At 45.6% G+C, this 112,134-nt stretch overlaps 1 protein-coding gene and 1 long non-coding RNA gene across 3 annotated transcripts; both read right to left on the bottom strand.

Moving 5' to 3' along the window:
- Positions 1 to 31,753: 31,753 nt before the first annotated feature.
- LOC308440096 lies at positions 31,754 to 48,071 on the bottom strand. The gene is made up of 3 exons (XR_013975639.1): positions 47,947 to 48,071; positions 47,726 to 47,857; positions 31,754 to 32,643 (listed from the first exon to the last, which is right to left on the bottom strand). It is a non-coding gene; the product is annotated as an uncharacterized lncRNA (long non-coding RNA).
- Positions 48,072 to 69,382: 21,311 nt separating this feature from the next.
- UTP25 (UTP25 small subunit processome component) lies at positions 69,383 to 91,152 on the bottom strand. 2 transcript variants are annotated; one of them, XM_080913147.1, is made up of 12 exons: positions 90,988 to 91,152; positions 90,461 to 90,500; positions 89,375 to 89,630; positions 85,078 to 85,245; positions 83,443 to 83,531; positions 81,834 to 82,244; positions 79,500 to 79,719; positions 78,734 to 78,936; positions 76,621 to 76,803; positions 76,401 to 76,513; positions 75,712 to 75,957; positions 69,383 to 70,279 (listed from the first exon to the last, which is right to left on the bottom strand). In XM_080913147.1, exons 1-12 carry the CDS (start codon positions 91,092 to 91,094, stop codon positions 70,036 to 70,038), a joined length of 2,280 nt encoding a protein of 759 aa, XP_080769273.1. In that variant the 5' UTR covers positions 91,095 to 91,152; the 3' UTR covers positions 69,383 to 70,035. The 2 variants fall into 2 exon arrangements, 1 of the variants encoding a protein (XP_080769273.1); XR_013974946.1 differs by having other exon boundaries at positions 70,266 to 70,279; positions 75,712 to 75,935.
- Positions 91,153 to 112,134: the final 20,982 nt, after the last annotated feature.

Raw genomic sequence — 112,134 nt, 5'->3', positions numbered from 1 at the left:
ATTGCTAGATAGTGTTAAAAAAAATCAAACATTGCACTTAATAATGAAGTTAATGAAGAAGTTAAAATGAGCCGGGTGGAAGTGGCACACACCAATTCCAGAACTTGAGAGGCAGAGGCAGGTGGATCTCTGTAAGTTTGAGTCTGGCATGGCCTACAGAGCTAGTTCCAAAACGGCCAGGTTACACAAAAAATCCCTCTCAAAACAAAACAAAAAACAAAAGTTAAAAATATTTTTTCACATATACATAGAAAACTATGATTGCTTTTGAGTGCTTTGGGGTAGTTTAAATAAAGTCAACTTCATAAGAACTTATCTGGAGGTAATATGAGCACTGGTCTTGAAATAACCGTTATAGCAACGTGGAATAGAGACACAGAAGATGACACTTCAGTTATCAGTATCAGTCACCGCAAGTCACCTTGTTCCATGTAAGAACAAGACAAAGATGGCACCGTCCTCTGCAGCGGCAAAAGTAAGCAAGGTAAGAAAATAGGAGTGTGGGCACACATGTGCTGTGACTGCATACCTTCATGTGTTTTTTATGCATGGACACACGGTTATGAATTGTGCCTAATATATAACTAGGATGTTTTGAGACAGGGAAGGAAATCATAACATTACCTTCCTACATGTTTACAGAAGGAAAATGCACCATCAAAGTGCGCACAGGTGACAAAGAGAGAATTAAACCAATGATTTAGTTCTTGTAAGAGTTCTTTGTAAAATTCGTTTTGCTGGGTTCTGACCACTGGCATAAATCACCTGCACATTTATAAGCTTCACTGATTTCTTCAAACACTGAAAAACTAAAGCCTTACATTTATTTCATCTCATCTAGAGATTCCTTTCCCACATTTATCCACGAAAGTTGTCTCAATCTTTAAGTTCTTCTGCAGACTCTGCTACTTACTATATACAAGGAAAAACTTTAAATATTTCCTGTTTGTGCTGCCACCTGCCCAAAATCACCTTCAGCTATTTACTCTAACCTCTAGATGCACTTTTAGATTGATCCACAGTTTAAGCCATTAGCTCATACTAGTTTGGGTCAGGCTTCGATTCTAAAGTTAGCACCATCTAATGTGGTCTTTACAAATGTAGTTATTACACGATGGCAGTATTAATAACTCCAGGGCAGAAAATAGTTTTCATGTTACATGGTCACTTTGCTAAACGGGACCTGCTGGAGGTAGACCAACGGCGATTGTGAAAAATTCCAAAACCAAGCCCACAACTGATAGAGAGGATACCATAGCACGGCAGGTGTGTCTGTGATGGTCGTAGGAGAGAGATGTGGGTGTCTAGGACTGAAATTCAACATTATGATGAGCTGTCCATACTGAATATCAAAAAGCATAAAAATCAAAGAGAAAGTCAGAGTTTAGGCCTAGGAAACAGAGAAGACGCCTGAATGGTTGGTTTCATTGACTTTCAAAAGCCTGCTTGTGTAAACATTCCAAAATAAATGTTAGCTTCCTCAAGAACACCTACTGTCCTTTACATTTTTTTTTCTTAAAAAACAAAAGAAAAAAAGAGAAAACCTGTTAGGCCTCCAAACTTCTAAACTGGCATTGCTACTATATAATTACATAAGTATAGTAAAATTAAAACAATCTGAACAGTCAAGTCCTTTCTACATTTAGCTACTGCCTGAACTTGGAACCCATGCTCACCATTGCCACAGTGTCACACAGAACAGCTATGTCTCTTTTTACAGCACTAGCTTGTCAGGCAAACAAATGGCTCAGTGGACAAAGCACTTGCAGTACAAGCCTGGCAAGCTGAGTCCAGTCCCTGATCCGACAGTAGAAGAAAAGAACCCATACCCTCATGTCCTGTAGCCCCACTCTCCCTCTCCCTCCTTTCCTCTCTTCCACACACCCACATGCTAAATAAAAAAATATAGAAACAAAAGCTTGCTCAACACAGTATCTCATTTGACCCACATAAATGCCTGTGCATGTAATTAATTTTTCTACGTATAAATTTTACCTTATAAAATTAAATTTACTGACAAGTTAATTCACTTTCCAGCCACTGAACTACTTTTTAAATTTTAGGTTTGGTTAATGTTTTTTACTATTGGAAAGTTATAACACAACACAATGTCCTCACAAAAAGCACCACTTAATTGAATTTCTAGTTAACTGAAAATAAAAATCCTTCTGTTTGGACTATGCCAGATCAATTTTTTTAAAACTGTAAATATGTACTACTGTATAAGATCACAATAAAAATAATTTATTATTTTATTAATATTTATCTTATGATGAACTCAAAATACTATTTTGAATATGAAATCTAGGTGTTCTGAGTATATATATATATATATATATATATATATATATATATATATATCTTAGAAGTTTGTCTTTGAAGTTTGTTAACAAATAAACTTGCTATATTATTACTTCTTCCTTCTAAAAATAATAAATCAAAGGTTCCAATTTATTAGGTTTAACTTAAATATTATTCTGGGGGGATGCATAATCTCAAAACTGAACTGGGGAGATAAGACTAGTTAAAAAACTAAAAAAAAAAAAAAAAATCCTTTCTCAGGTGTTTAAGTGGAAGTATAAACAACTAAACAAAATATTTGAGATGGAAATGAAAGAATTTAGTGAACTATAAAATAAGGTTAATATCCAGATTTCTAACTTGAATATCAGCTAATATTAAATGCCACTCAACCAGTGAATTTTCACAAAATAGAGTAGAATGGAAAGTATGAAGGGTAGATTTGTGGGCTAGGAGACAACTTAAGATCATTCTGAATGTTGTAAGGTGTACATCTGGATTGCTATGGTACATCCAAGTGAAGATGTCTACCTACTACTGACAAAGGTAAGTGAGGCTAGGTGGTGGCAGCGCACGCTTTTGATCCCAACACTCAGGAAGCAGAAACAAGTGGGTTTCTGTGACTTTGAGGACAGCCTGATCTACAAAATGAGTTCCAGGACAGCCAGGGCTATTACACAAAGAAATTCTGTCTTGAAAAACAGAAAGAAAGAAGAAAGAAAGAAAGAAAGAAAGAAAGAAAGAAAGAAAGAAAGAAAGAAAGAAAGAAAGGGAAAGGGAAAGGAAGGGAAGAAAGAAAGAAAGAAAGAAAGAAAGAAAGAAAGAAAGAAAGAAAGAAAGAAAGAAAAGTGGGAGGGAGGAGGGAAGGAAGGAAGAAAGAAAGAAAAGAGGGAGGGAGGGAGGGAAGAAAGGAAGGAAGGAAGGAAGGAAGGAAGGAAGGAAGGAACAAAGGAAGGAATGGGAGAGGGAGAAAGGTGGGAGGGATGGAGGGAAGGAAGGAGAGAGGGAGGGAGGGAGGGAGGGAGGAAGATTTGGGATTATAAAAGTTTTATAGAGAGGAGGAAATCAGCATAACTGTTGGCACTAAACTCAAGGCTAAACCACTGAACAGAACTACTAAAAGCATGCCTAACTGTGGCAAAGACCGATTCTCAATCCACAACAATTAGTAATGCAAAGGACAGCAGACAAGCTACAGAGTAAATAATCCAAGTAAAACAGTTTATAGTTTTTTTGGTTGAATGTAATCTTATTTGAACACAAAGGAAGTTACAGGAAAAGGTTATTCTAATATTAAGCTACATTTACAGAATTGCGCACAAGTAAAATAAAGTTATAGCAGCTTCAACACACAAGTGGAATAAAATTGTCCATCACTATATTTCAAATTTTAAAGCAAAGGAGCATACAGTTGTAGTCTTCAAATAAAAGAGATGTTATACACACATGTGTGCGTGTGCGCGCACACACAAACATACACGCACAAAAGAGTGTGTTTTAATTATTGCTTCAGAAAAAAAAATGAGAATGGGGTTAGATCTAAGTTGCTGAATAAGCAGACTTCATAATACAGACTTCAGGCCACAACATTTATCATCTCAAAATTAATTTTGAAGTCATCACCATTGAATGTTTTTATACAAAGAAAGCATGCATGGTCTGTGTCTTGGTATATACACTATACTGCAGCTATGCTCTAAACTATCTGTCCCACCAGAACATAAAGTCTAACAGAAAGGATGCCAGAAAGTCTATTTCAGAACATTGCCTATACCTGGTATTCAGGAAATGTCTATTGAGTTAACAAGTGAATGAAGTGGACATTTTAAGAACCACTTCATAAGGAAGAATGCTGAATGAGACACACGCAGTATGCCTGAACTTCTAATCCGACTTTAATACAAAGTCTTTACCTCTATCTGTGTCTGCAGTCCTTTGTATGGGTAAGTCTTGTTGTAAATTAAAGAACGGATGTTTGTAGCAGTTAGGCATACTATTAGAAGATGGGTTCAGGGCTGGAGAGATGGTTCAGTGGTTAAGAGCACTGACTGCTCTCCCAGAGGCCCTAAATTCAATTGCCAGTAACCACATGGTGGTTCACAACCATCTGTAATGGGATCTAATGCCCTCTTCTGGTGTGTGCCTGAAGACAGCTACAGTGTACTCATATAAATAAAAATAAATAAATCTTTAAAAAGAAGAAGAAGAAGATGGGTTCGGCGGCTTTACCACCTTTGAGTCTAATACTTTGATTTCCTCCTCTGTATAAAACATTTACCTTACAATAAACTATTTCTACTAAGTAACTATGTCACCCTTTATCAGTTAGAGGTGTGACTACCAAGCAGGTCCTCAAAGAAAACACTGGCTTATGGTATTGCCACACTGAGTAATTAAGATTCTTCTACTCAAAGGTGAGAAAATTAGGGATGGTATGTATAAACCGAATCTGTTTTAGGAAGTGCTAAGAAGCAAAGTTAGACTGACTTAACTTGATACCTGTATTTGTGATGTATTGACTACAGTTTCCTTGGTAAACCAGGGAAGGCCTAAATATTGATATTTGTATCTTTAAAACCTTAAATAAATCCATAGGTAAAAGAATGAGCTGGGGAGAATAGCTCAAGTGATACTTCCTGGCATGTACCATGCTATCAATCCCCAGCACCAAAAATAAAACACAACAAAACAAAAAGCACGCAGAGGATCTATAGAAAAATCCTATTATTTAAAGATACAAAGCAAAATCTTCTAACACAGAGAGCATAGAGATTTAAAAATTGGACAAGAAATTACAAGTTATAAAATCATATTTTAAGAAATGATATTCAAAAAAGACCATATTTGAATCCTATCTGGATTAATACTTCATGTTCTGCATAAAATTTTCTTTGTATGGCTCTACAAGAAATCCTTCCACAAAGCTGTTGACAAAACACAGCATTATATGTCAACCAGTGCATTTGGCTCCCTAATTCCAGCTCTAATTAACAGTACTGGGAATAATAGGGGTTGAACATACTGTTCTGAACATTAAAGATTACAGGTGGATTTTATTATCCATCATCTTAGCAAATGCAGGTACTTGAGATCATGTCAATGTGTCCTGTACTTAATCTCTAAAATGTAGTAAACATGAAACACACAGCTAAGTTAATTCTGGAGTTTGCTGGCTGGATCCTAAAGAAACCCCCAGGCATGTATACTACGAGAGACCAGTCACCTAAGGGAATTACTGTGCCAGGCCACAGAGAGAAGTTTCGAAAATCTTTTTTTGTTGTTATTGGTGGGGTTTTTTTGTTTGTTTATTTGTTCTTTTTTTTTTTTTTTTGCACTAACTCAGCTCATCATCCAAGATGCTGTGAGCATCACACCTGTGTGATACTAACTCCACAATATCCTCCATAAAAGCAAGGCAGATTATACTCCACTCCAACCCAAGGTCTCAGAATAAGAGGAAAATGCACACTGACACCACTTACCTTAACCAATTCGATTTAAGCTACTTGTCAAACATTTCTGTTGCCAATCTTCTGAGTGCGTTTGTCATAAATAGGCATTTATCTCTCCCCGGAGAAAAGCCATTTTGAGGGTCAGATGAGAGAATTAACCTCAAGAAGATGTCCTGGTTCCCTATACCCGTCTACGGAAGGGAATAATAGCGTGGATGCCATCGGCCCAGAGAGCCCGGCAGGAGCAGCAGGCTGAGCGGGTCCGTCGGTCCCATGCCGACCACAAGGGCAGCCTCCCGCCGCCAAACAACACAGCGCTTCTCAATCCCTCAGAGCCTCCTTCACCTCAGCGCCTTAGTACCTGAGCATCTCACTTAGTACCTTAGCGCCTTAGTACCTGAGTCTCCTCTGTGCCTCAGAACCTCAGCACCTTGGCGTTTAAGTACCTGAGTCTCCTCAGTGCCTCAGAACCTCAGCGCCTCAGTCACCTCAGAGAGTCAACGACTTGGTGTCTAAGTACCTCAGCGCCTTAGTACCTGAGCATCTCAGTACCTCAGCATCTCACTCAGTGCCTCGGCGCCTTAGTAACTGAGCATCTAACTCAGAACCTCAGCGCCCACAGCGCGTAGGCCAGTGCTCGCGAGGGCCGCACGCCGCGCCTAGGCCGGTGTCCCGCATCAGCTTCCCTCACAGTGCGGACCCGCAACCCGCAAACTCGACCTCCTGGGCCCTGAGCTCGCCCGTGGGGCGTCTTCTCCGCGCATCGCTTGGCTTCCACTTACCTTCGATCGCCATGATGCGCTCGCCATGGACCGCACCAACCACACAGGGAGCGCGGGGGGTGGGGGGAGCAGGAGCTGGTGCCTAGGCCTCTGGCGAGAGGGGCGGGAACGCCCCGGGGCCAGACAGCTGGACCTCCCGGGGCCGGGGCGGGGCGGCGGGGTGGGGTCGGAGCCCCAGAGCTACCGGCGCAGGAAGCGGAACCTTCCACGGGCGCGCACCGTCAGCACGTGACACCGCCCCGCCCCTGTCCCCTCTAGGCCCCGCCCCTCGCAACAACTACAGCTTAGCCCACAACCTCGACTTAACCCATTCCCACCTGCCTACCCAGGCCCCGCCCCCGAAATACCCACGATCCCGCCTACCACCCTGACCCAACCCCTCCCACCTTGCGCAGGCCACTCCCCTACTCTGTCCCGCCCCCAGCTCGTGCCCGGGTCTCAGGCGGGCAATCCAAACAGGTGCTCGGGAGAGCAGCACAGCCAACTTCCTCCCATCAAGAGCTTCAAGAGCGGATGGACAGGCGGTCAGGACCACGGACAGGTCTCTGCACCCGGTAGGTGCCAAATTCCCCCTCAGCAAAGTCCCAAACAGTTCGGTTTGGTTTGCCTGAGCACTCACCTCAGATGGCCCAGCAAACCACAAAGAGGGATCCTGAGAACGGTCTCTGTCTCTCCCTTCCTCCCTCCCCCTCTCTCTTCAACCACATTTCGGATGAGACTCCACAGGAGCTTGGTGCCTCCTTGGAAGTACAAGTTCCCGTTTGTCTACTATACATTGCAATGACACATTTGAAGCCACACAATTGTAGGTGTTGCATAGACGTCTTGATAAAGGGCCTGAAAAACATGTCACATGCCCATTTTTTTAAGTTTCCAAGCCCTTGAGTATGTTACACCCAAAAGCCAACCCTGAGCAAACAACAACCTCATTGTTGTTCCAACTCCATTGTTGTTTCTGCTTCATTGGGTACTTTACAGGGCCGATGATGAACCTAAAGGGACAGGGCTTTAGTGATTCTGTCCTGTGGAGAAAATGGTCACTCGTAGAACAGGTGGCTGTATTAAGGACAGATACAAAGAAGAAAATAATTTCCACTTATTATGTAAGTGAGGTTGGACTGTAGTCTAGAGCAGAAACTGTCTTTCATTGCTTTTATATAACCTCTCCCTCAGTCAGTTTATGCTCCATAGGCATTAACTCTTTAACATTTTTTCTACATTCGCTTATTTGTTGGGGCAGGACCTTCGTGTGAAGGTCAAGGGACAGTTTGCAGAAGTTTGTTCTCACCGCCATATGTACTCCAGGGATCAAACTCAGGTTGTCAGTCAGGCTCGGTAGCAAACAACTTTACCTTCTGAGACATTTCCCTGATCCTGTTCTTTAATGTTTTGACTAGTCCAGTGAATATCTATTGATCTAGCCATCATGCTGAGAGCAGGCTGCACGGTAGGGGAGTTGACAAAGTGTTTGTTACACAAGCTTGAGAGCTTGAGCTCAAAACACACCTATTTAAAAAATAATAATAAAGTAGTATGTTTGTTATTCTAGCTCTGGAGAACAGAGATAGGCAGATCCTTGAAGTTCATTGGTAAGCCGGTGTAGACAAACTGGTGAACTCCAAGTTCAATGAGAAAGCCTGTCTCCAAAAAAGAAGAAAAGAAAAGAAAAGATGCCTGAGACTGGAGGAATGTCTCAGCAGTAAAGAGTACTTGCTGTTTTTGCAGAGGACCTGGGTTCAGCTCCCAGCATCCACATGGGAGTTTACAGCTGTTGTTACATCCTCTTCCAGCCTCCATGGGCACCAGGCACACACATACATAAGATAAACAGGTAAAGAAGAGACTGACTGAGGAAAACACTCAGCATGCATATCTTACAGACACATAGACATGCACCTATTTATACATGAGCACACATGCACAGAAACACACGCATGCACTAAAAACAAGTCCACAAACAGGAATTGTAATTGAAGTATCAAACTAAATAATTGCTCTGATAAATACCTAGAGATTAGTCTAAAAGTGGTCTCTCATGTTCTCTCTCTCCCTCTCTCTCTCTCTCTCTCTCTCTCTCTCTCTCTTTCTCTCTCTCTCTCTCTTTCTCTTCCTCTCTCTCTCTCCTGGGGGGGTACTATCAATTATTTCTCTCTCTCTCTCTTTTCTGGGGGTGTACCATCAATATGCTTAGAATCCAGATACAATAGCTTTATTTAATAACATTTACTCCAGGATACTGTACTTAAAACAGACTTGAACTTCAGGACATTAAATTTGAAACCATTGCTCTTGGTTTGTGGTTTCTAGCTGCCTCTAATTGTTGGGACTTTCAATAGTTTCACATTAAAAGCCAAACATCTCAGGAATCATCAGTTACACAGGTATCTGCATACATGACAATGTTGTATGATTCCGTATAAACCAGGTTAGCTCATGATAATTTTCTCAAACAGTGTGCGTGTGTGTATGTGTGTGTGTGTGTGTGTGTGTGTGTGTGTGTGTGTGTGTGTGTTAAAGTTGAGCTTCAAACTTAGAACTTTGGTCAAAGCATACTAATAATGTTTCTCCCTGGGTTAAAATCCATAATCCCCTCTACCAACATTATCTTTTTCTAAAATAAAATCTGAGATGGATATTAGAAAATACCATATATATTACCTCAACTTCTACCTAACAATTCATACAACTTCTGAGTTTGCTTAAGAGCCGCAATTGCTTGGATATGCTTTGCCCCCACCAAAATCAGTTGAAAATTCAATTGCTAGCACAATGGTATTGTGTGATTGGGACCTTTAAAAGGTGTTGGACCAGAAGGTATAGCCTTCATAGGGAATATGAGGTATGTTCTTGTGAGTGCAGGTGACCTCAGAGGCCAAAGGCACCATGATCCCCTGGAGCTAGAGTTAGACACATTATGAGTTGCTTAATATAGGTGTTGAGATATAAGCTCTGATTCTCTGCAAGAGCAGCAAATGCTCTTAACCACCAAGCCAGTGGTTCTCAACCTTCATAATTCTGTGGCTTTTTAATACCTCAACCATAGAATTATTTTTGTTGCTACTCCATAAGTATAATTTTGCTACTATTATAATTTGTAATATAAATACCTGTGTTTTCCGATGGTCCTAGGAGACCCCTGTGAAAGGGTCTTTCAGTCCTGCAAAAGGATTGAGACCCTCAGGTTGAGAATTACTGCACTAAGCCATCTCTCCAGACCTGAGGGAAACATTTCTAAACTAATCTTTTTAGCAGTCTCAGCTTTCTAAGAAGAGTGTGTAAGAGCTTAGATAAAAATCCAGTAAAAACTACTAACTCCTTTATTTCTTGAATTATGATATCATGGAAATAGTTATAATCTAAATTATTTATTCTAATCACATTGTCTTTTTTTCTATTTCATAAAGTTAGAAGGTAAGAAATTCACCTTTACAAAATAATATTACCACTCTATATTAATTTTTAAAAATGAATGTAATGTAGATATAAATGAGAGTAATTGTCAGAGCCTTATCAACACATCTGAGTTATTTTGATTATATTTATGTTACACACTTGAATTTTATTTGCCAGTCTGAGGCCATACACCTTAACAGAATGCTGTCTTGAATTAATTCTGCATTGTTTGCTATTGTTTGGTTGTGAATGAGAATAACTCTAACTTTTTTTAAAAGGTGTGGGGGATCCATTCCATATACAGTCACCAAACCCAGACAATACTATGGATGCCAAGAAGTGCGTGCTGACAGGAGCCTGAAATAGCTGTCTCCTGAGAGGCTCTGCCAGAGCCTGACAAATACGAAGTGGGATGCTTTCAACCAACCGTTGAACTAAGAACTGGGTCCCCAATGGAGGAGTTAGAAAAAGAAATGAAGGAGCTGGAGGGGTTTGCAACCCCATAGGAAGAACAACAATATCAACCAACCAGAAATCCCAGAGCTCCCAGGGACTAAACCACCAACCACAGAGTACACATGGATGGACCCATGGCTCCAGCCACATGTATAGCAGAGGATGGCCTTATTGGGAATCAACAGGAGGAGAGACCCTTGGTCCTGTGAAGGCCCAATGCCCCAGTGTAGGAGGATGCCAGGGCGAGGAGGTTGGAGGGAGTAGGTGGGTGGGAAGGGGAGCAATCTCATAAAGATAAGGGAAGAGGGAAATGAAATAGGGGGATTCCAGTGGGGAAACTGGAAAGGAGGATAACATTTGAAATGTACATAAATAAAATATCCAATAAAAGGAAAGTTAACTTAAAATACATAAGTACAGAAATAAAGCTGAGCTCTCAGGTCAGACAGACTTAGAAGCCTAGATGCTCTAACCGAGCTTCCTGCCTCAAGTCCTGACTTCTGTCTACCTGTTGCTTGATCACCACTCACTCATGGCCTCTCTATGGCTGAGGGGAAAAAAGCCTTGAGAAATTGAAAGCTTTACTGTGTGTATGTTTAGACAACTTTCTGGGTCCCAAGACCATAAATCCCTCCAAAGTGAGGAGTCTTTATTCCAGGTTAAGTGGGCTGCCCTGTTCCAGACTAGTCAGGAGACCAAATATAAAAATTTGTTCGGTATTTCAGAGCAGTGCCCCCCATGATCATGGAAGGATGAGGGTAGATGTTACTCCTGTGTCAGGCAATTATTTTTAATCACCATGAACAAAATGTCTGATAGAAATGAGAGAATAGAGTTTTATTTGTGGCCAAGAATCAGAGGTCTCAGCCCATAGTTGCTTGGTCCCATAACTTTATGGTGAGGAACTTCTCCACTTGTGACACACGAGAAGAGACACAGACAGAAAGGGGCCAAGGACAAAGTGCCAATCAGGACCCGTTTCCAGTTACCTACATCTTCCAACTTGATCTCTCACCATCCGAAGTTCCCAGAACCTCCCAAGATAGTCCCACCAAGCTAGACATGAAGTGCACAGCACAAGAGCCAGTAGAAGATGCTTCCTATTCACTCTGTAGCAGCCTCATGTGGCCCATATAGTCCAACTCTGTAAGAGAGACGAGAGATGCCAGGAAGAAGTTGCAAGAAATGGCTTAAATGGTAACTAGCAAGGTACTCTTCTGGATATCCATCCCAGCACGATTCTTCCAAGAACTTTTCTCTCAGCACACTTCCTAGAGGTTCCCTTAGAGCAGAGACACCCAAAAGAATTACCTGCAATGATGAAACTATTCTGTTCTTGGAGCCACACAGTAGCTAGAAGCCATGTGTGAAAGAATACTTGAAATGCAGCTAACACAAATTTAAAATTTTTTAATTTAGTTTTACTTAATTAAAATGAAAAAGCCACGTATAAACAGTATATTAGTGAATATTCTCTGGAAGAACAAAACAATGTATTTGTATAAATATATCTATAGATGGATGGATAAATAGATAATTAGATAGATAGTTAAAGAGGATTTATTAAGTTGGTTTATATGATAGGGGCTGGGCAGTCCAACAATTGCAGTCTGTGCACTGTAGAAGCTGAGAAGCCAGTAGCTGCTCAGTTCACAAAACTGGCTGCCTCAGCAGTCCTAGCTGGGTGCCAAAAGCCTGAAAAGTTCCTGGAGAGTTGGTATTTAGTGCACATTGGGAGGCCAGAGACTCTGAAGTCTGATGCTGAGGAAGCAGCAGCAGGGACAGATGCACTCACTCCTCACTCCGGGCAATGGGCAAGCAGGCAAGCATCTTCCAAGGGAAGCTCTTCCCCACTGAGATATTCCTTTTGGAAATGCCCACACCAAGAAGTGCGGCTCGTAGTTGGTTCCTGATCCAGTCAAGATCCCAATCAAGACTCGTCATCATGGTTAATGTACGCTTTATTCTACGGTATAGCCACAAAGTGACATGAATGGCAAGGCAGTATTCAGACAGGCTGCCGTGGGTTATTTAGGAATATTTGGTAGGAAGAAAGCAGTGGTAATTTGCCATGCGTGAAAGTGCTACCTGATGATGTAATACCCAAGAAATGAATGCTGTGTTGCAGTAAATATTAAATTGGATGGCTTAACCCTTTAACGTTCCACCACCACCCCCACAGTCTCACTCCACGGATGCCGCTCTAGTGTGGAGCCCAGTGCACAGACTCTGTCACAAAGTCCACGAGCTACACTCTCCACGAGATTCCCTTCCCAGGCAGTTTATTCTGCCCACCCTGGTGCTTCTGTCCCCGGTGGATATGACCGCCCTGGTGTGTTTCTTTACCCCACCGCCTGGCACAAACATTACTCCAAATCCCAGTAACTTTTCATGGTTGTTTTATATATTAAATTCTCAATCCACAAACCCTCTACACAATATGATTATATCTAATGGACAAAGATACAAACTGCCCTTCTATATGAGATTAAAGACCTATAGAATCCCTTAAAAATATTCATATCTACCTAACCCCAATTAAGTCCACCTGGATCTAGCTTATCTTTCTTGAGCTTCATCTTGATTTCTTCGGGATCTTTTCCCCCTTCTCGGTTTTCCTACCTATTCTCTGCCTACCTTTCCACTGTCCAATCATATATCACCTTATCATCAATCTACAACGCTGTGTGGAGGTAAAGATGGGGGGATGGAAAGAAAATAAAAAATAAGTTAGGATAATTATTTCTTCCCTTCTGTTGCCTCTACCAAGTGTTTTTTGCTGAGTTAGTACCATTCTGTCAGTAGCGGAATAATAACCAAGACCCAGCATTTTATTAACTTAGAGAAAATGTCAGGGTGTTTTTATTTTTCTGATTAGTTTTTGGGGGTTTTGCTTGTTTTTGTTTTGTTTTGTTTTGGGTCAGGGTCTTGCTGTGTAGCCAAACCCAGCCTGGATTTCACTAGGTTGGTCTTAAGTGCTCAGCTTTCCTGCCTCAGCCTCCTGAATGATGGGATTAAAGATTTGGAAACCAGGCTCAGCTTCAAACAATAGTCTTTCCTCCAGGCTAGTGCAGTGATCAGGGCAGCACACAGGTCCTACCAAGGAAAGAAGATGAACTAGCTCCGAGAGACTCCCTACCCTTCCCTCCCTGCTTTTGTATCCTCCAAGCCTTTTATGTAGACAGAAGGAACACCCACACTGCTCTTCCTTCCCCTTTGTAAACACAAAGTTATTCCTGTGTGATCTGGGTTACAATGTTCTCATTGCTCAAGACAGCTACTGCTATCGGACAACTGTGCAGAGCAGCACACTGCAGGTTGGCTTGTCCTTCTGTCTATCTGGTTTGGCTGTCTAATGATAGAACCCCCCCCCCCCAGAGCTTTGCACATGCCAAGCTAGTGCTCTGCACTAAGCCACAACCCAGCCTCTACCCTGCAGTTTTTTTGTTTTTTTTTTTTTTTTTTGAGAGAGAGAACAATAGCCCAGCATGGTCTATCCTGTCAGCGTGAAAACGTGAACAAAACTTCTAGACCAATTTAACACAAAGTGATCAAGAAACACATGCTTGGTAGGATATAGGATCCAGCAGCTAAATGTTCTTATTCATAACGAAGTACATTATCTTGTTCTAGGCAGGATATTTAAAGCTTTTCCCCACAGCTGAATGTTTCTATGATAATGACAAGTGACATTTATATAATGATTTTCACCAAAAGGCCAAGAAAATGTACCATAAGCCTTTTAAAATAATATAAATTTTGCCTACAGTAAATGTAACCACCTATCACACAGGATAAAAGAAGCAATGTTTTAGAAGCCCCCCAAGAGTATACATACAGAAAGGAAATCATATTCTATGCCTAAAATAGATTGATAATCTGGGTTAAATGAGAAAAAATTATTATGTGGTTATGAAACAGTCATTCATTTCTCTTTGGTTTATGTAACTACCACGTGTGGGCCTCACTCCATGAAGGTCATAGGAAACAATAAGAGTTTATTGCTTATATCTAACACAAAAATGTGTCCCATTATTCTTTATATAAAAGTAGATACTTGGGGGCTAGAGAGATGGATCAGCAGTTAAGAGCATTTACTGCTCTTGCAGAAGGACTAAAGATTGGTTCCTAGAACCTACATCAGGCAATTGACAAGCTCCTATAATTCTACCTTGAGGGGATTTATAATGTCTTCTTCTGGACTCTACAGGCATCTATCCTCACATATATATGAACCCAATGCACAAGTATGCATGTGCACACCGGTGCGCGCACACACACACACACACACACACGTTTTAATATTTGTTTTGTGTCTATGTTTGTGTGGTGGAATACACACATGCCTATGTGTGGAGCTCGGAGAACAGCCTGGAGTGTTGGTCTTCAACTCCTCTCCTGTTTGAGGTAGCATCTCTCTTGCTGTTTTCTGGGATTGTAAAGACATGCCACACATCTGCCCTTTACATGGCTCCTGGGGAGTCAAACTCAGGTTGTCAGGCTCAAGTGGCAAGTGCCAATTCTCTCCAGTGCTCAATGTACTTTTTAAATGAATGAATAAATTATAAAAGCCTAGATGCTGTGATCCTTCATATTACTATTTAGTAAGATTTGATGTAGATATCTCACAACAATCAAATAAAACAGAGGTTGAAATTGTAGTAAGAAAAAATAAATTAAAAAACATAAAAGATGGGAAATGTAACTTTAATTTTCTCAAATGCCTATTTTTAATGATGGCTCTTAAACACTTTAATCTCCGTTGTAGCCTGCCATCCACCAGAGGTAGTGGAAAACAAAGGATACAGGGAAAATGAAAAAGGGTTCTTTAGTGTAACATATATATATGTATGTGTGTGTGTAACATATATATATGATGTTTGCATATATATAACATATATATGATATATGACATATGACATAATATAATGTATAATGTGTAATGTGTAATATGTAATGTATAATATATTATATATTATATTTATATGTTAATATCTATTTTTATATATTAATATTTATGCACACACATACACACACACACACACACACACACACATATATAAAGGTTTTTTGGAGCAACTCCCATCTGTGTTGTCTGGACAATTCATAGATACACCAGCAGTCCAGTTCAGTAGAGCTGGGATAGAAAACACAAATCAGCAACGGTGGCACTACCTAGGACAGCCAGGCCTCAGCCTTAGTATGAGTCAGCAGGAGGGACCAGGAGGAATGCCAGGAGAAGTTCCCAGTTGTGCCTCTCTCAAAGGGAAAATCAGCAAAGAAGGGAGACCAGCAAGGGTTGCTTAGCTAGCTCTATAAATATGCCTAACTCCACCTCTGTCTCTGTCCTATCTAGACTCTCCAAATCCCACATGTCCTCTTCCTGTCTTGCCCCAGCACATGGTTCAGCTGACATCACTCTGCCAATCAGCCCAAGTCCAAGGACGCAGAAAGAAGCTGCTGCACACCACCAGAAGTTTTATGGTGCATTTCTTTCTATAGAGTCCCAACAAATGCAGCTCAACTACACAATGTAAGGCAGAACCAATACATGTGCGTTGTTACCAAAGAATCCTTCATCACATGTCCTTTTACACGCTTGCTTTAGCAGATCATTCTTTGACCTGTGTCTGCTTCAGCTAAACGTTCCTTCACATGTTTACCCTAACAAAACACCATCCAACTGACTCTCCAAAGAAACCTTAAGTTTCCACCTCAGGAAAAGTAACTTTCAATAGAGTAATACTTCTCAGTCTTTTTCCAGTAATTTGTCCTAGTATATAATTTCTCCTTGCTTACTTATTTAGTTTTTGCTGTAAGTTAAAGCATGATATAACACTCTGTACCTTTTAATTTAAGTACTTTTTATACAATAGTGAGTATTCTGACCATGTTCATTTCCTTCTCTAGCTCTTCTCATATCCTCTCTGCTTCCCTACTTACTAAACTCATGTCCTTGCTCTATCTCTCCCAAAAAAAGAAAGGAAGGAAGGAAGGAGAAAGGAAGTGAGGAAGGGAAGGAAAGAAAAAGAAAAAGACACAAAAATCAAAGCAAAAGGAATAAATAAGACCAAAAAAAATGCAAAAAGGTGAACACAAACAAAAATGTGGAGCTCATTTTGTGTTGGCTGGTACTCCCTCATGGACATGGGTCCTACCCTGGAGTACAGTTGCTTTACCACACTCTGCTCTCCTAAAACGTAAGTCAGTGCCTTTTATTTCTTGGGAAGACAACTTATTACAGGCTTGTGGGGTGTCTCTTAAGAACACAGAGACCCGAGCTACAACAATCACCGAGGAGCAGTTTACACTGCTTTTGTGGTCTGCATGTGTGTAATCTCCCCGATAAGATCAGGATTTGAATATTGGGTACCCAGACAGGGGTGCTTTGATGGAGGTAGGGGATGTCCTGGAAAGGGGAGAGAGGAAACAAGCTGGAGAAAGTAAGAAAATGACCCTAGAAGGTGTACACCCCGCCCACTTCTCTCTCTCTCTTTCTCCCCCTTCCCTCTCTTTCCTCTTTTCCCTCTTTTCCCTCTTTTCCTCCCCCTTTCCTAATTGGCCATATAGCTCTCCTCTACCCCACATCCCAACAGACACAGTGTTCAAGTGCATGGGGCCAGTTATCCACGTACTGACCACTCAGAAACAAAACAAACCTCCCTTCTTTCAAGCTGCAAGGACAGGCATTTTTTATCACAGTAATATGGAAATGAAAACATAAACCTGTGATTTCAGACTCTTAAATATACTAAGTGGAGTTGAATTGTGAGACACTTGAGCAACATTTATTTTCAATAGCTGTGGTTGGTTTTCATGAAAATGTCTCATGAAAATGCTCATTAAATTTAGGGGAAAAAACTGCAAAATCTTATTTTTAAAATGGCACTTGGGTACTAGGGACACTTCAGGAGTGGAATGAGTGTCCAGTGAGGATCTGAGTTCAAATCTCCAAAGCCTACAAAACAGCTACAGTAGCATCTGTCTACAGTCTCAGTGCCACAGGAATGCAGACAGAGGAATCCCTGGGCATTTGATGTGGGATAGCCTGACACATGCAGAGGCAAACAATAAGACACTCTGCCTCAGACAAAGTGAAAGTCAAGGTTGATACCAGGGGTTGCTCTGTAACCTACACACGCACTCTGGAATAGGTACAGCTGTACTCATACACAGAAACACAGGCACACGTGCACACACATGCAAACACACACATGCACACATAGACATGCACACATGTACACACAAACACGCTATTTTTAAAAATCATAAAAAGCCATTTGCTAGTCATTACTCAAGTAATTTATTTTCTCCAAAAATTACATGTGTACATATTTGGTTTAGCTTTTAATAGGAAAGTGATAAACAAAATAACAAATACAACCATTACATTGTCTGCTACTTTTACCATGGTCTGCTTACTAAATCTTCTAAAAATGCACACACACAAACACACACATGGGGGGATGTATAATGTATGTGTTTGCATGTAAGTGTGTGTGCATGTGTGTGTGCATGCCTGTGTGTATGTTCATGTGTGTGTGTGTGTGTGTATATGTGAGTGTGTGTGTGTGTGTGTGTTTGTGTGTGTGTAGGGTGAGTACAGTGCTCATGGATAGCCTGTGGCATGATGGGGCCCTTTGAAGGATAAGAGAAATCTAAGAATAAGGAAGATGTATTGAAATTTAAAATATGATGTTGAAACAGATCGGTCCTCAGAAGGGATAGAAGTGGTGCCAACATTCTGAGAAATAGTTTGGCAGTTTTAGAAAAAATTAGACACTCCACCTACCATAGAATCTTGTCATTCTTTGTCTAGACATTTAGCCAAGAAAAAGACAAAAAAAAAAAAAAAGAAAAAGAAAAGAAAAGAAAAGAAAAAGAAAACCCAAAACCAGATGCCTATGCAGAGACTAGAATGTGAGTATTCAGAGCTGTCTTAGAGAGTGTCCTGAATGGCAAACAATCCACATGCCCACCAAGTGACTGGATAAGCAACCAGAGATTGCAGTGGAAGCATTTGACAGAAGAGACTTCTGGTCCAGCCAGCATGATGCACCTCAGAAAAACACAGCTAAAAGAAATGAAACAGGCAGAAAAATCAATTCTATAATTCCACTTAAGAAGAGCTAAAACACAAGACTACATAATCCATGGTGAAAGTGAGTCATTTGTGGTCACCTTAGGGGAAGAAGTAAGCAGGGCTAGAGCACAAGATGAAAGTTACTAAAGGACAAACATGTTTAGGAAAAGAAAGGTGTGTGGGATGGTTTGAATGAGAACAGTCTCCACAGGCTCACATAGTTGAATGCTGGGTCTTCAGTGGGTGGAACTGTTTGGGAACGATTAGGAGGCATGGCCTTGTTGAATTAGGTGCAGCATTGTTGAGAGGAAGTGGAAGTATGTCACTAGGCAGTGGGCTTTAAGATTTCAAAACCCCATACCAGGTTCAGTCTCTGTCTCTCTCCTCTCTCTGCTTCTGTCTCTCTGTTTCTCTGTGTGTGTCTCTCTCTCTGCTTCTGTCTCTTCTCTCTCTGTTTCTCCTCTCTGTATCTCTGTCTCTGTCTCTCTTTGTCTCTGTCTCTCTTTCTCTCTCTCTGCCTGTGGATCAGAAGCTAAACCTCTCAGCCCTCTATTTGCCTGCCCATCCCCATGCTTCCCGTTGCAGTGATTGTGAACTAACACAAAACTTAAGTAAGCCTCCAAATAAATGCTTTCCCTTGAATGAGTTGCCTTGGTAATGGCTTCCCTTCCCAACAATGAGTAACTAAAACAGAAATTGGTATCAGGAGTGGGGTCTTGCTGTGACAGAAAAGACCTTGTTGTTTTGGAGAAGACTGTGAAAGGACTTTGGAACATTAAGCTGGTAAAGACTTTGACTGTTGGGAGCTCAATGGGATGTCCTGTGGGCGCTTGGAGAATAAGAATGTTATATGGAGACCAGAACCATTAAAGTAAAAAACAAAAAACAAAAGCCCTTTGCTCTTGGAGTCAATGGATGCTGGTCAACTGGCACTTAACAATCAACTGTGATTAAGAAGAGACCAGCATTGTTGCGGTGAAGTCTTCTGGGAAGTGTTCGAGTCAACACATAGAAGCGGTGTTTCAGAAGTGGCCAATGTTGTACCTCCTCTTAGCAACCAAACATGGTAGTGTAAGAATCACCCCAGTGGTAGTGATTTTGAAGGCATCGAGGAGTCATGAAGAGCAGCTGAGCCTAGGCCCTGTGGAGCAAGGATGGAATCCCCGAAGAGAACCCAGGAGACACTACTGGTGAAAGTGCAGCCCATTTGCAGCAAGACACGCCAGCATTTTAGAGATGCCAGTATCATGGTATGACTACAGGAATGGTGGAGTGGAGCAAACCAGAGCCTGGAAGACAAGCTGCGTGTGCTGCTGAGGTCAGAGCTTAGAAGTGGCCTGAGCCCTTTACCTCTAAGTACAGAGACTGTGAGTTGACCTTGGACATTGGACATTGGGTTATTTGCAAAGCTGGAGTTTGGCTCTGTTCTGCTTTGATTGGGACTGTGCTCTGGTTCTTTTCTCTTGAAATGAGAAAATATTTAATTTACTTTTGGTTTTGTAGGAGTCTACGGCTGAGAGTCTTGGGATTTTAAAAGAGACAGAATGTTAAAGTGTTTAAATTTGTGAGACTTGTGTGACATTTTAAGTTTTAAAATATTTTATATTGCAAAGTAAATATTAATGTGTGATCTTGGGGATGAGCAAGAAAGAAAAATTGTAGATTAAAAGTGATGTGTTGTTTGTCAAATTGACAAGGGGGTCAGGTGTGGTTTTATGTCAACATGGCATAACCCATAGTCATCTGAGAAGAAGGAACCTCAATTTTGAAAATGTCTCCATAAGATATTTTTGTAGGCAAGCCTGGAGGGCATTTTCTTTTTCTTTATCATTTTTATTGAATATTCTCTGTATTTACATTTCAAATGTTATCTCCTTTTCCCCCTCCCATCCCCCCTCCCCTTGCTTCTCTGAAGATGCTCCTACTCCCAACTACCCACTTCCACCTCAATGCCTTGGCGTTTCCCTACACTAGGAAAATGAGCCATCACTGGACCAAAGGTCTCTCCTCCCACTGATGGCAGACACTGCTATCCTCTGCTACATATGCAGCTGGAGCCATGAGTCTCTGCATGTACACTCATTGATTGGTAATGAAGGGCATTTTCTTAATTGGTAATTGATGGGGTAGGATCATTTGATGTGGGGCTACCTCTTTACTGAAAGACCTGGGTTCTATATGAAAGCAGGCTAAGCAAGCCATAAGGAACAAGCCAGTAATTGGTGTATACCTCTTTCAAACATAGCAAATCACACAGTTAAATATATACAAGTTATTTCCAGTTTTACTTCAATAAATTAGCTGCTTTTAAAAAATGAAAGAGGAGGCCAGATGTACTGGTGCACACCTTTAATCCCAGCACAACAGAGGCAGAGGCAGGAGGACCTCTGTGAGTTCAAGACTAGCCTGGTCTATAATAGTGAGTTCCAGGACAACCAGAGCTATATAGTAAGACCCTATCTCAAAACAAACAAACAAAAAAGCCCCAAACTAGAAAATATATGAAAAGATTATGTTTATAGAAGATCAGTCATAGGAATCTAGTATTTAGTTGCAAAGAGTTTAAGATAAAAGAGACAGAAAATATGAAGTGAGGATACTTAAAGGAAATAATGCAAAGATGGTTCACAGATCTAAAGCAGGGAAACTACCTATCCTACATAAGGCCAAAGGCCAAGGGAGAGGAACAAATGAACACCCAATCGCCACATGCCCCAAGGAGCATCAGAACCATAGAGAAAATCTAAGATTAAACCCTCCAGAGATGCAAAACACAGACACCTGCTCGAAAAAATAAGGTTCAAACTGTCAGCAACAAAATCAGTATAGGACAAGTGGGGTGGCAACGTTGGAGCCTTGAGGAGAATGACTGAATACCCACGTCTACGTGAAACAAGAGTCAATCAGGAATGGGAAATAAATCATTTCAAGAGGGTCTGAATTTTAAAATTTCATTTTCCTTTTAATTTTCAGAAAAAAAAATTAACTTGAACAAGATTAGCCCAACTTTCAAAAAGGAAACTAATATGACAGAAATTCAGGGTCATGAGGCAGTGAAGTTAGCCCAGGAAAATGATGAAGAGAAGAGAGATGACAGGCAACGGTGCCTAAATTTAAATCAGATTGTGAAGTCTGAGAAAAGGTTCAGGAAGAAAACAGTCACTCAAAAACCAATAGAGAACACTGCTGGAGGATCCTGTCTCCTCCACAAAGAAGCAGGACACACCTGACAAACAAGATGGGCACACAAGGAAATGGCAGTCATACACATAATTGTACATGCTACATTTCTATAGGACTGCCTGCACAGGTTTGCAGGTACCAACCTCAGGACTAACGCAGAAACATCATTACAATGGCAGACCTAGGTGGTAGGAAATTTTCAACTTTATATTACATCTGCAGTCAGTCACTGGTGGAAAAATTTCACCACACACACACACACACACACACACACACACACACACACACCAGCAGCAGCAGCAGCAGCAGTTGTTTCTTTTAGGAACCTGAACCAAGGAATACATTCCCATACCTATGCCATGTCTTTCAATTTTTATAACAAATTTCAGTGACATTGAGAAGTAAACGTTATCATTCTAGTCTGCAATGGTTGCACCTTTCCTTCGTGGTGATTTGTAAACCCACCTCTTCAAAGGTAAGAACTCTCCAGACACTCAACATTGCCAAGTTTTACAGACTTCCAAGTGTCTCTTCACAATAGCACGGGCCCTCGTTTGAGCCCTGAATTAGTACCCATTCCAACACCCCCCTTCCCTCCACTGAGGGAATATTCATCCATTTCCCTCTCATGGAGGAGGCTCACATGAAGACTCCTCCAGTAGGGTTGTATTGAGCTGTGTGGGCCCACCCAGCCTGGGGGACAAGTTGCATGGACATGCTCCATTCCTTTTATGGTCCTGCCTTAGAAGCTACTCCTTTGTTACTTGGCCTCTCTTCCTCTCTGAAGCTTGGTTGCATGAGCTCTGCTGAAGCTGTTTCTTTTCTCCAAATCTTCTATACAGTGTTTTTCTGATGACGTTTGCCAATAGTAAGTCATTTAGTATTCTCGGTGATAACTCTGCATATGGCAAAGTCTGAATCCTGGTGGCAGCTTTAAAGAAAAATGTGAATAGTGACACCAGTGGTCTCCAGAGAGAAGGGCACCTGACACCAGAGCAGATGTTCTGCTGTTTGTTTTGTTCCAGCACTGCCAAAAAAAAATGTTGAGAAAACCCAAGTCTTGCCATGCACTGTGGCATGTGCCTTTAATCCAAGCAGGAGGCAGGCAGAGCTCTGTGAGTTCAAGGCCAGCCAGGTCTACATAGCAAGTTCAATGCCAGCCAAGACTACGCAGAAAAACCCTGTCTCAAAAAGAGAAAAGGAAAGAAGGAAGAAGACAAGGAGGGAGGACGGAAAGAAGGAGGAAAGGAGGGAGGAAGGAAAGAAGGGAAGGAGGAAGGAGGAAAGGAGGAAGGAAAGAAGGAAGGGAGGGAAGGAGGAAAGGAGGGAAAAAGGAAAATGGAAGGAAGAGAGGAAGGAGGAAAGGAGGGAGGAAGTAAAGAAGGAAGGAAGGGAAGAAGGAGGAAAGGAGGGAGGAAGGAGGAATGAAAGAAGAAAGGGAGGGAGGAAAGAGACCAGTCTTTCTAATTATCTCAGTTCCCTCAGCTTGACAATATTATGTATAATGATTTTTCCAATATATAATATACATTGCGTATGTGTTTGTGTATTTGCATAGCTAAGATGACCAGCACTTACACTAAACTAGTTGATTATTCTCGGCTTATGTAAGAAATCAATCTGAGGACCTAGTACGAACTCTGTCACACTTGCACAGGCCAGGGACAGAGCCTTCATGAGTCATGTGCCCCGTGTGCTTCCCTTGTTCCACTTTAGTTCTAATACTGATCTGTGCCGTGCCTGGCTTCCCCACTATGCAAGGGTTCCCAGTATCAGCCCCAGGCACACGATGACCTCTCATTAGTGACCAAAGCCCTCCGCTCAGAGATAGAAACAGAGTAAGGAGCTCGGACAGAAGCAGAACAGGCGAGATGGTCCTGGGGCTGTCACTGAGCCAGGCCTTGTGTGTGTGGTGTGCCTACTCCAGTTTGGTACTGAGTTGTAGGCTGCAATTTCACAGACCCATTATCTGTCACAAAGCAAGCAGAGATCCATGCTGCCCTGGAAGGAAACACCTAGAGTGAACTCAGCGGCGGGATGTTTCTAATTATACTCTTGGAGAAAAAGGTTAAAACGCTGATGTTTAGTCTGAAAGAGAAATGACTCAGGAATTCTGTGAGAATTGTTTTTCAAATATCTGAATGGCTGCCAGACAAAAAGGGGTCAAGGTCTGTGTGGTCACGGGGAGAAACCAAGCCAGTGGGTGGCTCGTGTGTGCGGCAGATCCAGACTCTGTGTAAGCCCTGGAGCCCAGAGGTACTGTTAGAAGTCATATTATTCAGGAGGAGTGTGTGTGATAATTGGAGGTTTCATCACAATGAACCAGATTACAATAATATCCTCTACTCAGACTCTATTGGAACACACTTGCAACAGACATAGTCGAGGAAGCATTAGGCAGATGGCAGATTCACGGAGCAGACAGCCTTTCTTCTTCCTTTCCTTAGGTGGGGCTGGAGGCTTCGAGTGTGTGTTTTCAGCTCCCCCACTCATTCCTCATCTCTCCTTTGGCTGTATTCCCCCAAATGAAACACTTCTTATCTCCTAAGGGTCACAAGCTAAAGTCAAGAGCAGCCGGTGTCTGTGTGGAGGCTTTCTACCTCTGGTTCTAAGACAAGCTAGAATTGGCCTCCATCTTGACGAGGCTTGCAGGAGGAAAGGAAGGAGAACAGTACTGGTGGGAAGGAGAGTGTGTTTCTAGGTTTCGAAGGCGGGATTGAGGATGGGAAATTGTCTCCAAACCTTGCGAGGAGGCATTTAGAAATGACATGTTCAAGGTAATGTTTCAGACAGAAGGTTGTAGGGTAGAGTATGGTCCTGGGAGAACCAAAAGGCAGAAGATGCTGTGGTGACCCAACAAGAAGGGAGTAAACATGGGTGGAGATGAGAGGAATTTTGAAAATATCGCCAGATGTTACTGTTTAAGCTTTTTAGGGGAGCTGTATTCTCAGTACAGCCACGTGGCTCTGAAAGGGATTATTGCCCCACGTACCTGCCCCTCACAGCCCTTGTACCAAGGAAAACAAAACTGATCTTTGAAAGATAAGAAGCCTCTCTCCAAGAAAACTAGTCAGGCCAGCAGGTGAGGTGGTGGCTGTGATGGTGGCAGGTGCCATGTTCCTCTTGATCTGATCTCTCGTGTTGTATTTGCTCTTAAGAATTTCTTGACCTTTGCTGGGGAAAGCTGGCTCTGGTGGCTGCCCAAAGACGACATGAAGCAAAGTATCTCCTTCATGGTGTTAAGCATACAGGTCCTCCCCGCAAATACCTGTCTTAGTATGGCCATGCGTTCTCTTTGCTCCTGAAATAAAAAGCAAGCTCAAATTCTAAGTAATGATCAAATAACACAATTGTGATATAGTGGTGTCCAAACTGTCAGCCTGTGTTATCGAAATGTTCTTTTACGCACAGGTATTTCTCAGTGTGGTCCTTAGAACTGCCTCTGTACAGTATTTTCCAAATTCCACCCCAGCGGAAGTGAATTAGAACCTCTGGAGCTGAGACTTGAAGATCCGTGTTCTTAAGGACAACCCAGGTGTTGACAATGCGAAGACAGCATTTAACACTGAGTAGTGATGGCCATACATATAAGAAAAGTTTTTCAAGTTATATTTTAGATTTATGATTTTTCTGTGTGTGAGTGTTTTGTCTCCATGTGCACCACATTCTTGCCCACAGAGGTCAGAAAGGGGAAGCTAACTTCTTGGAACTAGAGTTCTGAATGTTAGAGAGCCACCATGTGTGTCCTGGGAATTGAACCCTGGTCCTCTGCAAAAGCAACAAGTGCTCTTAACCACGTAGCCGGTCTCTCCAACCTATTTAAGAGTATTTTTTAAAAGAAGTTAGAAGTACAAGACAATGGTTGACTTCTGTTTGAAGGAAAGAAAATGCTGTCACGGTTTGCAACATTGTGCTCATTCTGTCACCTCAGTGTGAGTATTGAATACTGACCTAACCGAAGCACAGTTCCGTGTATCAGGTTGTATACTGTGTGTACATGTGTGTACACACGTGTGTATGCATGTGTATGTGTGCATGTTTGTACCCATGTGCGTGCATGTGTGTATGTGTGCTCATGTGTGTGTGCGCGCTTGGCGTGTGTATGTGTGTATGTGTGTGTGTGTGTGTGTGTGTGTGTGTGTGTGTGTGTGTGTGTGTGCCTGCTGTGTGTTTGACAGGTGGGGATTGGGAAGGACAAAGACAATCCCCATCACAAGTAAAACAGATTATGACCAGATCTGAAAAATCAAGCAGCAATACAAGTGTTATTCCGAGTTACAGAGTAAATACCAACATGACCAGCTAAGCAAGTGGCGTGGCTGCCCTTGGGAGAGAGAAAACAGGGCAGGAAGGAGAGGATGAGGCTAAGTGTTTGTTTGAATAGGAAATTGGTTTCTTTTTTAAACTCTGTGCATATGTAACTATGATTCTTCTTAAAAGAGGATCCGATAGTCTGAGTGGCAGAAATGCATGAGATGAGGTGACCTCACACTTGGTGCGTCAAGATTTGCATTCTTAGGAAGCAAAGCCAAGACAATACTAGAAAGGCAAGAGGGATTTGCGTGGTGAGTAGATCCCCCATGGTAAGGAAAAGGAGAGCAGAGGCTTCATGGAAGCCCTCCATTTCAGTGCAGGGCTGGCCTCTTGGAAAGAACAGTGCCTCAGCTGGTAGCAGGACAAAGATGGAGAAATGCCCAGCCCCTCCTGCCGTTTCACAGCCACCTTCCTCTGTCTTTGTCCTGATCTCTCCCTAGAGACAGAATTTTCTGTCTTGAACATGTCTGTTTGTCCTCCAAAAGCACCATGATACACACTGTCTCTCTTCTTGAAAGGAAAAAGAAAGATTTAGATGGTGTGAAATGCAGCACCCAAGTCTATCATGAATCAGAAGCTACAACTGCAGCCCTGCCCTTCCTCTGGACTGTCCCCAAATTTAACCCACATTGAGCTCTTACTGGACTTAATGGTGGTTTGGTCAAACCTACATTCCTCAGGAGCCTGAAACCCTGATTCAGACTAAAGTGGCTTCTCTTTTCCACAGTCACAGGAAAAACAGGATGGTCCCAAGATTCACAGCTCCCTTTTGGATTAAGACTCCCTTGACAGTCTCTACAAGTTAACAATACTGTGACTGTTTTCCTTGGGTTCTGGCACTCAGGGATGACAGCAGGCCTCTGCACTTCAGAATCAAGTTAACTCATTGCTCCGATGAATTGTGACTACATCTCCTAACCGACAGAGGAGAGCCCACATGATGTCTCTGTGTTGGGGTTTCTAAGTCACACATTCCTTAAAGTCTGGTAAATGATGTGGCGTACAGACCCTCCTTTCTGCGGAGCCTATCCCTACAGCCCATCTTTCTGAGCTTTGAGCCCCTTTGCTGATCTGCCTTAACCCTTCAGGTGTTTCCACCATGCCTGATGTGAAGAGTCCCTCCCTATGGGTTTCTGAAAAACACCCCAGAGAGTCCCTGAACCAAAGTAGCCCGGCTTGTTTGGCCTTATTGTCTAGTTTCTTTGGTCAAGCGCCTTGGCCCCTGCCAGCACATTCTAGACAATCCCTGCAGCTGCTTTGGGCATGATCTCTTTCTTTATTTTGTGAAGATGTATTGATGTTTGTTTAGGTGGTTATCTGTCAGTTTTTTGAGACATGGGCTTACCCTGTATTCTAGGCTGGCCTGGAATGTGTGTCAATCCTCCTGTCTCAGCATCCTGAATAGGATAACAGATGGTAATCACAATACTTGAATATTTTTTCCAGTATAATATGTCTCTAGCTGGGCCTGTAGGATTTCAGCCAAGAGAGCAGCTTTCTTAGGGGGCAGCACCTCTTTCCTTGTTGGAGAAAAGACTCTAAAAGATCTTCCTATACTAAGGGCCTGATGTTAGCTCCTAAAATTTGAGGAGCTCCTGCAGCAGGCTTGATTCTCTCAGTTCTCTTCATGAGGTTCTTCTGACGGCAATAACTCTCTTAAAGTTCTGCCCGTGAACCTATTTAGTCACATACCTGTAATAAAAAGAAAATTCTTTTAAACATAAAAAAATGTATGTGTGGGCTTAGCAATGGTTGATGTAAAGGATAAAGACCTATTCTGCGTTGATCTAAATTTTTCTAGTTTCCTAAATGCTGTGTGCTTCCTGCTGTTATCACATGGCACAGCTGGTACAATCCTGAAAAGAATATCTTCATCTCCCTTCCCTGGCAATTTATACCGTGACTCTGAGAAACGCAAGTACCTCTGTGCCAAGCATCCCTTCCCTTCTCTGCTGATTTTCACAACTCTCTAGCAGATATGCATATAAATAGAAGGCCTACAAATACGATGTTTGCCATAGAAATAATGAACCAAAAGAACCCCACTGTGCAGTCACAGGGGATCCTGACAATCTGTCTTCCAAATGTGGGCACAGTGTTCTAAGTCAAGAATAAAATATTAGAAAAGCTCTACCTTGCATTATTGGCTCTGCATCCCAGGGCTTAAACTGTACTGTGCTTTCTGGTGACAGGGACCTGAAGATGACAGTATGCCACAAGCTTCTCACTGTCTAGAGTCTCTCTATTGTAATGAGACTATGCCTTGTGCTTTGAAGTTTCATTTTAAGTTGGATATATTAACTGTGATCATTGTAGGAAGTCAGAGTAGGAACTCAAGCAGGAGCAAAGGCAGGAACCATGGAGGAGTGCTGCCCATTGGCTGACTCCCCGTGGATTGCTCAGCTTGCTTTCTTATACAATCCAGGATCCCCTGCCCAGGGCAGATACTGCCCATGGTGGGAAGGAGCCTTCCATATCAAAAATACCCCCAGCAGGATTGTCTACATGCCAATCTGATGGCGGCAGCTCCTCAAATGAGGTTCCCTTTCCCCTAGGCAACTCTAGTTTGTATTAAGTTGGCAATTTTGACGAGCACAATCTCTATGAAGAGAATGAATTATTATTTTAAAAAACTACTTGCAGCTGAGCAGTGGTGGTGCACACCTTGAATCCCAGCACTGGGGAGGCAGAAGAAGGCAGATATCTGAGTTTAAGGCCAGCCTGGTCTACAGAGAGAATTCCAGGTCAGCCCGGGCTACACAGAAAAACTCTGTCTCAAAAAAATTAAAAGAAAGAAAAAAAAACCCTATAAAGCCTATGTAAAGCAGAACTAAGATCCAGGCTTCATAAACATTTCCAAAAAGTAGATGGAATAATTTCCAGTTCACTCTTTGGTGCCAATAATATTATCTTGATATTAAAATCACCCAAGAATACTATTAGAGAAATACAGACCAGCGTGAATGTCAATGAATAGCTCAGCGGCATACAGAAATGACGGCAGTCCTGCAAAAGTAATAAGCCAAGTCTCAAGTGCTTTTATATTTTGAAAACCCACCAAGCAGCAGGAATAAAAGGGAATTCCCACAACCTGGAAATAAAGAAACAAAATGTCATTACAGAGAATTTGGCAACGTCTTAAGGAAATACACACACACACACACACACACACACACACAAAACAGAAAACAAATACTGTAAATAATATAAGGACACTGAGTATAAGATCAACACACAGCAGTTGGAGAGATGGCTCTGTGGTTAAGAGTTTGTACTGCTATTGCAGAGAATCTTCAACACCCATGTTGGGTGGTTCACAACCACCTGTAATTCCAGCCTCTACCCCTAGAGGATCTGACTCCTCTGGGGCACCTATATCGACAAGCACATAAGTACACACAGGCCAAGAGACACACAATTAAAAATAATAAAAATGAATTTATAAAAAAAAAAGATCAACACACACACAAGTTATATTTCTACACACCTCTAATAAATCACTTAGATTAAAAAAAATAGTTACATTTGGGGCTGGAGAAATGGTTCCTTTGATAAAGTTTTTGCTGAACTCGTACATTCCGTCCCCACAGTCTGTGTATAAACCGAGTGCTGGGGGAGGCAGAGATCAAAAGATTCCCGAGGCCCTCCAGTGAGGGCTAGGAGACAGTCCAGCCAATCAGTGAGCTGCATGAGATATCACAACCAATCAGTGAGTTCTAGGAGACAGCCCACTGAGGGCTAAGAGACAGCCCACCCAATCAGTGAGCTGCATGAGATATCACAGCCAATTGGTGAGCTGTAGGAGACATCCCACTGAGAGCTTAGAGACAGCCCAGCCAATGAATGAGCTCCAGCACAAAACAAAGGTGAAAGGTGATTGAGAACCCAATGTAGACATCTGGACTCTAGATGTTCATACATGTATACACGTGTACACAAGTGCAAACACATGAATATACAGGGCATTCTATATACAGAGGCATACTGAAGATTCCAATATTTAGGAATTCTACCAAATAACTGGGAAAACGTATTGTTTTAAACCTATAACACCATAGAAAGAAATTAGAAATGTGTTCACGAATGCATCCCATGTTCATGAACTTGACAACTCACTACTGTGACGAAGGACTCGTCCCTGTGTTTACTGCCAGTGACATCACTAGCAGTCTCAACTGTTTGCTTTGTAGACATTAACATCCTAAAGGAACTGAAAAGAAGCCAGACTACCTAGAACACATTTAAAGGGGAAAAGGACAAAACAGGGACGTTTCAATTCCGAAAGTCAAACCAATACAATATGCTGGCACAAAGGACAAATCAATGCAGTGGCTTTGAATCCAGGAAAAATCTGGTCTGTAGTGGACTGATTTGTTTTAAGGAGAGGAAAGGCAGGGCCTGCATCTTACCACCCACTGGCACCTGGGATTGCTCCTGCTTGCCATTTTACTGAGCTTTCAACTGACTGCTTGACAGGACAGTAAAACCATTCAGTGAGAAGGAAAATCCTTTCAACAATGATGCTGTAGGAATGAGTAGTTACATTAAAAAAAAATACTTACAGAAATTAATTCAAGGGCTGAAGAGATGGCTCAGTGGTTAAGAGCACTGACAGCTCTTCCAGAGGTCCTGAGTTCAAATCCCAGCAACCACATAGTGGCTCCCAACCATATGTAATGAGATCTGATGCCCTCTTCTTGTGTGTCTGAGGACAGTTATAGTGTACTTATATATAATAAATAAATAAATAATAAATTAAAAAAAGAAAGTAATTCAAAACGTTCAGGTCTGGGCTGGAGCGAGCACTGACTGCTCTTCCAGAGGTCCTGAGTTCAATTCCCAGCAACCACAAAGTGACTCAAAACCATCTGTAATGGGATCTGATGCCCTCTCTTTTGGTATGTCTTATGACAGCTACAGTGCGCTCACATACATAAAATAAATAAATCTTTTTTTTTTAAAACAAAGTCCAGGCATGCCCAGCTAAGCCCATTGTTACCTTAAAGATAAGAATGCAGAAGCTGGCCTAGGATGTCTTTTACAACTTAGTCCTCAGTCAAATGTAAATTAGATGTTAACCACCTGTATCCTGACTTAGATAAGCATCCGCCCCACCAGTCTCCTGACTTGTTTTACAATGTTCTCAGTCCTAGAATTTAATTTCCTTTCACTGGACAGCTATGTCTGAGGGCTCAGCTCTCCCCTCATGCTGTTTTATCTTTCTCCCAAATGCACACATGTGCTTTGGTCCCCTCCAGCCTACTGCCATGGAATGATACAAGAGAGTCCTTACCAGAAACAGGCCTCGAGACTGTGGACTTCCCAGCCTCCAGAATTGTATGAGTGAAACTTGCATTTTTTATCATAAATTACGCAGTGCCTGTCCCTCTGTAACTGTACCTCAGAGTGGATGCTATAGGCTGGACTTATATTTTAGTAAAGCTATTTGGTAATAAGACCATTTCTACAGCACAGTTTTTTTTTTTTTTGTTTTTTTTTTTGTTTTTTTTTTTTTTTTTTTTTTAAGTGTCAATGACATCAGAAAGGGAAGTATTTTTTGAAAACCCTTAAGACTTGTTAATTTTCTGCCCTCAGAGATAAGAGAAATATTTTATTCATGGTGAAGATTTCCTGTCAAAAGTTTACTAAGAGGACTCTGGGGGAAAAAAAAGTGATCCACACGGCCACAGCCACCGAGGCCTCTGCTGCTCCCAGGGGGAGCCTGGGATTCAGGTTGAGGTGAGGAATATGCTCATTTTGCTATCACTGTGAAAGAAAACTCACACAAGTAACCTAAGGAAGGAAGGTCTATTTCGTTCAGGGTTTCAAAGATTTCATTGTCTGGCCTCTGGGGATTCTGGAAGTGTTGATAAAATCACGGGGCACAAATGTTAGGAAAAGGATGAAGAGGGTGGGAGGAATATGACCCATGGAGGTATGTCAAGGCCTGGAAGTAAGGGGGATGTCTCTGGGGGACCCATGTTGGAAATCCCTTCCCCCTGAGGGACTAGCCACTTGACGGTATAGTACAGAATAGAGTTTATTCAAGTCATGGGAGAGTTAAGAGGGTAGTAGAGGCAGAGAGAGAGAAGAGAGGAATAGAGGAGTAGAGAAGTAGAGGAGTAGAGGCCAGCCATGGGCACATGAAGGGAGGGGGGAAAGGAAGGGGAAGAGGAGGGGGAAGGGGGGAGAGCAAGATAACAAGAGAGCCAAGAGAGAGAAGGGGTCTAGCAGCCCCTTTTATAGTGTCAGATTACTAGGGCGGAGCGTACCTGGCTATTGCCAGGTAACTGAGGGGTAGGGTATACCTGGCTGTTGCTAGGTAACTGAGGGGTAGGATTTACAGAATTCCAGCATTCCCCTGTTTTGGTTTAATTAAAAAAGAAAAATTAAGAGGTGATGGTGGACCAGGAATAGGATCATTATGATCTCTGACTGCTTCATGCTTGTTTTGGGGCGACGTTTCTAGAGAGTCTAAAAACATGGGGGTAGAGATGTTTGTCCAGTCTTCCAGTTGGCTGTTCCCTTGTTGTCCAGGGTCTGTGGAATCATCTGAGAATAGGTCAGAAAAAACAGGTCCAGTAGAAGTGTCTGTGTCTGCGAGAGAAGGCTGAAGCATCTGTAGGTTGCTTCACTAGAGCTGTTCTAGATGTAATGAGCGCCTGGACTTGACAGGATGCTGGAAAACACATATGTATACATCATAGGTAGAGATTAAGTACATTGGGAAGAAAGAATTTTGCAGGAGCGGTCCTAGTGCTGCCATTCCTGACACCACAACTCTCAACCCAGTCAATGAGTCACCCCCTCTGCGCTGCAAAATCCAGACCTCCGCCTCAGCTTCTACTCATGCTACTCCCTCCACAGCCAGACTCACGTGTGGGCGCGGACACGCCACTCACCCCGAGCACCGCCGATGCCCTTTCCCGCCCTCTCTTATCCTCTCCTGTGCCACAGTCTTATAGTTTGGCATTCCATGCTTTACATATGATCCTTACGAATAATTTACTTCCTGAGGAAAGCCGTGAGTTTGGGAGCAGAAAAAAAAATGCATGCAGATGAGATCCATCAGATGGAACATACCCAACTGGACCTAAGACAGAACCTGACCAAGATCCCCGATGGGATTATAATTCCACAGGTGGTATTTTGGCCAGAGACAGATTTGTAACCTGCTTCCTGGCCGGTCTCCACAGAGCAGCCTTAAAACCGGTAAATTTTGAAAAACTGCAAGAGGTTTTTCAGGACAGACAGGAACACCCATCCCATTTTCTGCATGCTGCAGTCAGAAAATACCCACCCAAGGAAGCAGCTCGTTCCAGCCAGACAGAAGCCCCAGAGCACGTGTGGCCAGTGATGCAGAAGGCCTGAAAGCCTTCCACAGAATCACGGGTGTGGATCACATAATCAGGACAATGGCGGCGGCAGCTGCTGTGCTGTGTTCAGGAACCTCAGAGTCTGGGCATGAAGACTGGCATCCTCCTCTTCAGCTTTTGATTTGTAGCAACCCACAGCCACTGGATGGTGCTGCCCACAATTGGAGCCGGTCCTTCTTCCTCCCTTACTGTCTCCACCTGCCAACCTTCTTTGGAAGTGTGCTCATAGAACCTACCCAGAGGCTCTGCAAATCTCTTATGTGTAACTTTAATTTTTCCAAAGGCTACTTTTAATGTTGGTTCTTAAACACTTTAACCTCCCTTTACCCTGCCACTCACCAGAGTGGAAAAGAAAGGATATGGGGGAAGTAGACCTACGTAGAAACGGTACTTTGGAGAAACTCCCATTTTCCGGAAACCTGCAGTTCAGTTCACAGATCAGCAATGGTAAGTCAATCCACTCGAAAACACAATAGATACACCAGCAGCCTAGTTCGACAGTCAGGTTAGCACCAGCAGTGACACGACCTAACAGTGACAGCCAGGCCTCAGTCTCAGCACAAGTCAGCAGGAGGGACCAGCAGGAACACCAGGAGAAGTTCTTGGCTGTGCCTCTCTTAGCAAAGCGAAGATTAGTGAAGACATAAGGCCTACAAGTATTGCACAGATAGCTCTCTAAGCAAGCCAAGCTCAGCCTCCATCACTGTCCATCACGTTCTATTTATACTCTCTAAACATCACGTCCTCCATGTGTCCTGCCTCAGCATGTGCTTCTGTCTCAGCTGATATCATTCTACCAATGAGTCCAAGTTCACAGAAGTGGCAAGAAACTGTTTTGGTGTGTTTCTCCCTGTGGAGTTTTTGGTGTGTATTTGGTGTGTTTCTCCTTGTGGAGTCCCAACAAATGCAGCTGCCTTAGTCAGGGTTTCTATTCCTGCACAAACATCATGACTAAGAAGCAAGTTGGGGAGGAAAGGGTTTATTCAGCTTACACTTCCACACTGCTGTTCATCAACAAAGGAAGTCAGGACTGGAACCCAAGCAGGTCAGGAAGCAGGAGCTGATGCAGAGGCCATGGAGGAATGTTACTTACTGGCTTGCTTCCCCTGCCTTGCTCAGCCTGCTTTCTTATAGAACCCAGGTCTACCAGCCCATGGATGGCACCACCCACAATGGGCTGGGCCCTTAATCACTAGTTGAGAAAATGCCTTACAGCTGGATCTCATGGAGGCATTTTCCCCAACTGAGGCCCCTTTCTCTGTGATAACTTCAGCTTGTGTCAAGTTGACATAAAACCAGTCAGTACAGCAGCTCAACTACACAATGTAAGGTGGACCAATACATGTGTGTTGTTAGCAAAGAGCCCTTCATCATGTGTCCTTTCATGTGTTCTCATTAGCAGAACACCCTGTCTCCTGTGTCTACCTCAGCTAAATGTTCCTTCACGAGTCTTCCTTAGTCTTTCACCTGTGTCTGCTTCAGGAGAACACTCCTTCCCATGTTTGCCCCAGCAAAACACCATCCAACACAACCGACTTTCCAAAGAACCCTTAAGTTTCCACTTCATGTAGGCCTCTCTCAACTTAAAGCATCAGTGATGGATGACCCTTACATATACAGGCATGGGTACCAAAAGGAAATGATTGGGACCATCTTGGAAGAGAAGAGCCGTACTGAGAAGCAAAGCTCAGACATGAGGGGCTTGGAGGAGGAGCTAGGTAGATTTGGAACCCAGAGCTTTAAAAGGGGTCATCAGCTGGCTGAATGGGAGATGGGAAGGGGGCAAAGCACCTCCAAGTAGGGCATGAACCACAAGTGCCTATGGGGTGGGGCTCAACGGGAACTTCAGACTGGAGTCTCTTTTTCTTCTTCAGGACTTCTAACATCCCTAGTAACAGTGCCCCCAGAGAGCCAGCTGACAGCACAGAATCAGGCTTGTGCAGACTCAGCTCTCAAATCACAGAGTACAGAGGGCATGTTTGGCACCAAAACACAATGGCTTAATGGCAAGAATGACCATGCCTAGAAGAGGTATGTAGACTAAACAGAGATGCAATGCAGGAAAAACATGGGTTTTGAAATCAGACTAGGGATAAGATTTTTTTCCATTTTTACTGGTCATATAGATTCAATGATTATCTTAATTTTCTGTTTCATTTCCCTCATTCATAAAATGAAACTGATGTCTAACTCATAATGTTGTTTCAAAGAATAATTTCTATGCAACTCCTAGCAGTCTAACCAGTTTCTAGCAATTGCTTAGTAAGCGAGTTAAGATAATTTCTGGGTGGAAGATGGGCAGCTCGGGGACCAGCAGGAGACCATGGCAGAGGGGCGGGTCTAAGCCTTATGCTATGAGCTATGGTGGGGGTAGTAAAACTCATTGGTTAGGCAGAGTAAGGTGCTTTTAGAACAGGTGCAGAAGAATCTATAACTATATTCTAGATGGACTTCTAATAACTGCCAACATTACTGGTCATCTCTGTCTGGACCAGGAGTTTTCAGAGTCTTGGCATCTTGTTCAAAGAACTGATGTGCACTCAAACAGTAGAGTCGCAAAAGAGATTTTACTCAGGATCAAAGAGGAATACAAAGAAGACGAGCTGCCAGAGAACAGCAGGTCCTCAGCAAGCATGCATTTGATTGTTGAACAGAGCTCACTAATTTGGCCAGTTTGCCCCTGGGATTCTGTCTCTGGCTCATTGGCATTACAGGAAAGTCCCCCCCCTCCCTGCAGTCCTCCCACCCCCTGCCACAATCTGGCTTTTATTGGGCTTTGAAGACTCTTAGTCCTCACATTTGCACAGCAAGCCATCTCCCTGGTCCCAATGGGTATTTACAGTGGACTAAGTCATTCCAAATCGAAATGCACAGGGACAAGTCAGTGAGGCAGTTCTTCCGTGACCTCAGATGATGGTCTCAGAAGCAGCTGCCAATCCCACGGAGCATCCTTTACACTTCAGGCATTCTGGTTTGACCCAGTCTGATTGTCAGTCCGAGTCCTACAGGTCACCAACAAGCAATGTGCTAGATGGAGAGCAAGGTGCTCAGCCAGCCGCAGCTCTCAGGCTGTGGGTAAATGGAAGGTAGGTATGCATCCAGCCCCAGCTCCCTGGCTGTGTGGTTAATCACTGCCTTAAAACATTTAAGCCAAGGATCTTCTCTCTGCTTCCAGAAACATCCAAACTTCCTGAAGGGTTCTCCAGCTCGAGGTCTGCCTGAGTTGCCTCCTCCTCTTTTGCCCTGCACACTTTCTGAACTTCTCTCCCTGTCTCAGCATCACGGCCTTTTACTGCTTCTGCACAGTGTAGGAACCTCTCACTTAAAAACTCCTCATGGGGGGCTGGAGAGATGGCTCAGTAGTTAAGAGCAATGGCTGCTCTACCAAAGGTCCTCAGTTCAAATCCCAGCAACCACATGGTGGCGCACAACCATCTGTAACAGGATCTGATGCCCTCTTCTGGTGTGTCTGAAGACAGCTACAGTGTACTCAAGTAAAATAAACACATCTTTAAAACAACTCCTGCTTGCAAAGCAAAGCTCTGTTGACATATGGAAATAAGTAGGGCAAAGGGTAGAAGAAACACATGTGGGATGGTTGAGAATGGGCTAAGTAGTGGAGACATGTTAAGATTTTGCCAGCAGTGAGAAGGGGGTTTTCTGGGCAAAGTGAGGATCTGAGTGTGAGTCTCCAGCAGTCACATGAAAGTAGATGTGGTGGTGAACATCTACTACCATAGCACTGGGGGCAGACAAGCAGACACTAGGGGCTTGTTAGCCAGCCACTCAAGCCAAAACGGCCAGTCCCTAGTTAGGTGAGAGACCGAGCCTACATGTAGCAGATGAATGCACCTCTTAGACTTCATAAGAGAAGTCTCTGTTTCTCTGTCCACAGAAGAGGACATCAGATCTCATTACAGATGGTTGTGAGTCACTGTGTAGTTGCTGAGAATTGAACTCAGGACCTCTGGAAGAGCAGACAGTGCTTTTAACCACTGAGCATCTGTCCATTCCTTAATGATGGTTCTTAAACACTTTAACCTCCCCTTCTAGCCCATTACCCACCAGAGGTAGTAGAAAAGGAAGGATGCATGGGATGTGAACCTGTTTAGAAATAGGTCTTCGGAAGCAACTCCCAACTGTGTTGTCAGGAAAGCAGCAGTTCACGGGTCAGCAGTGACAGCTCCATCCACTCCAAAACACTTCATAGACACAGTCAGCAGGGGGGGACTCGAACCAGCAGGGATGCCAGAAGTTCTCTGCAGTGCCCCCTGTCTCTCTGTCTCTGACTCTCTCTTAGCAGAGCAAAGATCAGCAAAGACACAAGACCAACAAGCTTTGCAGAGCTAGCTCTACCGCCCAGCCCCTCTCCCAGTCTGTTGAGTCCTATTTATATTCCCTCCAAACATTGCGTGTCCTCCACGGGTCTTGCTTCAGCATGTGTCTTGCCTTAGCACATGTGTCTGACTTAGCAAAACTCCACACGAGTCTGTCTCAGCTGACATCACTCTGCCCATCCAAGGAAGCGGCACGAAGCCTCAACACACCACCAGAAGGTTTTTTGGTGCACCTCTCTCTATGGAGATCTGGAAAAATGGAGCTCAGCTACTCAGTGTAAGGAGGACCAATGCAGGTGTGGCATTAGCAAAGACTCCTTCATCACCTGTCCTTTCTCGTGCTTGCTTTAGCAGAGCATCCTTTCACCTGTGCCTGCTTCAGGACAGCACTCCCTCACATGCCTGCCCCAGCAAAACGCCATCAGACACAACTGACTTTCCACTTCATTACACTATTTTAACACTGAAAAATTTAAAAATAAGTAACTAAAAATCAAAATTTTTGATGATAAGGTTAAGATCTGAAAGCTCTACTTCTGTTTCATGTTTTCTGTGTTTTGCGCTTGTCTACAGGGCCTCCTCTGTCCTTGCCAGACTATCAGGGAAGCACCATCTCTGTCCCCTCAGCTTTTCCAGTTCTCATAAAGTTGTAATGTACAGTGATCCCTTGAAGTCACAACATGTGCATGGTTTTCTTTTTTTTAATTTTTATTACAGTTTGTTTGAGGCAGGAACTTACTCTGAGGACTGTGTCCTGGAGGTCACTATGTAGCCCAGGATAGCCTAGATCTTGTGGTGAGCAAGCCTTCCCTCCTGAGTGCTGGGATTAGAGGCATGAGCCCTCCGCCCAGCTGTGTACACAGCTTGGCTGGTTCTGTACCAAGAACATCTCGAGACAGCAGATTGTCAATTCTGACAAGTATTTGCTAGAGGAATTTATCTTGCCTTGCAAATTTTACCAGTCATCTTAGGACAGCATGAGATGATTGACAATGCTGAGTTCCAAGCCTCCTAGCAAAGGCTTTGTGCTGCACACCCACATGGGAACAGGTAGGCAGCCAGGGAGTGTTCATGGAAACATCGGCTGGTCCAGACTTTGGGGGGGTTGACCAGTAAGGATGACCAAGAAGCTAAGTGGTAGGATTTGTTCTGCCAGAAGGTCTTACCCTGGATAGCCCAAGACCATGTGACCTGTACTGTCCTAGTTGCAAACAACACCCTGCATTAAGACTGCATCTGTTGACCCCAGTTTAACGCAGCATTCGTGGAAGCAAAACTGAAGACATGGGACAGGTGAAGGTGTCAGTGTGAGTGCCTTAGCACAAATGTGACTTTATCCACCTTCACTGGCATTATAAGTTCTGGATTAGAGGCAGGAGAAGAGATAAAGGAGAAAGTCTCTGAACAAAGGAGAATACCAGAAACAGAGGGGAGACAATCACCGAAGCAACCCCATGGTCTGCCTGTTCAGGTTTCAGGCAGGATGATCTTAAGGCTTCCTCTTAGGGCAAGCTTGGCTTGAAGCCGGCTCTGGTGGCAGCTGAAGTCCAGCGTATACTTGATTTTATTTTCAGTACTGGATGTTGAACTTGGGGCCCCATGCATACTAGGCAAGCTCCACTCCTGAGCTCCAGCCCCACTTGCCTTTATTTTGAGGGAGGGTCTTTCTCTATTGTCCAAGCCAGCCTAGACTTGAAATCTTCCTGCCCCAACTCCCGAATAGTGAGATTACAGACCCATATACTACGAATCTGGCTTTCTGATTGTAACGGAGAAATTTACTTGTTTGACTTCTTAAGAAATGTGGTCTCTCTATGTTACCTGGATTGGCCCTGAACTCCTGAGCTCAAACGATCCTCCTGCCTCAGTCTTTCAAGTTACTGGCATCACAAAATCTTGCCAGGCTGGCTACTATCTATGATAATTACCCAACAGGATCCGTTACATAAAACTGGGTATGATGGCACATGTCTATAATCTCAGCACCTAAGAGGCAGGAAACAGTGTGGTGGTACTATGAAAAGTGGCTCTATCAGGAGGTATGGCTTTGTTGGAGAAAGTGTGTCACTGTGTGGGTGGGCTTTGAGGGCTTCTAGTGCTCAAGCCCCACCCAGTGTGGAAGAGAGCCTCTTCCTCCCCTCCCTCTCTCCCTCCCCACCTCCTTCTCCTAGCTGCCTGGAAGCTAGTCTCCTCCTGGTTGCCTTTGGATCAAGATGTTGAGCTTTGTACTCCTCCTCCTGCCTGGATGCTGCCATGCTCCCACCTTGATGACACCTCTGCAATTGTGAGCCAGCCCCAATTCAATGTTTTCATTTATAAGGGTTACCTTGGTTATGGTGTCTCTTCACAGCAATAAAACCCTAACTAAGACAGCAAGCGTCAGTCTAGTTTGAGCTGCAAAGCAAAGCTGCCCTCAAAGTTAAAAAGCCACAACCTCCTCAAGTGCCTGTAATTCTCCACAAGCAATCCGCAGGCATTCGCCTTGTTGCTGGGGACATCGGTGTCTACCTCATTTGTCCTTGCGTTGCCCACAAAACCTCTCTGAGAAGGCTAGCCACCTTAAATTCAGGGGAAAGGGCACTTTTTAGAACAAATCCCTGCTATTCATTGTTTTCCTTTTTACACATCCCAACCTTCCTGAAGTCATTTTAACTTCTTTAAAGCTGGTATATTGCCCAGGGTTTTCAAAGGAGACAGAGCCAATAGGGTATAGGATAGATGTAATAGTGTGGTGGAAGGAAGAAGAGGAAGAAGAGGAGGAAGAGAAGGAAGAAGAGGAAGGATGTAGCAGTACTTATTAAAAAAACCTTAAAAACACACCATGCCATGCTACCACCAGCTCTCTGGTGCCAGCGGTGATCTCGCTACCATCTAGTTACCATGGTGGGTTGCTGCCACGCCAGCCCCATGCAACGACCACCTATCTCAAGGCTCTCCTGATGCGGACTCTGCTCAGTCACAATTCCCAGTAACCAAGTAAAATGAAAACTCTAGAAGTTGTTGTCCTATAATTATCCATCCCTTATAAGATATTTATAGATACCTGTGGCTATTTAAAGCCACATGGGTCTGGGTCATCCTTCTCCTTCTCCATCTTCTCCTCCCTTCTCTCCTATCTCTCTTGCCTCTCAAAAACTCTGCACCCACATTTCTTTTTTACTGTTCAATCACCGGCCTTGCCTTATCTTGTGCCTGCCCTCACCTGCATATAGACATCAACCCACAGAAGAAGAGGAAACGGAAGAGGAGGAGGAAGAAGAGGAGGAAGAAGAGAAGGAAAAGGAAGAGGAGAAAGAGGCAAAAAGAAGAGGAGAAAGAGGCTGAGGAGGAAGAGGAGGGAGAAGAGAAAGAAGAGGAGGAAAAAGAAGAGAAGGAAGAAGAGGAGAAAGAGGAGGAGGAAGAGGAAGAAGGAGAATGAGCCTGGAGACTGAGGCACACTTGTTGGAATCCTGACTGTAAGGCCTCTGAATTGTTCTCCTCCTTCCCCCAGAGGCTTCAAAGCTTTTCTTTTAGTCCCTAGTTCCCTGATTGAACAAGGCCCACCCAACTGCAGATTTGCCTCATTCAAGTCCCACTTGTTGAAATCCCTCCCTCTAACATCTAGGTTAGTATTTATTCAAACAGCTGGATACCATAATCTAGCTGGGTTGACATATAGAATGGGCCATGGCAGGGAATATGGAGTTTAAGGGCTCTACATACTCCTCACTGTATGCTGTGTGAAACAGCTAAAAAAGAGTTGGCTAGACAGGCACAGCAGTGAACACCTGCAATTCCAGCCCTCCGAGCACAAGGCAGGAGGACTGTGAGTCTGGGTTACACAGTTGATGAATGGGTTGTAATGGGTGCTGCATGGCCAGTCATTTATTGAAGGTGTCGTACCTGGTGAGATCTGCCTTGTCCCAGGTGCTGTTCTAGGGCTGGGAATCATCAGAAACAGAGTTGGCGCTAAGTCTCATTACCTTATTTCTTCAGCTGGGAAAAAAATTTCTGTTTCTTTTCCTGTCCCCCTGGGCAGTGCTGAAAGTCACTGTAGCCATAAACCTTAAATAGTTCTCTACTATCACAGCTGACAGGAAATGAGAGCAATCAGATGATGGCTTGGTTGTGTTGTGGAACAGAGACCACCAAATCATTAAAAAGAAATATGTACATATATATCGTCCTTCAAGCTTCTCTTCTCCTCATTCAGCTGGACACTAATCTAGGTAATTTTTTTTTAAAAAAAGGAGATTTTCTTTCAAATGTTATTAAAGTTCCATATCAGTTGCTCTTGTGACACAGAGATAGCCAGATGATTTTCCTGACCCAGTCTGAGTGTCAAGGAGTCGAAGTGATCCTGTTTGAAACCGATGGGAGTTCAGGGTCAGTCCCATCACATAACAAGTATCAGACTATCTAGAACCATTTAGTAAATCTGCCTCCAGAGTGAGAAAGGAGGTGGGGTAGGTGCTATTGGGGCAGAGAGTAGACCCTTGTAGCTCAGTTTTCCATGGTCACCAGCAGGAGACATGAACCTTGAGTGGGATTCAGAGTCCATGGCTTCTGAGAGCAAAGGAGGGCCAGGGCTGCAGGGATGGCTCAGCAGTTAAGAGCAGTGGTTGCTCTTCCTGAGGACCCAGACTTGGTTCCCAGCACCAACATGGTAGCTCACAACCACCTGGGGATCTATCGCCCTCTTCTGGCCTCTGAGGGCACTGTACTCACATGACGCACAGATACATGTGCAAGAAAAACACCCATACACAAAATATAATTTCTAAAATTTTGAAGAAGGAGGAAGGGGCCACATGCTAAAGATATGAGTGACCATCAGAAGCTAAGAGAATGCCTGTACCACAGTGGGCAGCAAGGAAACCGTGGGAAGCAGATTTCCCCAAATCCTTCCAAGAAAAGCCAGATGAGCTGGCTGTTTTAAAATTAGATCTGTTAAGTGGCTGGGAGTGCAAACCCATCCATCCTCACTCTAGGAGTTTTGCATAGAAGGAAAAAATTTTAACATGGTCAAGTAGAATTTATTTATAAAATACTGCAATCAGAAACATACAAGTCCTGACTAAGGAAAGAGTCATCTGCTAAAATGTTTTTTTAAACAGTATTAAGTATATCATGCAAAGCAAAATAGAGGAATGAGGGTCCCCGAGGCATCCCCACAGTCACTTGTAGGAAGTATTAGGCTCTTCTTTATCACACTTAGGAAGATGAGTCACAGCCATTCCTGGTGCTAATGCCCGGAGGGCTGACTTCTGAAGAGAAGGGTGGCTTGTCAGTACTTAGGGAAGAGGGAGCCTCAGACAGAACTAACACTTCCTGTTCCCAATGTGGGGGGGATGGGGGGTGGGAGGGTGCCTGGAGATAGTTCAGTATGCCTGGATTAGCTTCCACTTTGCATCTAGTGAGTTTCTTCATTTGTAATCATTAGATGTTTCCCCTGCATTCATTAATTAACTCATCGTCCCTCAGAATCCCTAGAACCCAAAGTACAGTCTGAAGCCAACAAAGACCAAACTATACAGCCCAAGTGTGAGCAGAATGTGCGGACAATAAGAGTTCTGGGGCTCACCTGGAACACCTAGGGCACGCGGCCCAGCAAGCTGTGCAGCTAGAGCTTCGCCGGTAAGATGGTCCGTCTGCCGAGACAGGGTTCTGTCAGTAACATGCTTAAGATGGTTTTTATAAAGCTGGAGTAAGCAAGAACCATCGGAGGCATCCCCCTTATCTCCCCTTGACCCCCTGCTACTCCGAGACAGGATCTCATGTAGCCCAGCCTAGCCTCGAATTGAACATCTGATTCTTCTGACCCTACTTTCCTAGTGCTGGAATTCCTGATTATGCCAGTACCGAGCCCTGATTATACAGTGCTGGAGATTGAACCAGGGTCTCATGCACGATAGGTGAGTGCTCTACAAACTCCCATCCTCCTACTGTCGCTACTACAAACGGTGGAATTCAAGGGTTTTGGCAGCTTCTGTATGCGCAACAACATTGTGAGCAACCCAGCTCATCTCTGCAAACAACGGTTGATTTCATACCTGACCAAGAAGCAGGACACATCTTTTTTGGCAGTTAACCCAGGGATTCCTTCCTCTTATCCTGCTATTCCCTCCATGTTATCTCCGTGAACTTGACACACAGTCTGGAGTCACCTGGGAAGGAAGCCTCAACCGAGGAACTGCCTGTACATGAATAACCATGGTGGCCTGCGTCATTCCAGGGCAGGTGGCCCTGGACTGCATTTGATGCCCATTTGTCAGCCCTCCAAAGATGCTGAATAACCTAACAGCCCGGCTGCCTCTGGCCTCAGGGGCTTACAGTCAGCACAGTACATGGCTCTTCTGGCTAGAATTCTGCCCTAGAAAGGTGGTCTGTGTTTCTGAATGTCCAAATGCTGAGCGCCAGTCTCCCGCTACACACACACAAACACTTTGTGGTTGGTGGGCACTGCTTCCTCAGCCATGGCCTTTTCATGCCCCTCCTGGGAAAGACCCAACTGCTCTTGGCAGCCCAGGGATTCCTGTGTCACCCTAGCCTTCCTCAGTGTCCCTCATGGGGGAAGCAGAGGCTGGTGCTTCGAGTGCAGCAAACTCCTATGCAAATGGACTAGGGGGACCTTTCTCTGATCCTACCGATTCCCTGTACACTTTCATTTCAGGAACATGAAAGAAAGACAGAACAAGACAGGAAAATCAACTCCATGCAAGAGGCCCCGGGCATCTGTCTGCCTACCTCCCTCTGACCTACTCTCAGCAACCTATTTTCTCTCCCCCACTTGAAGCAAGAACATCAGACTCCGGTAACATTGTCTTCTGACGCAACAGTGGTCTGAAGATGGAAGGCAAGCAGGTCTTGGATCTAGCTATCCCTATGCCCTCTGACTTCAGTCTCTGTTGGCTACTGTGATGACCTCGGCAAGACCCATAGCCCATTGCGTTGTTGGGTTAGCAATCTGAGACTCAGCTGGGATCCAGAAGTCCAGCCTGACCTTCCAAGCCACGTCCTAGACTAGAACAGTATTACACCGGTCCCTTCCCCAGAGTTCCCTGGACAGGCAGGCACACCATTCCTCCTATTCCTGCTCCCAGGGAGGCTTCTCACCCACTTAATCATTCACATCATTAAAAAAGCCCTCTCTGCCCCAGAGGAAAGGGACTAGATTTCTTTTGTTAAAATCTCATTAAAGTCCGCTTCAGCCTGTAATAATTTCCTAATAGATGGCAGTGCTATTCGGCAGAGATTGGGTTTTCTTTCATTTATTCTTGGGTCTCATAATTGTCTTATCTCCAAGGCATTTTGGTTGTCAGTGAAGTGTGACAGATGCTTCAGCCTGCGAGCCGCTAGCTGAGCTGAGCGGTTTTATAATATCCGAGAAGATAGCTCGCTCTCTGGCCCGCTTCCCTCCTCGCCTTTTGAAACTGCTTCCGATTCAGGTGTGTGGGGGTGGGGTGGGGGTAATTCCCTGGTACTTTTCTGGCTGGTGGTTTTCGTTAAGCCTTCCTGCCAAAGATCTCTCCTCTGGTGGTACCTGCATGAACCCCAAAAGCAAACAATTTAAATCAAAACAAAAGTGTTTTCTGAATGTGTGCTCAAATGGCAGCAATTATAGCCTTTTCAGAGACGCAACAGACCGTCTAGACTAGAGCATCAGGTTATGGTAGGAATCCATAACATCGCAGAGGTGGCCCGGGACTGTGAACCGCGGCCCACAGAAATGGGACCCGGACGTGATTTGTGGACTCCTGAGTTCCAGCTGGATGCAGAAGGCACCTTTGGCTTTAAGCTTAAGAGCAAGGGAGTACTTTGTCCCACTCTAAAACGGAAAGCTTAGTAAGGCGGGAAGAGATGGTTGGTTGTGTGTCCTCATTTGCCAGCTGCCTGGTCTATCTGTTTCATCCACCAATCAGAACACACGGCTACAGAATGACCCAGGTCACCTCTGCAACAGCCATGGGATAAAAACCTCCCTCATCTGACAGAGAAAAGGCAGTTCTGTAAATACTGAACTGTTAATAACAATCTATAGCCAGGCCGACCAACCACTCACGAACTGTGGGTAATGTTTAACACCTAAACTTATCTCGGGTGCGATAGTGGGGCAGAAGAATAGAAGCTTGGGCTTCAAAGCAAGAACAAGTCTCAGAAAATAAAACCCAACAGGAGAGCCTTAAGGTCTCGAATTAATTCGTTTTCTTCTCATAATAATGTAGGAGACGTGCGTGCCTATGGTGTGGTGTGGTATGGTGTGTGTGTGTGCGCGCATGCGCGTTTATGCCAGATGCTGATGTCAAGCGTTCTCCTTCATCATTCTCTATTTTAGTTTTTGAGGCAAGGTCTCTCTCACTGACACCTGGGGTTAGCTGAATATGGCAGCTTGATTGGCTGATGAGCGCCAAGTATATCCTATCCCTCCTCCCTGTCTCTCCTCCCTGTCCCTCCTCCTCAGTACTGGATTATAGGAGCAAGACACCATGCCTGGTTTTTATGTGGTACTGGGGATTTTAACTCCGGCACTAGTCAAACACGGCAAGCACTCTGCTGATAAGCTCTGTGTACTTTACTGGGGAGCCATCTCCTCAGCCAGCTCCCATATTCTGGCATTTAAAATGAGTGCCTTTGGGGGCTGGGAGAGATGGTTCAGCGGTTTAGAACACTTAATGTGCTTGCAAAAGACCCATTTTTGGTTCCCAGTATCCACATCAAGTGACTCACAGACACCTGGAACTTCAGTTTCGGGGACTCTGATGCCCTCTTCTGTCCTGTACAGAAACCAGCACACACACACACACATACATACATACACACACACACACACACACACACAAACATGGTACACATACCAACAGATACTCATCTACACATACATAAATAAAATGAAAAGATGCTACCAAAGACGAGGTGCTAGAGAGAGAGCTCAGAATTTAAGGCTATTTGCTGCTCTTGCAGAGAACCTGGGTTTGTTTCCCAGCATCCATATGGCTGGCAACTTACAACCATCTTACAACCATTACAACAACACACATTAAGAGTGCTTGCCGTGTTTGACTAGTGCCGGAGTTAAAATCCCCAGTACCACATCTTCATCAACACCTAGCATGCACACGTGCACATAAGCTTTCCAGGCAACACATTCTCGTATATGGATAAAAAGTGAAGACACTCAAGGGTATGATCTAACAACAGAAGCTGGCAGTGCTACTCCAAGGCTCACCTCTCATCTAGCTAAATTCTTGTGTTAGCTCAGCTTAACAGAAGACAAGCACACCTCCATCATGTGGAACTATCGTGACAGTCCTGTCACTGGGAAAGGGTTGAAGTGCTCCACCACCACGGGCCACCAAGAGGCAAGCTGTTTGCAGAGGGTGATTTAACAACACTGGTCCCCGAGGGGCAGGGAGCATGCCGTAGGCAAATCACAGGAGGGCGAAGAAATGTTCTGACTTAGGCTGGGAGGTAGCAGCTTCACCAGAGAAAATGTCGGACACTCAATAGACAGACACTTCCGAGTCTCCCTCCCAGGATAAGCTAAGAAGACCAAAGGGTATTCACTTTCGTCGTGAATCGGGAGGACGATAATCACATCTATATTTTGGGAACTAGCTGAGAGCATTTCTGTTGCTGAAACACAATATTCAGGGTTGGATCATTTATAAAGCGAAGAAGTTAAGGCTGGGGAGAAGGCTCAGTGGGTAAAGTGCCTACTGCACAAAGTCAAAACCCTGAGTTTGAGCTCCCGGCAGCCATAAAATAGCCCAGGGATGTGGCGGTGACATCTGCAATCCTAGAACCCAGACGGGAGACAGGAAGATCCTGGGGAATTACCGACCAGCCATTATAGCCACTTGGCAGGCCTCAGGTTCAGCGAGAGGGCCTGTTTCAAAAAATAGGTTAATAAAATACAGTGGACTACAATAGAAAAGCCACCTAACATTGCATGTTATTAACTGTTGCAGTGCACACAGACACAGGGTGCCTCTACTCACACAGATGTACATACACTACGCACGTGTGCATTTTTAAAAGGAAAAGTTCATGTTGGCCTGTGACAAACTACCTGAGATAAAGAAGCTGTTTCTGCTCACGGCTTTAGAGGGCTCAGTTCATGGTAGGTCACTGGCAGAAAAACATCTTGAGGTGTGTGTGTTCGGGGTTAGGGGGTAGAACACACCACTTCCTTTGTGTTGACCTGGAAGAAAAGAGGAAGGAAAGGGCTAGGGTCCCAATGGCATCAAAGGCATACCTCCAATGACTTAACTTCCTCCCAGTAGACCCTACCTCTTACATGGTCACACTCCAGCAGAAACCCCTGTAGGTCCATGGTTCTGGAGGCTGAAAGTTCCAGAGCACGGCTTTGGCATCTGCTTTGCCTCTGGTGTGTACTGGCAACCAGAAGAACTGAGTCTAACTATGCTCACCATGTGATCTAATTATATCTTTATACCCTGTGGGGAAGGAGGCAGCTATATTTGTCTTTTAGGAGAGCAAAGAAAGAGCACAGCTGCTAGTCTATCGGAAGTTAGCAAGAGGACAGACAGGCTCAGGAGGGTTCTTGGGGGCTTGGGCGTGTTTGTCTGGTTTTGTTGCTTTTCATTTGTTTCTTTAACGAAGTCCCACTGTGTAGTCCTGATTGTTCAAAAACGGACTGTCCTGCTTTAGTCTCTCAAGTGTGAGGTTGCAGGTATAATTGTAGACATTTAGTAGGCAGAGAGAACATCTGTGAGGGGCAAGGAAGGCAAGCAGGTCCCTGGAAGGAAATCCGGGAAATGTTAGAAAGGAGTCGAGACCCGTGGATCAGGACTGAGAGCCCTGCCTTAGCAAGAGACTGTGGTTTCTGTCTTCCAGTATATAGAGACAGTCTGACAAGGCCCAGAAAGACTGACAGCCACAGGCTGAGAGAGGGCCAAGAAGGTGTGGCCAGGGTTGCATCTCAGTGGGAGAATGCCCGGTACCAGTACCCTCTGTTCAGCTTCAGACCTGCTGCCGCTTCTTAGGAAAGTTCTGGAACCTCTCCTGCGGTGACTTACATGTACTCTCTTTCCCAAATACCAAAACCCTTCCAAAAAGTCTTCAGACCCTGCAACCGACAGCGCTTCTGGGCACCACCATCTACTGCACGATGCTCAAAGGTCGATGCTACATCTCTCGGCGGAAAGAGCTACATCTCAAGCCAAGAAATGAGCCTGTTGACTCTTGCCATAGCGGGGCTGCTGAGTGGCTTCTGGTGCAGAGACTTAGAAGTCTGCTCTTGCTCTTCCTGTAACCTCATAGGCAATTGCAGTCCATCCCATGGCACCACTGAGAGAACACCCACAGGCTGCATCCCCTGCCTCAGCCCCACTGTCACACTACTGCCCTCCCTGTCCACTGAGCTTAACTTTCATAAGGTAGGTCACTGGCATCCACTGAGCTTGTGCGGGTATCTGCTTTTCCAGTAAACACCCCTGGCCTTTGGTATATAAACCCTGAGCTCTCTAGGCTGCCCGAGTGGAAATTTTTAACAAGCCGTTCCTTCAGCTGCAGAGCCACACAAGATATGATTTTCTTAACGTGAGTGTTGCCACGGAAGCTAATAGATGGCCATTACCCGGCTCTGGACACAGCCTATTGCTCAGCTTGATCTCAACAGCACTAGCAAAAGGCCCACTTGCACAACATTAGCAAACAGCTGGATTTATCATGTCCGGTTCCATGAATAAGCAGATGGGCCGTTGTTGGCACAGACTCCAGGACTGCCAGCCGAGTGACTGGTGCTGCCTCTGCCCTCTCCTGCTCCTCTGAGCAAGCATCCCCTGCTCAAGGCCACCACTTGCTGTTCATAGGCAACATGCAGATGACCCATGGTGCCTCACTGTTTCTGAGACAAGGGAGAAAGGCAAGCAGGAGGAGCCAGCCCAGCTTTAGACTAAGGGAGGCGGTGTGAAGCAGGGAGTGTGAGATTTGACTTAGCTCTACCTGCTCTCAGGCACCCACTGCAGGGCTGAGAACTAGGTCAGCAGATGCAGCCAGCGACAGACTCTCATGCTAGAGGAGCAGAAGCATCCCCACACTTAGGACAGCTGGGGTTCCAGAAACTCAAAAAGAAACTATCAGGCCAAACCACCACTGCCTCTGAATAAGTACAACTGAGCAGAAGAAATCCGGAGACGGTTCCTTGGCTAGAGGAGTGATAACTCTGGGGAAACTGCCTTTAGTTCCTTCTCAGGCCTCCGTAGCCTTTAGTAGAGCAGAAAGAGCCCACAGACTCGCAGGAGCCCCCTTGTCAGCATCCTCATTTGGTATAAGACAGGTCTTACTCTGCAGCCATGGCTGACCTAAGATTCATTATGTAGACCAGGCTGACTTTCAACTCGGAGATCTACCTGCCTCTGCCTTCTGAATCCTGACTTAAAGGCGTATGCCCTCATGCCTGGCTTCGATGGTTATTTGTTTGTTGTGATGGTAAGATACCTAACAAATGCAACAGAAGGGCTTGTTTTGCTGCAGTTTTACAGTGGAGTCCATCTTGGTGGGGAAGTCTTGGTAGCTGGAACTTGAGGTGACTGGTCACGGCTCTGCAGTCAGGAAGCAGCTGAAAGAGATGCTCAGCTCAGACTCCATCATGTTAGGTCTAGAGAGTGGGGCTGCCCACGTTTAGGGTGGGTTCTTCCACCTCAGCTAACCTAGTAGATAATCCTTCACAGACTCTTGCAGAGGTTTGTTCTCCTGGTAATTCTAATCTCATCATACAGACAGGCACAATTAATCATGTCATTTGCCAGATGTGGTAGCCCACACTGTAGTGGTGAGTTGGTTAATTCTCTTTGACGCCTGGCAGGTCACACTCACGGCACCTGCCTGAGAGCTCTTCATTCTAGAATGAAAGACACACGCATACACTTACCATCTAATTTTGACATGCCTTTACTAGCTCAATGGTTGGGCACTTCTAAACCTCCCAGGGCTAGCAAACACTCCCCTCTGGTATTCTTGTGTTAACATCTTTTAACGTCTACATTTCATCTCTGCTACCCCAGAGCCCTGTCCTTTCTTTTCCTGGGCAGTTTTGCTGTCTCATGTCCCACAGCAAGCCCTTCATTTACTTTCCTTAACAAACCACCACTGTTTCAACCCTAACCTTCCTTTTATTGGATTGTTATGTGTAGCTGTGTCTGCAAATGTGTGCATGCTGTAGGAGGCTAGATGTGATCATTGGGTTCTCTGGAGCTTGAACCAAAGAACACGGTGGCTGGGAACCGAACTCGGGTCCTCTAGTACAGCAGCAGGTGCTCGTAACCACTGAGCCACCTCGTCAGGCCCCCAACATTCCTTCTAATTTTATTTAACATCTATCGTTACCATAACAGTCTCTAGATTTTTCAGACCCCTGTGTAAGATGGGGAACGTGATGACAAGAGACTGGTTTCTACTAGGTTGGGGGTTGTGGTTTCGAGAACGGAAGCCATGTCACCCTTAAGTGTTAGCATGCCCAACCAACAGCCACTGAGCTGAGAGGAAAGGTGAAATGCTTGGGGACAAAGGATGGAGAGAGGATGAGGGGAAGGAGGAGGGAAGAAGAGAAATAGGAAATGCACATAAGAGCACATAAGGAGCTGTGTCCTGGCTGCTCGTGTGGTGAAGGACCTCTGGGAAGCTGTAGCAAGGAGAAGCTTGTTCCCAACAGAAGGAAAACAAGCCCAAACAGCTGCTGCCTCCGAATGCCAGCGAAAGGATGGGCCATGAGGTGCTGAGCCCCAGGGGAGCACATCGATTCAAGCCACAGATTTCTATTTTCTAAGAGGATGGGAGTGTGCCTCACCACAGAGGGCTGGCCCTGGTCCATCAGCCTCCCCAAGGGGCCCTGTGCCTACAGAGCAGCCCCATGATCATCAGGTAATTACGGGGACCGGGAGACTAGTGCTGTCAGGCCAGTAAGCACAGTCTCTGCAGAATCAATACAATTAGAGTCTGTGCTTAGCATGGAAGGCTTCCGTGGAATTTTACCTGAAACCAAGCTGGTGTGGAAACTCGAGGGGGTTGGGGGTGAGAGGCAGAATGTAGCAAGCCAAATGCACGGCCTCTCCAGGGTCTTGGGGAACACGAAAGGGTCTTAGTGCTGCTGACTGTTCCTGAGGAAGAGAAACGGAGGTGCCTCTGGGTACAGGCAGCTCAAGGGACCACGAGAAAAGGGTTCAGGAAGTCTGGACAGAATCTGGAGCAGGGCCAGGCCAAGAACACGAAGTTGGCACCCCATAGAAGGATGGCCCTGCTTGTCCAGGCAACCGCAGCCGCTCAGTTCCCAGACAATATAAGTCCTCACGCTGTAGTGTCTGTTTCTATCTGTATCAGCCCTAAACCATCCTCCTGAATGTAGAGGCACACAGAATCCAGAAGCACCCCCACACTGCTCTTAAGGCCTTTCCCCTCCATCTCCTCAAATGTGGAGAAGGGAAAGCCTCAGTTTTGTTTATCAGCCACCAGCTACCTCCTCTGACCTTCACCTTCCTGAGAGGTCGGAGTTACCAGCATCTCTACAGAAGAAAGTAGCTAGCCTACGAGAGACCACCCTGTCCCTTGACCAAGGTCACCCAAGCTGCTTTGTGCTAGAACAGCGGAGGTCACTTCCCACACTCCAAGCACCGCACCGTGGCTCCTTCACCCGCCCTCACCCAGAACTGAATGAGGCTGGGAGATGGGACACTTCCGCTCAGACCATGGAGGCAGGAACGCTACCATCCCAGTTAGCAATTAGGCTTTCGTTTATCTCCTTGGCCCAGATTGACCTTCCACAGCATGTTGAGAAACTCGAGTTGGCTCCCAGGTCTCCAGCAAACAGAGTTTGTGTCAGAACTTGCCACTTGCCAGTTTCCCTGGGAACCTTCCCAGGAGCGAGGGCGCTGCCAGAACACCACTTCTGTGCAGCATCGGTGGCTACAACCTTGGAATTCAACCTCCAGCTTATTAAAACAACAAATTACCCATCGTGAGAACCGCAGGGCGCACTCGGATGGAAAATGGTGTCTTTTTTTTTTTTTATGAGGTGATTTAATTAGGAGCGATCTCCCCATCCGCCGAGTCGTCGGAGCGAAGCGGAGAATGAGCTGAGACGAGCAGTTGGTCTCAGCCTCCGGCTCTTCCTTACAGATGCTGCCTCTTGGAGAAGAAAGAGAGGAAACCACTTTGGGAACCAGTTCAAGCTGGGCGAGACCAGGCCCAAGGGAGATATTCTGCTGTTTTCAAAGATCTTTGGCTCTGTCATGCAGCTGTGGCGAGGTACCCTAGCACGGACCCGGCCTTCTGCTCCTTGCCCCCAGCGACCATATTCTGCATCGCGGTGATGGGGAAAACATGGATCCCAAGGGTCGCTTTGATGGAAGTGAATACATCTGAAGGATGTTTACAGGGAGGTAGAGTGGGAGAATGAACCCAGATGGGCCGAGCTTCACGGGCTGAGGCGTTTCTAAAATTGAGTCGGAAATGTGTTTTTAAAGTCTGATTTCCATGTTGGACCATTTGGTTTGGACATTCTGTTTATCCCATCACACTTTCGACATTCAGATAGATACTGTTTTAACACGTAGACAAATCTGTCAGTCTACATCACACACAGGGAAAGAAGCTGGTAAATATCGCCCCGCCCCCAAGATGTCTCTGTGGGGAGGGGCGGGGCGAGGTCAGGGGAAACAGGTCACCTTGTTTCTCAGGTGTCACTTTCTTTCCTTTTGATACAGGGTCAGGGATTTTCTCATCTCTGCTTTCCTACACTAGGATTACAAGCGTGCTCAGCTTTAAGAACAAAACACCACCGCCACCATGGGCATTACAGACTAAACTCAGGTCCTTCTGCTTGTTTGTGGGACAAGCATGTTATTGACTGAGCCATCTCCTTAACCCTGGAGTATTTTTTATTTTTTTCAGATTTTCTAGAATGATGGCGTGAGTGTCTGAATCAGTTACTGAAGTGTACCTTAGTGCTGGATCAAGGTTCTGGGCATTTTGTTTGGGAAGAACTCATGAAGAACATGAGTTTTAAATATAATTTAATTTTTGACAGATTTGGGGCTTGCTTTATGCATATTAATTTTTTTTTTTTCCCAAAGAAAACCAAAGTCACAAGTTCTTTATATTCGCTTAGGAAAAGTACCAGTAGAGACAAGGTCCTTCAAAGGAAAGCATGTCAGAATCATGCTTTTATCTGGGACATGTGAGGATGGCATGTGACTAGTTCCCAGATCCAGAGCCAAGTTCACCAGATGACAGCTCAGACTTCACATTGGGCTCACAGTCTATGGGGGGGGGGGGGTGGGAAGTGGCGGGGGGGGGGCGTCACAGAGAACGCTTTTTAAAAAGAAATTACCACACTCATTTGAGTGATGCTCTGGATACTGGAGTGTAATGCAGTTCTTCTGTGGCTCACAGTTTGATGTCTGACGTCAGGAGATACAGGATGAATCTTCCATCACTGCCCAGGGCAACCCCTATCTTATCTAAACACCCGTTACCTGCGTAATGAAAGTCTTAGGTAAAACTACAGTTTCTGTAAGTCTGTAAATACAGAAAACAGTCTGGGGCCCGAGCTCAATGGGGAGAGTGCTTGCCTAGCATTCGCAGAAACACACATGCATGTACCCACACATACACACAGAGAGACAGTCAGACATATGTGCAACAGAGACACACACTCAAGTCTAGGTATACTACATGATAGTCATAATCTGAGTTGAACTTAACAAGGTGACCTGCCTTGTCACCTCCAATGTCTCTAGGTGACAACAGCTCAAGACTTCCCTAAGATCAGCCTACTGATCCATCCAACTTCAATTTTGTTGCGGATTTCATGGAGAGGATTTATCAATCTGCGGTGACATTTCAGAAATAAATACATGAAAAGATGTATTTACACAATATTACCTTGGCACTAAAATTCTATTGTGGTCCAAGTACCTCCTGCACCATTTTCCCACCTCCCTAGGAAAGGCAGAACAGTTGAAGTTGCTCTGTTGGAAATGAACCCTGACAGACCCTGTTCACATGGAATGTTGTGTATCACTTTCCTGACTGGAAGCTCTGTCATAAACTACACTTTCTCTGCAGCTGAGCAAAGCATGAGCTTTGCCGCTGATGGCCACTGTCTAGGCCTCCGGTACAACCCAGTCCTGGCCCCAGCAGGGGCCGAAAAGCCAGGCCCATCGAATCTCCTGGCATGCATTTGTGGTAGTCCATCCAACTTGCTATACATCTTGCATGTTACGTTGCTGTATCCTGGAGCCTGCTAGCATTTGAAATAAGGATGTAGTGTAGCTTATGTCTTCATTATTTATATTGTATGTGTCTCTATGTTGTATGTCACATGTAACCATGTGTGTAACCATGTGTAACCACAGGGGCCAGTGGACAGCATTGGATCTCCTGGAGCTAGAGTTGCAAGAGGCGGTGTTGGGAACAAACACTCAGATCTGGAAACAAGGTAAGAGCTCTTACGCATTGAGCTATCTCCCCAGCCCTGACCTGAAGTCAGACACTGGACTTGAACAGGAGATCATGATATTTGTTCATGGGCACTCTCTTGTAGGCTGTGAGCAATCTGATGTTTAGGATTTAGTCAACTGTTGATTAAATTGATTTACAGTTCTCCAGTAGCAAGAACAGCACCTGGCATATGCTAGGCTCTCAACAAATGCTGTCAAAACTCAGTGAATCATTGGAGGGAAATGATATCTAAAATAATACCTAAACTGCTGGTGTTACTATATTCAGACTCTCACATTCAAATGAATTGAATGTGTGCTATCGAAGAAGCGTACTGCCAGCTGGAGGGACTGAAGTTTAAAGGACTTTTGGAGGCCACCGAGGCCTGGGATGGGCAAACTGTTTGGCATAACTAACATAGACTACTGCCTGTGTCTGAAGATGAAGCTGCATCAGCACAAGGCCATGCTCAGCTCACAATGTGTGGGTTGATGTTAAGGTTATACATGATTGGACAGGGGAGAGGTAGGCGGGGGAAAGGCTAGGAAAATGGAAGAGTGGGGAGAAAGGGAGATTCCAGGGGGAATCAAGATGGAGCTGGGGAAGAAGGATCTAGATTCAGGTGGTCTTAATTGGCGATAAGTAGATATGAATTTTATTTATTTATTTATTTATTTATTATATATAAGTACACTGTAGCTGTCTTCAGACACACCAGAAGAAGGCATCAGATTCCATTACAGATGGTTGTGAGCCACCATATGGTTGCTGGGAATTGAACTCAGAACCTCTGGAAGAGCAGTCAGTGCTCTTAACCACTGAGCCATCTCTCCATCCCCAGATATTAATATTAAGGGTTTCTATAGTTCTTTTTATCTCATATAGAAGGGCAATTTGTGGCTTTATCCATTGAATGTAAGCTTATTGTGTAGAGGGTTTGTGGATTGAGAATTTAATATATAAACCTGCTTGAAAAGCTACAGGACTTTAGAGTCATGTTTGTGCTGGGTGGTAGAGGAAAGGAACATGCCAGGGGGTTGTATCCACCTGGGGCAGGAGCGGAGCCCGTACACTCGGCTCCACAATAGAGCGGCGTCTGTGGAGTGAGACCATGAAGGGGCAGGCAATAAAAGGTTAACCATCATTTAATATTTACTGCAACAACAATGCTTTAGAATACAGCTGTGCAATGGAGTCAGAGGGAGTGGAAGACCTGTGTTAGGGTTTATATGTGACATGTGCCCCACAGGCTCACAGGTTTGGACTTGGTTCCTAGTTGGTAGCATGCTTTTGGGAGGTTCTGGAAACTTTAGGTGGCAGGGCCTAGCTGGAGGAAAGAGGTGGTTGGGGGACCAGAACCACAGGGTTGTAGCTTGGCCCCATATCCCACTTCAGCTGTCTAGTTCTGGCTGCTCCCTGTTCCCACAACCACAGCCTCAGACCCTGCTGCCATGCCTTCCCCGCTGTGATGGACCATTCTTCTGAACAGTGATCTAGAATAATTATTTTCTGACTTGTTTCCAGTGTTCTATCACACCAATGAGCAAAGTAGCTATGTGACCTGCACAGCCTCGAGATTCCACCTTCTACTGAAAAGGCTGGCCACCCTGGATCTAAAACACTCCCCTGGCACATGGAAGGGAACTGGGGTTGCGAATGGAAAATGATGTTCTGGAATCCACGCCACACACAGGACTGCACCTTATCCTTCTTCTGGCCTCTCTTTTTGAATATCACTTCACGTGTCCCCAAGACACAGGAACACACATTAAAGCAGCGATAAAGAAGAAACTGGAAGTTTCCCCAAGCCTGTTATGCTAAGGACCCATCTACATGGCTAAAGAGCTGGTGGGTGCCATCCCATTTTTCCACTTCCATAGCGGGGCCTTATTCCAAACCTCAGGTTGGCTTCCCTGCCTTCAGATATTACTGAGCATGTTGGGAGAATTTTGGCTGGAGTGCTTCAAAGTCTTCCCACAGCCTCCAGGAGAAAGCTCACCCTGAGGAGAAAGGGTAGAGCTGCACAACTGCATCTATAAGAGATGCAAGACCAAGATGTTACTTGGGCACTTGACCGAGTCCTGCAAAGGAGGCCATTGAAGGTAGAGCTCAACTGTTCCACAGGACTTGGGGCTTCAACACCACTGCCTGGAGATCTCTGTGGTTTTTACCCGTGGCTGTGCAGAACCCAGTACCAAAGTGGAAGCTTAAGGGTTCTTTGGAAAGTCAGTTGTTGGTTCTTTGGAAAGTCAGATGGTGCTGCAAACACGTGAAGGAGTGTTCTCCTGAAGCAGACACCAGTGAAAGGATGTTTCACTGAAGCAAGCACATGAAAGGGCTCGTGATGCAGGATTCTCCGCTGATGACACACGTGTATTGGTTCGCCTTACGTGTGTTGTTGAGCTCTTGGTCTCTCGTCTTTGCTGGTCTTTGCTTTGTTGAGAATGGCAAAGAACTTCTTTCTCTTGGGGTCCCTGCTGGTCCTGTTCCCTTCTGCTGACTTGTGTTGATTCAGCCGAGGCCTGGCTGTCTCTGCTGCTAGCCTGACACTACTGAACTGGAGGCTGGTGCATCTGTGAAGTGTTTGCAAGTAGATTGAGCCACCACCACTGACTCCTGTGAACTGAACTGTCCGTTTCCTGACAAAGCAGATGGGTTTTGCTCCAAAGAACAATTTCTAAATAGGTCACTTTCCCCATATCCTAATAACCTTTCTTTCCTACTACCTATGGTGGGTGGTGGGCTAGAATGGAGGTTAAAGTGTTTAAGAACTATATTTTTAAAGTTGGATTAAGGAAAAAAATTAAAGATTACACAGTACAAGCATCTGGAATGGATCAAAGATAGACAGTGGGTGATGGTGGACACCCAAGGACCATTGCGTGTAGTCATGCAAAATGCACCTAGGATGTCCTAGGACCAGCAGGAAACAAGGACACACTGGATGATCCACAGCAGCTAACGGAGAGGGCGTTTCATGTGGCTGAACTGGATTTGTGCTCTCATCTGGCTCCTGGGCTGGTTTAGCAGAGGCAGTTGCAGTTACAAATGTGAATCTTCTGGGCTAAGAATGCGGCTCAGTGGTGAACTATGTATCTGGCATGTATAAGGGTGTGTGCAGTCCCAGGTACCACAAAAGCAGGGGATTGGTGAGATTGTCAGTGGGTAGAGGTGCTTGATCTTCAGGACCCACAAGGTAGAAGAAGCCCAACTCCTGAAAATCATCCTCTGACCCACACACACTGTGGCATGCACCCACACCCCTACACACAAAGTCAATGCATGTAATAAAAGTTTTGGAATGAAACGAGCAAGTGTGGAAACCCTCGCCTGCTTCTGTCAGGACATCGATTTGGGCTCTTCCCAAGCATTCCCTCTGAAGCAAAGGGTAAAGCCTCTAAAACTCCACCAGTGAGTCTACTGATCCTGGTTCAATAGGGCAGGGCATATTCACAGGCAATAAGTCGTTCCCTGGCTGTCAGATACACTCACCTGTAAACAGTGGCAGATGGGATTGACACAGCCAACCTAGACTTGAGTAGGCTCCAGAGAAGGGCTTCTCACTGGCGAAGGGAAACAAAGATATCAAACTCATGCCTAACAGCTTGACTCCTTCTGTAACGGGAAATGCTGGCTTAGACTGTGGGAGCAAAGACCCCGAGAGATGTAGAGCTAAACACGTTGCCTGCCTGATGTCTCTTGAGGCATGAATGAGGTCAGGGGCAAGAGAAGCAGTGGAGGGTAGAGTCACATTTTTGGGGTGCATCATGTCTGAAAAGCCCTTTTCCTGGGCTTATGTGTGCTGACTTCTTCCTGCTTTGCTTCCTTTTTAAGTTCTGAGGTCATATCTCACTGTGCAGTTCAACCTGGCCTTGAATTCTGGATCCCCCTGCCTCTGCTTCCTGAGCTAGGATGAAAGGCACACCACTAAACCCAGAATTGGTGACCTTGTTTAGAAGCAAATATCTTACCAAGAATGAAGGTGTAAGAGAGTAAAAACCACTCAAAACGTAAAAATAAAGACAAAGGCATTGTCTATGTCTTTGAACGTCCACACCATCTGGAATCCAACAAGCCCACGTGAGGCAGCCATGGTGGGGCAGGAGCTAAGTTAAGCTTCCTAAACACGAAGGAGTGACTAAGACCTGAATTCTGTACCGGCAGACATTAACCCGAGAAAACTGCTACACGGAAGACTCCTCAGTCAGATGCAATGATCATACTTGTGCCAATGATCCTGAGGCTGAGGAAGGACACTCACTTCAAGTTTGAAGCCAGCTTAGGCTACACAGTGAGTTACAAGCCTTCCTAAAACCAGACTGAGGTTCTGTCTGAAAGTGATTTGTTTGGGAAACTGAAAACGAATTCTGTCAAATAGAAAACATGATCCCAGAGGACCTGATCATAGCACTGTTGGATCCTTACCCGGGGCATTTGTTACTTTCTTGTCGATGTGACAAAAGACCATAACCAAAAGAGGAGAAAAGGGCTATTCTGGCTTATAGTAAGTTCCGGAGAGATGAGAGTTCATCGTGGAGGGCGGAATGGAGCAGGACACATTTCATGTATGCTCAAGAAGCAAAGAGAGTGAGAACAGGAAGAGGGCAAGGCTATCAAAACCTCAAGGCCTGCCTCCAGTGTGTCTTCAGAGAAATCTCTGATTCCTAGAGGTTCCACAACGTCCTCAAATACAGGAGCCAATGGAGGTTGCTGCTCCTCAGCTCCTCATGGGGTCCGCACATGTAGCACACCGTCTGCATCTTTACTTTCTGCATTCGTCTTCCCCTTTGATCTCTCCCTGTCCTGCGCTATAGACAATGAGTCAGGTGAGCCGTTGCCTACATCTCTGTATGACAATCCTTTCCTTAAGACAGGGTTTCTCTGAGCATCTCTAGCTGTCCTGAAACTCAGTCTGGAAGCCAGGCTGGTTTTGAACTTACAGAGATCTGCCCACCTCTGCTTCCCCAGTGCTGGGATTGAGTGGGCCACCACCATCAGAGAATCCTACTTTGGCAGGTGTATAGCCTTCCTCTTCTGCTATGGGCCTCCAGCTTTAACAACCAAACACGGTGCGTAATAGTGAAAGCTTGTCTGGCTTTCATTTCTTAAGTCTTCGGAGCCAGGAGTAGTGGCCACATCTTTAGTGGCCAGCCTTGTCTACATAGAGCGCTCCAGGACAGTCAGGGTTATAGAGAGAAACCCTGTCTCATAAATAAGCAAACAGAAAGAACACTGAGATGTTTCAGTGGGTAAAGGAACTTGTTGTCACCCTACAAATGAGCTTGGTCCCTGGAACATTCCTACTAGCTGTCCTCTGACCTCCATACGCTCCTTGTTTCCCTTACACACAGACACATACACACATACACACACACACACACACAGACATATACACACATACACACACAGACATACCCATACACATATACACACACAAACATACCCATACACATACACACATACACAAACATACACATACACACATACACACACAGACATACACACATACATATACAAACATACACACACATACACACACAGACATACACACACACAGAGAGACATACACACACATACACACATACACAAACATACATATACACACACAGACATACACACACAGACATACACACACATGCACAAACACACACACATACATACATAGAACACACACACACACACACACACACACTACTAAATATAACTTAAAACCTTAGAAAAACAAAACAAAGTTCTTTTCTTGTCTACATCTGTTTTGCCCCTTCTGGCCCCAGTATTGCTTCGGTCACTCTGTTCATTACAGGAAAGACTGCAGCCATTGTCTCTAAGTAATTGACTGTCCTTGTGACGGGTTATACCATGCGAATTTTCTAATGGCTGTCTGCTGCGCTCCACGTGGGCCATGAAGCCATCTTGAGTTCTGAGTTAATCTGATTTTATCCTAGAACCTATTAATGAGTCGTAGGGCAAGTCGACGAAGGCAGCCGTAACAAGCCCCAGCCCTCTCGGCTTCCACCCAAAGCACTTGTCAAGGAGACTGATTTTCCCTCCAGAATCTTGTTCAGCATGGCTGACCATCATGCATCTGGCACTGCTGCCCCAGAAGACTGTCTGTCATTTCAGAACTGATGCTGGCCCTCTTGATAAATCACCCTACAAGTCGGGTAGGTAGAACGGGAACTCGGAAACTATCCCCACACGTTGGCTCAGTTCCTCCTCAGGACCTCGGCTTTAAGTCAGGGCTGGAGGTCCTGGTCCTGCGTCTCTAGGGCTTTATACAAGCCTGTCCCTGTGCAGTGTGGAAGCAAATCAGGCACACAAAATCACCTGTCTTTCCGGAATGCAAATAAAAACAGAGATGAGATGTACTGCTCCTCCCTCTGCTCCGCCCCTGAGAGGGGGGCGACCAACAACTCAAGTGTTGGTTGGTGGACATAGGTGATGTTCAGAGAGCTGGCAAGCTGGCTGGGAAAATGGCCTACTAAGTTCCTTAACGGCTGAGTTGAGAGCTAATCCATGACAAACCCCAGGTAGTAACCACGGTAGTAATCCCAGGCATAGGCATGAAAGAATAGAAGTGTATATTGCACATGTTAACACACTTGCACATGCAAACATACACATGCAAACACACTTTCCCCTGGAAGTGTACAGCAGCACTGTTCACAACCCAAAGGAGGAACAATCCAACAGCTACCAACTGGCCAACAGAGGAAGAAGTGTGTTATGTATCAACTGGAATTCCAACTAGCCACCAAGACAGAGGCATGGTTGCAAGCTCTAACCTGGGAGATCTTTCCTTATGCCACATGGAAGAAGCCTGTCGGAGAGACAGTAGGTCACATCGTCCTAGTCCTACAGACCCAGAATAGGAAAATCAGCTGGTCAGTGACTGCTTAGGGTGTTTGCAGGATGAGGTAAGTAGCTAGAGACAGGGGTTCTTTATATTATCATAGTGTGTGTGTGTGTGTGTGTGTGTGTGTGTGCGTACACTAAATGCACGTGTGTGGGTGCACACATGCTGCTGGGCAGCCAGCTCTGCTTCCATCATGGAATCTGGGGAATTTGCATTTATCCTCTGAGTCATTTTGTCAGTCCTGAGGATGCTTTCTGTAGTGACAAACATATAACACTACTGTGCTGATGTTTCTACAAACAAACAAAGAACACCACCACCACCAACAAAAACCACTTGTTATATGGAGTTTTTTTCTTGTTTGTTTATTTATTTACTTACTTTTAGACAAGGTCTTGCTATGAAACTCTGGCTAGCCTGGCATTCTCTTTGTAGCCCAAGGTGGCCTTAAGTCTATAGTGATTCTCCTGCTTTAGTCTCTCCTGAGTAGTGGTCACAGGCATATACCACCGTAATGGTTTGAATATGCTTGGCCCAGGGAGTGTCACTATTAGGAGGTGTGGCCTTGTTGGAGTAGGTGTAGCCCTGTTGGAGAAAGTGTGTTATTGTGGGTGTGGGCTTTAAGACCCTCATTCTATAGCATCTTGGAAGCCACTGTTCTCTTTTGCCTTTGGAACAAGATGTAGAGCTCTCAGCTCCTCCTGCACCATGCCTGCGTGGACACTGCCATGTTCCTGCCTTGATGATAATGGACTGAACCTCTGAACCTATAAGCCAGCCCCAATTAAGTGTTGTCCTTATAAGAGTTGCTTTGGTCATGGTGTCTGTTCACAGGAGTGAAACCCTAACTATGACACATACTATGCTTAGTTTGCACACTTTTAACAACTGATTGATTTAACAGTGCTAAGGCTTGAACCCAGGACCTTGCTTGTGTTGTGAGGATACCACTGAACCACATCTCTAGCCTGGTTAACCCTTTGAATGGGTGAGTTAGAACTCTATGGCTTGGTGTCTTACTTAGGGTTTTATTGTTGTGAACAGACACCATGACCAAGGTAACCCTTATAAAAACAGTATTTAATTGGGGCTGGCTTACAGAATCAGAGGTTCCTTCCGTCCACTGTCATCAAGGCAGGAACATGGCAACACCCAGGCAGGTATGGTGCAGGAGGGGCTGAGGACTCTACATCTTCATCTGAAGGCTGCTAGCAGAATACTGGCTTCTAGGCTACACCCACAGTGACACACTTACTCCAAGAAGCCCACACATCCAAGTAGTGCCACTCCCTGGGCCAAGCATATACAAACCATCACACAGAGGAACTTTATTTCACTGAATCTGTTTTTCTAAAGACAAGGGACACATATTAATACTGTAACTAAGCCCAACACACAGAGAAGGTCAGAGCCCTGAGAGAAAACAGCTGGTACACTGAAGTGAGCTATTATAGAGATTAATGAAGGTCTATTCATAAAGATGTGGGCAAGCTATTGGAGCCCAACCAGGGAAGGCGTAGGGTCCTGTGAGCAAAGGGGAGGGAGTCCAGACAGAGCCGCACACAGGGCTGCTTTCCAGGGAAAGAAGCTACTGCTCACAGCAGTCAGGCAGAAGCCCTTGCAACTCACAACCTCCATCTGTGAAGACCCCACCTGAGCGAAGCCTGAAGACACACAAGTCAGCCTTGGAGGCAGGGCACAGAACAGTTATGACAATCATGGCCACTGACTTAGTTTCCTTTGTTTTGTCCCCTCCGGCCAATCCCACTGTAGGGCCAGGCTCAGGCATTATAAGGTCTAATAAGGAATTTGACTTTAGCTAGCCAGGTATGGTGGCTCACACATTAAATCCCAGCACTTGGAAGGCTGAGGCAGGAGGGTTGCTGTGAATTTAAGGCCAGTCTGAGATACAGAAATTCTGTATCAAACAAATGAAACTGCTTCTGACAAAGCTTGAGTATTTTCCTGGAGCAAAATACTTGCAGGCTTCTGCAGAGATGCCCCGTGCTTCCTTCCAGAGAAGCTGGAGAAAGGACTACTACAGAACCTTCCTCCATCTGCTTAGAATGTAGGTGGGAGAGGGGAGATGGGCATTTGGACAAATGCTGTAGAACCTTAGCTCTGCAGAGCATATAGAGAAAATACCAAAAGCCCACACTGGTAGGAGGCAAAATCTCCATTTCCTGTCTTGGTAGCATTTGCTGCTCCAGGGTCATTTCTCCTGGAAGTGTGGTTTCTCAGCAGCCTTTTCAAGTCCAGATTTGCATTTGGACCACAGTCTGGAAATGCCTGCTTGTTCTACAGTAGAATTCTAACCCCCCAATGTAACTGCTTAGAATTACTATCTTTAGGCGGTCTTCAAAAGGCAACGAAAGTAAAATGAGGCATCACCATAGACCTCTATGTTCATAAGGCAAGCTCAGGACACATACACAGATGGGCAACTGTGGAAGGATGAACATGGTCATCTACGAGCCAAAATCATCCTTAGAGGAAAGCCTAGACCTCCTAAGGTTGCAGTGGAAGGTTCTGGCTGTAGAATCTGCCCAGCCTGCACTCTGACTTATGGCAGCCCCATTGGAGGCAAAGAACCATTTGATGTCTCCTGCCTTTACAGCAATTGGTTCTGCAGTACCTCTTCCTCCTGGCTGGCAGAAAATATGTCAATTCTAATTGGAATCCTCTTCCAGATCTGTGGAGACTCTAGGAATGTATCTGATCTTGTCTGTGGTCATTGGCCTCTGATGACTCATCACCTGGGTGGTCACCGTCACCACTTTCCTGCTGTGTCCTGGTCTGGACCGAGTCTCCAAATCTCAGTGAATCCTCAATTCCACCCGGCCCTCAAGGCAGCATCCTCTGAACAGAGCTTTCTTGGCAAGAGGAAGAACCAGTTAGTTACGTTTTGGAAATGCGATGTCTTACCGAAGTAAAATGCAGGAGATCATATCACAGCATACATGCTGCTTGCTTTGATGCAGTTAAGACAGATTTCTAAGGCAGTGCAGCTGGATTCTACCACTTCAGGAGCTGGGAACTACTTTGTGTTTTCTGTGAGTCAGATGAGGCTGCTGGGTTCTTGCTTTCCTAACCCCTGGAGTTAAGTGAGGAAGCCTGATTTAGTCTTCACCTCAGGTGTCCTAACAGGGAACCAAACTGGGGCTGGGATAATGATGCACAGGTGTGACAACCACCCCCTCACCTGCTGTGGCTGAAGGTTGTCATGGAAACAAAACCCTTCATTGCACGGTGTAGGTAGCCACCTTCTGGGACCTGTGTTCAGATCCATGAACAGCCTCTTACTAAAAAGCCAGGATAAGCTTCTTACAGGTGCTGATGGCTTTCTAGGACATGACCAGGCAACTTCCTACATCTCTGCTGGCCTTCATGTGGAAAAAAAAAGCCTGTAGAAACTCAGCCTCTTGCTTAAGATTCATTCCTCTTTTGCCTGAAAACCAAATACTGCTGGCCAGTAAACCTAGGCACACACACACACACCATGCAGGAATGATTCATTGTGCTTGTTAAGTTTTTCCAAAAGGTGGCAAGCCAGCTGGCAGTTTCCAGAGATATGCACAGACGGTGCTCACACAAAGTCTGGACATCAAGAGCCAGAACACCCAGCGGCTATTTAGGTGATGTCAGCCTTTTCTTTGGTATATCTGGGGAGCTCTTGAGGGAAGACAATGCAGCAGGGAGGACCTGCTTATGTGTCCAACTCAGGTGGACACTAGGAAAGTCTGAAGCAGTGCTATAGAGATGGGGGAATTATGGCATGGCCACAGAGACTCTCTCCAAGGGGACTTGAGAGATGCTCAGAATTCAGGAGGATCCTAGAAACTAGGATCTAGTTTCTCACTTTGATGCATCTGCTCCCATCATTTATGCCCCGCCCACCCACTGCTGAGGTTTTTTGAGACAGGGTCTTGTTAAACGGTCCTGGCTTGCTTAGAATTAGCTATGTGTGTACAGAACTTTCAAGGCTTCTGTGTGAATGCACACAGTGATTGCAGGTGCTCCCAGGAGCCAGAAGAGGGCGTCAGAGCAGGTCAGTCTCTCAACCGGTCTGGCCTCCTGCCCCAGGCACCTTTTTGGTTTAATTTTTTATTTTGGTTTTGAGTTTGAGCATGGTTTAATCTTCAAAAAGACTAAGAGTAACAGCTAACTCTTCAGAAAGTCTTGAAGGAAGTCAGAATAATTACCTTGGAGAAAAGAGGCTCACTGGACAGAACAGCTATTTTTAAACCATGGAGGGTTGTTGAGAGGATGGGGGATCTTTGTGCAGCTTTGGAAAGAGGACAAGGACCAGGGAGCCTTGTGGAGTAGGGGTTTACCTGCCCTGTCCTCAGCATCTCCATGCAGCAGTGAGGACTGAAAAACCCAGGCAGACAGAGGCACTGGAGGTCCCTAGAGCCACTGCTCAGTGACGGCCCAGACACTGACTTACGGATTCTGACTTATTGACCAACTTTTCTTTTACATACACAGGGAGACAGAAAACTGATGAAGCATGTCCATCACAGGACAGACCCAACGCAGACCTTCGCATAAAGGTAAAGGACTCTTCAGGACTACACTGCAGCTGCTCTCTTGTCACCTACTCTGTGCAGGGCACCTGACCTGCAGAGGCTGGGTGTCCCCTCCTTGGGAAGCACTCACCCAGTGGGAAACATCTTTGTCTCACTGGCCACATCTAACCAGCAGAAGAGTGATGGGAAATGTGTAGATTTCACAGGACACTGTGTTGCCCATTAAAGTTGGGTTCTGATAAAGGGTGGATGAGCATCTCCCACATTTACGCTCTGCTCCTTTCTAAGGACAGGGCAGATTATTCCCTATTCCACAATGCTAAGTAGGGCAGGTACTGAAGCTCACTGAAGGCTGCTCATATAATGCTGGAAAAAAAGCAAAAATAAACCCAACGCAAACCCCAGAAGTAACTGAGAACTTGTACAGTGTGTCAGGGACTATCCAAGCCCAGCACCAGCAGACTAAGGCAAGTCAGTGTCCCAGACTCCAGACTGACTCTGACAGAGACTAGAAAACCTGACTTATGGGAGTTTGTGTGGACAGCCATTGGTGAGAGCAGGAAATCTCACACTGCATGACCCTGCTGGGGAAGTTACAATTCGATGAGGACAAAGATGGCAGATGCTGGATGTCCTTGTCACTCTCTGCATTGGCCTTGCTCAGCCAGGAAAGCAGATGGGCAGCTCCACATCAGCTCCCCAGTCAGAAATGAGCACACAGCCTTCCTGCCATATGCCAGCTGAGGCTATGGTGCACAAATGGCCACAGCCCAAAGTAGAGGCCCAAGACTGACAAGCACAATGGCTTGGTCAGGCCACCCCTGACTGGTGGGCCACAGGGAAAGCAGGCTAGTAAGATGTTTCCTCTAGCAGTGAGGGAATAGCCAAGTTGGGCGGCCCACCAGCACAAGCTCAGAACTCTGTAGAACAAAGCCACTGGTGGCATTCAGAGCCCAGTCCTGACTGAGTACAAGGATACTGAGATGCCACCACCTGCTTCAGAGGCTGAGCTCTGTCCTCGTACATGATCCCAAGCCCCACAGCAGCATGAGCAGACATAGGGTCACTAACACTAACACAAACGACAGGCATCTAGGAAATGGGTTGAAGGGTGGGGGAAAGGGAAGGAAGGCTAGAGGCCTCAGATCAGAGGATGTTCCCTGAACAGTATGACATTCTTTCTGGTCTTCTGGGACTTCACAGTCACCTAGAACTTACACATCATGGCTCTTCAGACAGGTGTAGAGAACTTCCCAGTCCTGCTTTGTTCCCCAGGCCTTCTGTCATCTGGAGACCATAAGCTCAACAAATCTAATCCTGGGCTATCTGGAGACAGATCCCAGGAAGGCCCAGCAGAAGGCAATCAGCCTTCACTGCCTCTCCCTTGCCCTCAGCAGCCCGTCTCCTTGCCCCCCACAAAAGGTACAATCAGGGAATCAAAGCTTTGGAGCCCGTTGGTCCTCTTAGGTGTGAATGAGTAGGAATATGTACCCCCTGGGCATCGGCGCTCAATGATAAGGTCTCTGCTGAGGTCACACTGTCATTATTCCTCAAAAGGAAAAGAGCTGAAGCAGTTGTGACCACTGTGTGGAGTCTGAACAGCACACCTTACATGCCTCCCTTCCCGGGACTGAGGTCACTCCACACACTGTGGGCTGCAAAGGAGCTACTGAGAAACTACCAGCACAGACACTGGAGGAGGGGATGGAGGGGGAGGGAAGTAACGTATGTGAAAAGGGAAATGATTGTTTAATCAATTAACTAATTAATTTTAAAAATGTGATAGTAGCACTTGGGGAGTGAGGCGGTGAGATTAAAAATTCAAGGTCAAGGTCATCCTGAACAAGAAAGGCGGTGGCGGGGGGTGGGGGGGAGGTGTCAAAAACAAGACCTGGGGCACACAGAGCTGTCCTCACCAGACAGGGCTAGAAACCTGACTGTTTTGTCAGGAAATGCAATTCCCATGTAAAGGGGGCATGCGGTCCAGCTGAGGGTGGTCCCACTGTCACAGCTGAGAGCAGGCTAGTTCCTGAGAAAGTAATGAGGGCAATACTGTAGCCCACCGGTGAAAAGTGAAGCCATGTCTATAAAGAGCACGGCCAGGCATGGCGGTTCGGGCGTGTGTTCCCAGAACTCCAGAGCAGAGAGATTGCCCTGAGTCCCAGGCCAGCCTGGGGTGAACACTCTTACCTTAAAAAGAAACAAAACCAACAATGAAGAGATAGATAGATAGAGAGATAGAGAGAGAGAGAAAGAAAGAGAGAGAGAGAGAGAGAGAGAGAGAGAGAGAGAGAGACTAAAGAGAATAAAGTAGAAGTTAAATTTTCACTTGAGAGTGGAAGTTGGTCAAACTCACACAGGCTGTCAGTCAAGGGACAGTGATGCAATCAGAGCCAAAAGACCTAACAGGACCCCCCAGTGAGGTTGCAGCCATCACCTCAACAATGCTCCTGCTACAGGTGCCCTTAAATCCCACCTAAGAAACATCTGAGGGGCTTCCTGGCCTCAGTGTGTCAAGGTCAAGACAAGGGGCACAGCACGTTTGATGGAACCTACAGTCCTACCTGTGTCCTCTTGCCGTCCAGACCAAGGCCATAGACCTGTGAGGTTGGCAGTCAACTCCACAGCAGTGCAGGCTCAGGCCCGCACGTCCCTGTCATCTGAAGCTTCCTTCCACTGAAGCAAGGGTCACCTGGGATGGTTATCTGCAATCGTGTTTGTTTTTATAGTAAGGTTTAAAGCAATGCTTCTTGATTTTAAAACATTTTTCGTTTTACTTTCACTTTTAATTTTGCACAATTCAAAAACCAACTTGGGGCTGAGGACAGAATCATCCTTGGGTCCCAAATGGTGCTGCTTCAACTGTAGAAATAAATGCTGCTTTATATAACATGATTGGTAAACATGTGTCTTAGCTGCTATAACACCAGGAAGAATCTAAAAAGATCAGTCAATAGCTGTATACTTCTAGGTTAGAGTAGAATCTTTTTAAAATGTTTGGCTAGGAAGGTAAAGTGCCAAGACAGGGACACTACCCAGGACGCAGCCAGTCCCACGGCAATAACAGCAATGCTTTAGGAAAAATGGACAGGCAAATCAGAGAATCTTCCTCAAGTCAAAATTAAGACCATGGGGCTGCAGAGACGGCTCAGCAGGCTGGAGCACGCTGCTCTTCCAGAGGACCTGGGTTCAATTCCCAGCATCTATATGACAAGTCACAACTGTCTGCAACTCCAGTTTTACGGGATCCCTCACATAGAAGACATACACGCAGGCAAAACACCAATGCACATAAAATAACCATTAACTTAATTAAAATCACAATTGAGAAGTTAAAGCTTACAAAATGTGAGGAGCACAAGCTTCCGTTGGTTTCTGCGTGTGGCAGCTCTTTAACTGCTCTTGGCCCTGACAGCTGTGGTTACCCACACTGGTCACACTGCAGGACACAGGGCTGCAGACTGTCTAGAGCCTGTTCCCGGGGCAGTGAACACATCACTATATGAGGTCCACCAATGTAGTTCCACTCCACACTCATTTTTCTCCGGTGATGAAGAGGTGGACACTCTTTGGAGACTGCAGCATCTGTGCCGCCCGCTCCACACCAACCACAGCAGCCAGCCTCTGGGCATCATACTTGGAATACAGCACAGTGCACGTCCACGTGGCCTCCTCTCCTCTGCTGGTGGCTCTCAGCATGTTACAGACCTCACTGTAGAAGTGAGGGTATGTCGGCAATTCGTAGAATATCAGGTTCCTGATGCCTTTTATTGTGTACCTGTGAGAGAGGGAGAGGGCATGAAGAAGCCAGCAGGAGCTTTGCTACCAATGGCTTCACAGGCACATGGTTCTACATGTCTGGGTAAGAATAAGAGCACAAACCATGGACAGAAAGTTACCCTAGAGCTAGACAGTTTATTTTTGTGAGAATAAAACTGAATTCCTGATGCTGAGTTTACAATAATGATAACAGAAATTTGTATTAAAAATTTCTTGGGGGAGAGAACTTGCTGACCTGGAACTTGATAGTAGATTAGCTGGTCTCACAGAAAAACTCACAGGAAACTACTGCACCACGATGCCCAACCCAACTTTTAAACTTTGTATTTTATCTCTCTCTCTCTCACACACACACACACACACACATATATACATATATATATTTTTTTTAATGGGGCAGAATCTCACTACAGAGCCCTAATTGGCCTGGAATTTGTGGTGTAAACCAGGCTGGCCTCAACCAGGTGAGCTGAGCTACAACACCTGATTCTTTTAAAACAAACTTTTAGATTACATTTATTCCTGTGTGTGTGTGTGTGTGTGTGTGTGTGTGTGTGTGTGTGTGTGTGTGTAATGGGAGTCAGTTGCCTATGTTTTCACTATGGGAGCTCCACATACCTTTATTGGCTGAGCTATTTCAACAGCCCTGTACTTCTTTAGAGATAAGGTCTTACTACATAACCTAAGCTGGCCTTACACTCATTATGAAACCAAGGGTGGCCAAGGACTCAATTCACTTGCCTCCACCTTCCAGAATGTTGGAGTCACAGCTGTGTGTCACCACCACACCTGCCCATTCTGCGTGGGTGAAGTAACGGGAAGGCAGAATAGGACTAGACAGCTGTGAGAGGACAAGTGATGGCTCCTCGGGTGAGGGACTGTCCCCTGAGCCCGGTAACCCGAGCTCCATCCTGAGTTCAATCCCTGGAGTCCACATACCACGAGAGCTGACCTACAGAGATGGCTTGATTGCTATCTGTACACACACACACCAAATAAAGATTTAAAAAAATTCTGCCAGAAAAACTCACACGTAACAATATTCTCTCCATCATCAGGTACAACAGGGATAAGGTCAGAGCCAGGGCATAAAATAATCTACACAATGCCAATAGCACCTGCTGGTCCTTTCTCGTCACTGTATAGGATCCTGGCCCAGGTTCCATTCAGCATCAGAACAAAGCAGTTAATTTCAGCAGCTCACAAGTCCCCATCTCATTCCCTGCAGCACTGTGGGGTGCAGACTGTAGACACTCTGAACAGCTGGAGTCAAGGTCGAAGGTCTCCCTGGGACCTAGCAACAGACTTGCTGACAAGGCTCCGAACTTCCTGTTAGAATGTCTGGGACGCAGACGGTTACACTGCAGTGGGAACTTTACCTCATTCACAGATGACATCCTTTCCTTTATCTCACAATTCATCCTGGTCTCTCTGGAGACCGACCATGATATTGTTTCCTTAAAAAAAGTGTGAGAAAGAGTATGTATTATGTACTGTGTGTGTAGAAGTCAGAAGAGGGCACTGGATCCCCTGGAACTGAAACTACAGATGTGTGTGTCCATCATGTGGGTGTTGAGAATCAAACTCAATGCTCTTATACCCAATGAACCACTTTTCCAGCTCCTCTCTTCCCACACAAAACACTCTGTAGTGACTGAAGGACACTGTCCTAATGTGCTGGTAAGACAACAGCAAGCTAGGTGTGGTGATGTACACCTGTGATGTCAGCACTTGGGGGGTGGAGGTCAAACGGTCAGAAGAACATCCTCAGTTAGAGAGAAAGCTCGAAGCCAGCCTGTGCTACAAGGGCCCCTACTTTAAATATAAAACCAAATAGCCACACACACACACAAAATCACCAGCACCACCACTAAAAACACACAGAGCCCCACTTTAGCAGTGACTGCTGGTGCTCAGAAATGATGCAATATTCGCACAGAACCTACATACTTCTGTCCGGAGAGACTAGTGTGCCCAGAAATTCATCAGTACCTCAGACACCAAGCTAAGCACTCTATCTGCTACAGGAATTTGTTTGAATCCTGTGGTAGATGGAAGGTTGCTATGGCAACTACCAAATCCAGATAAGACAGAAACAGCCACCCACACTACTGCCAGCAGACCAGGTGCATCTGACCATAAGGACAATCCAGCTCAGAGTGTGTGCAAACAAAACCACAGAGAACACAGTGAAAAAGACTGTGTGTGTGTGTGTGTGTGTGTCTCGCTCAAAGCCTCCTGCATACCAGCTCTTGACTGGAGGAATGGGGTTTAGGGGGCTGTGGAGAAGATGCAAAGGGACAAGGTCAAGGTACACACTTCCAGCTGTAGTCAACCTTTATGATAAGTTTTTCTTTCAAGTGTCAGTGCTATCTATGTGAAGTTATTAAACTATGGCTGAGAGCACTCACTGCTCTATCCCAGCACCCAAGTCTGGTTCCCAGCTCCCTCAAGCCAGTTCACAACTGTCCATGCCTGTTTTAGGTTCTGATGCCCTCTGGAGGCAGCAGGCACACAATATGCACATTCATGCACATGAAATAAATTTTTAAAAACTGTATTGTTTAGAGAACAATGACAAGACAGAAGTCTGCTCTTCAGAACCAATGCACATCCTTCTTCAATATATGGTTGGTTAAATCTGAGAATAGAGAACCCATAGATATGAAGGGCTCCATATAACTGCAAAGACTGAAAACCAAAAACAAGAACTATATGCTCATTAAAAGGAAATGAGGTCCATTTCATAACTAAAAAAGAACCAAATGGTTATATACTGCAAATACTGTATAGCGTATGTACTCCCTCATCAGACAGTCTCTTTTACCATGGGAACGCCTACCAGGTCCACCTAGTGTCCATCACTTCTAGAACCTGAACTCACACAAGTGCAGTAAGGACCAGCCCTAGCCCAGCAGCCTACATCAAGTTTACAACTTGTCTATAGCTTCAAATCTGCAGCACTGGGCAGGAAAATAAGTACAATGAGCCATCTTGGAAGAGAAGTCATGAGCCAACAACCACCCAGCTCTGAGACGCCTTCATTCTTCCGCTTTCATGCTCAGCACAGCCAACTGTCCTGCTGGATACTGTGACAAACAGAGCAAGCCCAGCAGCCTGAGGCACCTCAACCCTGTAACACACAGCTTAAAGTGGTGTTGGACACAAATAAAGTGAAGGCCTTTAATCTGTCCCTGAAGGGCTCACTGCATTCTGACTCTGGGGTTCAGCCCCCTCCACTTGGAAGAAGTTAGAGCCCCGGCCCATGACCCTGCTGCTGCCTGCTCCACCCTGGGAGTACTCTTCCTACACTATCACTTGTAACAAATCTACCTTTACTTTCGCTTTTTTGTCTTATTCAACTCTGTCAAAGACATGTCTGAGACATGAAGAACCTGGACATGGATTCACAGAACTCCAAGATCCCCTCTAATAACACACATCCTCTAACGCTAGGCTGAGCTCAGTGAGAGAACCTGCCCAACACATGCAAGGCCCTGGATTCCATCTCTAGCCTATGCCTTCTGGTGTTTCCACCTTTCAGGTTAAATACAAAACTGAATCCAAAGAAATTGCAGACCAAAATGTTCACCATGTCCTTAGTAACTTGTCTGTTTGTTTTGTGTACCTCTGGCTGTCCTGCAACCTACTCTATAGACCAGGCTAGCTTCAAACTCAAGAGATTCGACTTCCTCTGCCTCCCTGAGTCCTGGGATTAAAGGTGATTTTTACATGCTCAAGTGCGCTGTCTGCATGTATGCACGTAGACCAGAAGGCACTGACTGTGAGCTGCTGGGTAGGTGGCTTTGAATTGAATTCAGGACCTGTGGAGAAGCAGCCAGTGCTCTTCACCACTGAGCCATCTCTCCAGCCCTCCTTGGTAGTGATGTGACAGAAGCGCTGAGGTCATCAGCCATGGTGGAGATGTGCACTACTGCACTGTAGTCCATCTTCACCTGAGACGTGGCTATACACCGTGCTTCAGTGATCAGTGTGAAGAGCGTTGCGTGGGGATCACTCTCCAGAGGGCTCCTTTCACACATGCCCTCTCCTTGAAAAGCTGCTGCTGGAAAGCAGTGTCTAGCTCAGTTTAAAATGGCTACAATCACACTGAAAAAATTTCCAGCCATGCAGACAGTGCTGACATTTGCTAGAAAAAGAAAGCCAAGTCCTTCAGTAAGTGTAACTCTATGATAAATGGAAACAACTCTCTGAAACAATAAAGCCAGAGGCAGGAACTTAGGAGCTCCCTGGCCAAGCAGCACAGGTTGCCAAGAAGGACGCCAAAAAACACACACTTATTTTTCAGCAATTTATTACATGTAATGCTACATCTTTGTGTAACATTACATATTTTAAAAAGTCACCATGCCTAATCTGCTGAGCCCAACCAGGCTACTAGGATTCCTTCCCCATCCAGGAAAGCATACATGTTTGGAAAACACCTCTGATACCAGCATAAACAAAAAGGTCCACATGGTCATGCATGGCTGAGTGTCCCTCAAAGCTTAGAAGGCTTTGTGTGCCTGGCAGATCCTTGTTGGTATAGGCAATTTGATAAAGCAGAAATATCAGTCAAGTGTGGTGTGTACCTGTAATCTTGGCAACTGGGAGGCAGAAGCAGGAGGATCAGGAATTTAAGGCTAGGTTTGGCTAAATAGTTTGAGATTTTTCTTGGGTTAAGTAAAATCTTCTCTCAACAAAATAAAATAAAAACAACAACAAAATAAAAGCAGGAAAGTCAAAATCCCACCGTTATTAACTGGAAAGAAGGATTTGGACTCAATTTCCATACCTATAGTAAATCATGAGAGAGGTTTGCATCTGGCTGCAGGACACCTGATGGGGACCTGGGGCACATAAAGTTCAGCTGTCTGGAAGCTGTGAGTTGGTTCTCTCATTGGGAACTGAGCTCAGGCCATAACCATCTAGCACGTCCAGGACTGACAAGCAAATCAGGACTTAAAAATCAATAGCAGAAAGTAGCCAAGATGTTCTGTTAGTGACCTGGCAGTCAATTCTAAGCACCCACTCAAACACTAACATCACTCAGTCCTAAGCCCCTTGAGATTTTTCTACCGTTATCATCAAGGGGTCCAGGACTTTCCAGGGTAAGACAGCCACCTGGGCATGACTCCTCAGGGATGTAACCAGCATTCAGCATCCACCTCTACAAGCTTTCCTGTACTGGTCCTTTTCTGCTCCTCAATCGTGGACTGACTTCTGTGAGGTGTTGGACCACAGCTACATTCCAGTCCACATAGGGTTCAAGCTTAATTTCTAACCTTCCCAATGAACCACCAACCCACAAGACAGAGTCTAGCATCACCAACCCCTGTGGCTTTTCCACAGAGCAGAAACAAGGGAAGCATGCACAGTCCCATAGAGCCTGCCTGGGACCCTCAGTGGGTGGAGTCTATACTGTCTTACCTTTTGTAGAAATGGAAACGCTCTGTGAGGAGCAGAAACTGTTTCTCTCCTTGGAGAAAGAAGTGTCGAGCCCTGGAGACCCCAGACCTCTGTGTATACTCGCAGATGTGTGTGAAGTTCAGCTCTTCTTTCTTGAAGTAATTTCGGAGACGCACAAAGTCAAAGTAGGAGGGGACATAGATGAGTGTGTGAGACATGACAGCATCCCGGTACTGAGGCAAAATCTTGTTTATGAAAAAGTGAAACCTGATTAGGAAAGGCCAAGGACAAGGTTAACAGTCTACAGCTGAACTCATAGTAGGGCAGCAACAGTGTGTGGGGTCAGCAGCCACAGCCCAAGAGATCCCTGATGCCAAAGAGCTTCTTTTCAAAAACTATATAAAACTGATGAACATGTAGAAAATGAGGTGCTAACAGTTAAGTGTAAAGGCAGATTTGGTTCATATACGTCAGAGAACTAATGTAGTTTACTACCCCTCATTCACTCAGCAGCAAATAACTTTTGCTTGTCAAGATTGTCAAAATTGCTTTGTAGCAATGGTCCCAAATCTTGCTTCTAGCCGTACTACGAAGACCGAGCTCTAGTTTCTGCCTGGCTTGATTCCTTCTCTATCAAGGGTATGGCTGCGTTCAATTTGGGGACCGAAGTTGATAATCAGATGGCGCTCTATGTGTGTGGGTAGGGTTACCTGGCATCGATCACTGAAGCTAGGTCTTGTGCTTCCATTCTCTGGAAGACGTGAGGGAGCTGCACCAACACATGACTGATGGAGCCCGTCATGGGGACATTCCTCACGGCCACCTGTCAGGAGGTAAGAACATCCTTTGTTGATTGTGTGCCATTAACTCTGGCATTTCATGACCCAACATAGTCTATGCTTCAGGACAGTCTGAGGACACAGGACTCACCTGGCCTTGAACATTGACACAGTGCTTGTTGAACACAGAGTTGATCTGGGCATCCTGCAGAGCACCGAAGAGCAGGGTCTGGCGGTAGTACTTAGACCAGTTATTGAGGCTCCACATACGTACTCTAGAGAAGTCCACTCCATGTGAGTCCAAGGGTAACAGGTTCATGTGGTTCATCAAATGCTTGGAGAAAAATACCACATTAGTTCTACAGAGCATGTGTATTGGGCACCCATAAGCATTTATAATCCATCACCCCCTTTACCCCATGAAGTATGTGTTACCATCTCCCAAGTGACAGTAGAAAAATAAGGCTCAGAGGGTGACCTGCTCAAGACCAGCCGATCACTCTACTAAGAATATAAGGACAAACTGGTCATCCCCAGGCTTTTCCAAAGAAAAACATAGCTTCTGGAATATTCCGTTAAGAAGACGTTTTGGAATTGGGCATAGTGGTGCACTCCTGAAACCCCAGTAATCTGGAGGATGTGAGCCTGTGATGGGCTACATAGTGAGTTTTGAGATCAGCTTAGGCCGCAGAGTGAGACTATCTCAAAGACCACAAAAACTACTGAAGGGACCGATGGGAGGGAAGAGAGGGAGCAGACAGGGTGAACGCAGCAAGTCTGACACACAGGCATGAGAGCGTCACAGAAAACCCATCACTTTACATGTTAACAGAGAAAAACAGTAACAAAATAGAAAGTGTAAAAAAAAAAACCCACTCATGTAAAAAGGAGCTTGTGATACAGACTGGTTACTTGAGGGCTGCTATCTCAGACTTGGACAAAAAACGGAAGCCATATGGGAAGCAGAACCTCTGTCCTTCAATAACTGGATCTCAAAATAACAGAGACAGAAATGGCTTCGTGACAGATTTCTGCTGACTATGCCCAAGACCCTGTGTTCAATTCCCTGCATAGCAAACAACAGAAAACTAAAACAGTACCACTAGTGGCTAAAAGCTATGACATGTGCTCTAGCTCAAAATAAAGAATATGCTCTCCATCAATAGACCTTTTCTGGGTTCATTTTCTTTCTTGAGACAGGGTCTTGCTGGGTAACTCTACCTGGCCTGAAGCCCTGTATAGTCCAGTCTGGCATGAAGGTACTGCAACCCTGTGTCAGCTCCCACACCTGGCTTGCCTTAGTCATTTCAGCTGCATCATAACACACTGCAGGGCACACTCCAAGGGTCTCAACTGCTACAAATTTATTTTCACTTTGTAAGTATCAACTGTCCTTGATGTACCCAAACTTCCTGTAAAATTCTTAAGTCTTTAGGTAGAAGCAGAGGTGAGCTGTCATCTGCCTTAGAATCATAGCTCTAAGGTAAGAATAGTTCCACTGTCTACAAAACTAGAGTCTGAGGAAACATTTCCAAGGAAACAAGGGCCACATAAGAAATGCTAGTCAGGGCTGAGAGAGCACCTGTTGTTCTTCCAGAGGACCTATGTTCTATTTCTAGAACCCATACTGGGCGGATCCTTTCCAGGGGATCATTTGACTTCCTCTGGCACCCACACATGTGACATACAAACAAGCAAATAAAACTTTAAAAAAATCTAAAACAAAAAAACAAAAAAAACCCTAACCAACAAGAAATATTAGGCAGCTGGGCATGTCTAAAAAACCAGCACTCCATTCCAGATGCTGAAGCAGGAAGATAGGATCTAAGGACAGCCTGGGTTACATAGAAAGCCCTTGCCCCTTTATGTCATGTTTTCCATCTTGATGTGAGGCCTTGTCTCCAGACAGGTTCACGATGAGGATTTCCATCCACCCACCTAACCATCCTTACTAGAAAGAGACCTTTGATGGGGAAAAATCTTTTGGGGAAATTTGAAAACAATAAAAAATTTCCCCCTCTCTGGTAGTTTAACAATTGACTGCCCTGATGGTAGAAGAGGAACAGAAAAATTTCACAAACTAGAACATGAAGAGTGACTTCCTACTTCCAGACTGAGGGGTGGACAATTCCTGAGACACAGCAGTGCTCTCACCAAGCTGACTTTGACTAGATATGTGACACAAATAACTGTTTTAGACTTAAACCATCCAACATGTATTGAACAAGGATGCTGTCCCTCCCAAGGAGAATGCCCAGCATTACCAAGACATGTTCCCAGTTCTGCATCAGATAAATGTCAGCCTGGTCAATGATGAGAAGCTCAATAGAAGACAGGAAGTCAAAATCTCTCTTCTTCTCTCCTTCACCACCAATGATGGTCCTCAAGCCCAGTGGGGAGGCAATGAGGATGTCGGAAGAATAAAATGGAGCATAGAGACGGATGCTCCTCTGAAGTATCGCCACTCCTGAAAAACAGCATATTGTCACAGTTGCTGTATCCTAGAATAGACTCTCTTCAACATACAAGCTTTTAACTTCTAATCCCCAGGTTCTTGCCCATGCTCAGTAAATGTTTGTAAATGAGGCCCAATATAAGCAATGAACACTATATCAAGAACTTAAAGCATATAAAGGTAAAGGGGGCTGAAAGAGACAAGCACAGTCATGAAAGCCAGGTGGGTGTCTAAGGTTGAGTAGGCACTCTGCAGACAGCATGGAGACCCACCTTACCCATGAAAGCTGGGTGTGTATATAAGGTTGGGTGGGTACTCTGCAGACCCACCTTGCATGGAGACCCACCTTACCCACACACACGAGTTTTCTCGGCCTCCTCAACTCTCCGAGAGATGCAGAGATTGCCTTATGATGCATACCAGCTGCAACCAAACCATTTCTACAAGGCCTTTCTACATGGTCTTGGAGTCTCCACCCATAAACAAAGGCCTCAAAAGCATAGTTCTGATAATAGATTGAGTCAGGGACCCCCTCCAGCTTTCCCAAGGACCTCCACCTTGACAAGAATGATTACCAATTCTGAAGTGGTCATCAATATTGCCTACGAACACAGCTTCATAATCCTCAGGCCTCTTCAGGTTGGGAGGTCTCTCCTCAGGATCGGATCCATACTCCCCCTTAAACCTCTTTTTATTGCTTACAATGATTTTCTTTTTGCTGTCCCCCTCAAGGAGGCTGATGAAGAGCTGGACCACCCGAAGAGCAGCTTCACGGAAGGGCACCACTATAAGTACCTGTGGGAGGCAATGGCAGATCAGAGGTAAGTAAGTATCTGAACAAAATACCTGGCTCGGTACTAGAAGGCAAGTGTCTCCTGAATTCACACAAATCAATCCTATAAACTTTTAGGCCCACGGCTCTATGGAAGACATTTCTCAAGCAAAATTGAAAAATACCTTTCAGTATAAGGCAATGCCTATAGCAGCAGTGGAAGCAAGGACAGAAATATATTAGGGTCTTTGATGGGAAAGTAGATCCACTCCAACAAATAAGCAGTGTCGTAGTTTGAATGAGAATGGCTCCTATAGGTTTGTGCATTTGAATGCTTGGTCTCCAGTTGGTGGAGCTGTTTGGGAAGGATTAGGAGGTGTAGACTTGTTGGAGACAGTGTGTCCCTGAGGGTGGGCTCAGAAGACTTCTACATTTTTCATGTGCCTCTTTCAGGCTTACTTGTGGACCAAGATGTGAGCTTTCAGTGTTCCTGCCACCACCTGTTCCACCCTCAGATTGCCCCTCTGAAACTGTTAAGTCTAATTAAATGCTTTCTTCCATATGTTTCTGTAGTCATGATTTGTGTCACACCAAAAACAGAGTAAGAAAAAGATACAGAAAAGGATTAACAAAACACTTTTTTTTAGTATATTCTCTATAATAGTTTTTTTTTTTTTTTTTTTTTTTTTAAAACCCAGTGATGACACTTTTCTGAACTGGAAAAACAGGACTCAATTTTTCAAGCCTCATTAAAAATGCTTAAAGATGATGTGTGAAAGATGATTCAGTGGCTCAGAGTACTTGTTGCTCCTGCACAGGACCAGAATTTGGCGCTCATCATTCACTTCATGGCCCACAACCATCCTACCTCTAGTCGCATGGGATCTGACGTCCATATGAATAAGGCATGCATGTGGTGTATATACATACATGCTGGCAAAACACTCATACACATAAAATTAAATAAATTGAAAAATAAATGTATAAGTTTCTGCTAAACAGAAAATCAGAAGCTACTTAATAAAGAGCTAATTTCTAACTACCTATTATTCTTGTGCAAATAGACTCAATCAACGGTGTGACCCTAGTCAAACCATTAGATTCCAATCACAAACCTGATTCTCCTATACAGTACACACAGAGACAAACAGCTTCAACTGTTATACCCACACGTCTGAGGTAGCCTCCTAGAAATGCAACCAGATGGTCAAAGAAGTAAACAATTGGGATGGAGAGGTGGCTCAGTGGTTAAGAGCACTGACTGCTCTTCCAGAGGTCCTGAGTTCAATTCCCAACAACCACATGATGGCTCAGCTGTCATGGGATCCGCTGCCCTCTTGTGGAGTGTCTGAAGAGAGTGATGATGTACTCACATATATAAAATAAATAAGTAAATCAAAGAAGGAGGAGGAGAAGAAGGAAGAAGGAGAAGTAAGCAATTGCCCTGTATGCCAAGAGGTTCAATTACTGTCCTGGTGGTGATATTAAGTATATGTCCACACTTTGTTTCCCCAGCTATCAAAGCACCATACTCAAAAAACTTGTAAGAGCCATATTAATATTTAAACCCTTGAATCCTGTTGAATTCAACAAAGTCTGAAAACATGACCCCTGCAAACAGACAGATGGAGTGTGAGAACAAAGACTGGTCCTCAGCATCATGAAAAATGTGCACAGAATTAAATCCATTTCCTTTCCAACTAGAACTTCAAATGAGCCAGAGGTCAGACTAGAGAACACAAGCAAATACAATTTTCAGGGATCTCTGTTTTGAAGGCTTCTCTGTATATAGCTTGGTGGAAAGCCTGCTTCTGGCCCCACTCCTGCTGCTTTTTCCGTTTGCTTTAGCAGGTCCTTCTATGAATCTGTGTTCAGAGTTGTCACATACAGGGACCAGATAAAGAATTCACTGGGTTCTAGTGAGCTAAAAGTCACCAAGAAGAGACTACCAGCGATGGGTGCTTATGTGTGCTTGGGGTTCATCCCTGAGAGCATCTGAGCTCCTTTCACTGTCCTGTACTGCCTGGCCCACCTAATTTGCTCACCTGAGGTTCACTAACTAGTCAGCTGTCAACACACTCATGACTCAGCAGTGCCTCATGGCCTTCTTGACAACAACTCTCCTGTTGCCACTTACCTTAGGCCTGGTGAGCCCTTGGTCCCTGAAGTCATCATCTTCACCCACCCCAAGCTTCTTGCTCCGGCGCCTACTGTTGTTAGCCAGCACTTGAGCGTTGGCTTTGAGGACATGGTTTATGGCATGCAGACAATACACATGGCGGATTTCTTCTCCATTCTTCAGGGCAGTCCTCTCAGGGTAGAACAGGTCCCGGTAAGAATTCATAATTAAGAACAGCTCTTTCTGGAGTGGGGTAAAGGAGCTATTTGATTTTTGAGGACCAGATAAAAATTGGCTATTGGTTTTTGCCCAGGTGGATTCTAGAGGCTTCTGAAGATGAAGTAACTTTAGGTCAATATCCTTTGGAGGTTTAAATGTTTCCATCTTCTGGAACTTTGATGAAAAGACAAGATGTCCCAGGACTGGCCACTAGGGGCAGACAGATCGAGAGAACTAGGTAAGACTTGAGTAACAAGGCCTGACATTCAGAGTACTTGATGACCCACAGATCATCCCCCTTCCCTCACCCAGAGGCAAGAGGATCCAGACAACAGTTAGAGAAGCAGTGGACAGTTTGAAGCCTGACTTCATACCTGAGCTGTCCCTAGTGTTCCCCTACTGTTCCCAGGAACATGTCCAGGAACAGTCAAAATTGCTTTAGAATTATTAAAGTATCGTCAGCAATGTGATGTGTCACAAGGGTGTGTCTGTCTCGGAATTGATCTGTCCTTTCCCTTCCTCACTCTCCACTGCTTCCTTTCTCTCTTTTAGAGACATACCCAATAGGACTCAAGGGACATTACTTTGTGAAATAAATGTTTAGAAATTTTTCAGTGTAAAAACATTGTCAATCTAAAATTACAGTAACTCAACAGTAAAAGAAATGGGGCACAGAAGTTGAGCAGCCTGGCAACTCTCCAGGGAACTGTGCTCAATGAAGCAGCTCTCCTTAGAGGTCCCACCCTGCCACTCCACTTACTCAACAGTGAACTGACAAGCCAGAAACAAAAATGAGCCCAAGAGGTTATAGCACTAGGAATGAGGAGTGTGAAAGTGAGCATGGTGAAAAGGAGCCACAGGACTGGGAAGGTCCCATGCAGTGCTGGGGAGGCGGAGGCAGGCAGATCTCTGGTGATTTTGAGGCCAGCCAGGACTACATTGTGAGACCCTGCTAATGAGACCACACAGTTCTGGAGTGTTCCAAAACTTGACCATGCTAGTAGGAATGGGACTGTGTAAGAAGAAACACTGTACAGAAAATCTAAGCCTAGGAATGCGGTGTCATAGAGACGGAGTACTTAGCCTAGCATGCAGCAATAAACAGCATCTTTGTCCACTTTCTGGTTGTGATACTGTACTGTACTCTGCTGCATGGTACCATGGGCAAAACTGGCAAAAAGTACCAGAGACATCCCTACTGACTTCTTACACCTAAGTATGTGTCTGCAATTACTCCATGGGACTACATACCCATGATCCTAGCAGTTGGGAGGCCGAGGCAAGAGGACTCACAAGCTCAATGTCTGTCACAATGAAACCCATTATGAATAATTAATATATGCCAATAAACCAAAGACCAGTTTCTGTGGGGCTCTCTCCCATGCCTAGAAAACCAAGCAATACGTACTTTCAGTTGCTGGGTAGCTGGAGAGCTTGAAGCAGCAGCTTGAATTTCCTTGTCTTTCAGTTCCTTGCTGACATGTTGCTGAAACGGATCTAATGCAGAACACAGTGATCAGCAAAGTGAGCAATGGCAGGGTTTTTTAGTCTTCTCAGTGGCAGACTCATCTCTAGTCACCTGGAAAATGACAAGTTTATCTCTGGTCTCTGTTGAGACTGCCCTGCTAATCTTCCCAGTTCTGACTCACCCTTCTTCCCAGCCCTGGTTCTCATTCTCCAGCACCAGAACCACATCTGAGGAGCTGAGCCTTCAAAGGACACACTCATCACTTGGCATCTCAGCCCCAAGTTCAGGCTTTGACTACTTCTTCAGTAATTTGTGAACACAGCCCTAAATTTTGTTTATGGGTCTTTCTTTTGCAACAAAGGAAACACTTTCATTTTGCATTCAGCTGTACAATGTCATTCCTTCACAGGAAGTGCTCCACAGGAGTCTGCTGTGCCAAGCACAGCACTGGCTCTAGGGAGAGGCTGGAGCTGGTTGTCTGTAGACAGCCACAGCTCTCTTAGCTACTACCATATGTCATACATCCAAACAAGCCAGCACATGTTCCCATCTTATCTGGTAGATGGCAAGATATGAGATCAGGCTCCATGCATTCTACACACAGCAAGACTCAGATTCACCTGAACTAGAAATGACACAAACGTTTCCTCTTGCATGCAGATACCCTAAGCTGTGTGATGGCCATGTAGTCTACTGCACTCAGGTGACTTCCAGCCCTCCCTCTGTGCTCTCCTGCTGAGAGGCAGCAAAGTGAAGTAGGTAACTTGCTCAAGGATCCAAATGGCAGGCATGTGCAGTAAATGCCCAAGAGAACGCAAGCAACATCATCAGGGAAGCCTAAGCCAACCCATCTGCACAGCCAATGTGCAGAGGCTTCAGAACAGCTGGCTTCCTGTTTCTGTCCAGGCTCCCACGATGTCACGGTTCTCAGTTAGAACGTGGTTTCTAAGATTCAACAAACTCTACCTCTACTCCCATATAAAAGCCAGCAGATGTAACTAGGCCACTTTAGAACTCAGCTTCATCCATGCTGAAGTGCAGTTGCAGAAAACTGGGAAAGGCAGAGAAGACGGGTACCATCTTGAACTTCCCACCAGTATAGACCGATTTACAAAACCCCATGTCCAGCTGGCTGTCATTTGGTCACAGACAAATGACCATGAAAGGTGTTGGGGGTGGTGGCTTTGGGGCTCCTTCTAGTAATAAGAACACTCAGACTGGCCATTTCTGGGCCTCACAAACCTACTGCTCTAATGAAGAAGCGTGGCTGAGAAAGCACTTTTTCCCTTCTCTTCTGCCCATTAGGAGGGTAAAGTCTTTCTCAGACTCAAGTCTAGAGGCGTGAGGCCTGGGGACTAGCCTCCCCACTTCCCCCTCTTCAACCTCTTCTCCAACTACTCAGTCCTCACCTCCACACTAACTACTGAGAAGCACAAACGTGAGAAATATCTCCTCCAGCTCCCCATGTGGTCACTACCTAGCTGGTTCTACTGCACTCCCTCAGTCAAGAGACTCAACACAATCAGTGCACAGCCCTACACACTAGAGGGTTGGGACAACAGGGGCCACTCTCACCTTGGGATGTTCTCTGGGAACAACTGCCCCCGCTATCTTCTTCTAGAAAATTGGTTTCCAGGCTGAACAGTGACTCGTGTTTCACATCTGTGAACTCTGAAGAGTTCTGTGATGTACCAGGTGGCTCTTCACCATCTTTTCCTTTTGAGCTGTCAGCTAGAGACATACCTGAAACAATGAAAAAGATTGTGAAATTGATGGGTTGTGATGGAGCTCGAGGGGTTCCAGGCCAGCCTGGTCAACAGCAATTTCCAGACAGCCAGGCCTACAGAGTGAAACTTTTCAAAAATAAATAAACAATTTACTCATAATAAAATGTTGACAAAATCAAACACTGATGCTCACTGTACCATGTATGCGTATGTATGTATGCATGTATGTATGTATGTATGTATGTATGTATGTATGTATGTATGTATTTGAGACAGGGTTTCTCTGTATAGCCCTGGCTGTCCTCAAACTCAAGGAGGCCGATCAGCCCACTCCTGCCTCCCTAGTACTGGGATTAAAGGTGTGCACCACTATCCTTAAACAATCAGGTAACACAGGGAATGTGACCCTTCAGAATTAAATCTGATTGCAGACTTGAGAAAAGTAAACTCTAGCTAAGCTGGGCTTCAGGCCTGGAGCGTGCTTCAACTTTGGGATATTACTAGATTAATTCAAGTTCCAAATGGTGGATTTCTAGGCAGGAAGTCAAGTGACTATTCTATTTTTTGAGTCAGGGTCTTCTGTGGATTAGTGTCTTAGTTGACTCACTATAAGCTCAGGATGACCTTGAACTTCTGACCCTCCCATCTCTAGCTCCTGCATGCTAGGATTGTATCTATGTTCCATCTCTGCCTGGTGAATGCAGTACGGAGGATGGAACTTGGGGCTCTCCCCCATGCTAGGCAGACAGTACCAGCTGAGCTAACTCCTGGCCTTCCTCTCGTGGTGGCTCCTCCCATAGTAAGAGGCTTGGAGTAAACACAAGAGGCAGTTCCACCCTAAGGGGAAGACTTCCAGCAACTGTCTGTGAACTCCAGCTTTAACAGTGGCTCCTCTGGGGGCTCCTGCCTGACTGCCTTTAGACTTGAAGTCTGCAGCCCACTGGGTAATCACGATCCAATTCCTTAAAATAAATTTGTATCTTAATTGGGAATTACCCTGGAGAATTCTAAAATACCCAGTTCTAGAACTTTCTCTAAGATATTGCACCAAGATACACATGAAAGATGTTCAGAGCAGCCTGAATTATGGTAAAAATTAACATGGAACAATTGAAATGTCTATCAACGGAGTATCTAATACAGGGTGTCATATAGCCAAGAAACTAATGTGAATCCAGAGTTGCATTACAGAGAGAAAGGTCCAGTCTGAGGACAGAACTCAGTAGCAAATCAGGGGGAGGGTCCAATCCCCAGTACTGTAAGTAAGACTATAAATCCTCCTGTCTCCACCTTCACCAAGTGTTAGAATCAGAGGCACACACCACCACAGCTGGTTTTATGTAGTGCTGGGGATAAACTCAACCACTGTGCTGCACGCACAGGCCCTTACATTTCTGTAGTAAGTAAAACACATGTTTATAATTAAAACATGCAACAACAAAACTTGTTTTCCTTTAAAAACACGTAAATGCAAAGAAAACCAGCACTAAGGACCTCCAAACATTAAAAATTAGGCAATTATTTTTGAAGATAGAAGACAGAGTCTTATTATGTAGCTTCAGGTATTCTAGAACCTACTATGGAGACCAGGCTGACCTCGAATTCATAGACATCCTCCTGCCTCTGCCTACCATATGATGAGATTAAAAGTATGCCGCTGTGCCCAGCAAGGCAAGAGATTTTTATCTCAGTAAAGCTAACTAGGCAAAACATATGACAGGTTAAGATTTTAAAGAAGTATTTGCTGGGCTGAAGAGATGGCGCAGCGATTGAGAACCCTGACTGCTCTTCCAAAGGTCCTGAGTTCAATTCCCAGCAACCATCTGATGCCCTCTTCTGGTTACATGTCTGAAGACAGTTACAGTGTACTCATATACATAAATCTTTAAAAAAAATTTATTTGCCCAGCATTCTCAAGGCCTTAGCAGAAAATAAATACATAAATACATAAATAAATAAAGGCCAGGGATGTAACCTAGTGGGAAAGGTGCTTACCTGACATGTATGAAGCCCAGCATCACAGAGGGATGGAGGGAATATGGAGACTATGTTAGGAGGAATGGTGGTGCACACCTTAAATCCCAGTACTTGGGAAGTGAGTTTGAGGCCAGCCTGGTCTATACAGCAAATCCCAGGCCTCCAGTCAGGGACACACAGTGATACTGTCTCAAAAAAGGAGAAGACTGTAAGAATAACAGGACTGAGGTAGTGAGACATAGAAGATACCCACATATATCCAACAACTAAAAGCAAACAATTAAGAACAGTAACACAAAGGCAAAACATAGACACAAGCCAGGCATATAGCACAGCGCACCTGCAATCCCTTAGTGGTGAGAGGTAGAAGGGGGATGGAGCAGAACTGTCATGATTAGAGACCAGTGTGGGCCACACAGTGAACTCAAGACTAGGTTTACAGAGTAAGAGTCTGTCTCTGAAAGGTTGCATGTTTGACCATGTTTGCACAGATCTCTGTAATGGGCATGGCTGATCTACAGTGACGGAATCAGATAGATCAGTGCTGACAGAAGGATGAGCATCTCTGGAGGTCATGGAAGACACACGTTTGTCAAAGCCCAAACTGAATACAGAAATTAGGCACACTTAATTATTACTCATTCCTAGCCCAGCGTGTGCTGTTTTTGTGGATATGGTTCTTTCCTTCCACCTTCATGTGAGATCCACTCACAGCAGGAGGCTTTACCCAATGAACTGCCTTGTCAGCCATGCAAAACTCATTCCACTGCATATAACCATATTCTAATGAGGCTGATTTAAAAACAAAACAAAACAAAACAGGCTTCGAGGTGTGTAGAGAGAATCTCTAACGTACTGTGCAGAAGCATTCCCCATTGCCTGTTAGTAAAAAGTGATGGCCCAATAAAAAGGCAGGAAGAGGTGGGAGTTCTGTTAGGGAGAGAGGAACTCTGGGGAGCTAGTGAGGTGAGGGAGAGTCAAGTTGGACACTAAGGAAGTCAAAAGTATGAAACTAGGAGAGGTAACTAACCAGCCACATGGCACACATATAATAGACTAAAGGGGTATGTAAGTTATAAGCTAGTCCAGGATTATGGCCCAGGTATTTATTTATAAATAATCAAGTCTCAGAGTAGTTATTTGGGATCTGGGGATGGGTGGAAAAGCCTTCATTCACAGGTATACACCTGTATTTCCAGGGCAGAAGTAGAATTATGAGGGGAATGCCAGCCTGATACAGTAAGACCTTGACTCAGAAGAGGAGCTCAATCTGATATACACAAGGTCCTGGGGTTGATTCCCTGGCACAGAAGATCGCCTATCGTTTCGCCTAACGTTTTAGTCTGAGCCCTAAGCCAGAAGCCATCTGGGTTCTCAATCCCAGTGCCTCTCAAGACTCTCCTTAAGGACCCAGTGAGGGCAGCCTCATCTCCTCTTCAGCTGCTTCACTGAAACAAATCTACAACATGAAAGTTTGTATTTTTTATGACTACCTTCCATCAAACCTAGTCTCTTACCGTACTGGCTGGTTTTATGTCAACTTGACACACGCTGGAGTTATCACAGAGAAAGGAGCCTCCCTTGAGGAAATGCCTCCATGAGATTCAGCTGTAAGGCATTTTCTCAACTAATGATCAAGGGTGGGAGGGCCCATCCCTGGGCTGGTGGTCCTGGGTTCTATAAGAAAGCAGGCTGAGCAAGCCAGGGGAAGCAAGCCAGTAAGTGAAATCCCTCCATGGCCTCTGCATCAGCTCCTGCTTCCTGACCTGCTTGGATTCCAGTCCTGACTTCCTTTGGTGATGAACAGCAATGTGGAAGTGTAAGGTGAATAAACCCTTTGCTCCCCAACTTGCTTCTTGGTCATGATGTTTGTCCAGGAATAGAGACCCTGACTAAGACACTTACTGAAGAGAGCAACCTCTTCAGCAAACCGAGCTATCACAGTGACCACATGAAGCTCCCCTGATAAGCCAAGGGGTCTTACCCAAGGTTCCAAGTAGCCCAAAGAGTAAGCCAACAGCATTTTCCTGATGAGAGGATCCTATGTTCCCATCAGATACTCAAAACATAACCAAACCCAACATGGCTGGACCTCTGCGTTGGAGTCACATGCTCTCACTCAACCCACACAACACAACCAAGAGGACAGGCCAGCCCCAAACACTTACGCTCCCCTGTCTCAGCTGACTCTCCTGTTTCTTCCACAGTGGCATCCTCACTGCCATCTTCATCATCCATTTCTGCATCACTTACAGCACTGCCATCCTCCGCCTCTTCCTCCTCATCAGTTTCCTCCTCCTCCTCTTCTTCCTCCTCTTCCTCAGAAACGTTCTTTAATGTAGCAAGCAGTCTGTGATACCCTGAAACGTGCTCTTGTTCACTCTCTGATTCACTTTCAGAATGTGAAGAATCTGAACTCTCTGACTAAAAGAAAAGTGGGAATTAAAGAAAATGTGAATACATAGTAATAAAATTTCCTCAACTATAAAAAATTATATCACATACAAGGAGACAGTTAGAATGGGAGATAATTAAGTAGAAATAAGTCAGACTAAAGACAAGTATGTTCCCTCTTGCACGAGGAAGCTAGATTAAATGCATGAAATCAAAAGGAAAAGCATTTGGGAAGAGGAAAGGGACAAGCAGAGGTGGGAGGCAAATAGCCAAAGGAAGAAGATGAACACAATCAGATAATCATGACTGGAAAAGTCCTAAGAAAACCCACTACCTTTTAAAATGAATGTACATTAACTCACAGACAAACCAAACAAAAGGCCCATGAGCTTTTCAGCAAATATTAGCACCTCTTCTCTTGAACCAAGTCCAGCAAGAAATTTACATAAAACAGTTAACCAAAGCTATAGTTCTAATTGATATTAGCAGCACATAGCAAGAAAAACGACAAACAAAATTCCAGGTTATGGGCTTTTACTTACATCTCATGTAAGAAGAAAATTACAAGCAAGTGCCACTGTCTGAGTCTGTGGGGCCCCTTGTCCACTGTGTGAAGCTTTGCATGGTGAGTGCACAAGGAAGGATGTTGTTGGATGAACTCCATCAACAGAGCTTAACTACCATGGGGTAATTTCCAACCATGGCTTCTTCTCTTGTCACATGGGAATTTCTATGATCGCCTTTATCATTTTTAAACTAATTAAGTAGCATTACTAAAATCACAACTCACATCCTAAACAGAAAAACCCAAGCTTAAAAGTAACACCCCAATCCCAACTACTGTAAGGAGAAAGCATTACCAGATGACAAATCTGCGGCTTGACTTCCTTCTTGGAAACCCTGAAAAGAAATAGATGTTAAAACTTTTGCTGCTGGTTTGTAACAATCACGAAAAGGCCGAACGAACGACTCTGCTTTAAGTAGATAAAAAACAAATGTCCAATACAGAATAATATCCAGTCCTTGTAAAAAAAAAAAAAAATCTGCATGCACAAACGCAGAGGTGACCAGAAGACAAAAAGAGCTCAATGACATCTTGTCAGAAAGAACAAGTCAGAAACTGGCTTTTAACGACACGTCGGGGTTCACCTCTTGTGGCCAACTTTATCTCTCGACTTCCTGTCCTGTTTTTGGAGACCCTTACGTGCCCTGCCTGGGCTAAGCCGAGATCTCCCGCCTCAGCCCGCGCGAGGTCGGATGACAGGCCCGCTGTCTCGGCGGGTCCGGGTGCAGAGCGCACCTCCGCAGAGGGGTTCCGGGCTTGCCCGGACCCGAACCGGCCCATCCCGGCCGGAACCAGCTCTCCGGGCGGCCCGCGCTCCCCGACCTGTCGTAGAAGGGGTGCTCCTCGCCGAAGTCGCGGAGGTGCTTCTTTTGCTTCTTGGTCATTGTGCTGAGCAGCTGGCTGCGGCCACGGCTCCGGCGCTTGCCCATAGCGGAATCGTCAAGCTCCCCACCACAAAAAAAGAAAACACACCATCCAAACCCAAGGCTCCTAGTTGGAAGTTGTCGCACGTGCGCACGCCGGCTTTACGGCGGAGGCGGGAGCCGTAAAGCAACGCTGCTTTACGCCCTGCGAGGACGACTAGCGCAACACCCTCCGGGTCGCGATACTGCCCCCTGCCGGAGCTCCTCGAGCGCACGGGTGTGCATACGTATGCGTGCTCAGAAAGCCAGCTTTTTGGGGCTGCAGGGGTTGTCGGCCTTCCCGGGTCAAGAGTGGAGTAGCTTCCTTTGTACTTACCTTTTACCTTATTTTTTTTGTTTTTATTTTCTTTCGGGGTTGCGGGAGACGGCCTTTCCCCCTCTCCCAGGAGCTAAGAACTAAACCCAGGACCTTGCCCTAGTATTCAAGCACTAACCACTGGGCTAAATCCACAACCGCGTGCTTCGCTTTGGGATGTCGACGTTATGCTGGCAGAAATGGCTTAATGCTACTCAGAAAAATAACGATTATCGCTTGAGGGTGTCCGCACACCCCCACTTAACGGCACGCTGTCCAAATGGATATTGCGAGACAGTCTGTTTAATGCAGATGAAGAAACCGATGTTCAGCAAGAAAGAGGAGATCTGAACTTGGTGGGAGTGTGTGAGGTGATCCCCTCCTGACATTCGTTCTTTAACCAAAGCAGAAAAATATGAGATAAAGTAGCACCTTGTATGTATTATCACCCAAACGACTGAAAATTCATTTAAAGTTAATGAGTGTGTATTAGCCTGACTGCGAGTAACAGCCTAAACCGGCCAGGGATGTTGCTCGTAAGTAGAGTGCTTAGCCAAGGCACTTCTCAAATCCTGGGGTTTGATCTTTAACATTGAATCACACAAACCCACACAGCAAATAAACTAGTGGTGACTCATACCTGTGACCTCAGTCCCCAGGAGGCTGAGGCAAGAGAATGAAGTGTTAGAGACACTTATTTAAAAAATAAAATTGAGCTGGGCTTGGCGGCACAAACGCCTTTAATCCCAGCTCTTGGGAAGCAGAGGCTGGCAGATCTCTATGAATTTGAGGTTCCCCAGCGAAAATAAAGCAAAACCCTACTTCTCCAAATAAATAAATAAATTGAGGTTATCCAGGAAAAAATAAAGCAAGACCCTCTTTCTCCAAATAAGTAAATGAATAAGTAAACAAACAAATACCTTTGAGGTTATCCTGGAAAATAAACAATACCCTACTTCTCTAAACAAACAAACAGCTGAGGCCTGTATTTCAAGGACACACAACAATAGGTGAAGCTGTTTGAGACACACAAAGATATACTTCCCTTTAAAACTGAGGTTCGGCGTAAACAAAATAACTCCAGCAGTGAGCCTAGACTCAGCACACCTGGAGACAGCCAAGCATGTTTCTGTGGAAGAGTTGGGGTTTACTCTGATCCACCTGTCCACCCTGTTCCAGGGTCACCTACTAATTATAATTAGGGTGGGGGTGGGGAAGCCAGAGTTGGTGGGGGGCAGAGCAAGAAAGTATCAAAAGCCATGCAAACAGAAAGGGTGGTGGCCTGCATCTGGCCTGGCCTAGGAACCCCTTAATAGACATCTGTCTTCTGTCTAGTTAAAAGGTAAAAGGTATAGTCACTTAGGTAAACAAAAGGCTGTTTGCAAAGTGTCCTCACAGGTTTTATGACTCCGGTGACCATGTAACCTGGCTCTGACCAATAAAAGCCATACTTTTTTCTCCTTTTACTGCACCCCAGGGGCCCAACCCCACACCCCCAGACATGCAGTTTCATGTTCTTCCAGAGATCTCATCAGAAGCTGAACGCTCCAGCACTTGAGCTGACTTATTTTCACCTGGTTTCCAGCATGCAAGTCTAGACTGTTCCCAGTTTTACTCAAAAATTTACCCTATCTTCATCCAAGCAGGTTCAGATGGAAAGTGATTGACAAAGACACACAATGTTGACCTGGAACTTCCACATGCACACATAAACGCACACACACTTCCACATGTACACACAAACGCACACACACACACACACCACCAATACCACTACACTACATAATAAGTATATAAAATGCTAACACAAGAGCATACCAGAGAGTGATCCATCAGAAGTCAAAGGCAACAATTTAGATGTACCACTTTCTGGTTTATTAAGACTATGGGGAAAGTGGTGTGTGTGTGTGTGTGTGTGTGTGTGTGTGTGTGTGTGTGTGTGTGTGTGTTTGTGTGTGTGTGTGTGTGTGTGTGTGCACTTGCTCTTGCATTTGTAGGCCCTCCTAAAGGTCTTTAAGATGCAGTTTCCTACATACAAAATCACTATACAAACGTTCTTCTCTATGCAGAGATCTACCCTACCCTTCGAGATTACTATGAAACAATGTCAGTTCCTCACTCAGAAACATCTGCTGACCCCCTGCTTTGTGCCAGGTGCTATACAAGCGAGGATAAGATCCGCACCAGCCTCCTTGGGGAACGCTGTGTTGGGAAATGAGCATACTTGGAGTCCTGGCTAGAAGTCTCTGCTCTCTACTCTCAGGATGAGCAGCTGTCAGTCAGGCCACTCATCAAGTATCCACTGACTATATGGGTGTGGGTTATAAATGAGGCCTTAAGGTTATATGTCTCAATCTGTGCCGCCACTGGACTTCACAGTACTCACTGCACAGAGTTCCTTCCCGGTAGAGCTGGCTCTAGAAAGTAAGATTGTGTTCCCTCTCTTTCTATTCCTAACAGATACCCAGAGCCTGGGATATAATGACTTTTTATTTTCATCTCTTGAGACAGAGCCTTAGGTAGCCCACAGCCTTGAACTCAAAAGTCTCCAGCTTCAGTTGGCTGAGTTCTGAGATTACAGGCACATAGAGCTCTTCCCGATAAGCTAGAGTGACTATTTTTAAAAGACAGTGACCTTAAATAAATATACTTTCTAGGCATTAATTATATACCAGTAGATATAGACTACAACAGAAAATATTTTGTCTATCTGATGTGAAGGACAGGCTTCAAGGGGTACAGTAGTTTCGCATATCCCCCTCTGCTGGACGACTGTGTAACTGCACTCTGTCGTCTGTGTTTTCTGGTGAGGGCTCACAAACACACATAGCCCAGGATATTCATTTGATTATCTAACAAGAGGTAGTTACTATGTTGCAATCACAATACTACCGTGGAGGGTTGATAGGCCCAAACCTCAGGCTTTTCTTTGGAAGATCTCAAACCCAAATTGGGAGACAAAACCATTTGTAAATGATTACATTGTTGTAGGCTGAAAGATTCACAAAGATTAAAAGAACTCACAGGATAAAGTCTTTCAAGCCTGAAGGAGAGAACAGAGAAGTAAGGAAGAGGCTGCAAAGAGGATGCATGGAGTGGGGTTTCTCTGGGTAACTGTGTAAGAAAGAATGTCACTGTTACTTGGTAAACCATGAACAACCATGTTCATGCTGCCAGTGTTAATCACTGTGTGGATACAGTTACAAATGATGGGGTGTGTGAGTACCTGAGGGTGGTGTTTCCCACAGCTCTGAAAGCTGTGTGTTCCCCATGGGCTCAGAGATCTTACACGCAGGATGCCTGCCCATATTAGCCTAGAGTCTCCAGTTAGTATTTCAGGTGTAAAGATCCTGGAAGATGCCAGACACCTGTGTATCATGGGAGCCCAAGGAGAGATTTGGGAAGCTAGGAAGTCATTACTATCTGGGAATGGCCACCAAACGAGGGTGGCATGTGCCTGATGGGTTGGTCAGCTTTTTATCATTTTAATGTATCAACTTTGAAAGAATAAGTAACTTACAGATCCTAGACAGTTCAGCAGTTAAGAGCACTCACTGCTCTTCCAGAGGATCCAAGTTGAACTTCCAGTATCTGTATTGGGCAGCTAACAGCCTCCTGTAATTCCAGCTCCAAGGAATCCAACACCTTCTTCTGAAATCCACAGGCAACCGCCATACATGCGGCACACACACACACACACCCTTACACACTGATTAAAAATAAAAATAAACCTCAGGAAAGAATGCATGATGAGCAGAAGCATTACTACCTTAGCAACCATGATGGGGAGCTAGTGACCATGACAGGGACCATCAACCCTATGGGTTTGATCCCTTGGACTGAGTAAAAAGAAGAAAGTGAACCAAACACCAGTATTTATTTGTCTGTCTCTGCTTTTGACTGTAGCTGCAAGGTGACCACCTCACACTCCTGGCCCCACACTTCCTTCACCATGATGGACTGTATCCCCAAACTGTGAGCCGGAATTAACCCTTGCTTCCTCGAGTTGCTTCTGTCAGATGCTTTGTAACAGCAACATGAAATTTATCTTGACTCACATTTTGGGAGGTCTCTGGTCCTTTGGGGGTTTTCCTCCTGGGTCTGTGTGGAGGAGGCACATTTTAGTGGAGAATGTAACATAGCAAACAAACCCTTTCCCCTCAGGGTCAGGGTAGACAAGAGCTGGACAGGGGCCAGCATTCTGTTCTCTCCAAGGACAAACCCCTTTCATTTGAAGGCATCCCACTAGTTCTCAACTTTTAAGGTTTTCACCATCTTCTGATAGTATCCCAAACATTTGGCCCTTTGGGGTGCATTTAAAATTCTTAGATCAACAGAAACCAAATCTCTAAGACACCACTGTATGATAAATTTATACACACATGCACACACACACACACACACACACACACACATGTAATTTCTGTTAGTTGAGAAGTTCATTCATGCCTACAATATATTTTAGTGATATTTACCCTCTATTCCTTCCTCAATGATTCCCAGATATACTCCCAAATCCCATTTCCTACAAATTCACATCATCCCTTTGTTTCTAGTCCCCTGATTTTAGTGCATATTGCCTCTGTGGTCGTGGGTGTGAGCCACAGCCTTATAAAGAAAAACATTTCTCCCATCAAGTGCTGATAGCTCTTAAACTAAGACATAGGCCTCACGAGGCCTCTCCTTCATGCTGGAATGTTTGTTAGTTTGATCTGATTTGGATCTTTTGCAGGTAGCCAAGGCTTTTATGGGTCCATGAACTCAGTGGTCCTCTCATGGCCAGAACCTCGCAGGCCTAGCATGGTACCTGTACTAGCTAGTTTTATGCCAATTTGACACAAACTAGAGCCAGCAAAGAGGAGGAAGCCTCAACTGAGCAGACGCCTCCATGAGATTCAACTGTAAGGGATTTTTTTTCTATTAGTTATCAGTGGGGAAGGGCCCAGCCCATTGTGGCTGGTGCCATCCCTGAGCTGTGGTCCTCGGTTCTAAAAGAAAGCAGGCTGAGCAAGCCAGTAAGCAGCACTTCTCATGTCCTCTGCATCAGCTCCTGCCCCCAAGTTCCTGTCCTGCATACTTTCTTCCCTCACTGCTCCTGACAGTATGGGACTGTGGATAAGATAAACCCTTTCATCCCCAAGTTGCTTTTGGGCATGGTGTTTCATCACAGTAATAGTAAACCAAACTAAAACAGTTCTTGAATACTCTCTCTCTCTCTCTCTCTCTCTCTCTCTCTCTCTTTCTCCCTCCCTCCCTCCCTCCCTCCCTCCCTCCCCCTTTCGTGTGTGTGTGTGTGTGTGTGTGTGTGTGTGTGTGTGTGAGAGAGAGAGAGAGAGAGAGAGAGAAAGAGAGAGAGAGAGGGAGGGAGGGAGGGAGAGAGGGAGGGAGGGAGGGAGGGAGAGAGACTGTTTAATGAAAACATAAGCTATGTGCAGAGAGTAAAGAGAGAGACTAATATCACCCGGGATGGCCTGACCTGGATTTAGTGCAGGTTTTCTGAACTCATCCATTACATGCTGTCTTGCTTATGGAAACCATGACTACTCAAGACAGGCATTATTGTGCCCTTTTGCTTTCTGTGAGGAGCTTGGGAGAGCTCTGTACTTCCTGGGCCAGTGCTTTCCCTCTAAGTCAAGTCCCCAGCCTTAGGATTGTTTTAAAACATTAAGAATCATAATCTTAGCAACCCATGTAATCTCAGAAGTTAAAAGGTGGAGGCAGGAGGATTACAATTTCAAAGTCATCCTCTATTAAGTTTTGTTTTTCTGCTACTGTGATAAAACATGGACAAAAAGCAACTTGGAGAGGAAAGGGTTTTTGTGACTATGGGTCCACATCACAGTCCTTCACGAAGGGAAGTTAGGGCGGGAGTTCAAGGAGAAAACCTGGAGACAGAAACTTAAGTGAAGCCCGAAGAGGGGTGCTGCCTACTGGCTTGTTCCTGGCTCTCTTCACTTGCTTTCTTATACATCTCAGGACTGCTTACCTGGATCAGAACTGCCCACAATGGACTGGAATCTCCTACATTGATCAATTGATCGCTAATCAAGAAAATGCACTATAGACAGATGACATAGGCCAATGTGACAGACATATACAGGCCAATGTGATAGACACTCCCACAGGCCAATGTGATAGACATTCCCACAGGTCAATGTGACAGACATGTCCACAGGCCAATGTGATAGACATTCCCACAGGTCAATGTGACAGACATGGCCACAGGTCAATGGGACAGACATGCCCACAGGTCAATTGGACAGACACACCCACAGGCCAATGGGACAGACATGCCCACAGGTCAATGTGATGGAGGCAGTTCCTTTACTGATGTTGCTTCTTCCCAGGTGACTCTTGTTTGTGTTAAGTTGACAAAGCAGGTTTGAGGCTAGCCTGAGCTACATGAGACCCTGCGTCTATAATAATTATTTGCTTTAATTAATGCTCCCTATAACCTGTGTTTGGTGGAAAGTTGTTGAAACATTCAGAGAATTGTGTGTTCCTGACTGGAAAAATGAAAGTTCCAGCCTTTTCTCTGAGAAGAGACAGGTGAGGAAAATCCCCGAGCGTGACCCCTAAGCTTTGGCCTCCAGTTAAAAGGGCTGGATTGTTTTTTAAATCAACAATTCCAGTGTTGATGAGCTTCCATAGGAAGCCATTTCTTCTTTCTCCCCCAGGGCTGTCAAAGGCTGTCCCCAGGCTGCCAGTGATGGCACAGACTTGTAATCCCAGCTTTCAGGAGGCTGAGGAAGAGAAATCTTGAGTTCAACGCCAGCCTTGGCAACACTAGCAAGATTCTGTCACATAACAAAACGAAGCAAATGCAAAAACTGCTAAATTCAATACCGCTGTAGTCTGGTTGTGCTTAGGGGCAACAGACCCCCTCACACCCTGTTCTCTCCACCAGCTTTCCCAATTCCTGATGCTTACCCTCAGGCTGCCAGACCAGAACCAGCTCCTGATGATGCACCAGCCCAGGGTCCACACTCCTGGGGTCCAAGAGCACAGTCATGTTTCTTAACTTCATGTTATGTCAAAGAGGCTGGGCAGAAGAGGCTTTGTTCCAGCTCCATGCTGTTTCCACAGTTCCCCTTCCTATGGTATGCTGTGGTCCTGGTCAACTGTCCACAGTCTGGCCTCTCCTGTGAGGAGGTTCAGCCTCTCATCACAACCGTGTCACTGAGCCTTTGTCTGACACCGTAGTTTATTAACTCATCTGATATTTGTTCCAGTGACTCTGAATTTCAGAGCCTAGGTTGGTAACACCCAGAGTGGGCTGTGATTAGGCTGCTGAATGACACTGGCTGTCTAGTCAGTATTTCTTTTAAGTTAAACTGAGTGAAACAGACAGGGTGGGGACGCATTGGCTCTGTTGCTCCTAGGGAAGTACGTGTGTGTGTGTGTGTGTGTGTGTGTGTGTGCGCACATCTGGGTGTCCAGAGCTGCCTCCAAGTATAAGTGTGTGATGTGAGGGGCTCTGAATGAGGGTGTGTGAGCATGTGAACACTCATTCTGTGAAGAGGAAGGGACTATTACTCTCAGGTCCAGCTGCCCTCTGAGTTCCAGGTCCTGCTAACATACCCCTCTGAGCTCCAGAGTTCATTCTTGTAACTTCCTGATAGAATCTAAGGCAGAGCCAAAGTAAAGGAATTGTTGATAGACTCTGGATGGAGGGGAATTGAATCATCACCTGTTAATTTAAAAAGGATTTATTTGTGTGTGTGTGTGGGGGGGGGGGGGGGGGTGTAAATGTGCTTTGTATGTGCCCTCAGAAGCTAAAAAGATGATGCACGGGATCCCCTAGAGGTGGAGTTACATACAGTTGGTTGTGAGCCCGAAGTCCTGGGAATCTAACTTGGGCCCTCTGGAGGAACAGCAAGTGATATTAATTGTCAACCCATCTTCTAAGCTGACATCATGACCAGTCCAGAATTACTGAGCACACAGGCAGAAACCTTGCCCTGCCAACTGTAGAGCATTTCTGTAGGTTTTGATAATCACATAACAGACCAGATATTAATTCTAGGTGTTCCAGGAAGCCCTATAGCTCCTCCCAGGCTAGTAGCCCTGGAAATCCAGGGTGCGGGAGGAGAGGGAGTGGGAGATGGAGAGAGAGAGAGAGAGAGAGGGAGGGAGGGAGGGAGGGAGAGAGGGAGGGAGGGAGGGAGGGAGACAGGGAGGGAGGGAGGGAGGGAGGGAGGGAGAGAGAAAGAGAGAGAGAGAGAGGGAGGGAGAGAGAGAGAGAGAGAGAGAGAGGGAGGGAGAGAGAGAGAGAGGGAGAGGGAGGGAGGGAGGGAGAGAGAGAGAGAGAGAGAGAGAGAGAGAGAGAGAGAGAGAGGAGATGATTCTTCAGAAAACGGGAACCTCTCACCCTAGCTCCAGAGTTACTGAATGAAATGTTCTGTAGCCATGCCCATCACCCCGGTCTGTGCTTCTCGGTACAGCCTTGGGTTACCCAGTCCTGGTGTGAGCAGCTCCCGCAGACGAGGGTCTTATACTGCAGCCAGCACTCAGCAATAGTCTGCCCTGCAGAGTCAAAGAAGCCCTTCTAGTGTCAGGGCCCTCAGACTGAGAGAGAAGGTAGAGGCAGCTTTTACAGTTTTTACAGCTGCCATTGAGTCCAAAGTCAGGGCTGGACTGGTAGGTAGCTCCCTTGGGTGCTTCCAAACCCGAAGACAGACATCCGCACGTCCCAGGAGACTGTGGGTGCTGTGCCTTGAGGGTTGGGTGCCTTCCCTTGCAGGAGAATCACCTGCAAAGGTAAAACAGAACAATCAAGTCTAAAGCAAACACAGGTGGAAAAAGGCAGGGAGATGGGGTTGGACTGGATGGGCTGGCCAATTCCTGGGAGAGTGGGGGTTCCTTATGAGAATTGAGGTTTCTCTAGGGCAATAAGAAAAATTGCTCTTAATGATGTTAATTACAACAGGGCACTGTGCTTCACTGTGGGGCTTTTCATCTTCAAAGGGTACCCTAGATGGATCAGGAGCGCTCGACATGAAAGCGTCTAGAGTTTAAGAACTGAAGTGGAAGGGCTGAGGCCACATAGCTGGCCTCATGCAGGCCAGCCCTGTGCAGCCTGCCCCCACCCCCTGCCCCAAAGTGGCCTGAAAAAACAGCACCCAAGACATTCCCGGATGTAAAGTGAGGAGCTGCCCAATCAAAGGACCAACCTTACCCCAGTGGAGCTAGAAAGTCTCGGAAACAAGTGTCAGTCTTAGCCCAGGTCCTAGAGCCGCTGTCTAGGGGTGGCCAGATAAAATAAGAGGCACTCAGATAAGTTTGGAATAAGAAAAAAGTAATTGGAGTATTTGTTGTTTGAGATTCAAATTATACTCCTTGACCTGTGTTGTTGTTATGTGCGAAAGCAGGCAGCTTTGCTTTTCTTTGAATGATCTAAAGCACACAGGTTTGTGCATGCTCACACACACACACACACACACACACTTACACACACACCCATACACAAATAAACAAAAACCGCACACATACACATGTGCACTCACACACTTTTCCACTTGCAGACTTAGGCCTGAGAGATTGGCAAGACGGGAGGATGAGGGAAGCATGGACATGCCCAGACCCAGCCAATCCTACCCTTGTCTGTCATTCTGGCCGTCGGTGTAGTGGGACAACCCAGCCTTCCCTACCTCTTTTTGTGTCTTGCGACTTGGGGGTGCTTATGGAATGGGGTCTAGTCAGTGTGTCTTCCTCACCCTCTGTCTTTTTTTCTCTGTATTCTGACTTCTCCCCACCACTCTAGCTCAAGGACAAGCCTGTGCCCACCCCTGTCACCATGGATTGTTGGCGTGGAAATTCCTCTGACAAAAAACCGGAGGGAAATGGTCACTGAGCTGAGATCAGCTTCCTGCCCGAGCTGTGGAATCTGGCTGCCAGGCGGGTCTGGGCCTGAACTGGAGATGCTGCCACTTTCCCAGTCTGGGCGGGAAGGGAGGGCAGGTTGCTACTTGTAACTGGGAGGCTGCATGTCTGTTCTGAGCCAGAGCGAAACTCCCAGGGCTTCCAGACACTGAGTCTCACAGAGAGGTTCCCAGGCTCCTGCTCCTGCCCCCCTGGGCTCAGTCAGGGTCAAAGGCAGAGTTGCTGCAGTCTTCACACCCCCGGGAAAGACAGATGGTCATACGTACATTCACATCCTGGGATATGACTTCAGGCCTCTGGGCCAGATTAACATTCCGGGGAGCCTCCAGTTCCCTTATGACCTAAGGGAAAAGCCAGTGCCACAGCCGGCTGGGCAGCTTCCTACTCTCTGTGAACCAGCCCCAAACCTGGATAAAGTACTTTTTAAAATCATAAAACAATACCAAGTGTTTAGAGAAAATGAAAGGGGCCTGAAGGAACCTGACTAGGTGGCTCTAAGAATTCCTGTACAGAGGGGCAGCTTGTCCTCAAAAGGCAAACTCACGCCTGAGTCTGCAGGCAGAGGTGTGTGTGTGTGTGTGTGTGTGTGTGTGTGTGTGTGTGTGTGTACATGTATATGTGAGTGTGTTTGTGTGTATGCTCTGTGTGTGTGTGTGTGTGTGTGTGTGTGTGTGTGATGAACCTGTGTGTTTTAGATCGCCCAGTGAAAGGCAAAGCTGCCTGCTTTAGCACATAACAACTCGGGACAAGGACAGCTCATATTGATAACTGTAGAGAACCAGGACGGAACAAGGACTGATTCAATCAGATCTGCTGGCTTAAACTGTAATCCCAGCTACTCTGGAGGCCGGGGCAAAGGGATCAAAAATCTAAGGCTAGGCCATAGAGCGTGCTCACATCAGAGTTAGCTATTCTGTGAAACACTGTCTCAAAATAAAGATACTGGTGCTGGGGTTACTGACCAGTGAGGAAGTGCTTGCCTAGCACACTCAAGGCCCTGGTGTCAAGCCTCCATTGAAGGAGATGAGAGGAGAGGGAGGGAGACACAGCAGGGGAAGGGGAAACTGTTGTTACAGTTCCCAAGATGCACATATGTAAGTGTCAAAAAATGGGTATGTGGTAGCCCATCACTGAGCTAGAACTTTCAAAGTCATCCTTATCGACGTAAGAGTTCAAGGCCAGCCTGGATACAGGAGGCCCCGTCAATTAATACATGTAAACAAAAGCATCAATAGAAAAATTGAAAGAAAAAAGAACTATAATCAGCAGAGTGAAGATTAAAAAGAAAAAAAGAAAAATCAAATGGCACATTTTGCAACCAAACCAAGTTTCAAACTTGAATTCCAAAACTGAAATTTACCCAAACTTTTGAACGAGTTATATTTGTTGTCAAGACAGGCAGCCAGTGTGCTTCTTTCTGCTTTCTCACTCTGAGCACCTCAACTCTATCTCATCTTCACCTGTCAATCATGGCTCCTGGGGCACTGCTGAGAGGAAGGGAGTGTGGGAGGATGGGTGGGAAGAAGAGGAAAAGCAAGGGCTTTATTTCAGCTAGACCTAAATAGAAATAGTGACTGATTTTTGAAGCCTCCAGCACTTAGTTCATGCTCCCTTAATACCTCTTCACTGGGGCCTTGTCCTCAGCCCCCTCCACCACTGCGGATGTGGCGGCCTTGCCCGGTCCTGTGAGGAATGTTTTGCAAATACTGAGCAGGTTTTATGAAGCTTCCTGGATATGCTAGGAGTTAGTGAGGCAGGCAGCTAGCCAGCACAGGCCAGGAAGTCACTGCTGTGGCTGGCAGCTCAGGGACATGCAGGGGTCTCCGTAATAGGGGGGACAGATGCCTTGTATCCAGTTCCTTGGTTTGAACAAAATTAGAAGGAGAAAGAGCCAGTCCCAGACATGAGGTCTGAAGTTTCTCTGGGGCTTTAAAAGTAGAAGGAACCACGTGCAGGATAGTAGTCATGGGAGGAAATCACCCCAGGAAATTGGGGTAGAAACTAATGAAGAACTCTGCCTGGATTTTGTTGCATGCCATCTGGTCTGTCTAAAAAGTTCAGCAATTCAGATTTGGAACTGACCATGGGCACTTTCCAGAGAGTGACAGGGACACTTTTATGCAGGTGATGGAGTGCTTAAATTTAGGTCCTCATGCTTGTGAAACAAGAATTCTTACCCTCTGAGTCTTTTCCTCAACCTCTGATCATATTTTCTAAGGCCGGTGTTGTTTAAAACGATTGCAGATGTATGCAAAGTTCATAAAAGTTTACAGAAAACCTTGATTTCCCAGTGCAAACAGGGCCTGTCATCTGTAATCTGTAGGACGACTATAGCTTCTTAGAGAAGGGAGCTCTCCGGTGGCCCAAGTACTGTTCACAGATACACTCAACTTACAGAATATTGTCTGTTTGTTGCTGATAGCCTTTCCACAAGCCCTCACTGTAAATGAAAGCGTTCAGTTCCTCTGGAGGTCATCTAGTCCCCCTCAGGCAGTTCCCTGTCTATCTCAGCTCTGCTAATGCTGTGGTCCAGCTGACTGGTATGTCCTGACCCTCCCACAGACCACCTCAGAACCAGGGCAACACTATTCATTTGTCCTGAAATGGGTTTTCCTTCTATTTTCCCATCTAGAACACCAGCAATACACTTCAAGCACTGTTTTAAACACAGTGTCTTCCTTTGTGAAGAATTCCTGGAGGGAAAAGGCCAGGTGTCACATGATCTAGAGATGGTGTCACATGATCTAGAGATCCTCTAAGATGCAAATGGCTCAATTAAGACTTTGTTTGGGCGCTGGGGGTTTTCTGTCCGGTGACAATTTGCAAAAAGGACTCAGCTTTCTCAGTAAACAAGAACAAAATATGAACATTAAGTGAAGTTCCATCTAAGTGACTTGGAGAAGGAATGAAGGCAGACCTTTTCATTCCAAGTGCCTCCGGTGGGGACTCAGTCAAGGATCAGCAGGTGGAAATGCGTTCAAAGCCTGTAATTACAGAGAAACTAGTGCAGGAAAATGGGAGTTCAGGGTTACCTGGAGCTCTCTAGTCTGAAGCCAGCAGGGTTATGCGAGACCCTGTCTGAAAATAATCTAAACAAAATTGTCAGAACGAGATGAAATAATCAAGTAAACAAAACCCAAAGTGTCTCAAGGGAGAAAATTTTAAGACAGTTGCAGGGAAGAGGGTTGGGTGCTGAGGCATGGTTGGAAAAAGTAGCTGCAGCTAGAAAGGGTTTTTTGGCTCCCCACCCGCCCCTCCTGAGACTCAGCAGCTGACATGGTCCTGCAGACATAAATACACTGTTTCACTCCTCTGCTCAGAAGCGGTCATGGCTTCTACTGCTTCCTGCAGGAGTCAACACTTGCTTCTCGGCTTCATCTCCTATAACTCTCCTCTCACTCCACACTTCCTGTAACCTGCTTCAGCCACATTGACCTTCTTAGCCACCCAGAGTACACAGGTGGAGGTGCGCTTGCCTCAGGCTCCTTGCACTCGCCTACCCCCCTTCCTGGGATGACCTTCTTTCTGATAACGGGGCACAGAAAAGGCCTTCAGCTGGTCTGCTGTCTGCCTGGTGCTTTTCTCTCTGGAAATACCCAGTTCCTTTACAAGTCTTTAGATTTCTCTGTTCCAGTATCATCTCCTACTTAGCCCAGTTTCCTGACCACACTGCATCTCAGACTCCTGCCTTGCTCTTCTTAGGGGCTTACCATTAACTGACAAGTTTTACTCTCATCTTGTTCATCTCCTGTCTCCTCTACTAGAATACAATACCTTGAGAGCAGACGCTGCCCCTGGTCTGTCTTGTTCCCTGCTGTGCTTGCAGCACCAAGTGCAGACCCTGGCATACAATGAACGCACGAAACACATCTGTTATCTGAGTCTTGATTTAGGAAACATTGAGGGGGATGGAGTAGAAAGCTCTCAAGCTGCAGAATGATGGGCTTGGGGGCTCAGGCTGAGGCCTAGACTGCGTGGGTCTGGGAGGTGACTGCAGTAGCCGACAGAGAGGACATGGTTGCCGTAGCAGAAGAACACAGAAGTGGAAACAGACCTTCAGTGGGAATGGAGGGAGACCACGAGAGGGGAAGGTTTCTCAAGAGAGGGAATCCCTCGGTGCTCAGCAGCTGCCCAGTGACCGTTTCCCCAAAGATGGATGGAGGTATGTGTCATGTGAGGTGAACCTGGGGCTCTGGGCTGGTTGGTCCATCTACTGTAGATCCGAACCACTTTCGCTCCAGAGGGTTCTCCTAGCCAGGAGTCCTATAACATCACCTGTGTTCTTGTGCACTGTGGAACCTAAGCTTAGGCTGTAGAACAGGTGGGTTCTGGGCTGTGGGTGTTTAGGGGCATGAAGTGGATCAAATGATTCTCTGAGGGCTGTTGAAGTAGTTTTGGACAATGTGGTGGAATTTGTGTGGGCAAGAGTCTCTTTGACTACTCCAAGAGTGGGAGAACCTGAAGGCACTGTCTTTGCCTTTCTCGTGGAGCTCAGAGGTTACTTCTTGGAAGGTGGTTTCAGCTCAGGCTGGGGAATGAATGGACCAAGCTAAGAGAAACTTCCAAGGCAAAGAGATGAAGGTCAGGCTACTGCTTGGCCAAAGAACCTCTCAATGTCCTTTTTCATCTCTGTCCTTCAGAAATATTCACTAGGCTCTGAAGTCTATGCTCAGCCCTCAGTCCTGGTCCAATCAGCAGAAGCACAGTACCCCATGCTCTCTGCCCAGGCTCAGTGTCCAGACTCCTGCCTTGAGACTTCTCAGGCTTTTATTGGATGAAGACCAGAGCCTGGGACCATGCATGTCACTGTCTACAGACAAGAGTGTGAGTGAACTGATGGCGGCGGTGACAAATCATGTCTGTTGAGCCCACGAGACAATAAAGAGGGTAAACTGAGGCAGGTGCAATTAGGAGACAGGGGAAGGGGAGTTGAGGCAATTAGGAGTACATTTAATTGTCCTGTTTCTGTGCTTCCTCTAACAGACAGCCACAGAGCACATATCAACGGGAACTGAAGTTCTCTTTCCTCTTCCCCCCTTAAAAACAAAAACAAAAAAAGCAATGTTCAGAGCATTTCGTTGGGGGATGGTGTGGTGGTTTGAATAGGAATGGCCCCCATAGGGCTCACTTGTTTGATTGCTCACCCCAGAGGCAGTGGCTCTATTGGAAGGCGTGGCCTTGTTGGAGTAGGTGTGACTTTGTTGAAGGAAGTGTGTCACTGCAGGGCAGACTTTGAGGTCTTACAAGCTCAAGCTAGGCTCAGTAATCACAGTCTCCTTCTGCTGTCTGCAGATCAAGATACGCCATGTCTTCCTGCATGCCCTCTGCTGTGGTTCCCACCACAATGACAATGAACTGTCTCTCTGTTCTGTCTCTGTCTCTCTCTGTCTCTCTGTCCTGTCTCTGTCTCTCTCTCTGTCTCTCTGTCCTGTCTCTGCCTCTCTGTCACTGTCTCTCTGTCTCTCTGTCACTGTCTCTGTCCCTCTGTCTCTCTGTCACTGTCTCTGTCTCTCTGTCTCTCTGCCTCACTGTGTACATTCATATGCGTGAATATGAGCATGTATATGTCATGGAGTGTAGGTGGAGCTCAGAGAACAATTTCTGTGTCACTCCTTGCCTTCCACTCTATTTGAAGCGGGGTCTCTTTGGTGGTATCTACTACTGCATATGGGAGCGCACAAGTTTTCCCAGAGTCCCCTGTCTCACCCTGCCTTTGGGGCACTTCCTTGTCCGGCATTACATGGATTCTGAGGATTTGAATTCAGACCTTTGTGCTTATATGGCAAACGATTTACCCAGTATGCATGTCCCAGCCCCTCTGTTTTGTTCTGTTTGTTTTTCAAGAAACAGGGCCTCACGTAGCCCAGGCTGGCCTTGACTATGTGTTTGAAAATTGGATCCTCCTGCATCCACATCACTGTCATGAATGCAAGCATTAAAAGGCCCACTATGCCTGGTGTTAAGTAGATAGGACCCAGGACTTGGATGCTGGGCAAGTATTCTGCCAGTTAAACCCCAACCACAGCCTTTTCTTCTATTCTTAGTTCCTTTCTCATGCCTGGTGCCCTGTCCTCACCTCATGGATTAATACTTATGTGTCTCTAGTTCTCACTGCCGTTTTACTGGAGAGACCCAAAGAATGAGAAGAGATAAGCATGTCTGGCTACGCAGCTGGACAGAGGTATATCTTCTTGTTCCATTGCATTATGGGGGGGGGGAGGAAGTCAGCGTCTGTATACACCTCATTTTCTAAGGTTCGTGAACTGTGTGGAGTTTATTCAAGTCATACTGAGTCCGGTGCTGTACCAGGATGGCTGGCAAGAGTTCCCATCTGGTTGTCCTTGGGAAAGGCCTCGTGAGTACGGTTCACACAGCTGGCAACGGTGAGGCCAGCTCTCACCTCACAGCGCCTGGCCACTTTGAAGACACTTCCTTACTTCTCAGTGTCTGGTGAAAGAGAAATGAAATCAGGGATACAGCACAGACGGAGAACCCTGGGGTGAGCTTACTAAGTTCTGAAGGACACACCTGACCTTCTGTTCCCTCTGCTCCTCCTAACCAGGGAGAAAGGGGCATCTCTGGCGACAGTTTTCAGTACTGTGTTTGATTCAAAGACAGAGTCGGAAACGAATAGTTAGGCACGTCAGCAGAGAGATCTATAGCCCGAGCCAAAGTCTGTTCACGGTCGGAGGTAGAAAGTGCGGCTTGTTTGTGTATTTGTTTTTGCTGCTGCTCTCTGGCATCTTGACAATTCTAGGATGCTGTGCACAGGGGTCAGAGGGCAGAGGAAGCAGCAATATGAGCAACAAACCATACGCATCACAGTTAACCTGGGCTTTGAGGTTCGTTTGTAGTTCATTGAAATAACTGAATGGAGGCAGAGGTAGGCAAAGCCAGGAAAGGGGCAGTCCCATGGGCTGTGGAATGCCCTCTGGAAGGCTGCCAGGCATTGCAGGGCTGCATTGCTTAGCTCGGTGTCATCTGGTCCTCTTCAGCAGCCCACTCTACTAAAGACATCCTGGGAAAGCCGCTACCGTCACTGACTCCGGTAGGGCTCAGGCCTCTCCCTTGCACAAGCTCTGGCTGGGGTTCCAGTTTTACCTCACCCTATGCTCTGCCAAGAAGACAGGCGGATTGGGTCTCACTTCTTTATTGTCTCGAGAACGATATTAATAGAGGTTGACGTCTCCAGCAGCGGAGGAGATTCCTTCCCACAAAATGAGAGGTGATAGGACACAGGAGGGACTCCCCAGCCTCTGCGCTGTGTGTGAGTCAGGGCCCCTGGACTGCAGCATTTGACTGCCACCTGAAACTCAGACTCACGGGTGAGTCAGCACCTGAGAAGCAGCAAAGGGCAAGATGACACTTGAGGTCAGTCCCAACCACAGCAGAGGGGACTGAGCCTCCAAGGAGAATGTGGGATCCATTCCTTTGGGATGTTATGGGGGTCACACAGCTGAGGCTTCTCTAAAGCAAAAGAGACCCCAGGTTTCTTCCTGGTTGGCCCCTGCCTCTTTCGACCTATTGCTTCTTCGGGGAGTGAAAGGAGAACCAGAGTTTTGTTTTATTAACTGTGTTAACAACTGTGCCCTCCTCAGTGTGTGGTTTGTGGTTTAGTACTCAGTATAGCATTCACCAGAATAAAGCCTGGCTGGGGGGCTGAACAAAGACCAATTAGAAAGAACCCCAGATCTGTGCTCTAGACTGGGCTTTGCTACTGCTCAGCTGTAGGACTTTGAAAAAACTGTTTGACCTCTCTGAGACCTCGTCTGTGAAGAAGGGGACGGGAAGCCCCAGTTTTCATAGTCAATTTCATGTAATTAAGTGAGTAAACCCAATAGGACAGTGTCCCCCAACCTGTGGGCCAAGACCCCTTAGGGATCATGTAGATGATGTCCTGCATGCCAGATATTTATATCATTATTCGCACCCAGAGCAAAATTACAGTTATAAAGTAGCAACAACATATTTTTACGACTGCGTGTTGCCATAACACGAGGAAGTCTATTAAAGGGTCACAGTATTTGGAAGGTTGAGAACCACTGTAATGGGGTATCTTGTCCTAACTAGGATACACAGATTCTCTCTGCATCAGCAGCATTTCTAGCTGGCCAGGTGTCTGTCCTCAGTGGGACATTTAAAGAAAGACATGCTGTGAACTTTCTAGTGCTTAGGATGCAGTGTGGCTCAAACAAACATGTCTAAGTCAGTCTGTGTCCCAAACTAGAGAATTTACTTACTTTTGCGGTGCTGGGGGTTGAACCCACGACTTTGTATATGCTGGACAAGCACTTCGCTAATGCGCTACGTCCCCAACCTCTGGACTAGAGAATTTACTTTTCCAGCTTAAATCTCCCTCACTCTAAAGTACATGTCTTGATTTTGAGGCTGGACTCAACCTTATGATGTAGCCAAGGCTGGCCTTGAATTCTTGATCCTCCTGCCTCGACTTTTCAAATGCTGGGATAACAAGCAAATGTCACACTCAACCCCCTACACTTCAAAAACACCTTTAAAGAAGACCCCGAGACATCACTTTAGTCCTGGGAGTATCAGCCAGGGCAAGAGCGAGTGTCTGGGCTCCCGGCCTCTCTCAGCTGACAGGCCTTGGGTAGTCTTCCTCTGCACACACACTTGAAAGAGCATTTGCTTGGTCTCAAGGGCCAGCCCTACCCAGAGAAGACCTGAGCTTTCCTGAGCATCAGTCCCTGGACTGGTGAGCCAGCCCCTCCCCTGAGCAGAGGGAAGAATGGCCACAGGCAGTGGTTGAAGCAGAGGCTGGCTGAGTCAGGCTTCAGGGCCTCCTTTCCATCCCAAGCCTTTTCCTGGTGACATCCCAAACTGAGCTGGGACCAGGAGCAAACCTACATCTATCACCGACCAGGGGCTCTCCAGCCAGCATATATTAATTTACTACACTCAGCAGAGTAGAAACCATAGACAGATCAATTACTGTCTTGTCAGTCAGTCAGGCATTTAGAAGGGCAGTGCTGGGTGTCATCAGGCTGAGGGCTGTAGAAAGGAAGCCATTCCAGGCCTCTGCTTTGACTTTCAATGACGTCTCATTCCCTTATCTCTGAATCATATTCATCCCGTGCACGCTGCCTGTGCACAACTCTCCTTCTTTTATAAGGCGAGCAGTCATATTGGCTCAGAGTCAACACAGTGACCTCATTTTAACTCCATCACGTCCTTCAGCATCCAAATAAAGCTGCACTCTAGTCCCCCCCCCCCCCCCGCCCTCAGCCCCTCACACCACCACTCCACAGTTTCTCCCTTATCACTTTACTGTTTTGAGACAGGGTCTCTCCATGGATCCCAGGCTGGCCTCGAACTCGCTGTTTGTTTTCCCCTCCCATTGTGATAAAATAATGAGGAAAAAGAAACTTAAGGGAGAAAAGTTTTTCCTGGCTCAGTTCAGGAGTGCATACAGCCTGCCCACTCCTGGGATTTGAAGATCCAGGGGCTTCAAGCTTCCTTAGTCGAGAACAGAGATGAGTGTGCGCTAAAGCTTGGCTTAGGGCTGGAGAGATGGCTCAGTGATTAAGAGCACTGACTGCTCTTCCAGAGGTCCTGAGTTCAATTCCCAGCAACCACATGGTGGTTCACAACCATCTGTAATGGGATCTGATGTCTCTTCTGGTGTGCCTACAGTATACTTACTCATATAAATATAACCAACAAGTCTTTTTTTTTTTTTTTTTTTTTTTAAAGCTCGGCTTAGATTCTCCATTTTGTACAGCTCAGCACCCGCTATCAGTGAACGGCGCTGCTGACAAGATGGGTCTTCCCACATCAGTTAGTTTCTTCAAGACAATCCCTCAGGGAACATTCTCAGAGGCTAACCTTAATCGATACAATCCCTCACACATGTCCTGTCCTCTAATGTCCAGATGACGGCTAATACTAACATCACACCATACAATATTAGGCTACGAGGGCTCGGCCTTCCCGCCTCCGTCTCCTGAGTGATGGATGCCCTTTATTGTCGTCATCCTTACGGCAGTGGGGAGGTTCTCACCCAGGGCCTTGATATACTAGAGAAACACTCTATAAAGGAGCTGCAGCCCCAGTCTTCCTCCTCAGTGCCTTGCCCATGTTCCTTCTCTGTGTGATAGCGGTGTTTGGGGTGAGGATTTTGCCTCACTGGTTGGACACTGCTTTCATAGTTGATCTATGGATAGGGAAGGTGGGTGGCACTTATCAGGCACACAGGACATGAACTCCAGGTGACAGAAAAGACACTCTTACTCTGTAAGGCATTGTGAGATATTCTACCCTCACTTCAATAATAACCGAAAGTGCCATATACTTTAGACACATATTAAATGCCCACATAATCTACCAGGAAGGCAGCTTTAGAAATCCCACTCTACAGAAAAGAAACGGAAGCCCGGAGAGCTGAGAAAGCTTTCCCCGGGTCTCTAGTGCCTGACAAAATCTGGGGTTTGAACTTCACAACTGGCTCCAGGGTCTGTGCCTTCAACTGGCACTTCATAAGAATGGAAAAATCAGAAATTGCGGTCATCGTTGAATAGATGAGAATGTAAGGTAGAACCCGGGTCCCACGGGGCAGTCCTGGATGGTACACTGACAAGTCCTGGAGTAGCTTCTTCAAGCCCAGTCCACCTACGCAGGTCCTTGCGCTAGTTGTGGGGCCCAGTCTCAAACCCCTCACTTGTGCAGGGTCACTAAGGGAGGGGCGGCGCCCTCCTATTTCGACGTAACCCCCTAATGCCCCCCTCCCACAAGTCCCCAGGACCATAGAACACCCACAGGGTGAGGCCCACACGGGGACCGCTCCCTCACTGGGGTGGCAGGGGTGACGAAGAGGCAGGGCGGGGCCCGCGGCCCAGGAACGCAGAGTAT

The sequence above is a fragment of the Micromys minutus genome (assembly GCF_963924665.1).
Source record: "Micromys minutus genome assembly, chromosome: 1".
Classification (NCBI taxonomy): Eukaryota; Metazoa; Chordata; class Mammalia; order Rodentia; family Muridae; genus Micromys; species Micromys minutus.
The sequence above is the reverse complement of the archived record's forward strand: the minus strand, read 5'-3'. Positions and strand labels throughout refer to the sequence as shown.

Bases quoted from the DNA above. Each gene is read 5' to 3' on its own strand.
- UTP25 (XM_080913147.1), bottom strand. From the start codon at position 91,094: ATGGGCAAGCGCCGGAGCCGTGGCCGCAGCCAGCTGCTCAGCACAATG. The intron at 89,631-90,460 runs GTAATGCTTTCT...CTTTTCTTTTAG, and splicing joins AGCCGCAGATTTGTCATCTG to TCAGAGAGTTCAGATTCTTC. The intron at 75,958-76,400 runs GTAACCCTACCC...TTTCCTAATCAG, and splicing joins GCTTCAGTGATCGATGCCAG to GTTTCACTTTTTCATAAACA.